Below are 120000 nucleotides of genomic sequence, written 5' to 3'. Positions count from 1 at the left end.
ATCATCATCATCATCATCATCATCATCATCATCATCATCATCATCATCATCATCATCATCATCATCATCATCATCATCATCATCATCATCATCATCATCATCATCATCATCATCATCATCATCATCATCATCATATATCATCATCATCATCATATATCATCATCATCATCATCATCATCATCATCATCATCATCATATATCATCATCATCATCATATATCATCATCATCATCATCATCATCATCATCATCATCATCATCATCATATATCATCATCATCATATATCATCATCATCATATATCATCATCATCATATATCATCATCATCATATATCATCATCATCATATATCATCATCATCATATATCATCATCATCATCATATATCATCATCATCATATATCATCATCATCATATATCATCATCATCATATATCATCATCATCATATATCATCATCATCATATATCATCATCATCATATATCATCATCATCATATATCATCATCATCATATATCATCATCATCATATATCATCATCATCATATATCATCATCATCATATATCATCATCATCATATATCATCATCATCGTATATCATCATCATCATCGTATATCATCATCATCATCATATATCATCATCATCATCATATATCATCATCATCATCATATATCATCATCATCATCATATATCATCATCATCATCATCATATATCATCATCATCATATATCATCATCATCATCATATATCATCATCATCATCATATATCATCATCATCATCATATATCATCATCATCATATATCATCATCATCATCATATATCATCATCATCATATATCATCATCATCATATATCATCATCATCATCATATATCATCATCATCATATATCATCATCATCATATATCATCATCATCATCATATATCATCATCATCATATATCATCATCATCATCATATATCATCATCATCATCATCATCATCATATATCATCATCATCATCATCATCATCATCATCATATATCATCATCATCATCATCATCATCATATATCATCATCATCATCATCATCATCATCATCATATATCATCATCATCATCATCATCATCATATATCATCATCATCATCATCATCATCATCAACTTATTATTTATAACGCGTATGTTGATTTTAAACATGTAATTTTCATTTTATTGTACACTGTAAATATTAAATATACAGACGTTTACTTTTTGAAATGTGTGTCTAGTTTAAAAATTACACAATCCTGATTTGTTTATTATCTTTGAAATTTTTCATCGGATATTTAAATTTATATTAATGAAACATTGGACAAAAAAATGTTAGATATAATTATCAACTTTCATCAAGAGTGTAATTTTTGATTATTTATTAAAGAGTCATACGAATGTAGAAGGTCATAAAAGGCGATTTCTGAATAATTTTTTCAGAAGCGACTTTTCAATTAATTAATGTGAAAATGAATATACGTATGGTAGTGACTTTTAACTTTATTAAAAAGTTCTTTTTTTTTTTTCAAATAACAATTTGTCTCGCTTCTGTAGAAGTTCTCTAGGAGGTCCTCTAAAATAAGTTGTCTCACAGTGAGCACGATATCTTCAATTTGAGTCATTCAAATTTAAAATTCAGAAAGAGTTTCGTTAATATAAGATTTTATCTAGTTAATAATTAAAGAAGATGTGAAAATATTTATTTTTCACTGAATGACGGTTTGACAAATAAAATTTTTGATGAAAATTTTAGCCTTAAATTGTTTATAAAAATATAAAACATTTATCGGAATTATTAATTCTTGGATCAGTCGCTCGAAAACATAGTTCGGAAAATTTTGTCAAAATTGGAGACTGATCTTATCAGCCGTTGTTTGATAAATGATGCTCGACAACTTTGAAAATATTACAGTTTTGAGAATAAGGCGATTAAAGTTTTTCGGTCTCAGGTCCTTATTTGTTTGACATGCTCCGATTAGGGTTAATAAATATGCCATATTATTTCAAAAAAAAAAAAGTTTTAAACGATAATAACAGTTATGTAAATGAAAAATATAAATATGTAACCTTCCTACCCAAATTAATATTGGAAACATTGAAAATTGTTAAGAATCGGCGCACATTTGATTATTTTTTTTTCTATGCATATTCCAAAAGTTAAATAAAAAGAAATGTACATTGTTACAAAAGTTATGACTGAAAATTGTCTCATATATCAACAAATTTTTTCTTTTCACTTTTTGTCATTATAATGAATCATTAAATAATGAAATATCTATTGATTAACACGGCGCAATCGCCGTAAAAAAATGTTGAAATTATTATTGAGTTTCAAAATTATAAATATAACTTGTGTGAAAGACGTGAATCGAGTACAAAAGCGAAAACTGTTAGCCATATTAAAAACTAATTATCATCAGAATTTATTCGACGTGCAAATTGTGAAACTGTAACATACTTAATACAATATAATAGATGGATTATATTATTGTGAATTATTGGTATTATTATAATTATCGCTTATGTGTGCGTAAAATAAATAAAGTATTATTAATCGGCATTTAAACAGGAAGTTTAAAAGATATATAAAATATAGCTTTATAATTAATACTCAATTTAATTAATAACTTTAATAACTCAATAAATTTCTCTGGCTGTTCACTAGCAAACTATTAATTTATTTTAAAAATTGTTTCATTCCAGAGTTACAGACTAAAAGATGCCGGGAAAGTTGTTGTGTACACAACATCAATGGGAGTAGTACCAAAAACACGATTCGCTTGTTTAAAAATGCGTCACATTCTCAATACACACATGGTACAATATGAAGAACGTGATTTGTATAGAAGTTCTGGATTGCAAACAGAATTAAAGGATCGTCTGGAGAGTGATTACGTACAAGTTCCACAACTCTTCATCGACGGTCAACACATTGGGGTAATTGCACTGCTTTCGCATCATATGTACATATTAGTTTATTATACATATTACCGTAAAGTTGATTGAAGTACGCGGCCGAAGAGCTTGTGGAGGCATAGACCGATTTTCCATCTAAGCATTAATCTACTGAGCTTATATAAGCTTATATAATAATTTTACAATTCGAGGATATGTTCGAGACCGAAATAAATAACTAACAATACGTACGGTAAAATAAAAAGTTTGTTAAATACAAAATTTTTATAACTTTCAAAACATCTGCTAAGCAACGATACAAGAACATCCCACGTAAGAACTGCCAGAGTTGAATGACGGGGCCTTGCCTTGCCCAGTACTGGGCAACCAAGCTTGGTCGATTCAATAATTATCCAAGCCTGGGCCAAGACTGGTTCGCCATCGAATGGCTGAGGCAAAAGAACCCAACCTTGGGCTAAAAGTGGGTAACCAAGCCTTGGCCGATCCAACTTAACTCTTGCATTTTTTTAACTAAAAAACAATTGTAAAAAATATTTAATTTTCACCAAAATACAATATTAAATAACATAAATTATATAAATAATAAACCATCACACTTCGTCACCATATAGATTGAGCTTATAACAATGATGAGATGCGAATCAACTTATCGGTCGTACGATGTAGGGGTTAGTTATCGGTCTGGCAAACGCGTGGATCGGGTTTGAATTTCGGTTGAGGCAAATGCGATTTTTACTTTATTTTTATAATCAGCGAAAGTTACATTTAAATTAAAAGTCAAACTTGCGTTAACTCAATATAAAAATTAAAATAAACGAATGACATATAAAAAATTCTTTTTTTTATCATTTTCTATCAAATGGTATGGGCCAGACTTGAAAATTAACTATGGCCTAATCCTGGTAACCAGGCATGGGTCAATCGTGGTAACCAGGCTTGGGCTAGTGTTATTATTCCAGACTTAAACTAAGACTAGATCAACTCTGGCTTACAAGCCTGGCCTAGAGTTCTGCTCACACTGTTAAATTTATGATTTTACAAGTATTCTCCTGTTTCCAAAAATATTTTATTTTATTCATTTTTCTTTTTACAAAATTTAAGAAAATGCTTTGCTTTTACTTTTTTTATCTAAGTAGATGTCTACTACTTCATATTTGGAACCCTCATAAAAATTATTTATGACTTCAGTAAATGGCATGAGATAAAAATAAGTCCCACGCTGACTTTTTTAGGGCCACTAATGCTACCTTACTCTGTCAGAACATGTTTCTCTATCTAAATTTTTCACCTCTACTATCATCATATTGACAACACCCTTTAAAACACCTACAACTTTTCTTAACCACGACATTAATACCACGGCATTAAATAAGTTAAGAGCTTAAATTGAGATTAGAACTTAGGAAATTAGTTAATATGATTTTGAATGGGAATTTGGATAAATGGGAAAATATAATATTAAAAAATTAAATTTGGAAAATCCAGGGAAATAAAATTGTGCGTATGCGTGTGATGATTATTACAGTGCTGCCTTGAGATTCATCCTCCTCTGTTTCCTGGGCACACTTAGAAACCGCGGTATAGATGCTCCATATGAGGGTACTACCGGGAATAGTAATTAAGATGGAAACCGCTGCGTAGACGCCCGGATCGGGGACGTAGACGGGAATAAGGCCTAATGTTGTGTTGCTCATTTTGTAAAGGGGTTTTATTATTGTACAGAGGGTTGGTTAAATAAATAAGTTATAAGAATGAATTTTTTTACTAATGATTTTTTATTCCTTCCTAGCAATCTCTCACGACCGTGTAGAATTACTCCATGCTCTGGTCTGGTTCCAAGAACCATGATAAAAATCTTGGTGGCGTCCTCAGTTAATTGTATTTGTTTAATTAATTCTAATTAATTACTGGGGCCAATATGAACAGGTAGATGTATCCGTTTCAATAATAAACTCAAATAAAAATGAGAAATATGGTAGAGATACCGTTTGTGGACGCTATACCGTTTTAGGACATTTAATGTACAAATTACTGTATAATTAATTTATAAACGTAATAGCATCAAAAATTCTGTTTGTATGAATGTAAGCGCTTAAAAATTCTATGAAAATATTATTTAAACATTAAGCGGCATGATGGCCGAGCGGACTAAGTCATTATCCCATTGGTTCGGTCACACATCATGCCGTGAGGCGAGGGTTCGAGCCCCGACGGTTGTTAGAGTAGTTCCAACACCAACCTTCGAGGGTCGCTCCGGTAGCCGAACTGTACTGGCATGGGTTTTCTCTGTGGTTTTCCCATCGCCACTATTCCAACAACCGATCGAAAGGGGTGAGGGATAAGGTAAATGCAGTACAGAAAGCACAAGTCGGTCCACAGCCGCATGGAGAATAATGAATGATATGTGCAAGAATTTGAAAGTGAGAACAGATGTGATTATAAAGAAAAAGACGTTGAGAATATATTGATAATAAAAGTGGAGAATATGTTGATAATAAGAGTTGAAAGATTGTGTTGATAATATAAAAGCGGGGAGCATATGTTGATAATAGAGAGTTGAAAAAAGACTATATGTGGAGACGCTGAGACAGTCAGCCTTGTAAAAACCAGAAAACGGTATATAAGTAAAAACTCATAATAATAATATTATTTTAACGTTACAATTTTCTACACACTCATTAAATTTCAAAGTGTCCAAAACTAGCACTAAAGTGTTCAAAACCGGTGGTTCTAATCTATCGAAGACTGAATATTTTACTTCAAATCTTCTTTATCGGCCCAATAGAATGTTTTGTTTAATTGAAAAAAACAAGTTTCCAGTAGAATTTAAGGGGCATGGACTCAGAAGAAATCGATTTAGTGTAAAATGCCTCATGAACTTAATTTATAAATGAAGTAAAAATGAAAATATTAAAAAAATGTAATTAATCTATCATCTTGTTCGCGTCGTAATCTTCGAGTTACGTAACACCAGACACGAGGTAATAAAATGAGATACGTTCGGCATAAGCTAACAGTTGACGTGAAATGTCAAAGATAAACTCTGATGTATCTTCTCTGCGCTGTATGTTATAATGTAGTATATGTGTAGTGTGTATACAACAAAATTATAGGTGAAATAATACTAAAAATAACAATAATAATAATAACAATAATATTTTAAATAGCGAATGGCATTTCTAGGTAGTATATGCATAAATACTTCTTATTAGTGGAGTAGAAAATAATACGTGGAGATATTCAAAACGTGTGAATTATTTTCTATGATGTGACTTTAATGAATTAAATAATTACTTATATTTATTTAATGATTAACATGCAAAAAAAACCAGAGTGAAAATTGCCGGGAATTATCATAAATTTATAAATGTTTCAATAACATCCAAATATTTTGCTTAAACACAGAGAAAATAAATTCTGACGTCGTAATTTTTACTGATCAGTAGAGTTGTACTGAAAAAAAATTAGGAAAATGGTTGACCCTAAAGGCCATTCCTGCAACTTTCTGCTAATTCCATACTTAAGCGCTCAAAATTGCAGTTATTACGTCTTTGAGCTCGAAGAGCTCAAGAGCTGATGAGTTTTAAGAATTGATCGGTAAGGTCGTTTTCTCCAAGCTAAAAATTTTTTTTCGACTTAGAAAATAAATAGGATTTTTATTATGCGCCCTTATAATTTTTATACACCTTTATGGCATCTGTAGCGCGATATGTACATAACTAAATAAAAATAAAATCCTTTATTATTACACATTACACAAGCCTCCATGAATTATTCCTTACAAGAATTTTTTTTATTATTATCGACTCCGTAATATTCTCCGTGAGTAAAATTTCGGAAAATCAGTTCTTGGATGAACTGTAATTGAGAAAAGGCCTGTGTCTTTAAATTTTATAGCTTCATAAATATCGTAAACAAATATATAATAGATAAATGAACAAGCCTTAAAATTAAGAATTTGCTACTTCATGAGCACGATGCACCAATTTTAACAAATGTCATCATTACATAAATACTTTATTTTATAATTATTTTTATTCTAATGTCAAGATATGCATTTGTTTATTTTTTTTTATTTCAGTTTTTTTAACAACTTTTTTTTTAGTCGTATTTAAAAATATAAGTCAAATCGGTCTAATTGGTCAAGTAATTTAGAAATGCCAGGATTTCAAAATTTTCAAAATCATAAAAATTCATATTTCTTCACTTTCTTACTCGAATAACTTGTGAACGGGATACTTATTGAATTTCTGTACATTGCATCTGAAAGCTCTTTAAATTTGCTTCAATTTGAGTACCATATCATATGTGTAGTCTCAAAATTATCTTAGTGCACTATGCCAATTATGAAATTTGCTGTTGCACTGTTTTTTTTTTTTTTTTTGTAATGCAATCCTAGTAGTTTTTTTTCTATTCTTCACGAAATCTACTTCCATTTCGGCTGCCGAATGGATTTTTTTATTAACAATTCTTGGTCGACATACATTATTCTTTCGTGTATAAATTTTCGAAAACAAAAATTCCATGTTTCAATTTTAATTTATTATATTTTTTCTTTCTTTTCGATTGAATAATTTAATTTATAGCTCAATAATTTATTGCGGATACACGAGACTAAAAATAAGCTTCCTCTTTTAAAATTAAATTTTTTCTTGGAGAAGCTATAGACCGGAAGATTTATTTTCCGGAGTGCATAATATGACAGATCTGGTGACGTCAAAAATGACCAATATCCTTGCTTCTAACAGGTGACCTTTAGAAAAATTCTATCGACAGTTGAGAAAATAATAAGTAGCTGACAATGAGTGTGTACTTTGTTTCCACGCAACTAACTACGTGATTCTCTGTCGTAGGCAAACGTTTACCGGTAAACAGTATTTTCTACAATATAATGCATCATTGTATTGCGCAAAAGATCATCTACAAATTGCATGTATAGTATATATATATTGACATATAATAGTACTGGTGATGGTGAAATAGAGCTGTGTACTCTTCCGTAGAGTACTCTGTTCTCTACACTGAGCAAAGTCTACACAAGTCGTTTGCAAGATTTTTGGGTGGGAGCAACAACTTTACCGGATACATCCAACTCTATTTATTCTCTATAAGTAATAAATAATTTTATTTTTTCCTACCTAATTGTCAGATAAATTTTAATAGCATACAGAAAGTTTGAATTAAAAAAAAAAAAAAAAAAAAAAGGTAACAAACAAGTACAAGTTAAAATTGTAAATAAAATAAATAAAATTGAACTACGATACAGTTTTGGGGGATTTTTTTTTTTAATTCAAATCTGTCCACAAGGGATTAGCTTCTGCGTTAAAACTCACCCACATATCTCTCACGAGAATAGAATTTCATTTAATTCTTCTATTTCGTGTTTCACCACGACACTATTTTTATTTTTTTTCTATTTTACAACCAATAATTATTATCGATTTTTAAACAAATCGAATCCTAATTGCGTACATCTAGTACTATACCCGAGTTATTCCGGTTATGGTTATTTACATTTTCCACAAAGTATAAAATAACACTTTTATGTTATTTAAAGAATTGTAAGCCTTGACATTTATTTTATTCATTTATTTTTTATAAACGAATAAGTAATTGGAGAGCGTTTATTAAAAAATTTTTTTCGTTGAATTTTTACTTGCTTTTAATTTCATATTAGAAATTTAAATTACTCGCGCTCGAATCTTAACTAATAATGAATCAGAAGCCATTATTTTCAATAATTTCAGTACTAAATAATAATCTCAATCGTGGATTTTATATTACAGAACTCTGGTTATCTTGCGGAATCAAGATAGCTTGCATGAGAATTTTTTACTCAAATTAGGTGTGTAGTGAACGGACCGGTAGCTTAAGTGTAGAACTCTGAACGTGTAATTAGGGAGGTCCGGATTCGAGTCTCGGCTTGGTTCTGAGTCCTATATTTTTTTCAAAGTTATTCTTTCCAAATCAATAGAATTTAAGTATGGATAGTATTGCATGAATTTATATGAAGCGACGAATTATTTTGATTTACTAGGCAATTAAAATTTTTTATATTTTCAGATTCTTAACTTAATTACAAGAAAAGTATTTAATCATGTTTTATAGCGTTTTTTTTTTTTTTTTCATATTTGTAACTGCAATTTTTCCGATTTTTTTTTTTGGTTTTTTGAGATTTTTGAGATTTTAAAACGTTAACGGGGCACTAGGCTAATTGACGTTCAGATTTAGATTCAGTAAATTGAAATACACAAAAAGTATACTTGATCTGGGTTCACAACATTGTTTTCATTGCTGTGACTGCAGTTTTTTTGCAATTTTTTAGAGTTTTTTGCATTTTGCTCAAAATTGGAGGGTGACCGGGCCGAACGGACTTGAAATTTGAATTCAGTGCACTGAATTCACCCATGGGTGAATATACATTTCGGTAGGTAGGTCCTGTCCAAAGTGCATACGACTTTTTTTTTCTATGCCGGTGTTATGTATGACTATAAATTTTGAATATATTCTATGTAATAACTATATTTATTGGAATAGTTGTAAGATATTTCAAAATTTTTAAAATTTAGGCATTATAACGATATTACAATTATTGATTATAAAAATATATAATGTTATAATTTTATTTTTTCAACTGTTGTTTTATTAAAAAGTATAAAAATTACGATAAAATAGTGTCGTTTATCTTTTTATTGTAATTAATTAAATCCATCTCAGAGGCAACTCATTCGTAGGGTTCAGCTATCAATTTATCTTGTAGAAAATTAAATTTTTTACAAAAAACGTCCTTTGCGTTTTTGGTGTCAGATCAATAGTTTAAGAGAAAAAATCAAAAACCACGACTTTTGAGCAAAAATCGAATATGCGATTTTTTATTGGCGAGATAGTTCATAAATTGGAAATAAGCTGTCAGAGTTTTTAAAGAGGAAGGATCCCTCTACAGCTTCCACCCATGGTCAAATGAACATCGTGAAATGCTATAGATAATTTAAGCAAAAAAATGATTTTCACCGATTAATTATATGGGAAAACTTTAAATTCATTCAGCGCGTACTTAAAATTGAAATTAAGAACTATCTTTTGGTGAGAATTTTTTTTTTCTGTTTAGAACAATATTTCGTCAATGGAGTGAAAAAAAAATAGTCGTCTCAAATGAAGCACTCTAATATATATATTAAAATTAAGATTAAGATTTTATAAATGCATATGTATAGAGAAGAGAAAGATATGTTAGTAGGCTGATATAACACACATAAAGTATTTACAGTTGAATAAGAATAAGCAAACATTCCACAATCACAACGTCACATTTATTACTCTTTTACACGACTACGATTAAAAGATCTATCTAATAATAATAAAAATAATGATAATGATGAGATACTAAGTGGATGCTCTTATTTTATTATCTAGTCTTGGTTTTACCAGATTTGTTATCATAGTAGACAAGCCTTCAATTTTATTTTAATTATTTCACTTATTCTATTTAATTAACTTAAAAAAAAAAAAAAAAAAAAAAAAAAAAAAAAAAAAAAAAAGTAAATGTTGAATAATTTTATTTTACAAAAATTTAATTAATATCTCGGCTATATTTATGCTTGTAATATGAATTTTTTCCAGCTGCATTTAGACGGCTTTTGCCACAGGAGGAATTATAGTAAATTCATAGATTTAATGTTCCTGTTAATAAATTTTTTTAAAATAAAATTCAGAGGAGTTGAAAACTTTTTATTTAAAATTTTAAATGAAAGAATAAACGTAGCAAATTAAAAAAAGAATTGTGAAATATAAATGAAGAAAAATGATCATATACATCAAACTATAAATATTTTGCCGAGCCTTTAACGAAATATCATTTTAGAAGTGTCTATTCACACACAATAAAGTCCTGATAAATCCACGCCACGTGAATGTAAGGGCCTTAAATCTACTCTGCATGGACACTAGACATGTCCTATAATTTTTTACATGACAACATCCTGATTGCTCACAATATATATTATAATTGTACGAATCACTCACAAGCTGGTGATAATAACAAAGATAATACACAAAAAAAAATAGCATTACTTGGTTCAAGTAAATATTTCTTTTAAAAGTTTTAGTCTTGTTTCAAAATATTTACATCTCTTGATTAAATAAAACGTTAAACTTGAATGAATAAATAATAACTCTTGGGTGGAGATAAAAAAAAATCAACATTCATTAATTTTATTTTTCAACCGAGTAAGGTAGAGTACCCAGTACGTGAACACTTATAAAAATGGGACCAGTACTTGAACTGACTTTTCGAATTGTTGTAATACAAAATCCGCATATTATGAGTAATATGCGCATGTTATAATTATTTAATGATACAGTATGTAGTAGTCTATTTTTTTAGTTCAACAATTTATTTAAGCTATAAGTATACTCTTTACAATATCCGAATGAAGTTAATTGAGTATCACAATAAATAATAAAGCCCGTAGAATGTAGTTATCAGTAATGTGATACAATCAATTAAATTTGTGTATCCTCTTCTAAAAAGTTGATTGCCGGATGTCGTTTTGTTTTACGTCACTTCTGTGACTATTTTATTCGGTTGTTGATTGGTCAACTGAGATAGTGGCGGGATTTTTCAAAAAATGAAAGTGAGCGAAGCGAGCATGTTATGTCTAGTAAATATAAATATCAAGATAGTACTCCGCAATTACAATAATACGAGTTAAATAAAAACAGTAGGACAAGAATCGTAAACTGGTGGTGTGTACATCTCAAAAGCTGAGGAAAATCTGCCGCGTGCTCCTTGACTCGCGAAGGTGTTAGCCTCTGCTAACACTTAACGTTGTTCTTGAGGTCCCGTGACGTCATGAGCCCCCTGAATGCCGGGGAAGGGATTTTATGACCCGAGAAGTACGGTGGTTGACAGAAAATTTTTTGAGAGTGGAAAAGTTTTGAATCGAGTTTGTTTGATTTATAATTGAAAATTTGCTTTGTCATTCGTAAAAAATGTAATTAAAAAATTAAATACAAATAATAATAATAATAATAATAATAAAAATAACCACATAACAATAAAACTTAGAATTAGAAGCATATAAATTTTTCACTGTCCATAAAAAAAATTTCCTCATTAAAAAAGAAAAATGATAACTTTCGAAGTGTGTAAATGTATAGTTAGTGATTAATCACTAAAAAAGAAAAAAAAACCAAAAGAACATAAACCTGTGAATAATTAATAAATTTTTTAAAATTTCAGGATGCAGATGCGATTGAACAATTGAACGAGTCGGGAGATTTACGATCGATGCTCAAACCATACAAAGTAAGTAAAGTGACTATTGCCATTATTATTGATATTTTTATTCCAATAAAGAAATAAAATAAAATACTACAATAATTAGCATACCATCGATAAACTCGAATAGTTTATTAATCTCGATAAATAAAATAGAAAATAAAGATAATAGAAGGACGAGAGGAAGATTATGCTATAAAAGAAGCAGTAAACTTGAGAAGGTAGAGTGTCGGAGGATTAACTGTTAAATGAGAGCTTATATGTATATTTTCATCATCACTCTACCACTCACTTAGATCTCAGATGTGAGATCTTAGATTTCATTGGTTGAAGAAACTTTCAATACTAATTTGTGAACGTGGGTAGCGTTGGAATTCGCGAGTACTACTTAGATATACACAGCACAAGGTTACACATTATATAGAGAGGACCTTTCACTTTTATCGACGCAGCAATAATACTGATACTATTTATTTAATATATATAAATATGCGAATATATATTTCTGTGTAGCTAGTACAGCTTCCCCCTCATTTCAACAAATGAGCTCATAAATTTTTGGTGTCAAGTTGATAGGATTTACCTTGCATTATATAAAGGTCGTTTTGTTATTTACTATTATCATTTTTTATCGATATATACTTTCCAGCTAATACACCTTCGACTTCAACTTGTAATCGAATCCATTCAACTGTGTGCAATCACATTCTACATAAATATCATCTGCCGTATTAATGTCCTCAACAGTCACTTTCTTGTTTATAAAATTTATTACTTAATATGTTTAACGACCGTAGATATAAAACAATAACAACAACAGATTAATTAGTTTCATCCTTTATTGGTCTTTTCAGACATAAAAATGTATTTATCTATTATTTTACTGGATGTTTTATTTTTTTTAGTTAGTTAAGGGTGCAAAATTTACATCAAATTTTTTAATAACATTTTACTAAGAAAAAATAAAATTTTATAGTTCAACATTTTACATAGTTGGCTTATTTTTGATAAAATCGTTAATGATACTGTTACTGTTCTGATAATAATTACTATTTTTAATTTTAACTTGGTGAGGAGTAAATTTTACTGAAATTTATAGAAATTAAAGTTGTGTGGAATGTTACTTAGTCTTATCTTAAATTAATTTAGATACTATAAACAAATTAGCTACAAATTAACTATAAATTGATAATCGTAGAATATTGCATTTTGATCGTGACTCTCGCATGAAAGTTAACAATTTCATTCAAATTAATGTTTTAATGATATATTTTGGAAATTGCAAAGAAAAAAATTATTTAATATTAAGTTTTTAAAAATGTACGATTTAAATTCCATCGAGTTTTTATTGTGATAATTTGCTAAAAATCCTTAGAACTTATGTAAAATAATCAACTTTATCACTACATTAAATACACTAGTCACAAAAATTAAGGGATATAAAAAAAATTCCAAATTTTTTGGTGATTTTCAGCGAGCTGTAACTCCGAAGAAAATGATCGCACAGAAAAAAAAAAAAAAGCAAATTGTAGCTCCAAGTGTCTAGTTTTTAGATATGACCATGAAAATTTTTTGTCATCGTCAGGTCTGGAGAAATCCTAAGAAAACTACTGAAAAAAATTTTTCGAAATTTTTTTCGTCTTAAAAAAGGTCTACGGGCTTCAAAAAAATTTTTTCGATTGTTTCGTTTAAAAGCTCTTTTAGTAAATTTAATACCCTTTAATTTGACGTAATCAAAAAGCCTGTACGATAATTTGCCGCGGAGTTATCGTCAATCAAAGCAAAAAGTTTTTTTGACTTTGGAAATCAATAACTCTGGAAATAATGACCGTATAGGAAATCGAAGGAGGGTTTTGAAAACTACACAATATTCTCTATAAGAGAACGTAAACCCCTTTTGAAGAAAAAAATTTTTTTGAATTGAAAACTCGGACTGAAAAAAGACAAAAATTCGCATAATTAAGGATATTTGGATAACTTGGTATAACTTTGGATAAAATGGATGAATGAAGGATATCGTTGGTAATTTTTAACTTCAAAGTGTCCCCTAAAATCCCTAAGAAATTCAAAGCGCTGCGATTTTTTGTTCATAGTGCCCAGAAGCTTCAAATTCTGTGTTTTCGCAAAAATCACCATTATGAGCAATTTTGTGATTTTTATTCATTTTTCCATTGAAAAAAATTTTTTCAAAATTCTTTATTTTTCGATCAAAGAGATTGATTTTTCAAGAAATTTGAAAAAAAAATTTCAATTTTTTTCGAAAATTTTTTCGAAATTTTCTCAATTTTTTCGACTGTTGTTTTACCGCCGGCATTAGCGTTACCCAAAGCGTACCACGTGGAGGTTGCTCGGTCGGATTTACGCTTCTCACAAACGTGTGTGTGTGTGTGTGTGTGTGTGTGTGTGTGTGTGTGTGTGTCTTTGCCTGCGTGTTTGTCTGTTTGCAGCTGCCGAATGACCTCTGTACGCACGGCAGTAACTGCTCAGTACCGTGTATTGCCACCTCTGTTCCGAATCACAGCTCGTAAACGCTCTTGCATGTTGATGCATCGTCGAATATCACGTTGCGAAATTCCTTGCCAACAACGTAACAACGCTTGAGTCAACTGATGAAGATTGTGCAGTTGCGGATAGTCTCGCCGCAATCGACGCCCAAGCATGTCCCAAACATGCTCAATTGGGTTCAAATCAGGACTCATCGCTGGATGATTAAGCGTTGTTACGTTGTTGGCGCGGAGAAAAGTTCGCGTACGAACTGCAGTGTGAGGACGAGCATTATCCTGCATCAAAATGAACCGTCTTGCCCCCATGCGTGTGCGCATAGGCAGGACGTGTGGCTCCAGAATTTCGTCGACGTACCTATCGGCAGTCAACGTCCCACGAACGATGACCAACGGGGTTCTGGTATTGAAGGACACGCCTGCCCACACCATGACTGATCCACCATTGAAAGCTGTAACTGGTCTCGTAAAACCATCCCGATCTCGTTCTCCATGATGGCGCCAAACGAGAGATCGTCTATCGCTGCCATGAAGACAAAATCGAGATTCGTCAGTCCATAATACACTGGTCCACTGTCTACGACCCCAATGGTGATGATCATGAGCATAGGCCAATCGGGCTCGGCGATGTCGTGGAGTGAGCATAGGCACGCGATTTGCGCGTCTAGCGCGTAGTCCTTGCTCTCGAAAGCGATTTCGAACCGTCGATGCCGATATGTGTTGTTGGGGAGGACGTTGTCGACGATTGCGAAATTGATGAGCGATCGTGTGGGCATGCGCAGTAGGGTTTCGACGAGCTGCTCGAATGATAGCTCGATCATCACGCTCGGTAGTGATTCGTAGTCTACCTTGACCCGGACGACGATCGTAACTTTGAGTCGCGTTAAATCGGGCATAGGCCCGACTGATAACGGACTGGCTCACTCCCATAGAAGCTGCTACTTCCACCTGACTGTAGCCCTCTTGAAGGAGGGTAACAATGCGAGCCACATCTGTGGCAGCTAAATGTCGACGAGGCATATCAAAAGGTGCTTATCAAAGAAAAGCTTACATAAAATTCACGTAAGGAATTTAGGCTAAAAAGAAAACGTAAAATTCAAGTTTTGTGTGAGGAAAAGCCGAACTCCGCGGGGGTATATCAATTTGTTTTTATTGAATTTTTAAAATGAGATTTAAAACTAAGGCAGTTGTAGCAGACAGAAAAAATTGAGTTAATTTTTTTGACAATAGTGAAGCATTCTGAAGACGATAAAAAAAAAAAAATTAAAAAAAAAAATTTGATAAAAAAATTTCGAAAAAATTTTCGAAAAAATTGAAATTTTTTTTTTTTTTTTTCAAATTTCTTGAAAAATCAATCTCTTTGATCGAAAAAATAAAGAATTTTGAAAAAAAAAATTTTTTTCAATGGAAAAATGAATAAAAATCACAAAATTGCTCATAATGGTGATTTTTGCGAAAACACAGAATTTGAAGCTTCTGGGCACTATGAACAAAAAATCGCAGCGCTTTGAATTTCTTAGGGATTTTAGGGGACACTTTGAAGTTAAAAAATTACCAACGATATCCTTCATTCATCCATTTTATCCAAAGTTATACCAAGTTATCCCAATATCCTTAATTATGCGAATTTTTGTCTTTTTTTCAGTCCGAGTTTTCAATTCAAAAAAAATTTTTTCTTCAAAAGGGGTTTACGTTCTCTTATAGAGAATATTGTGTAGTTTTCAAAACCCTCCTTCGATTTCCTATACGGTCATTATTTCCAGAGTTATTGATTTCCAAAGTCAAAAAAACTTTTTTGCTTTGATTGACGATAACTCCGCGGCAAATTATCGTACAGGCTTTTTGATTACGTCAAATTAAAGGGTATTAAATTTACTAAAAGAGCTTTTAAACGAAACAATCGAAAAAATTTTTTGAAGCCCGTAGACCTTTTTTAAGACGAAAAAAATTTCGAAAAATTTTTTTTCAGTAGTTTTCTTAGGATTTCTCCAGACCTGACGATGACAAAAAATTTTCATGGTCATATCTAAAAACTAGACACTTGGAGCTACAATTTGCTTTTTTTTTTTTCTGTGCGATCATTTTCCTCGGAGTTACAGCTCGCTGAAAATCACCAAAAAATTTGGAATTTTTTTTATATCCCTTAATTTTTGTGACTAGTGTATTTATTTTGGTGAATCTAGATGTCCATATAACTTTATATAATAGTGTTTATAAACACTTATTTCGTGTTTTGTCCATTTATTCATAAAAATATCACAGATAAATTGTTAACAGAATAGTTGAGTACGCGTAATAATACAAAAGATACATTGAGTGAAATTATTAATGAACGAGCTATAGTTTAATTCACAAGGCCCCATACACATAATAGAACTTTACTTATTTATTCATTTATTTATCTATGTATAACTTCATATAGTTGAATAATAAATATATTAAAGATAATAAATTCAAGGATGCAGAGAAGGAATCAGTTAGATTGTTATAGGATTTTTATCAATGTACCGTGCTAATAATTACTATGGTAGCATAGCCGAAGTCGGTAATAAGAATTCATAAAATAAAACTAATACGCGACTTTCGCTGCTAAAAACTGCCATATACAGACTGATATTGAATTGTCTATGTTAGCCCATAAATTACCTTATCAGTGCATATTCGGCTTGATATGTTCTGATGTGACTTGATATGTCCACATTTAATTTTTTGAACTAGGCTAGTATTAAAAATCTCTAATAGACGGAGCATAATCATTAAATCATCTCAATACAAGATGATTAATTAAATTACAAAATAAAAAATCATTTATCGACGGTCCTGAAAAGCTAATCTGACGCTGGTGTTAAGTTTACTTAATGACTTGACCAATTTTTGTTCTATTCGACACATTTATTGACGTTTATATTTCTGTATAAAATACAAAACTAAAAAGTTATAACAAATTGTTTTTTCAATTCTCATAGCCTGATATGAGCACATAAAAGAATTTTTTCCAGTCTACATTGGGAAAAATAACTATTTTTATGGCTCCGCACAGTATTGAAATTTCATAAAATGATACAAAAATTTTTTTCTGAGTTTTAAGAATTGCATTAAACTCTAAGAATAAACCTTAAAATTTTTAATTATACCTAAAAGATTTATCGTGTTACTAAATATTCTTATAAAAATGATGAGAGTATAAATTCTCTAATAGCATTTAGCATCCGTATCGGTTCATGTAAGCATCGGTTTATGACGAGCAGAGTTAAAAGACGTAAAACTGCTGGGTATCTGAACTAAATACTATTTTCCTTTATATAGAGCAGTTTCGACCGAATTTGAATGTTAAACTGGCCAGTACGGTGCTCGTGTGTGTGCGTGCGTGCGCGCGCGCGCGCGCGCGCGTGTGTGTGTGTGTGTTTCGTATCCGACAGCTTTTATACTTTTATACTTATGTATGCTACTCGAATGAATGTAACTAACGCAGTTTGTAAACCCTCGAGTAATGCATTACTTTAAATGCATCTAAATCGGATTACTCTTACGTCGGATGACAAAGTACATTTTCCTATCATACAGAAAAGCTTCTTTAAGATGCTGTAGTTCTGATTTTGGTGGATATGTATTGTATTTTTCAACTTTTCAAGAATTAAAAATTTTTTTTACTGCAAAAATCAAGAAATATTTATATATATATATATATATATATATATAAATATTTTTATAGGGACGAGGAACCAGCCGAAGCCGACACTGAAATTGACCGAGGAACGTCTAGAAGATCGGTTGGCCAGGTACACCTAAAGAAAAGTGGCAAACTGGTTCACCACTTTTCTTTTCAAGGAAAGAGGGGTGTGACCGAAATATAGGGAAATGGGACTGAGTCAGAGAGAGAGGGCAGATGGCCAGTGCAGGACAGCTGAGGAGTAGGGCGCGGAAGAAGGGACAAGGAGGGAAACAACGGCGGCTACCTACTCTTCGTCTGTTATGATCGCCTGATACTTCGACGGGCGTAATTTCTTAAAATTTATTGATATACAATGTAAATAGTCCGTTTTCCTTGATTTAAATTGTTTAGTTACGAGTTCAGTATTATTATTTTGATTATTGGTTATATTATCACCAAAGACGTGTGAAAATATTATTATTCAATTTTGTTTTGACTATTAATTCTAAAATTATTTTGGTTAGCGAATAGCGTTTTGTTTAAAACAATTAGTGTTTAATGTTTAGTTATGAACGGCGAATTCTAGACGGGCTAATAATTAGCAATTATAAACATTTATTCGGATGAAGCGTTTTAGTTATAAGATATTATTTTGTCTACGACGATTATTAATTGTGATTATATTTCTTTTTTATGTTATTAGTGATCAGTACTATAACTATTATTAGTTATACCATTATTATTACGAACGAGTATTATTTTGTTTATGATTTATCAAATTACTATTATATTGGACTTAGTTCATAGTATTTAACCAAGAGATCTCAGACAATAATTATTAATTATTGGCATATTATTATTTAATTTTGAGATATTTTGTTATTTTGATTTATAATTTTGCCAGGACTGATGCGAAAAATATTTCCTTTATTATAAGTCAAAGTTTATTGTCCACTAAAATTGTCACGGCGTTTTGTTTATAATTTTAAGATTGATTAGATTGAAGAAAACTTGTAATAATTTAAACGAGCGAAAATATTCTAAGTCCCGGGCGATATTTAGTATGGAAAAGCAAAGAATGATCAGAGAATGAAGGAAGACCGATTAAAATAGTCAAATCGAATTTCGAAACTGAGAATTTGAGACAGCGAAGGGATAGATAATGAGGGAATTGCCAATTAAATAAGTAGTTTACAAACAATAGATAGATGGCAAAAACGATTATTCTGTTTCGTTAGAAGAGAATGGTTGGAAAAATAATAAGGCCCGAAAATTTGGCACGAAAAGGTGAGTCTTGTGACAGAGTGTTATTGAGGTGAATATTCTTCCATCATTAACAGCAAGAAGGGACATTACCTCGGTTCGTCTTGAACACGGGTAAATACCTTTATACTCTAAGGAAGATTCGACTCCCTGGATTTTTGACCCTCTGTCAAAAAACCAGTAGGTAATCACACGCCGTGCAGGTGGGGGCGAAGAGGACATTCTCCATTCGCTCTCAGGGTAGAGATTTAGGCCCAGGGGTGACGACTAGTCTCCTGGGGAGTGGGGAACCAGCTTTTGGAACCGTAGTTCGCGATTTTGACGAGTGCGAGAGTGTTTGGAATTTTGTAAAGACCACGTTTGATCGGATCTTCGTTGCCGACGAAGGCACGCGTATGTAAAACTCATTGTTCGTTGATAGGAGTTAGAATATTTCATTTGTTTTGTGTTATTTGTAAATTTTCTTCACGTATTTAACTGATTGTGATAAATAAAAATACTATTTTATCGTTAACACAACCTGTTTGATCTCTCGAATTATTTCTTTAGATTTAATATCTGTTATGCCATTTATAAGTAATTAAGTTTTCTTGACATTTATTACTTTGTTTGGTTTTGTATATTAGTCCTATCCCCGTTTTGACCCTGGACTCCGGCGAGCTTCAGATTCGAGCAACGGGGGTGTTTGTGTCGCAGTATCAATTATTTCTTTTTGTTCTATCAAACACTTTGGTTTAGAAACTTAAAAGAAAACACTGAAAAATTACCCGTTACAAATTTATGGCGCTCGAACAGGGACCTTGATTTTGTGTCGCGGTAGCGGGAATTTTGGGTAGTACGATTTCCGGTTTTAGTTAGTTTCTCCGGTTTTCAGCTAAAATGAGTAAGAAAGCGGGGACGCAAACGTGGCTGTGGTCGCTCAGAAAAGACGCGGTCATTAGCGAACTAGAAAAGTATCAGGTGGCAATCGAACCAAAGGCGACGTTGCCAGAGTTACGGTTTTTGTTAAAAACCGCGCTTAACAAATCGCGAGCAGCGAATGCGGGTCGCGCAGGTCGATATGACCAACTGCTGAGTGATCTCGACCGGTCCGAGATGGAATTGGACAACCTGGAGAATCTGGACGATCTGCCTGAAGAAATAGACGAGCAGGAATCCGGGAATGAAGATGAGCAACCCTCAGGCGAGGAGCCAGAGGGCGAGAGCACGTCACCCGAAGCACAGACTGCCCGGCAAGGACGTGCACAGGAGAAACGATTGCGAGCCGAGATCGAGGCGGAAGAACGCGAGCGGATCGAGGCGGAGGAAAAGGAGCGGAGGGAGAGAGAAAGAATAGAACGGGAGGAACGCGCACGGTTAGCACGCGAGGCTGAAGCCGAAGCCGAAAAGGAGCTACGCGACCGATTGCGCGGGGAAATAAGGGCGCGACTGTTGCGCGAGAAGGAGGAGCAACGAGCTCACGAACGTCAGCTCGACACGAACGAAACACGAAGGAGGTACGAGGCTGAACAGCAGAGGAAGGGGGAGCAAGAGGCACATAATAACACTCACAGCAGTAACCGTGACCGTGTTCCGTGCGCAGAAAACGTGCGGCGAGGAGACGAAGACGGAAATCGCCGGTCAGGACGCATAGACGTCCTCGTGAGCCCAGCCAGGCCAGGCAATCCGTTCTCAGGAACCCCCAAGCCCGATCAACATTTTCACTCATCACTTGGGGATGATTCCGTTGAACTCCACAGGAGGGACCTGGTGCGGAAGTGGAACGTCGTGTTCAAGGGAGAGCGTGACGTCCAAGACTTTTTAGAGCGGCTGGGGGAAATGGCAGAAAGTTATGGGTTCGAGATGGACCACCTGCTGCCACGCGTTCCAATATTGTTGCGCGAAAAGGCTCTGCTCTGGTATCGCAACAACAAGAGAGACTGGAACTCTTGGGAAGATTTTGTGTCAGACCTGAAATCTTTTTACTTGCCCCCGGGCCTCGAACTCGAGCTGGAAGAGCAGATCCGGAACAATGTACAGGGGGAAACCGAAACTACGGCAGAATATGCAACAAGACTGCAAACGTTGATGCGAAGACATGGCCAGATGTCGAACTCGGCCCGTCTCAACCGACTATATCAGAACATGAGACCAGAATACCGACGTTACATGAAGCGCACAGAGTTCGCTGACGTTCCAGGACTTTTACGGCTTGCAAGAGAGTACGAGCAACTCGTCAGTCAAGAAAGACCCCCCGCGGTCAAAGAGACCAGGCAAGCACCCCGGAAAACGGAACCTGTGTTCAATCGAAAGCCCGCGAAACCTGTCGAACCGGCACCCGTGGAGATTTTTGAATATAATTGGCGTGATTGTTGCTGGCGATGCCGCCAAAAGGGGCACACCAGAGAACAATGTACGAATCGAGCGGTAAAGTTTTGTATGCGATGCGGAAAAATGGACACGTATTCTCGCGATTGCTGCCCCTACCAGGGAAACGCCGCGAGGACCGGTACGCGCTCCCAAAACCGGCCCTTGAACCCACAGGGAGCATCACTGCAGAGAAAGGACACTACGCCGACCAACCCAGAGCCTCAACCGGGCACTTCCAGCCAATCGCACTGAAGCCTGGCGAGAAACGACCCTTCGCCGCAATTAGACTCGGTGATGTAACAATCCATGCATTGATGGATACTGGGGCAACCGCGTCTATTGTCTCCCAACGAGTCTGGGACTTTATCCGCGAAAAGAGCCTATACACTAAACATAACCCCACTCCGATACGGGGATCGACATTAGGGAATCAAGTGATTCTATCATCTGGTACAGCTTGGGTCAATGTCCAGGAAAATAATCGTTCTTACGTGCTACCATTTCATGTCATGCCAGCTTATGCAAATGATATGCTCCTCGGCGTAGATAACCTAGCGATATTAGGTTACCAGTTGCAACGCAATGCGGAATCCTTCAATGCGTTAGACATGGGAAACGATTTGGAGACTGCTCGACAAGAGATAAAGACCTGGCTCAAACTAGACAAAGAAATAGTTGGCCCTACCCAGTGTGCGACGCACAAAATTAAAATTAAACCCGGAACAGACCCTGTAAAGGCGCGTTACTTTCCGAAAAACCCGAAAATGCAGCAAATCATGAACGACGAAGTTGACAAAATGCTGAAAGATGGGATCATCGAACCATCAAACAGCCCGTGGAACTCTCCTGTCGTGTTGGTCAAGAAAAAGGACCAGAAATATCGGTTTTGCGTAGATTTCCGGAAAGTAAACGACGTCTCAGAGAAAGATGCCTTTCCGATACCACATGTAAATGCATCACTGGACAAACTGAGGAAAGCAAAATTTATCAGTACTATCGATTTGAAAAGTGGGTACTGGCAGATACCACTAGAGGAAGAAAGCAAACCGTTGACTGCTTTCACGATTCCTGGTCGTGGACTGTTTCAATTCCGAGTAATGCCTTTCGGCCTACATTCAGCGCCTGCGACGTTCCAGCGCGTGATGTACGAAGTGTTAGGCGCGGATCTTGAAACACACGTAGTAGTGTACCTGGACGACATAATCGTGGTTAGTGAAACCCTGAGCGAACATATGACAATCCTGAAAAAGGTCATGACTCGACTTCGCGCAGCGAACCTGAAATTGAATCCAGAGAAATCGCATTTCTTGAAGGAAAGTACCGTGTATTTAGGTCACGTAATCGACGAGCAGGGAATTCGAACGGACCCAGATAAGGTCCGAGCAATCACCGAGATTGCACCACCGCGGAATACCAAAGAGCTACGACAGTTCCTTGGTATGATTTCTTGGTATCGTCGTTTTATTCCGAGTTGCGCTGATTTGACTAAACCTCTGTCTTCCCTACTCCAAAAGAAGAAACGTTGGAAATGGGAAACCCCCGAACAAACCGCGTTCGATACACTGAAAAACCATCTAAAATCGGATCCATTATTGGTACCTCCGGATTTCGCAAAACGCTTCGTGCTACAAACTGATGCGAGTGACGTTGGAATAGACGCCGTGTTGACACAGGAACACGATGGCGCAGAAAAGGTCGTCGCATATGCGAGCCGAGGGCTGACGAAAGCTGAACGAAACTACAGCGTAACCGAAAAGGAATGCCTCGCAGTGGTCTGGGCAATCCAGAAACTGAGACCATATCTCGAAGAGTATGAGTTCACAGTTATCACGGACCACCAGTCACTAAAATGGCTCCGATCAATAGAGAGTCCGAGTGGACGCGTAGCACGATGGAGTCTGTACTTGCAACAGTACAATTTCGACGTTGTGTACCGAAAGAGGAAGTGGAACAAAGTCGCGGACGCGCTATCGCGAAGTAACCCCGAAAAATCCACTAAAGAAGATTTTCACGAGTCAGAATCCAACTTAATACTAGAAGCTTTAGAGCTTGGAGACACTTGGTACGAAAGAATCGTCAAAGGAGTCGAAAACGACCCCCAGCGTTATCCCGAGTACTGTTTGAAGCAAGGTCTGTTATACAGACATCGCTATCATAGTCTAGACTACACTGACAGAGGCGACGTCTGGAAATTATGTGTTCCAGTCGCAGGAGTCAGCAAAGTATTACGAGAAAATCATGACGTTCCTTCAGCCGGCCATTTAGGCATTGCAAAAACGATTGCTCGTGTTTCGAGCCAATACTATTGGCCACGTATGAGGGCAGAAATCACATCCTATGTACGCCAGTGCGGGACATGTCAGGCATTCAAAGCCTCACAGCAACCCTCGTTGGCCCCAATGGGAACAATCCCTGCCCTGAAGCCCTGGTCAGTCGTATCTGCAGTAGGGTGGGTCAAAAAAATCGAATAATTTATTTTTGATTTTATACTCTGAAAAATAGGTTCGTAGACACCTAAAAAGAATTCTCTCCAAGTATAAGCTCTTAATTATAACGGGAAGGTCCTCCGCTTTGCGGGTTTCTATTTTTTTCGAATAATCAGATAAAAAAATTTATATCTCGCTTCCAACTGCTTGGAAAAATATTCCGTGGCATAGATTTTGTGAGAAATTGAATGCTTTACAAAAAAGGTCTCTTATGACTTTTTCAAAAACTCAACCGATTAAAAGATATTCATAGTTGAAGTTTGGCTATTTTAAGGAAAATATTCGTTTTTATTATGAATTTTATAAGTCGATGAAAAAAATTATTTCGGATTGCGGAACTCATGATTTTGTAGGAAATTTACTGCTCTACAAAAATGGTCTCTTATGATTTTTGATTAAGTGAAGCCGTTACGAGATATTCATCGTCAAACATTAACGAATATCAATATTTCCAGTTTTTGATCAATAATTCGATAAATTTTAATTTAAACTATGAGTTTCAGGAAAATTTACATAAATTTGAGTTTCGATCGATAAAGAAATGTTATAATAAGTTAGATAAAGAATTATTGGAATTATCATTGATTTTCCTTGGAGAAATGCCTCAAGAAAAGATTTCTTTCAAACGTCCTGGTGCTGTTCATCATGCTAGATGGATGGCTAAGGCCATTTATAGTTTGAAAATGTATCTATTCAGAGATGAATTCAAACTCTCTCAGAAAGAATTGCATGGTCTTCGTCATTTCTGTATTTTTATAGTCACATTGTATTTAAAAGCTTGGTTTTCATCAACTTCTGCAACAACTGCTGCTTATCATGACTTGCAGTTTATGAAAAATTTATTGGAGTACAAACATATCAATCCTTTGATTTCTTCAGCTACGTGTGAAAAAATGATTTCGCACTTATGGTATTTGAGCGATGAACTTGCCATTTTATCACTGTTTGACGATGGCGTTCCATTAGAAGTAAAAAAAAGTATTGTTGAAGCTGTTAATACTCGTGAAGGTACAGATTCTAAAGCTAAAAGATTTGTAATTGCTAAAAAGATTTGAATTCATTGGCGCAGAGAACTCTGAGTGACTTTGTGTCTAAAAAGTCATTAAATCTTTTCAAAATCTTCGATCTACCGTATGACTTTCTTGATATCGATGTTGAATTATGGCCTACTAATGAGAGTTATCTCGAAAATAAAGAATACTTTCAACAACTAAAAGTTGTCAATGATTCAGCAGAGCGAGCTGTTGCATTAGTCAGTGAATATAATCAATGCTTGACAAAAATGAAGAACAATTCCAGTACTTATTGCAAGTTGTCAAAGAACATCAAAAACATTCCCAAATTGTAATAAAAGAAATTATTTATAGTAATAGCGTACTGTTATGTTAAAAATATAGACAATTATATTGCAATTGATAATTCAATAAAAAATTTATCTATAAAAAAGTTAAATACTGGTTGTTTCTCACTTGATTCAATACTTTTCATATTAAATTTGACAAAGAAATATGTCATTCACTTCAAATTAAACTAATCATTGGCTATATGTCGAAAAAAATGCTCTAATTTCTTGTTTTAATGCAATCAAACAAGCTCAAGACTGAAAACAATATTAAAAAAATTGTTTATAACATTTTTTTATCGATCGAAACTCAAATTTATGTAAATTTTCCTGAAACTCATAGTTTAAATTAAAATTTATCGAATTATTGATCAAAAACTGGAAATATTGATATTCGTTAATGTTTGACGATGAATATCTCGTAACGGCTTCACTTAATCAAAAAATAATAAGAGACCATTTTTGTAGAGCAGTAAATTTCCTACAAAATCATGAGTTCCGCAATCCGAAATAATTTTTTTTCATCGACTTATAAAATTCATAATAAAAACGAATATTTTCCTTAAAATAGCCAAACTTCAACTATGAATATCTTTTAATCGGTTGAATTTTTGAAAAAGTCATAAGAGACCTTTTTTGTAAAGCATTCAATTTCTCACAAAATCTATGCCACGGAATATTTTTCCAAGCAGTTGGAAGCGAGATATAAATTTTTTTATCTGATTATTCGAAAAAAATAGAAACCCGCAAAGCGGAGGACCTTCCCGTTATAATTAAGAGCTTATACTTGGAGAGAATTCTTTTTAGGTGTCTACGAACCTATTTTTCAGAGTATAAAGTCAAAAATAAATTATTCGATTTTTTTGACCCACCCTAATCTGCAGACATAATAGGCCCCAAACCACGATCGTCGCGAGGGATGAGCTATCTGGTAGTTTTTCAAGACAAATTCTCCAAGTGGATAGAAATCCAACCGCTACGACGTCAAACCGCCTCCGCGATTGCGACTGCTTTCAAGGAAAGAGTCTTGCTGCGTTTCGGTAGGGTAGACTCGGTGATTACCGACAATGGTACCCCCTTTGTAAGCAAGGAGTTCACCTCCTTATTGCAACAATTCGGGATAAATCACGTGCGAACCCCACCATATTCGCCTCAATGCAATCCCGTCGAGAGAACAAATCGGGTCATAGGAACAATGATTGCCCAATTCGTAGGATCAAATCAACGAAACTGGGACAAAAAAGTTCCAGAATTCACTTTCGCCTATAACACTGCGAAACATGACGTAACAGAATTTTCCCCGGCGTATTTAAATTACGGCCGCGAAATCCTACCCCCTTTGTCAATAAGAGCACGAGCCAACCGAGGGAAAGACGAGGTTTATGATCCGCGTCGGGCAGCCAAGACCTTGGAAGACACCACCGAGTTGGTCAAGGTTAACCTGGCCCAAGCCTATGGGAAACAAGCCAAGTATTATGATCGCAAGCGTGGCCCCTGGCAACCAGCTCTTGGAGACCTGGTCAGCAAGAGGGAGCACCATTTGTCATCAGCAATTGATCACTTTTCGGCTAAACTTGCTGAAAAGTACGCGACGGGTTTTACCGTAACTAAAATCGTCGGACCTTCCGTATACGAGGTTAGAAAAGAGGGTAAAACTTTTACCGCGCACATAAAGGACTTGAAACCGTTTCATGAGGGAAATCCTCCGGAACCTGACCATGAAAAACCTGAACGCGAACAAATTGACCGCGAGAACCCCGAATCAGAGCTAGACGAAACCTTGGTATCGCGTCGTGTAACCCGAGCCATGGCCAAAAAGGCAAAATTAGCCTCAGCCGCCGGAGAACCGGGTTGAAAGCGGGATGCCAAGTACATTGTTAGAGCCAAGTTATATTTTTTCTTGTTGTTTCGGACATATTTAGACTGGTTTAGTTTGGAAATTCTGTTCAAACTGTATCACTTAGTAGCCAATCACGTAATTTTCCTAACTCGAAATGACGATACAGGGTTATGAGTCAAAATCATGTCTAACGAAATACAAAGTTGCGTTTTTTTTTTGTTTTGTTTAATAGTAGGAAAACTTAGGATCGAGAATCAAAACTGGTCTTAGGAATGTTGTTTGAATCATATTGTTAAGTGAGATTATTATTTTCTATCGTAGTTTAAAATCAGACTTACAACATGGAGCCGAAATTTACCGAAGAGGAGGAAATATGGCTACTCGAGGAGATGCTGAGGAGACCGTTGAACGTTGTTCTCACCCCCCTGCCAGAAACTGCGAGACCGGCAACCCCTAACCCCGAAAACGTCGCAATACCAGAGCCCTACGATCCAGCCAATCCAGGATTTGTAAGACCTGATCGACGCCCAGCCACACCGACCACCCCTGCGACCACCACAGGCGGAACGCAAGCAAAAAGGGTTAGCCATGGGCTATTTAAGAGCAAAAAGCCCAAGACACTGATCAGGCCAGTCACGACCAGCTGGTTGGGACTGACCAGGAAGCCGAGATCCAAAGCCAGTAGGTTGGGAGACCTCTTTGGGGCCAGCCCCACACGGGAAATCTCTCCAAGGAAGAATCCAGACATCGAAGACGGAAACCACAACGCAACAACCAACCCGGGCCCACGCTTCAAGCGTAGTCCCCAGTTGATGACTGCGCCACAGATGACAAAACCTGTTGAACCTGCTGCTGAATCTGGTACACCGTTGGAAGTCGAGGAACTTGCTGAACCTACCAACGAGAATCCTGTTGAAACCGCGGTTGATGCCGTTGTACCTGCTGTTGACCCTGGAAAGGGAAAGGAAAGCGTTAACCGTCCGGGCCTATGCCATCAGCACAGTCCCCAACGGGAAGGTCCGAGAATCCGAGAAACCACGGCTTTCTCGAACAACGTGCGCTGGATAATACCACGGAAGCCGCGTGAGCCGAGGCCTGAGCCAGAAGCCCGCTCTTTGATGCCAGAGTACCCAGAACTGGAAGACTATCCAGAGTCCTTTGCAGACAAGCCTGGAGACCTGTTCCTCAGCCCACAGAAGACCAAGACCCCGATGCAAAAACTAAAGGAATCTTTGATCTCCTTGGAAAACGTGGAAATCCGACCATTCCTGACAGGAAAGAAAACCAAACGAACCTTCACCGCCTACGACAAGCACGGGCGCATCTGGAAGGTCACGCAGACGAGGAACCAGCCGAAGCCGACACTGAAATTGACCGAGGAACGTCTAGAAGATCGGTTGGCCAGGTACACCTAAAGAAAAGTGGCAAACTGGTTCACCACTTTTCTTTTCAAGGAAAGAGGGGTGTGACCGAAATATAGGGAAATGGGACTGAGTCAGAGAGAGAGGGCAGATGGCCAGTGCAGGACAGCTGAGGAGTAGGGCGCGGAAGAAGGGACAAGGAGGGAAACAACGGCGGCTACCTACTCTTCGTCTGTTATGATCGCCTGATACTTCGACGGGCGTAATTTCTTAAAATTTATTGATATACAATGTAAATAGTCCGTTTTCCTTGATTTAAATTGTTTAGTTACGAGTTCAGTATTATTATTTTGATTATTGGTTATATTATCACCAAAGACGTGTGAAAATATTATTATTCAATTTTGTTTTGACTATTAATTCTAAAATTATTTTGGTTAGCGAATAGCGTTTTGTTTAAAACAATTAGTGTTTAATGTTTAGTTATGAACGGCGAATTCTAGACGGGCTAATAATTAGCAATTATAAACATTTATTCGGATGAAGCGTTTTAGTTATAAGATATTATTTTGTCTACGACGATTATTAATTGTGATTATATTTCTTTTTTATGTTATTAGTGATCAGTACTATAACTATTATTAGTTATACCATTATTATTACGAACGAGTATTATTTTGTTTATGATTTATCAAATTACTATTATATTGGACTTAGTTCATAGTATTTAACCAAGAGATCTCAGACAATAATTATTAATTATTGGCATATTATTATTTAATTTTGAGATATTTTGTTATTTTGATTTATAATTTTGCCAGGACTGATGCGAAAAATATTTCCTTTATTATAAGTCAAAGTTTATTGTCCACTAAAATTGTCACGGCGTTTTGTTTATAATTTTAAGATTGATTAGATTGAAGAAAACTTGTAATAATTTAAACGAGCGAAAATATTCTAAGTCCCGGGCGATATTTAGTATGGAAAAGCAAAGAATGATCAGAGAATGAAGGAAGACCGATTAAAATAGTCAAATCGAATTTCGAAACTGAGAATTTGAGACAGCGAAGGGATAGATAATGAGGGAATTGCCAATTAAATAAGTAGTTTACAAACAATAGATAGATGGCAAAAACGATTATTCTGTTTCGTTAGAAGAGAATGGTTGGAAAAATAATAAGGCCCGAAAATTTGGCACGAAAAGGTGAGTCTTGTGACAGAGTGTTATTGAGGTGAATATTCTTCCATCATTAACAGCAAGAAGGGACATTACCTCGGTTCGTCTTGAACACGGGTAAATACCTTTATACTCTAAGGAAGATTCGACTCCCTGGATTTTTGACCCTCTGTCAAAAAACCAGTAGGTAATCACACGCCGTGCAGGTGGGGGCGAAGAGGACATTCTCCATTCGCTCTCAGGGTAGAGATTTAGGCCCAGGGGTGACGACTAGTCTCCTGGGGAGTGGGGAACCAGCTTTTGGAACCGTAGTTCGCGATTTTGACGAGTGCGAGAGTGTTTGGAATTTTGTAAAGACCACGTTTGATCGGATCTTCGTTGCCGACGAAGGCACGCGTATGTAAAACTCATTGTTCGTTGATAGGAGTTAGAATATTTCATTTGTTTTGTGTTATTTGTAAATTTTCTTCACGTATTTAACTGATTGTGATAAATAAAAATACTATTTTATCGTTAACACAACCTGTTTGATCTCTCGAATTATTTCTTTAGATTTAATATCTGTTATGCCATTTATAAGTAATTAAGTTTTCTTGACATTTATTACTTTGTTTGGTTTTGTATATTAGTCCTATCCCCGTTTTGACCCTGGACTCCGGCGAGCTTCAGATTCGAGCAACGGGGGTGTTTGTGTCGCAGTATCAATTATTTCTTTTTGTTCTATCAAACACTTTGGTTTAGAAACTTAAAAGAAAACACTGAAAAATTACCCGTTACAGACATCTACCTAAAAAATAGGATTTGTAACATATAAAAGAACTTTGATGATAAAAGCTGAAAATTAATTTATTCTTGATTTTAGTTTAATGTTCCCGACTACAAAATAAATTGAAAATATCATATATCGAAAGTTGACGAATGATAGCCTAAATTGAAGATAATCATGTGACCTTTAACATAAATTTAATAGATTTGAGCTAACTCCTATGACTTAAAAATTATTCAAAGAAAAAAGTCCGAAATACGTTCGTTGAACAATTGTTCAAATTTTCAAATTAATTCGAAAAATCATAAAAACTAGACGAATAATAGATTAAATTGGAGATAATTAAATGAAATTTGAGATAAATCAAATAGATTTTATCTATCTTTTACATCTGGCAAATTATTTCTATAAAATATACGGAAGTTAACATTTTTTAAATATAAAAAAAAATTTTGAACAAATTTGTTAAGAATTCTCGGTAGAATAACATTCATAAGTCGGTTGTACTATTAAACATTGCAAGACAATGATTCAATTGCACTCTTAACTTTGATAAAATACCTAATAATGGTCAAAATGTCAATGTTGTATACGTCGAATTAAAGATAATTTCATGAGCTTTCACATGAATTCATCATAAATTAGCCATCCCTTTTCAATCAAAAGTTATACATCAATGAACTCACCGAAAATATGATTTTTACTATTTTGAAGAGCCACCATTTCTAAATTTATTGACGGATTTCGCTCATCTTCGAATTTATTCAAGGTTACTATCCAAAGAATATGTGCACCAAGTTTCATCTAAATCCGTTAAGAATTATAGGTACTATCGTGTATATAAGCCGCTTGATAATACATATATATACATATATAAACTTTCGAACCAATATTATTTTTGAGCTATACTCGACTAGTTAGATGATATAACAAAACTCCGACTTAATTTTCTCATGAGGGCCAATGCAATAGATAGATTTCGATAAAATCTACCTAAAAAAAAATTAACTAGCTCGAGGCATCCAATTTTCTTCAGAAATAATTTTTAAAGAATTTATAAGTTACTTTTTTTATGAAATAATTAAAAACTTTCCTATCTAAAAATTAAAGTGCATTTTCTCTCAGTTTTTTATTATGTAATGGATCTGCTAATAAAAAATAGTAAATTTAAGAATTTCTGCTAACTTCGGTATCATTTATTCTTAGAGAATAATATCAATAATTTTGACTGAAAAAAAAAAAGGGTTCAAGAACAATTCTTAAAATTTTACTTTTTCTTCATGTTAAATAATTGAGAATAAACCATACCTCAATACTTGACAATATACAACATTTAGATGTAACAAAATTACCCTAGGATCCGGAAGTTATATCAGTATTGCTGGACGTCTTATTGAAGTATTAAGTACTCTAAATGTCAGAGCTCATCGTATACTAATCGTAATCTTCATAACTGATAGGTAAAATATAGAATAGAATAGAATAGAATAACATTAACAAAGTGTACTAATCTGATTCGTTATCTCTGTCAATTTCAACTATATTACTAAATCAATTTTAAATAGTACAATCTACTAGCAGAATTATGAAAGAACTAAATGATTCTCTCTGTTACTAAATACCGAAATTTGAAGCAAGATAAGTCATGATTCCAATTAGTGATGATTCAGTTTTCTGAAAGTTATATTAATAGAAATTATTAATAGAGACATCAAGTATTAGAATGTACTTAGACTTAGATTGAGGTATCGTAATGAACATCGTGAATCAGGAATCATATAATTGAAAATTTAGTTATAACACTCAGTACATCAGGATCTGTGTCCGTTTGCCGTTACGAACATGGATTCATCTGACTATTCTTACATAAGTTTTCATCAATCCTCCTAAGTAAATTATTCAGTTAATTAAGTAAATTTATGTATTACTATTGCACGACTCATAATACAAAGCAGCAAAGAATGCTCCTCTGTGCAATTATTTTTATTGTTATATTCTTGGTAGTACTCAGAAACTAACATAACTCGTGTACCATCAAACGGATAATTCTATGAAAATAAATTCTTCAATTTTCGAAGATTTATTTATTGTAATAAGAACGAGGAAATCATTGAAATAAACTAAAAATTTTTTCCCGTCTAGCAGCAGAAAAATTTTCAAAACTTGAAAAAGCGATAATTTTACAAAAAATCTAGAGATCTAAAAATTATTTTTTTGTGTTAAAAAAACTGCGTCAATTGTCGTGAACTGTATCAAAATTGGTTAAATTATTCGAGAGATACTTAATTTTTAAAAACTCCAAAAAAGTGTCATTTCAACATAACTTCAAAATTTTACGTTGAATTGTTTGGTAGGGAATGAATAATTTTTTGGTGCTTAAAAAATTACGTCGAATGCTGCAAGCCCTATCAAAAACGATTGATTCGATCGGAAGATATCGCAATTTAGAATTTTCAAAAAAGTATGTATTTACAATCACTAAATTTTCGAGCTGAAGAAGCTCAAAAAATATACAAGTTATATTTTTGAGCTCGAATAGTTCAAAATTTTAAAACAAACATCCTACCGAGCGTTTTGAACTCGTACATAGCGAAAAGTTCCAGGGCCTGCAGGTTGAACCGTTTTTTAGATTTTTTTTTTTTTTTTCAACGACTCGTTTTATCCTTGCGAGAATTTGGTATTCAAAAAAGCTTTCTAATTGGGAATTGTTTAATTGTAATTAATTGTAATGAAAAACTAAGCTGCTATTTTCTTTGTTAATTTACATAAAATATAACTCTCTTAAAAGAAATTAGTGAAATTCCACTGATTTAACCAGTCAACTTCACTGATTTACCAGTGAAATTGCATTCACTGGTTGGAATCAGTGAAATTCCACTGATTTTTTTTTTAAATAGTATGGTAAATTTAGTTCTAAATGCTCATTATGCATGTTATAGTAACAGTTGGAACTGACTTGACTAATAGAAATTCTGCGAAAAATTTGAAATTAAGTTACTTCAATATTTTAAAATAATATATTTCCTCCTTCCCGCTTTACTCTGTCAATTACCAATATGGCATATTTTTTATTACAAATTTACTTAGCATCATCTTTTTTTTTTTTAATGTTCAAAATTTTTTATTCACATTATTATGAATTTTCAAATTTTTATTTATTATGTTTTTTTTTTTTATTATTCCAGTTCCATGGCGCACGCAAAGTATGCGGAGTGTGTGGTGACGATGGCTTCGTACCGTGTATTTCTTGTCATGGGAGCAAAAAATCCTGGAGATGGCACGGATTTCTCAACGAAATCTGCGCTCTGAGATGCACCAATTGTGACGAGATGGGCCTGATGCCTTGTCCAATGTGTCTAAGATGAACAAATGTTGAAAATAAATCAGAGTTATTTTATTTTTGTCACTTATCTTATTGCTCAAATATGAATCCACTATACAGATATAAATTTATTAATCTTTTAAAAAAATTCTATTGTCATTATAATAATAATTATTATTATTATATTAATTGTAATTTTTAATTTGAAAATTACTCTGTAATTTTTGGTTGTTTTTGTTAACGTTATTACTAAAATTATCCGATGCATATCAGTGTAAAATATTTAATAAAACAAATAAACAATGCATTTAATCAATATTTTCGATTCCTTGGCTTTCGCAATTGCAGGTCTAACATTCATGATAATTTTAGTTATTATAATTGACTTATCTTTGCAGGCATATAAAACCGCTCAGTAATTGAGATAAATGGCAAGAATATTACGCACATGGATGAGTAATTTGAAACAATACCGTCTATAATAATATCATTGAGTGAATACGCTTTCGAATTATTAAATTTTTTATTCTATCACAATTGTTTTATTTTTGTTGAGAAAAAATTTTTTGAAAATAGTGCAAAACTCTCAATCTTGAAAACAAAATTGAAAAAAAAGTTTTGAGCTTTAAAACATAAAAATTAATTACATAAATAATTGTATTTTTTTTATTCTTAAGATCTCTTAATTCTCTAAATTAAAATACATGAAAGTCTTGAAGTTAGTCAAAGGTCGAAACTCGCAAAAAACGGGCTACGATTAATTATCGGTTAAAGTTTACGCGCATGCGTACCGCGTTATTCAAATTTTTCATATAAGTTTTTCTCATACAAGTTTTTCATATAAGTTGCATTAAAAATGCTAGTTTCAATGTCTGGAGCCAATCAGAACTAGAGAGTTTCAGACGAATAGCGAAATAAATTCAAGAAAGTAATGGATTATTTTTTATTAAATGTTATTCGTAAATTGAATAGTTTTTTTTGTCATTTTTATTTATGCTTAGTAACAGAATTATAATATGTCAGTACAGTTAACGGTTAGAATGACAATTATAAAGGTATAGCATGAACAAACGATTGAGAGGATTAAAAATAAAGCTGCAACTTTATCTCACGGGCAGAAAATCGTCATTTTCTGCCCGCCGGGAAGAAAATGATTGATTCCTGCCCGGCATCAGTTGCATTGGTCTGAAATTGACTAGTTTCGGTTGGATCAACAGGCATTGAAACTCGCATTTTCAATGCAAGTTATATGAAAAATTCATTATGTATAGTTGTAAATACCCCAAACACAACTAGTGTCAATTAAAATCGATAAAATTATTATTCAACGGTGATACAATTTTAATGCATTGTATTAATTGAGTTACTAAAATATGTGCGGGCGATAATAAATAAACGTCAACGATAAATTGATTTATTATCAAACGTTTTGTATAGTATAAGAGAGACATAATGCTTGCTGTACCGATTACCACAACACTAGTTAATATTGTTTTCAAATTGTATATTTAATCGAGTTGTATCGGTCAAATCACGGCCGAGTTATTGTAATTTAATGTTTTTTAATTGCTTGTTGAATGTTTCATCAACAATCGGTGATTGATTACTGTTTATCAACCACTATTATACAATCATAACTGAAATTCTATTAATTATAAATTATGATTACTTAATATTGTTATTCGCGATGAGTTTTTTATTTTCTTTTTTTTCTGACAATATGTGCATTAAAAAAAAAGAAAAACTCTAACAGAATCGATAAGCTTCAAAATTTGAAGAAATTTTTCCTCTAAATCATTGTAAAATGTTAAAAAAATACTGTTGATCGTTCTGTACGATTTGGAATTTCAAAAATTAAATTTTGTTTCTCAAAAATCAAATCCGACAAAATACAATTTTATTTAATTTCAAAATATTTAACTGCTCATATCTTAAAAACTAAGGACTTCAGCGATAAGAACGTGAAAAATAATTTTGTCGGACATTGAATTTCCTCTCAATTTTTTACTTGCATTCTTCTTACAAAACGAACCATTCTATTATTATCTTTAATAATGTACCAAAAAAGTCCAAAAAATGATTTTTTAAATGAAAAAATTAACATGAAACAGGAAGTAATTAAAATTAAAGTTGAGTCCAAAGGGCCTAAAGTTAAAGGCTCAAATTTCGAGACAATTTTTTTTTTCCAAACACAGCAAATTAATTTTTATTTCTATAAAAAATTGACCTCATTAAAAAAAAAAAAAAAAAAAAAAAAAAATAGGAAAACCGTTGACCCTAAAGGCCATCCCTGAAATTTCCGGCTAATTTCATACTTAAGCGCTTGAAATTGCACTCATTACATTTTTGAGTTCTTTGAAGTCAAAAATATAATTTTTTTGTAGGTTTGAGCTCTCCGAGCTCAAAAGTCTGATGGAAGTTTAATAAAACACAATTTTTTGAATTTTCAAACCGCAATAACTTTTGAATTAATGAACCGATTTTTACCTGGTTGGCGGTATTCGACGCAGTTCTTTAAGATTCATAATGAACTCTGAAGCTTGAATTGATCTGATTAGGAATTTCAGAGTAATTCCGAAAAAATACTTTTTTGGGTTTTCTTTTGACAACGATAACTCACGAACAAATCAATCGATTTTCACGCAGTTGGCAGCATATGACGCAGTTTTTTAAATTTCATGATATAAGTTTTAAACACAAACTGATCAGACATAAAATTTCGGTGTTATTCGAAAAAAATACTTTTTTCCGATTTTTTTTTGTTAACGATAAGTCAAAGATAAGTAACGAATCAATCGATTTTGACGAGCTTGGCAGCAATCGACGTGGTTTTTGGATGTTAAGAGCGGATTAGTTATTGGAATTGATCGGTAAAGCCCCCCCCCCCACACGCACACGCACACATACATACATCCATACATACAGACGTACAGGCACCATCGCGGCAATAGTCAGGGAAGCTTTCTAGGATCTTGAAACGTAGAGATCTTATGGAAACTCGATTTCCGAAAAACGGGGTAAAACCAATAACTTCCTGATTGTTGAAAATTTTCAATTTTTTTATGGAGAAGTTTAAAACTATTTAAACTCGTGAATTATATTTGACAACCTTTTTTTTTATGACATAAATGAAGTAAAATCCTCGAATGAAATTTTAAAAATAATATTTTTTTTGAATTCGGTTTTTTTTTTCTGTTTAATAAAGAATAAACTTTTGCTTTAAAATATATTGACTTAATCATTGTTATAAAAAATAAAAAAATGTTTTGTCGATATTTTTTTATGAATCGTACACTTATAATTTCAGAAAATTAAAATTTTTTCTAAATGAATTTTGTAGCAGTTAAATGATATTTGAAGATAATATTTTTTTTTTTTCATCAAGTTGTTTTTCTCTAATGCATGTATGTTGTGGAAGTTATTTTAAACCGCACATAATTTTTAAACATTAAATGTACCTTGACATTGCTCCGATTTATTGTTAGCTATTTCATTATCCGTAATTCTCCGTTACGTGACAGAAATAATTCATGTATACTTATATAAACTAATTAACGCAAATAATTTCCGTTATAAAATATATTATGCACGTAAAATGAATCTCAATACATACATATATATATATATATATATATATATATATATATATATATATATATATATATATATATATATATATATATATATATATTTTTCATACCTCGTCAATGGAAAATGAGTACAATTCCAAATACTTATTAACTGAAATCGTACATAATATTATAACACTATAGAATTTATATTTCATATCAAATCTATGATTACTTTCCTTGGTAACGTAATTAGTAATTAATTTCGTTTTCAAGTCTTAATTACAGAACAGTTTTTGCTTTTCACTCTATATCCGTACTGTTACGAATAAGGTTATTACTGTAATTGTATAGATATATTTATTTTCTTTTTTTTAATGCATTTTTATTTTCACGATAATAATTTGTTCAATTTTTCCGCGGTAAAAAATATGAAAAATATAGGAAATCTCTAGAGTACAAGTGAAATTACGAAGTTTTGTTCATAATTAAAATACATTTGATTTTTCAGCCGAAGTTTTAGGCGCCGCACAGTTAAAAAATTACGGTAATTTTTTTCTTATTTAATCAGCCGTTATTTTTTTAAATAACAGTTGGAGCAAAAAATACAAATTTTAATAATGTTCTTTTATTTGACCTTCATTCCCCTGAAATATTAATAGTTAGAAAAAATTTCAACCACAACTTTTTTACTGTAAATTAGCTTTGAACGTCATACAGGACTATTGGTTTTACTTTTATTTCAAAATAAAAGCTTTCAGTGGAACTATTCAATATGAAATTATTAAATTGCTTCAGAAAATATCTATACCGTAGTATTTTATTACGAAAATATGAAAAATTTTAGTATTATATAAAAAAGAAATACGCAAAATATTTAATAGAATATAAAGATGGTTTGAATGTGAAACACGGAAATTCAGTGAGGAACAATGTTACAAGAAATGTAATTTTCTGACAATTGATTTTTTCGAAATGAATCATGATGAGTTTTTTAACTTCCCACTAAGAATAGTATATTACACATCGAGGGAAGTAAAGTAAGAATTGTCTCAGATCACATGTAATTGTTGGCCGAGGCGAAGCCGAGGTCAACAAACATGTGATCGGATGCTTTCTTATTTACTTCCTGAGGAGTGTATGCTATTTTTTTGCTCGACGAAGGCAGAAAGTGGTAACTTCGTTTAGCGCAACGGGCCGAAAGTTGACGCTTTCTGCCCGTCGAGCAAAAAAATTAAAAATTTTCAAAATTCGGGAAGTTATTGGTTTTACCCCGTTTTTCGAAAATCGAGTTCGTATCAGATCTCGACGTTTTGAGGTCCTAGGAAGCTTCCCTGAATGTTTTCGCGCTGATGTCCATATGTGTGTGTGTGTGTGTTTTTTTTTTATTTATAGAGAAGGAAAAACCTTTCAAAAACACCGCTATCTTGACATGTGATGATCGGTAGTGTAGGATTTCCACCCACTAAAAAACCTCCTCTCTCCTTCCCCGTAGATGATACGGAGATGACTGGATCGGAACCGCGTTAGCATTACTTCAATCCAGTCCATGTTGCACCTCACGATGCCTACTCCTGGTTACTGGTCCCTTTCTGCGATTTTTTTTAAAAGGCGCTGCGCTTAGGCTGTAACAGCTGACCAGTTATCTTATTTGCTGAGCATGCAGGTTACCAAGCTCTCCGGGGAGAGAGTGGTGCCAATAGTTTCTTCGGTGCTGCTTCTGTAATTCTTCGACCGATCACACTCGAAAGTGTGTTCGGCGTCGTCAACAAACTAATCTTGAAAAGATAGGCGTTAAACTGTCCATCTCCTGACAATAGCTTGGTCAGAAAGAAGTCTGTTTCTCCATGCTTCTGAGAAAGCCAGACGTTTATGTCCGGAATCAGGCGTGCCGTCCATCTGCCCTTTTCCCCGGATGTCCATCGGTCCTGCCACTCGTGTAAGGTTTCCGTCTCTATCTTCGCTCTTGCCTTCTTAGAGTTGTCATCATTAGTTTTGGCGTCGTAGATTTTCTCCCTCTCGAATGCTAGTAAGTCGATTGGTGTGGCTCCTGCTTTAACCAATATGGCTGCTTCTGACACCGTGCGATTAGCACAAGTGATTCTGATCGCTCCTGGTCGTAGCACTACCGCGATTTTGCACCGAGAAGTCTTCTGTTTAAGGTTATCCGCCCATATTTCCGCTCCGCAAAGTAATATCGAGTGGAATACTTCTAAGAGCAGCCTCCTTTTTCTGGTTCGTGGTCCCACCGTGTTGGCCATGATTCTCGACAGGTTGAATACTGTCTTGTTTGCTTTCATGCATGTGTTTTCAAGATGTTCTCGAAAAGACAGTTTCTTGTCGATCAATACTCCTAGATAACGCAGTGCCCTTGTAGATGTCAATGTTGTCCCGCCCATGTCGACGACGAAAAGTTTTGAGAACCACTTTTGTCGAGTCAAGACGACGATCTCAGTTTTCTGCTTGGCGAGTTTGAGGTAATATTTCTCAAGCCAATTTTCGCCAGCGTCAATAGTTTCCCGAACAAGTAGTTCTGCCTCCTCAGCATAATCTACTACTATCGAAGCCGCGACGTCGTCCGCGAAGCCCGTAAGGGTGTCACGTTAAATGATTCCCGAAATTTAATACCATGACAACTAATATCTGTAATTTAATCCCACCGACAAATGATCCTACCGACAAACGATCCCTAGGTTTAGCGGGGTCCGGGGTGAAGCCCTGGTGGGAGTTGGGAGCGAAGCCCCACATTTGAAAAGAAATTAATTATTATTTTATTCTGCATCTAGCAAGATCGAGGCAGCCAATCTTTCGAATTAACACACACATCATCCTTGATAAAAGGACACAACTCGGTAACAAGCTTATATATTGATATACTTTTGAATAAACACACACAACATCCTTGATAAAAGGGCACAACACGGTGGGTGGGATCAGTTGTCAGTAGGATCAGTTGTCAGTGGGATCAGTTGTCAGTAGGATCATTTGACGTGGAATCAGTAATCGCGGTATCAAATTTCGTGGTATTAAATTGCGGCGATCAACTGTCATGCAACCGCCCGTGAGTTCTACATATTTTGACAACGGGATTTCCAGGAGTTTGTCATAATCCACGTTTCATAGGTCGGGCCCCATGATTGAACCTTGCAGCACGGCAGCCATTATGTCCTATTCTTGAGGGCCTTCCGTCGTTTCCGCTTCCAGCGTTCTTTCCGCATCAGCGTTCTTTCGTTGAGATAGTCATCAACTATCGCAAGATTTTCTGGCTACGCCTCAAATTTGTGTTCCAAAGCATCTAGAATGTCACCCCAATTTGTGCTGTTGAAGGCCTTTTTGATGTCTAGTGTTAGGAAAAGACACACCTTGCAGACTTTAAGGTTACCAGACCATGCTTCTCTCACTGTTCCTTTGACTTTCTGGATCGTGCCGACTGTCAATCGTCCTTTCCGGAAGCCATGTTGGTTTGTGGCAAATCCTCCAGCACGGTCGATGCCGTTGTGTAGTCTCCCCTGTATGAGATTTTCGAGCAGTTTCCCAGTAATGTCAAGCATACAGAGTGGTCTGAACGACGAAGGTGTTACGGGACTACTTTTACCTTTGTCTAACAGAACCAATCTCTGCCGCTTTTAGGCCGTTGGAAACGTGCCAGTTTCTAGGCATGTGTTGTAAGCGTTCAGTAGTATATCTGGGTATTCTAGGGCTACAACCTTGATCACCGATGCCGGGATACCATCAGGGCCAGGTGCTTTTCCTGTCTTGAGAGTCTTCGTCGCGACCTGCAGTTCCTTTGTTGTGAAAGGTGTTACGATGTTTTTCATATAATGTCTTCTTTCCCGCGGTAGGTGTTTGGGAAACAGCTCCGCTACGATGCTGCTCGTTGAAGCAGGTGGTTTCGGCGTTTCTGGTGAAGCCTTTTCAAGTCGTTTGTACGACAATTTGGTAGGCTTTACCCCAGATGTCTTTATCAAGGTCGTTACAGATCTCTTGCCACAATTTCGCTTTGCTTGTTTTAGTAGCCCGGTTAAGGTTCTTTTTGGCCTGCTTGTACTCGCTTGAATGTAGATCTCGATTGGTGGAGCGTTTCGCAACTCTCGTTGCTAGCCGACGTAGCTCGTGGCATTTTTTTCGAAGTTCTGCTATGTCTGATGACCACCAGTACGCCGGCCTGTGGAAACCTCGATTTTTTAGCCGCGGCATACAGGCGTCACATGAGGCAGCAATTTCTTTCATCTTGTTTAGTATTGTTTTTTCAATCTCGCTGCGGGTATTTGGAATCGGGTTTTTTTTTGCAGAGTTGACCAGCTTCGTGTTAGCTGTGCCTCTAAATCAACTTTCCTCGCGTTCCACTTCCGCTTCTGAAGGTCGCGTTGTGAAATCGGGACAGATGTCAGTTCAACGTTAAATGTCACATACTGGTGATCACTGCCACTGCATTCTTCGGATACAGTCCAGTCTTCGATCATGTTGGCAATCCTTGGCCAACGAAATGTCGAGGATGGATTCTTGGTACCCTGGTCTTCTAAGAGTCGTGATACCCCCGGTGTTCAGTATTATAAGGTCAAGTCTTGCTGCGACTTCGTTACCTCTAGTGTCGGAGAAAGCAGCCCCCCATTCAGCCGATTTGGCGTTAAAATCGACAGCTAGGATGACTTCGCCGTTGAAATTAGCAATCGTATCTTCTATATTTGCCTGTTTCTGTCGGAACACACTAATCCCTTCATTAGATGAGGAATAAACGCTCATGAAGTAGGTTGTGGGAGTTTGAATCCAGACAAAACCTGCTTCACTTTCACTGGTGTTAGCGGTAATGTTCTTGGTGTTCACAATCCAAATTGCTGCCGTGCCAGTTTCATCTGCAAACCATGTTCTATCGTGGAGGTTGAGATGCTGTTCGCAGATGAAGCAGATGTCAATTTTATCTTCGAAGACACGCTGGCGCAATAGGTTTTGCGCCAGAGCGCACCTATTCAGATTTCCTTGTAGTATGCGTGTCATTTCTTCCCTCTCGTAACTTCGGCAAGTGCAGTGTGGAATGCTTTACAAGCCCCGGAGCCAGAAGTATGACATAAGCTATCCTGAGCATCTTTGTCCGATGTACAGAGGAAGCATTTTGGATTCGCCATGCAGTTTACAGACTTGTGTTTTTCTGCATTGCATTCATAACAACACTTGCTTCTGACAGGTCCCATACAGTTACGCGTTCGGTGCCCAAAATCAAGGCATTTAAAGCATCAGGTTACTTTCGCCACTGGACTTATGCAGCAGTCAACCCATCCGATCTTTATACGGGCTTTGTCAAGGGCCTTGATCGCGCTGGCCTCGTCTATCTTGCAGAAAGCTGCCCGATTGCCTTGTGGTGTGAGTTTCATCAGATTTACCCGTTTGATCTCTAGGCTGCTTGTAAATTCCCGTTTGAGTGCTTCACGGACGTCGCCCTCAGTAGAGATTCCGTTCAAATCGAAGATTTCGATCGTTGTTATTGGTGTGAGCATCTTGATCATACCAATATTGGCAGTAGTTGTCTTTACCGCGTCTGTGAAGGCATTACTGTCTTTGGTCTTTCGAGCCATTTCAAGGAGAACGTTTCCATGCTTCGTCCGCTTAGTAGACTTGATGTATACGCCAGTCTCTACAGGACTTACTTTGGCCTTCATTTCCTTCAGGAAATTTGCATAAGTTTGGCTTTCTACTTGTTGGACAAGCACAGCCTTGGTTCTTATCTTCTTCCTTCTCAATTTCTTAGAGCCACCCTTACTTGGCGGATTTTGGGCTTCAGTAGATTGAGCCGCTGGCTCCTGTATCGTCCCGGGCTGTCTTTTTTTGTCAATTACTGAGGAAGGGCTAGGCGTGGACAGCGGCCTCTTTTTGTTATTGTTCTTTCCTTGCTGTGGTGGTTTTTTAGGAGTGACCAAAAGTGACTGTGGTTTTGTGGTCATCCACGGAGATATTTGAGTGGTTGTCACCGACATCGTTGGTAATTTGTTGGCCAGCCTATATGCCGGAACAATGGACGTAACCAATTTTCTGATTTCATGATGGAGATTTTTTTATCCTTGATGAAATCAACTAACTCTTCGATCTTGCTACCGAACCGTTCCATTGGCAATTGTTGACCGGTGACGGTCGGTAGAGAGCTAATTCTTTCTCGGAAAGCATGAGTAGTGACGAAAGCAATAGCTCTTCCACTTTTTTGAGGAACATTTGTCGACTGTCCATCTTCTTCCATCAGGGCTGTTTTCGTACTCCCTGCATTATTTCTAGACAGCAGAGCCATGGAGTTCACCTCGATATCCAGAGAAATATGATTACATAGCGGTTGGAAAAAAAAAATTGATACGCACTTTTCGTCTTTGGAAAGCGATATAATAAAGCATTTATTAAAAAATCAGTGATTAAAAAATTCTAATTAATGCATTTTTTCAAAATTTACTAATTAAAATGAAATAAATTATCAATTAAAAAGGTGAATAATTTAAATAATTACACTTGATAATAATCATAATGATTTATTTATGTTGGCATTTACAAGTATTTAGAATCCTGCACTGAAAAAAAATTTTTGGACCCAGTGTAGTGTAAATAAATCTGTGTAAAAATTTTCGTGTGAAAATTACACCATATACTGTTTTAAATTTAGGGAGGGCGGAATTAATATTTGGACACAGTCAACCGTATACATATATAATTTACAACAATTTTGCATTCAAAATTTAATATTTACTCTACACTGTAAATGCAAGTGCTTTAACAAAACACACATAAAGTATTTTGTTCCTATCTTCAAGCATTGCAGTCACTTTTATAACACTTGGATTTAAAGCGTACACGCTGCAAAATTTATGGCAATTCTCCACTGTCAAATTGTATGGGCACAGCCATTTGTATTTGTAATCATGTTCTTCACTCTTCTGAGATTCTTAAGAAAAAATAATTAAAATGCGCGAAATTATCAAAAAAAAATTAGGAAAACAATAGACCATCCCAGCAACCTCCCGCTTTCATACTTAAGCGCTCACAATCGCACTTATTACGTTTTTAAGCTCCGAGTTCAAAAATATAATTTACGTGTCTCTCCGAGCTCAACAATTTGATAGAAGTTCAATAAAACACTAATTTTCAAATTTTCAAACCGCAATATCTTTTGAATGAATTAACTTACTCTCGCACGGTTGGCAGCATTCGACACAGTTTTTGAAGCCTCATAATTAACATTCAAGTTTAAATTGATCGAACTAGTAATTTTAAAGTAATTCTGAAAAAGCACTTTTTTGGTTTTTTTTCGACAACGATAACTCACGAACGAATCGACCGATCTTGATTGTTTAAAAGTTATTCCAAAAAACCACATTTAAAAAAAAAATTGTTCGTAGTTTTTTTGGGATTTCTCAAAATCTACCGGTTCGAATCGGTCCATATCAAAAATAATATTAATATCAGTTGTCAAAATATTCTTAATATTAAAAATTATGTATACATCCGAATGACTGTAAAAAATTGTGTACTAATGGTCCTGAGGGAGCTAAGGCTCCAGGATCGAATAAATCCTAATTATCTATCTATCTATTAAGCCCTTTCGAGTGGCACTAACCGCAATCGAATCGGTCAAGCCGTTCAAAAGTCATGAGAGGGTAACACACACACACACACACACACACACACACACACACACACACACACACACACACACACACACACACACACACACACATATATATATATATATATATATATATATATATATATATATATATATATATATATATATATATATATATATAGAAGATACATACATACATACGTATATAGTGGCATCCTTAGGAAAATAGTCGGAATTGCTTTCTAGGACTTCAAAACGTAGAGATCTAATAAACACTCAATTTTCCACGATCGGAGTGAAACCAATAACTTCCTAATTCTTGAAAATTTTCAATTTTCTCAGCGGAAGTTAAAAATTGAGTGAACTTTTTGGAGCATATAGGGGAGGGTGGGGCACGACGGCCCCCCTAAGCCAGTAATTGTTTTTCACGGCTTTTAATCTTCAGGTCAACTTCATTTGGTACTATCTTAAGCAAATCTATCAACATTTTATCAAAACTCTGAAAAAAAATTTCTTTTCTGGGGCACGACGGCCCCCTACAAAAAAGATTTTGAGCACAAATATGTTATTTCCGTACCTTTATAATCTCATAGACTTCAGATTTATTCAAAAAAATTTTATTCAGCTGATATAACCTGTTTCTCTCTGTGATTTCATGTGATTTCATCTGTGTACGTGGTAATAATTTGACAGTGTTTGTAATTTATTCATTCAATATTTCTTTGGTCTTTTTTGTCAATAAATTAATTATACAGTAATGGTACGTACGTATGTAAATAAAGATCAACGTGTGATGAATTGGCTATGGCGAAAGCTATTGAATCTGTAGTCAGTGAAGAAATGGGATACAGTATTGCTGCAAAAACTTATAGAGTTCCAAGATCAACACTGAGGCGAAGAGTAAAATCCTTTAAATTAAATAATGATATGCTACATTCGTCATCTAAAGGTAATTATAATTAAAATTTTAAATTTAGAAATTAATTTTTGTGGGGGTCATGAATTTAATTTGAAATTTTCTACTACAGAATTGACCAGAAAAGTAGCTCCAGTTTTTAGTCCAGCTCAAGAAATTAAGTTGGTCCAGTATTTAAAAGATTGTGAAGCTCGGTTATTTGGATTATCCAGTTTGGAAACGCAAGTTCTGGCTTACCAGCTCGCTAAAAAAATGAAATCAAGCATCCGTTTGTTAATGGAGTAGCTGGTATAGATTGGCTGGGGCATTTTTAAAAAGAAATCCAACTTTATCTCTCCGAAAATCAGAGAGTACCTCAGCAGCTCGTGCAGCTGGATTCAATCGAGTTGTTGTACAAAACTTTTTTTCACTGTTGGAACAAATATCCAAAAAACACAATTTGAAACCTGAGTGAATTTTTAACGTCGACGAGACCGGTTGCAGCAGCGTTCCCAAAATACCTGGCAAAATCTTGGCTAAAAAAGGGAAAAAGCAAGTGGGAATTTTGACGTCAACCGAGAGAGGAAAAAATATCACCGTAGAACTCTGCGTATCAGCTTCAGTAGAATTTTTGCGACCGCTGTTTATTTTTCCACGCAAGCGTATGAAAGAGAGCTTATTGGAGGGTACTTTACCTGGGAGTTGGGGACTCTGTCATCCAAGTGGATGGATTCAAGCAGATTTGTTTTTCAACTGGTTTAAGTGGTTCGTCGATTAGGTCAAGCCCAGTGCTGAAGATCCAGTTCTTTTGACATTGGATGGACATACAACCCATACTAATAATGTGGACTTGATTGATTACGCTTGTAATCATCGTGTAATAATTATTTATTTGTCTCCTCATTGCACCCATCGTTCACAACCGCTTGACGTTAGTTTGATGATACCAATTTCATCATGTTATGAGAAAGAGGTGAAGAACTGGTTATCATCACATCCCGGTAGAGTTGTAACTCCTGAAACTATACCAAAATTATTCAGTAATGCTCTACGGGAAGCAGCGAAACCTGAAACAATCAAGAATGGTTTCCGGAAGGCTAGAATTTATCCTATGGATGCAAATATTTTTGAAGCTAAAGATTTTGCTCCCACTGATGTTACAAATAATAACAACTTAGCAACAACGTCTGATAACTGTGCTACATTATTGGAGACGACACCTGATGAACTAGCCTTGGAGCAGCTAGCTCAGAGCTTAAGTGACTTGATAAATCCAAATAATATTGACGAAAATCAAGTTAAAAATACAATAACTGAGGAACCAATGCAATCCACTTCCACTCCCACGCCAAGTTTACGACCTCAGGTTGGTTTCTTTAGACCAAGAGTCATTGATTCGGACTCCGACGAAGAGCCAGTTCAGTCTCATTCTAATCATGCCGTCAGTAATCGTCCATGGTCTCATGTTCATATTCAATCGTCTCAAATTCATATAGTTGATTACTCCAGCAGCTTAGATGAAGAAGGTAATATATAATATTAGAATGATGAACTATAATTTGATTTTGAAAATACTTATTTTCAATGATATATTATACTTAGAACTTTTTTTCTTTATTTTCAGAGCTGTCGAGTGTAAAAATTAGGCCAGAAATTGCAACTACAAGATTGAATGTATCTCCGTATGATGTTAAACTATTGCCATCGATATCAGGGGATTCTGCACCTAAAAAACGTTATCGAGGAAAGAATGCAATTCTTACACGTCTTGAGTATCGCCAAAAGCTTGAAGAAAAAAAAATAAAGCTCAAGCAAAGAAAAAAGCAGTTCAGTCGGAATAAAAACGTAATAAAATCAAAAACTTTAAAGAAAAAGTGTTTAAAATTTAAAAATAAGGATGAAACAGTCTTTTGTATCCTCACTTGCCAAAGTTCCAGCTTATTCATCAAAAGCTAAGTTCTTGGCAGTTAGGATGCAGAAGGCTGTTATACTTGGCTCTCACCGTCTCTTAAGGGAAATGACTTTGGCCTGCTGTGATCACTAACCGCCTTGTTGTGCGGAGTGGTCCAGCAGTAACGGATGGAGCTCAGGCTGGGCCCTCGGAGAATCGGACTCCGGGGATAACCCCCCTGAGCATTTAATAACAAAATAATAATAATAATAATAATAAAACTCACAATAACATTAATGACAACATTAATAATCAGCATAAACAAAATCCCTGCAATATTGTTAGTATTGACCAAAAAAAAATTAAAACGGTCGAAAAAATATCTATGTAGGTTGCAATGAACATCGATCGCGCGACCTTGAGTCCTTCATAACACCGGAGCTGCACGTGTACAAGGTTGACGGAACGCATACCTCAAAATTTACAAGGACGAAAAAATTAAAAATCACAGGCGATTTCAATTTCATTATTATTTTATTACAATAAAATAATCTCTAATTAAGATGAATATTGAAATATATGAATCTAATTTGATATATTTTATTTATTTTCGTTATTATTATTTTCGATGCTGCTATCATTATCGCGTACAGTGCAAGAATAACGATGGAGCCAGAACGACATAGCAGGAGATGAAAAAGGCTCGACTCGGAGGTAGCTTGTGTGCAACAAGTATCAAGTAGTATAGTCGTTATCAAGTCAGACAGAGCGTCATGCAACAGAAGTGGGGCCAATCCAAACATAATAGAATGCTAGAATGAGTTTCATCAAAGTAGAATTCTAGTGGGGTTGTCGAGGATTCGCAGTGTCAGAGTTCGACCTTGGCAGACAGAACATGTGCCCAAATATTAATGTATAATTATTTATTATGTTATAATTATAGTTATTCATTTAATATATATATATATATATATATAAATATATATATATATATATATATATATATATATATATATATATATATATATATGTATATATTAGGGTGCTTTTTTTTTGCGACTATTTTTTTTTTCGCTCCCATCCCGAAATTTTGTTGGAAATACACCCAAAAAAATTCCCTGAAAGTTTGAGCCCTCAATATTAATATTAAGTACTCCTACACAGCGTGTGAAGATTTCCCATTTGAAATATACGAGAATTTTCAGTTGTTTTTTTTTAATTTCTATAGCTCAGTGGCATTTCATAGCATCGCTTTGACCATGGACGGGTTATTTTCAGAATTCAATGCTCTACAAAAGTGTCTATTGTCGCGAAGTCGTAACTCATACTGGTGGGGTAGTACGGATCGCCAAACCGAATTTTTCATAGAATTCTTGTTTTTTCACTCATTATCTCATAAACAACAAGACATACAGAAAAAATGTAAATGATAATTTTGTAGGAAATTCAATTCTCTACAAAAAAGGTCCTTACCACCAAATCACTAAGATCGATATTTTCTGAGATATTAGTCATTGAAGTTTACGTAGCATTGAATTTCCACAAAATGTTGAATCAAATCTTAAAAAATATTGATTTTTTTATTCGTATCATAATTATAATTAGTAATTACTTATTGATTAAGTTGCAAATTCAACGAAAAAAATTTTTAATTGTATTTTTCTGAAGTTTTTTTATTTTTAAATAAATTTCTCATTTAAATCACACCATAATATTTGAATTTATCATTTAATAATTCAATTTTAATGAAATTCTAGCTAAAAATATATTGTGTATGATCATTACGAAGAATATGGGATGTTTCTTTGTTGCTGTGTATTGTGATACTGATTAATTGCGGTTTATTTTTATTGCTCTAGTAGTACTACTGAGCTTTCACTTGACCTTGAATGCGTTCAACAAATTTCCCCTTTAATTGCAGCGCTTTCTTTGTTTTCGCGTACTAATCCCGCGAGAGTAAGAACAAAACTTAGTGTGCATTGATCAGTGTGACGCCGTTGTATGTATACTTTGTTAAATTTGAGGTTAGATCGACTTTAACAATCATTAAAATGAGTGAAAAAATTGGTAATAAAACTTGGAATTATTTGATTGGATTTGAAAGAAGCCAAATAAATAATAATAAGCTGCCTTCGTATCGTGACTTACTGAATTTGTTTATGTATAAACATCAGTCTTTAAAATTAACTATTCGAAATAGTGCTACTAGTGTTATTAACGATACTAATACTATTTAGGCTAGTTTCATGATTCCAACTATACGTCCTCAGCACAGTCTTGCGAAGTTGGAAAAATTTTATGCTGAATATATAAAAGTGAAGACACATCATAAGAGGGAAAAAAGATCGAAAGCACAAAAACAGAATGTTGAAAAGTTTAACCAAAAACTAGATAAATTGTTCGATATTTCCAATTCCACAATGGTTAAGAATTTGCCAAAAGAGCAGCAACAATTTCTGAATGAGTGTCAAAAGGGAAAAAGCAATCTTCACTCGCCCGTTACTACTTTCTTGCCGGTGGAAACTTTTCAGAATAAATCTGATACTGAACAGGAGATAGCAAATGAAGATAATGAGAACAATACAGACGAATTTGGTTAGTTTCTTCTCACATACAACTATAAATTATCAAGCTCAACAATCAATCATTTTTAATAATCGAAAACAATTTCTTATAATTTAAACTCATATTTTTTCTACTTACTTGTAAAATTTAATTCGCCTTAAAATTCTAATTTTCTTAACCTCATTTTCTGAAAATTGAATTCTATATAATTTTTCAATATTTTAAAATTTGTTTCTAGATTCATAACTTTTTTCTAATTATTAGTCTATCACTTTTGGTAAAATTTCTATCAAGTAAATCTGAATAAGTGAGATAAATCAAAATTTATTTAATTTAATCTAACGCGCCAAAAGAAGTATAACTTCAAAAAATTTGTTTTCGATTTTTTTGCAGTCGAAAATTCCCACGCTATTAAAAAATTGAAGTCACTGTAACCAATAAATTTAAAATACATATCATTTTATCTTATTTTTATTAGGTAAAATTGACGGAAACTGAATTCAAAGAATATCTTTGCTTCTGAATAACAGAAGCTGAATATAAAATTTGAAAAATGTTTTAATCGATTGGGTTTATTTATTTAATTCTGAAAAAATTGTTTTAGGCATGAAATTATCGCAACATTCGATGCCAGCAAGTTTTTGTAGTCTATCATCAAATTCCAGTGGGTTGAAACGAACATATTCTGATTTTGAGAATGAACTCCCTGTACCTCGTAAAAAGAAAAAAATCAATATTTTAACTCCAAAACTTGTATCAGCTTTAGATCGCACTGGAACTAGTGATAGAGATGCAATGTTTATCATTGCAGCTGTTATAGAAAGTCTGGGATTAGATATTGATAAATATAATGTGAGTTATTCTTCTATTCGCAATACACGTATTTCTAAGAGAGAAGAAATTGTCGATGCAATTAAAAAAGAAAAAATAGACGAATCTTGCGTAGTTCATTGGGATGGAAAAATGCTACATACAGGACAAGGAACATCAAAAGCAGAACGGCTCTCGATACACATTTCAGGAATAAGTGGCGAAAAATTTTTAGAAGCTCCGTTGCTTTCTGACGGCACAGGTATAAGTCAAGCTTCAGCCGTATTTCAGGCTCTAACGACACGCAATATTTGCGATAATATTAAAGGAATGTGTTTCGATACGACTGCTTCAAACACAGGTAAATTGTCAGATTGTTAAATTACATTTTCAAACCTACGCTAGTCATAATAATTAAAGGATATAATAAGAAGTCTAAATTTTTGGGTGTTTTTCAACGAGCTGTAACTTCGAATAGAATGATTGTAGAGCAAAAACAAAAAAAAGCAAATAGTAGCTCTAAGTGTCTAGTTTTTAGATACGACCATGACAATTTTTTATCACGTTTGAGTCGGGAGAAATGCTGAGGAAACTACAAGAAAAAAATTTTCCAAATTTTTTCTTGTCTAAAAAAGGTCTACGGGCTTCAAAAATGTTTTTCCATTCTTTCACTCAAAAACGCTTGCAAAAATTTAATGTCCTTTTATTTGACAGAATTAGAAAGCCTGTGCGATGATTTGCCGCGGAGTTATCGTCAATCAAAGCAAAGAAGTTCTTTTGATTTAACTTTGATAATTAATAACTCTGGGAATAATGGTCGTATGAGAAATTGAAGGAGAGTTTTAAAAACTACACGATATTTTCTATGAGATTCAGAGAATGGCTTTTGATAAAAAAATTTTTTTTTAATTGAAAATCCAAATCTCAATGAAAAAGATTTTTTTCTTAAGAATCTTTATTTTTCGATCAAAAAGATTGATTTTTTAGAAATTTGAAAAAAAAAAAAAAAATTTCAAGAAAATAAATAAAAATTGAGAAATTGCTCACAATGACGATTTTTGCGAAAACAAAAAATTTGAAGCTTCGAGACACTATGGAACAAAAAATCACAGCACTTTGAATTTTCCAGGGATTTTAGGAGATACTTTAAGGTTAAATTACCCATCAAATTTTTCGTTTATCCATTTTATCCAAAGTTATACCAAGTTATCCAAATATCTTTAATTATGCAAATTTTTGTCTTTTTTTCAGTCAAAATTTTCAATTCAGAAAAAATTTTCTCGTCAAAAACAATTCACTGTATCTCATAGAAAATATCGTGTAGTTTTCAAAACCCTCTTTGATTTCACATACGATCATTATTCCCAGAGTTATTGTTTATCAGTAAACAGAACTTTTTTGCTTTGATGACGATAACTCCGCGGCAAATCATCTCACAGGCTTTTTGATTCTGTCAAATAAACGGGCATTAAATTTTCTAAAAGAGCTTTTGAGTAAAAGAATGAAAAAACATTTTTGAAGCCAGTAGACCTTTTTTTAGACAAGAAAAAATTTGGAAAATTTTTTTTTTATAGTTTCCTTAGGATTTCTTCAGACTTAAACGTGATAAAAAATTGTCATGATCGTATCTGAAAACTAGACACTTAGAGCAACTATTTGCCTGTTTTCTGTTTTTGCTCTGCGATCATTTTATTCGGAGTTACAGCTCGTTGAAAAATACACAAAAATTTAGAATTTTTTTATGTCCCATAATTTTTGTGACTAGTGTATATTTTTATCAACCACTTCAATCAAAACAGATAATGTTTTTTTTTAAGGTGACACCAAAGGTGCTTGTCCTTTACTAGAGAAAAAAATTGGTCGTGATTTATTATACCTTGTTTGTCGTCATCATACGTCAGAGTTGATGTTACGAAATGTAGCAGAGGTTGCTTGGCCAGCCACAAATGGTCCAAATGTACCTATTTTCAAACGATTTAGAGACAATTGGGATAACATTGATAAAGTAGTATATGAAATCGGTTCCAATGATGAACATATTACCGACATTTTGAACGACAAAAAAAAAAGACATTCTCGATTTTATTGACAATCAATTAAAGGTATGAATTAATTCAATTTTACATTAATAATTGTGTATTTAAATGATGAACTAGTTTTTGACACATTTTTGTGTGTATTAAGGACTTATAAGTTTTTAATTGATAAATTTCAAATATCTTTTTGCTCGAATATTTTACAAAGTGTATTTTTCATTAACTCTATTTACAAATTTAATTAATTACATTATCATTCACTATCAAAGAAACCCATTGGTTGCTGATAATGATTACAGTTTTCTCACTTTTTTATTTTTCTTTCTTTTCATATTTTTCAACAAGAATCATCATCCAAGAGACGACTATAAAGAATTACTGGAACTAAGCAGTATCTTTTTAGGTGGTCGAGGTGATAAAGTTCAATTTAAAGCCCCTGGCGCTTGTCACCATGCAAGATGGCTTTCAAAAGCTCTTTATTGTTTCAAGATATATTTATTTCGTAAGCAGTTTAAAGTACCAGCGAAAGAAACAGATGCTTTGCGAAAAATTCGTGTTTGTTGTATTATTTTACGTGAAAATATGGTTTACTGCTCCATATGCGATAAAAGCCCCAAACTCAGACTTACAATTAGTAAAAGATCTTATCGAACATCGAAAAATTCATCCGGAAATCGCTAATGCAGCTCTTGAAAAATTATCTAAACATCTATGGTATTTGCATGAACAACTTGCTTGCTTGGCGCTGTTTGATAATACAGTATTACCAGAAGAAAAATTGAAAATTGCGAAAAAAAATTGATGGTATTCCCGCTGTAAAGCAATCGAATAAGCATTACTCAGAGCCTTACAAAACAATTACTTCACTCAGTGAAAAAAACATCAGTGATTTTGTGACACCAAATTCAGTTTTCATCTTTAAACAGTTTAACCTTTCATATGAATTTTTAAATTCTGAATTTCATACATGGGAATCAAATTTTGAGTACCAAAAATGTTCTGAAACATTCAAAAAGTTAAAAGTTGTAAATGATACTGCTGAGCGAGGAGTAGCTCCGACTCCAAGATTCAATGAAGCTTTCACCCGCTCTGAAGATGAACGACAAAAAGTTTTTCAAACAGTACAGCATCACCGTTCGCAACAAACTGTGTACTAAATCAACTTACAGCATAAAGAAAATGGTGTAAAATATTTAATTTATCGTATTTGATCATACATGTAGTTGAGTTCAAAGTTACATAGACCTGATATCTTAGTAATTTATTTAAAAATAAAAAAACTTCAGAAAAATACAATTAAAAATTTTTTTCGTTGAATTTGCAACTTAATCAATAAGTAATTACTAATTATAATTATGATACGAATAAAAAAATCAATATTTTTTAAGATTTGATTCAACATTTTGTGGAAATTCAATGCAACGTAAACATCAATGACTAATATCTCAGAAAATATCGATCTTAGTGATTTGGTGGTAAGGACCTTTTTTGTAGAGAATTGAATTTCCTACAAAATTATCATTTACATTTTTTCTGTATGTCTTGTTGTTTATGAGATAATGAGTGAAAAAACAAGAATTCTATGAAAAATTCGGTTTGGCGATCCGTACTACCCCACCAGTATGAGTTACGACTTCGCGACAATAGACACTTTTGTAATTAAAAAAAAAAAATGAAAGTTCTCGTATATTTCAAATGAGAAATCTTCACACGCTGTGTAGGAGTACTTAATATTAATATTAAGGGCTCAAACTTTCAGGGAATTTTTTTGGGTGTATTTTCAACAAAATTTTCTGGATGGGAGCGAAAAAAAAAAATAGTCGCAAAAAAAAGGCACCTAATATATATATATATATATATATATATATATATATATATATATATATATATATATATATATATATATATATATATATATATATATTAGGGTGGTCCTTATGTTGGGTTTTTTGAAATTTTTTTTCACGATAGTTCAAAATCGGTTCAAAATCTATAAAAAAAAAATCATGCCAAGTTATAGCTCTTAATTTTAATATTAACCCGCGCCCCCGACGGTCAAAGTTTTAAAGGAAAATAACATGGGAAAAGTTATATTTTACTTTGGAATTTTTACGTCATAAACTAACCAACAAATCACATCAAAAATATTTTTCTAATGCAAAATTTAACGGCCTACAAAAAGGTCTCTTATCATTTTTGATAATTCTAACGGTTTTGAAGTTATTCGAGGTCTAAATTGAAACTATAATCTTTTTCATAGTTTTTTCTGGTCATTTAATAATTCAACAATCATAGACGGGTTATTATTCATATTAAATTACTTTTTTACTTATGCATATAATTTTGAACTATAATTTACGTGAAAAGTATTAATCAATTAAAGAAGTGTATTATTAATATTTTAATGAATCGAAAATGTACAAACATTACCATTTTTGTTTTTAATTACAGATACTTTCATGAAGTTTTTACATTAGTTTTTTTAAGTGCGTCAGGAAACATTTGACGATGATCTTTAACCAATTGTAACACGTATTGCATTTGTTTTTCATCCTTAGTATAACGATTACAAAAATCTTGCACTAGTTTAACTCCTCTTTCAGCACAGTCATTCACAACCGATAGTTTTTAGCGAATCGTAATGCAGTTTTATAGTGTTCATTATGAGCCCATTCAGAAGGATGAATCTTTAAAAATTCTGTTTGTAACTCGAATCTATTGAAAAAATTGATCGATTCTGCAGTTACGAAAAAGTCAATATCATTATATAATAATTCAGTTATGCTCTTAATTTGAAAGCGTTTAACACTACATTTTTCACTAGTATAATCCAAGTCTTCTTCCGGAATATCATCAATCACAATTGTTTCTTCTTCTTTACGCAGCTTAGCGACAATTTTTAATTTTGTTTCTTGTGAAACTTCCTCATCAAAAATAGCCATGATTGCTAATTCTGGTGATAAATACCACAAGTGATTCATAAATCTACTAATTGCCACAGTAGCAAGATTACTGTTGATTGCCTTAAAGTTGTTGAGTTCTTTTATAAACTGTAGATCATGGTACGGAACTTTGACACTATTTGACGACGAAAACCAAGCTTTTACATAAACCATTGTCACAAAAACACATATTTGCCGTAGTTTATTATCTTCACCTTTTTTCAATGACAATTGCTCCCGAAGCATGTACATTTTCAATATATAAATAGCTTTTGCCATCCATCGTGCATGGTGACAAGCTCCTGGCTTACGAAAACTAAATTTTTCGGGGATGACACCGATAAAAACTAAAGTAAGCTCTAATAACTCTTTGTAATCATCACGAGGCAGTTGTGATGCAAGAGTTTCAGTCGCAAAAGTTCTAATAGATTCAATTTTTTCATTTGTCAAGATATTATCATTTTTCGGATCATCTAAACCTGTTTTGTAACTGAGTTTATTTAAATCTCCCCATTGCTTTTGGAATCGGATAAAAAGTGGAACATTAGGACCAACAGTATTTGGAAAAACAGCTTCGAAGACATATCTTAGGACTATTTCAAATATATGATGCCTACATGGAAGATACAACAAATCTCTCTTTCTAACAATTTTTCCAGTAATGCAGCAGCACCATTACGAAGGCCTAAATTTGAAGGAGTAGTGTCACAGCATATTGCTTTTACAGATATGTCGAATCCCCAGTCACATAATGTCTTATGAACTACAGAAGCTTGTGCCATTCCAGTTCCATCTTCACTCGTTGGTACACCTAACATAATTTCTTTACTTTCTGAAGTAATTATTACAGGCAATCGATGAACAGTTTCTGTATTTAACAAATTAGGTAATAATTTTCTATCCCAATGTACAACAATAGATGATAACTTTAAGTCTTGGAAATATTTTTTATTTCTATTGATTTTGACTCTCGCATAGTAAGCCGACATCGGCGAATAGATGATCGATTGACAATAATGGAATTAATATCCACTTCTAATAATTTTAAATCGATAAGCGACTTACAAATAGCTGTAGTTATAAACACAGCATCTCTGTCGCTTACTTTACAACGGTCAAAAGTAGCTACAACTCTTTCGTTGAGAATATTGTGAGTTCCTCTTATATTTCTTGATTTAAATTGGCCGGCAGTAGTTGGAATGTATACTTCTCCACTAGAGACTGATTGAGCACTTCCTTGGCTTGATAAGAGTTCAACGTTTTTGTCTACAAAAAGGATAATGATAAGACAAAAATATCTTCACTATAAAATAATAAAATATCAATGAGTAAGTTGATTATTATAATTTACCAAATAATGATTTTTCTTTTTCACTTTCCAATTTTCGTTTTTCGAAATCCAATTGTTTCTCTAATTTTTTAACACCAATTTCATCGTCATCGTATTTCGTCTTAATATTTGCAATAAAACCAATTCGTTCATCTGATCTCTGATTATTCAAGAATTCTTTGGAATTTTCATCAACCATTTCAAATACATTTGACGGTGCGATGTCAAATAATTTTTTTAATGAACAGGAAAATTCATTTTGTTTTTTCACAGCAACTTCACTCCGATTTCTATGTTTAAGAAGTATGCGCCACTCATCATACAGTTTTTTCAACTTATCTCGACATCTTTGCACATCTTGAACGGGAATTCGAGCTTTCTTCCAAAACACAATAATTTCATCAATCACTGCAGCAACACTATCTGTGATAGTATTATTTAAAATACGTGTATAAAAAAATAACACTTTCAAAGCTTGCAATTTCGATGGTAATTTGTTACCTACGATTTGAACGTCAACATCACCAATCAAAAAAATGTTTTGACGTAAACGTGATAACTCCATATTTAACTGATTACTTAAATATCGGATAAATGAACTCAAAAAATTTATTTATATATCAAAAAGGCATCAGTACTAGTAATTGAACGATTTTGATCAAGCTGAGAAATAAATGTAGGTTATGAGTAATCTGAGAATTAATTTTAGTGTTAGAGATTGAAGTAAAATCTAATAGATGGCGGCATGATCGGTTTCTAAAATGTTTTTAACCAGAAATCAAAATTTGAAATTGGAGTTTGCTGATATTTGTACCAATAACAATAAAAATCGAGACAATAGGTCCCGAATTTCTTTTGTATCCAAAAAAAGTTAAAAATCTTTAAAATCTTTAAATGACCAAAAAAACAGAAAAAAACTATGAAAAAGATTATAGTTTCAATTTAGACCTCGAATAACTTCAAAACCGTTAGAATTATCAAAAAATGATAAGAGACCTTTTTTGTAGACCGTTAAATTTTGCATTAGAAAAAATATTTTTTGATGTGATTTGTTGGTTAGTTTATGACGTAAAAAATTCCAAAGTAAAAATATAACTTTTCCCATGTTATTTTCCTTTAAAACTTTGACCGTCGGGGGGCGCGGGTTAATATTAAAATTAAGAGCTATAACTTGGCATGATTTTTTTTTATAGATTTTGAACCGATTTTGAACTATCGTGAAAAAAAATTTCAAAAAACCCAACATAAGGACCACCTAATATATATATATATATATATATATATATATATATATATATATATATATATATATATATATATATATATATATATATATATATATATATTAGGGTGCCTTTTTTTTGCGACTATTTTGTTTTTTCGCTCCCATCCAGAAAATTTTGTTGAAAATACACCCAAAAAAATTCCCTGAAAGTTTGAGCCCTTAATATTAATATTAAGTACTCCTACACAGCGTGTGAAGATTTCTCATTTGAAATATACGAGAACTTTCATTTTTTTTTTTTAATTACAAAAGTGTCTATTGTCGCGAAGTCGTAACTCATACTGGTGGGGTAGTACGGATCGCCAAACCGAATTTTTCATAGAATTCTTGTTTTTTCACTCATTATCTCATAAACAACAAGACATACAGAAAAAATGTAAATGATAATTTTGTAGGAAATTCAATTCTCTACAAAAAAAGGTCCTTACCACCAAATCACTAAGATCGATATTTTCTGAGATATTAGTCATTGATGTTTACGTTGCATTGAATTTCCACAAAATGTTGAATCAAATCTTAAAAAATATTGATTTTTTTATTCGTATCATAATTATAATTAGTAATTACTTATTGATTAAGTTGCAAATTCAACGAAAAAAATTTTTAATTGTATTTTTCTGAAGTTTTTTTATTTTTAAATAAATTACTAAGATATCAGGTCTATGTAACTTTGAACTCAACTACATGTATGATCAAATACGATAAATTAAATATTTTACACCATTTTCTTTATGCTGTAAGTTGATTTAGTACACAGTTTGTTGCGAACGGTGATGCTGTACTGTTTGAAAAACTTTTTGTCGTTCATCTTCAGAGCGGGTGAAAGCTTCATTGAATCTTGGAGTCAGAGCTACTCCTCGCTCAGCAGTATCATTTACAACTTTTAACTTTTTGAATGTTTCAGAACATTTTTGGTACTCAAAATTTGATTCCCATGTATGAAATTCAGAATTTAAAAATTCATATGAAAGGTTAAACTGTTTATATATATATATATATATATATATATATATATATATATATATATATATATATATATATATATATATATATATATATATATATATATATATCGATCGATCGAAAATTCTCAACAGATTCTAATGAAATTAAATTAATTTCATTTTATGTCAGACGAAAGTTAAATGGATAATATGATTATTCATTCTATGAAATCTACCTTCCATTTCGGGTGTGGCCGCATTGCGTTTTTATACTTGTAATTTACTTGGCGCTAAAATACTTGGCATTTGGCACCACACGGTAATTGGTGAAAATTATTTAGCACAAAAAATTACTTAAAATCAACAAAATACTTGGCTTAAAACGTACTTGACATTTTCATTACTTCAAAAAAACTTGGTCTTCAATTAACACCACAACGAACTTTACACAATAAGTACCTAAAATCAAAATTAATTGAAATTGTACTTTGAATCTAAAAATTTTGATACTTATTTGACATCAAAAGTACTTGGCGCGTACTAGGTATGAAAAATTAAGAAAACGGTTGACCCTAAAGGGGATCCCTGTAACTTCCCGCTAATTTCATACTTTAACGCTCAAAATGACACTTCAAACTCAAAAATAGAATGTTTGTTGAACTTTGAGCTCTCCGAGGTCACAAGTCTGATGGAAGTTCAATAAAACACTATTTTTTGAATTTTAAAACCGCAATACCTTTTGAATGAAAGAATCGATTTTCACCCTGTTGGCAGCATTCAAAGCAGTTTTTTAACTTTTATGATATTCGTTCAAAAACGAATTGATCGGACTTAAAATTTCGGTGAAATTCGAAAAAAAAACCTTTTTTCCAATTTTTTTCGTCAACGATAAGTCACGAATGAATCACCCGATTTTGACCAGCTTGGCGGCGATCGACATGGTCTTTTGATGTTAAGAGCTGATTAGTTTTTGGAATTAATCGGCCAGACCGTTTAAAAGTTATTCCAAAAAAACCAGATTTAAAAAAATTTTTTTTTATCGTTCTTGTGAGATTTCTCAAAATCTACCCGTCCGAATCAGTCCAAATTGCATTTAAAATCTAAGTTTAGTCGAGCCCTCTCGAATAGAGTTAACCGCGATGAAATCGGTCACGCCGTTTCACACACCGCCCCCCCCCCCACACACACACACAGAAGTGAAACTGTTAGCATATACAGATGATGTTGCCGTGGTGATTGTCGCGAAGCATCTCGAAGAGATAAATCTGGTCTTGGACATTACATTTAGACGGATTAACTTATGGATGGATACAGTTAACTTGCAATTAGTTAAGTATAAAACCGAAGCAGTGCTCATTACCAACAGGAAAGCAATGGAAACCATCGAGTAACAAGTTGGGGAACATGAGATCACATCTCAACCGTACATTCGATACCTGGTAGTGATGCTTGATGCTCGACTCAATTTCAAGCAATAAGTCGAACATGTGACTGCCAACCCTAATTAAAAATATTGATCGAAGAAAATTGAAAAAATTCGCTTCATGCAAATTATATATCTATATATGCAGAGAAATTGGAATTAATTGAAATTATTGAAAAATACTCAAATCCCATAATAATGAATTTTTTTCAATTAATGTTTTGAATCAGGGAAAGCATCAGTAGTTAAAGCGAGCCTAGCACGACCAATGCCTAACATTGGTGGACCAAAGCAGAGCAGAAGACTACTGCTGTCATCAGTAGTAACATCCGTGCTCACATATGGCATCCGTGCTCGGCTACGCCTCGGGCATCGTGGCGCGCAGTGCAAAAATCTCAAACTTTCTGCCCTAGTAGTGTAATATAATATTTCCAGTGTATATTATTTCTACATCTCTTATGGAAAATTCCTACCTAACTTGGAGTCTACAGGAGCTATAGTTTAAAAACGGAAATTTTTCATTGTTAATGCCCTCGCAAACCACTTTAGAAGAGGAATTCTTTTGAATCCGTTCTTGACTGACCTCTACATGGCAAAAGTAATATTCCTACCAAATTTTAAGTTTCTAGGTCCGATGGTTGTTGGAGTCATCGGCTCATGCGTGTCATCCTACCTACCCCCACTATCCTATCATCATCATTATACCATAAGAATACAATTGTACTAATCACTAATCAGTCTGTTATAATAAACCATCAGGTATAGATGCTATGTAACGGTTCCTTGTAACTACTCATTCACCTGAACAGGTATTCCACTCAAAATCCCAACAATGGTTTCCGATATATCGTGATGAGTGACGATTTAGAGGGAAATCTCCTTTAACAATATAAATAATTTTAAAGATTATAATTTATAATAAGACATTCAAATATACAAAGTCTAAAGTAATATAAGAACGTGACTTTTGCATTTTTTCAGTTAATAAAAATTTGTTAAAATAGATTATTTTCATCAAAATACAATATTAGATAACATGAGTTATATAAATAACAAACCGTGACACTTTTTCACCTTAGAGATTTAGCTCACAAGAATGATGAGATGTGCATCAACTTATGAGTCGTTAGGTGTAAGAGTTAGTTATCGATCAAGCACGCGGCTCGGTTTCGAATCTCGGTTAGGGCAATTGCGATTTTCGTTTTATTAACAGTTAAGCGGGGAAATACGTGTAGAAGGCCGTTTTCATGCTAATTTTCAATAATTTTTTAACTTGCCGCTAAAAAAATTAAAAATTTTCAAAAATCGGGAAGTTATTGGTTTTACCCCGTTTTGGAAGAATTGAGTTTCCAACGGACGCGCGCGCGCGCGCGCGTGTGTGTGTGTGTGTGTGTGTGTGAGTGAGTATCTGACCCTCTTCTAACTCTTGAACGGCTCGACCGATCGAAACGCGGTTGGTGGCATTCGATTAGGTTCCACCAAACTTAGATTACCTGAAAATTTGAACCGATTCGGACAAGTAGATTCCAAGAAATCTAAAAAAAACTGCAAAAAAAAATTTTTTTAAAAGTGTTTTTTTTAGAATAACTTTTAAACGGCTATACCGATCGATTCCAAAAACAAGTCAGCTCTCAACCTTCAGAAACGACGTCGATCACCGCCAATCGCGTTAAAATTGGTTCATTCGTTCGTGAAATATCGTGAACGAAAGAAATCGAAAAAATCGAAAAAATGGATTTTTTTAACAAAAAAACTCTAAAATTTTACATCTGATCAATTTATGTTTATATATTGTTTATAGTACTTAAGAATTTGCATCGATTGCTGCAAACCGCGAGAAAATCGGTTTACTAAATCAAAAATTAGAGCAGTTTGAAAATGAAAAAAATCGTTTTTCATTAAACTTTCGAAGAGCTCAAAAACATCGCAAAAGCGGCAAAATTGCGATCGCGTAACAACTGAACTTAGCGGGAAGTTGCTGGGATGGTCTTAAGGGTCAACCGTTTTCCAAATTTTTTAAGGTATAAAAAATTAATATTATTTATTGAACCTATCAGGTTATTTTTTATAGATATTTACGAGTAATTTTTCGTATTAAAAAACAATGTAACTTAACAAATAGTGGAGATATCATCTGATACACATCGTAGGTTGTCATCCGACTCAGCAGTTTGTGTGCAGTATGGAAGCTACAATTTTTATCTGAAATCAATGGCACAGAAAATTACTTTTTTTATTTGTGTGTCTTCTATATGAATCTCAATTTAAATTAAAAAATTAGAAAAACGGCAGACCCTGAAGGCCATCCGTGCAACTTCCCGCTAATTTCATATCAGGTGCTTAAAACTGCAACAATGATGTTTTCTAGCTCTCCGAGCTCAAAAATACAATTTATGTGTTATTTTAAGCTTCCTGAGCTTAAAGAGACGACTTTTTTATGTTTTTGAGCTTTTCGAGCTCAAAAGTCTGATAAACTTCGGTAAAACACAATTTTTTTAATTTTCAAACTGCAGTAACTTTTGAAAAAATGAATTGATTTTTACACTGTTAGCAGCATTCGGCGTAATTTTTTAAGCCCTATAAAGAATCTGTAAGTTTAGTTTGATCGGATCAAGAATTTCAGAGTAATTCTGGAAAATCACTTTTTTTGGTTTTCTTTCGTCAACTATAACTCACGAACGAATGAACCGATTTTGACCGGACCAACGGCGATCGACGTGGTTTTTTTATGTTAAGAGTTAATCAGTTTTTGGAATCGATCGGTATAGTTTTTTGAAAGTTATTCCAAAAAATGTCGGAGTTATGTTGAAAAAATCCTTGTATCCAAATATTTCGTTAAGGATATCTCTCGAACCAATCAACCGATTTTGACGTTCGTGGTGGCGATCGATGCAGTTTTTTAAGCTCTAAAAATTATTCTGTTTTACCAAAAAGGTTTCGAAGAGAAATATCGAAATTATGTGAAAAAAACACTTTTTGGTTTTCTTTCGTTCACGCTATCTCTCGGCCGAATCAACCGATTTTGACCGGATTAGCGGTGATCGACGTGGTTTTTCAAGCTAAAGGGCGGATTAGTTTTTGGAGTTGATCGATCGAGCCGTTTAAAAGTTATTAAAAAAAAAACTTGATTTGAAAACATTTTTTTTTTGTATTTTTTTTAAGATTTCTCAAAATTTACTGATCTGACTCTGTGAAAATTGTATTCAAAATCTATGTTTAGTCAACCACTTTCGAATGGCACCAACCGTGATTAAATCGGTCGAGCCGTTCAAAAGTTATGAGGTTTACACACACACACACACACACACACACACACACACACACACACACACACACACCATCGCGGCAATAGTCAGCGAAGCTTCCTAGGATCTCAAAACCTCGAGATCTGATAAAAAAAAACTCGATTTTCGAAAAACGGGATAAAAACAATAACTTCTCAATTTTCGAAAATTTTTTATTTTCTTTGCGGAAAATTAAAAAAATTTGAATTTTTTTGTTTGCAAATCCTTTGAAATCACGTTTTCAACGTCCAATACATCTGACTTACAATCTCAACGTTCAGTGTGTTTGTCTTAGGATTTAAATTTCGACTTGGGATATTACTTGGCACAAACTTACATAAAATATAATTTACACTTAAATTTCATTACATAAAAATACTTGTCATCGTATTACCCATAAGAGTTGCCAGGTACTTGGCGCTGACAACACTTGATGCCAATGAAGTACTTGGCACAAAATGAAACAACTTTTCCTCTAATTTTAACAAACAAAAAAACTTTCTCCATTCAACAAAATCTCCTTAATGACTTTCTGTTCAATGTCACTCGGAGTGACCGTCATACATCAATGCTCTTGAGATAAAAATAACCATAAAAAAACGATAAACAAAATAATATAAAAGGTATAAAGCTGACACGCGACACACGTAATAGCCAGGGGATGAAGTTAAGACCTTCACCGAGACCCAGTTACTCGACATTGCCCCTGTTGGTGTAGTTGCCGCACCCCATTTATGCTGTTAGCTGCTCCGCGACATCATCAGCTCGAAACCCCATCGCCCTTCTCTTCTCTTCTATTCTATGCTGTTATTTTTCCCTGTACTATACCTGTACTATGTTATAGGAGACCTGACCGCGTCATAGCATCCTCTGTCTCCTGCCTCAGCCTCAGCCTCAACCTCGACTCCTGCGTGCCCGTTTTAAATGTATCTCCTATCCCTTTTCCTTTTCCTTTCCCTTTTGCTATCTGTAGAGCAAAACAGGAGCTACGTCTAGGTCCTCAGTTCCACCGGCACTCACATCTCCCTCAGATTCACCCTCGATGGGATTTTTACCGGTGAAACTAAACGCAGGCGCAAACGCAGAACGCAGACGCGCATCCATGTCCATGAAGATACGTTACACATTATCTACTTTTATGTTGGTCTCTCTGTGTGTGTGTGTGTGTGTGTGTGTGTGTGTGTGTGTGTGTGTGTGTGTGTGTGTGTGTGTGTGTGTGTGTGTGTGTGTGTGTGTGTGTGTGTGTGTGTGTGTGTGTGTGTGTGTGTGTGTGTGTGTGTGTGTGTGTGTGTGTGTGTGTGTGTGTGTGTGTGTGTGTGTGTGTGTGTGTGTGTGTGTGTGTGTGTGTGTGTGTGTGTGTGTGTGTGTGTGTGTGAGCCTATACCCGGTGGAGTATTTTGTGGACAGCCCTTGCTGCTTCTATTCGCATCTTTTATCACCATAGCGGCTAGACGACGCGTCGACGGCAATCCAGTTCTAGAGGCGGCATCGTCCGCTCCACTCTTCCAAACGTGGACTCACACGTTACCCATCAAAAGGAATTATAACTATCGCGAGTTAAGGATTTTTTGTCACTTGTTACTCTTACCGAATAAAAATACTGGTACTAGTTGATTTTTATTTATTTTTGACTTCAATAGTTTATCATAAGGAAATTTATTTTTATTATTTTTTTGTGGGGTCGCGCTATGGGAGTAGTGAAAACTGCGTCTGATAACATACTCGCAGAGACTGTGTTGCCCAGCGAAGAAGCTAATTTTTCTTTACAAGGTCATACTGGTAAGTTTCATTTTTATTTTTCATTTTGTTTCTACGAGTGACTTCCGTTTTTTTATTACATTAAATATTTAGCTTTGATGTGGAAAAAAGTTTTGTTTTAGTAAGCTACTTTTTTTTTTTTTCTAATATGAAAATAAAATTTAAATTTGCGAATAATTTTAGTTAGTTCGAGATAAGTTAGCTTTTTGTTCAGAAAATTTTCTATTGCTGAAAATTTGACCGTAAGTTCATATCAAATTTTTTGATCATTGTAATTTTTTTTGAACGAAAAATTGAAAAATTATTTAAAATTCAAATTCATATTTTGCAGTGTTTTTTATTTACTCGAATTAAATTTGTTATTTTTGACAAATTAACATTTAACATAGTGTTAAATTTTGGTTCAGATTCACAGTCAACAAAAATTCTAATTAATGCTAAAATTTGATAAAAATTTTTGAAAATTTGCTGCACTTAATTTTTGTCAATTTTTACTTTTCCTATTTTAAAAAAAATTTTTATTAATTTTTTCGGTATTTTTTTACAAAAAAATGTTGAAATTTTTTGTTATCTAATAAAAAAGCATATTAACCAAGCATACATAAATAATTCAAAAACTTTTTTGTCGAAAAAAATTTCAATTAAAATTCTAAAACAAAATCGATTATTATTAATATAAATTCATTTTCTGTAAACTTTCATTTTTGTGAGGTCTATAAAATTTTCAAAATTTTTCTCAAAAGAAAATTTATTATCGAGGGGTTGAAAATTGTTCTCTCAAAAAATTCCAATTTCTAGAATCTTGTACTCCAAAACTTCCAACTTAAAATTTTCCTTAAGAAATCAAATTTTTAGTAGTAAAGAAGAAATATTTTACAAAAATCCGAGCATAAGTCGGCAGTTTTTATGAAAAAGTAATGCCGCGTATAGTTTCTAAATGCTGTTGTGACGCGAGCGTGAGAGCAGAGTTAACAGGTGTCTGACTATACAGTGATACATCCCCTGCTAAATTTAAAGCACAAAAACAGTGATAAAATTTACTCCACGGCCGATATTATGTCTACAGAATGATAACAATATTTCCAAATCGGCATGAAAGGAAAAAAAATTTTTATCTTTTGTTCAACAAAATACAATAAAACAACTCTAATCGCTGGTTACACAGCCGACTAATTACCGATAGACAAAGCGTTTATCACTGATTAGCAAACAATTAATTACGCAGCAATTAATGAGAACAGATAAAATGAGGATGTTGGTTATCATCGAGTTCCGGCGATTCTGTTTAACTTTCCTGAAAAAGTCTATAAGTCAAAAATATAATAATCATCTAAAATATAATATCTCAAAGTCTATAGATAATAGAGTGTTTACTGGTATTAAAGACGCGAAACAATGTGAAATTTCTGGCCTTGACCCCCATAAGACCGCCTACCGGCTCAATACGGAAGCTCCCTTCAGCCGGGAAAAACCTGCGAAATTTAAGCATGCGCTATTCGCTACAACTCATTATCAACTAAATTATTATTACTGACTCATTAATTTCGTATAATTTTTTTTTTTAATTTTTCCTGGACAAATTTCTATCGATTTTCAAGGGAAAAATTCACTTACGCAGATTTTTATTCATAATTCCGGGCATTAAAACCCAGGCGTAGGTCACGGTCGACGTTTATTCATATAAAATTGCGAGTCTATAAATAACTTGTTTCCACCGTAAGTGATTGAGAAAAGGGTGGGGAGAGGAGACCCTGAAAACTTTTTTTTTTTAATGGGAACGCACAATTGTAGATCTAAACTACAGATGTGGAAATATTTTTAAAACTTATTTCTTGTATGGCAAACATTTTTTTATTACAAATTGATAAATTTTGTTCACAATTATTGTATACATGATCACCAGTTATTCGTATCGAAATCCCCTGTTGTTAGCTAATATAATATTAACTGGGCTTATTAGAGTCAGTGATCAACTCAAGGTAGTTTGTGATTTGAAATTTTGATTTGTAATTTGAGATAAGAAGATTAAACACAAAAAAAACTGTGTAATACTGAACCAGGTATATGCAAAGGAATTTTATGTAATTACATACAGGTGTGTTTCCTACCGACTGGTTTCCATGCCACGCATTTTTGTACCAAGTACTTGTATGCTAAATTCTCTTCGTGCCAAGTAAACGTAAGTTTTTTAGCGATTACTTTTCTGTTTCCAAGTACCTTCGAATGCCAAGTACCGTTTGTCCCAAGTACTTTTTCACTGATTACTTTTTATGTCAAGTGTGTCAAATAGAAAAAAAAATTAACTTGAATCAAAAAAATATTTTTGAAAATAACTTTATCGTCTTGACTTAAGTAGAAAAATTCTTTTGACTGATAAATTTTTATTGATCTGAGTAAATTTTACATTGAAAAATGACATTAATAAGATTTTTGCCTATGCTATATATAACCACATACGCTGACCATATATGACCACACAATAAAAATCAATGCCAGATACGCTCTTTAGAAAAGTAGTAAAAATTCACAGTTATTGAATCTTTTTGTTCATAGTTTACGTGTTTTTACATTATTTACAAATTGTTACAGATTTAATTTGAATATGATTATTTCAAATCTTGTTTCGTTTATGTATTTTGTTATTTTATATTTTTCGATTTTGTTGTACATATTTAGGTAGAAATTTTTTCCAAAAAACCTAATTAAATATGTAGATATTATTAGCATATAAAACTTAACGCTTCTATATCGGGACAATTCAGCGATCATGCGTAATATATCGGAGATTTTCAACACTATTTTTTATCAAAAAATTATATATGACCATATTAGGTCATACATGGCCGTATTAAAAAACTTTTTTATTACTACAAATTATTTTCAATGGTTTATAAATTTATCCAACCAGAAAATAACTCGGGTATTAATAGAATTCATTAAACAATCTTAGGAGCAAAATTACGTAATTAATTAGTGGGATAATTACTTAATAAAAGATCTGATGAATGCTGAATGCCGATAAAAAGGGCGTCGATGTTAGGTATTAATAGATATTTATTTAAAGATAATAACGGCGATAAATAATATTAATTTAATGCTTCAGCCCCAGCATCTTTATGATTATAAGTATGAGTATGAGGAGAGATGTATTGACGCAGTAACCTTGCCCCATTTATCTTGAACTTGACCAAAAGATATTCCGAGATACTGTTCAAGCGAAAAGCTCTCTGTGGTTTCAGTGGAGAACTTACGTTCAGAACTTTATGAGACTTAGATAGCAGATATTAGAGACAAGTTGTTACAATTACAATCTCTGTTCAGTCTAGAGTACTGTGTACACGTGCCGATAAATTTACTAGTAAGTGAAAATATATATACATAGATGTCCGATGTAAGCGCACTCATGGGAGATTAAATTTACAAGTTAAAGCTCTCGAGTTACACTCGGTTTGGCATCCGACCAGTACTGCTAAGCACTCAGCGATAAAAAATACTTTGTAAACTGATTGTATGATTTTTACATTTGTTAACTTTAATTTTGCTTTAAAATTGGTATAAAAAAAAATTATTTCAATTTAATAATAATTAACTGGATTCAAAATAAATATTCTTGAATTTAAAAAACTCACAGGGAGAAAGTCAATTTAATTGCTTTAAGAATTACTTTTTTTGGTTTCTAAATTCTTACTTTAAAATCTGTTTATGCTTGATTCAATAGTATAACTTCTTAACTGAATATAATCTGATTCTCAAACCAATAAACATATTTTCTTCGGATAAACACAAATTTAAACACCAGATGGCACGTCAGCGAACAACACCCGTATTACTGATGGCAATATTGTCATTTTTTTTTATTAGTCGTGAATTTTCATTCATTACATCAGACGACCGTATTTGCACTTAATTTTTGTTGTATTGAATTAATCAATACAAATTTTATTAAAATAAAATATCCCTGATTAAATAAAAGAATTAGAAAGAATTCAAAATGATTTGATTTTTAATCATTTTAAACACTTTCTAATTCTTCAAATCCTTTTTAATACTATCTCTTATGGGCATTTAACATGTAAGATCATTTTTAATTCTTTTTTTTAATAAGGGATGATCTAATAAATGACCACAGGGGTGGAGACTTAACTAACGAACGAATCTAATTGAAAATTATTATTTACTAGATAATCTCAACGTGTCTGTCGTTGATAATTTAGTCATAAAAATATTCAATATCTTAAACAAAAGCTATTTTCTTTTAACTAAAAAATTGTTTCATGATTAAAATGATCTTGATATTATCACAGAAGAATTATTTTTATTCTAGAAAAATAATCTAGTGTGAATGATTGTAACTACATGTAATCATTAATATTTATGAGGAGAAATTTTAATAAATAGAATTATGCATTCAATTTTATAATCAAAATTTTATGGGACTATTGTAAAAATTCACTGTTTGATAATTGAAAAATATATAAATATATTTTTGAATCAAGTAAAATAATGACATGATTAAAAAAATGTTGCATTTATAAAAGAAGACAGAATTATAGTGAATTAATTTTACCGACGTCAAATTAAGAAAAGAAAATACGTGGGTCGAATGTATGTGTACCTCGTTTGAAAACAATGAAATTCTCGGTAGTAGGTTAAAATTATTGAGTGGAAATTTTTTCGATCTCCATTCAAAAGCTGTAATTTATTCATTCGTATAACGTTTTCTGTAGCTAAGAGATGTAACTATTTTAAAACTTAAATTTTGAAAAAAAATATGTTCTTGAACCAAGTTATTTTTTTTACTGTGTTAAAATGATAATAATAAAATTTCAAAAATCATCACAATATGATATCGTTGAAAAATTGTTTTGAATAAGCGCAGCATTGCTTACATTGTTGGAATGTAGTATATAGGTAAAGATCCAGATAAAATAATAAGTCATTGTAAATGAAACAAGCACAAGTCCAACAATAATGTAAATGATAATATAATACAAAAAAATAAATATTTCACTGGAAAATAAATACCAGTTGACTAAAGTATTTAGTTGTCTAGTTAAAAGTGCAGCAGATAGAACTCGTCCAGGGAAACAAGTTTTGAGAGCGAGGACGTCTAGAAACTGGGACGTACTCTCCATCCGGTCAAGTTGTATTGTATTAAGATCGATGGATCTTTTTCTATTTTATTGTATTTTATTTAAAGCTATGCCTCTTGCTCTTTCTTTTATTTTATAAGAAAAAGTTTGAAAAATAAATTTTACGAGAACGGCATCCCGTAAGTACTTATTTTATCTACTTCTCACGTCATAAATTCCTTTTTCTCACCCGTAAATTTCTTTCTGTCTGTAATAAATATTTAAGTTAGTCAATTTAAGTACAAACAATCATCATTACAATTGCTATTATTCTTATTATCTTTCGATCAATCAAAGTTCTAATAATCAAATTAGTTGTACGAAACAATTAAGCATAATGTAAAAAAATTTTTTAATTTATTGAAAACTACATTACTTTCACTCCACATCGAGATTCAACGTCAAAACTAAAAAATATTTGTGTGTATTGCTAAGTTAATATTCACAACAAAGTTTTAAAGTTTAGTTCCGGTTGAAAGGTAACAAAAATTTGTATATGCAATGCAAATAAAACAAACTAAAAAACTAATAATGCAGGTATTGACATTTTAAAAGTAATATAGATTTGTTGAGGTTTTCATGGGGATTTTAAATTTTATATTGTACTAGCTGACCCGGTGAACTTCGTATCACCTACAAAAATTTTTTTTTTTACAAATTTTGATTTGTGATTTTTAACCTGTAAACTCTAATTTATTTTTGTCAACAATTAACACTGGTCGTATTGTAGACGGTTAAGTTGGTATTAAGTTATTAAATGAAACTTGTTGGTCATTTTAATATGTTTTATGTGTTTTATTTATATAATAAATGTATAACAAATTATAGAGCCTTTGGCGCGTAACCAAACGATCCGGGTTCGATTCCCGGTCTGGGCTGTCCGAATTACTTTTTCAGTTACCGAAAATTCCTACTGAGTAAAGGTCCTTCCCTTCCCCCTTTATCCTTTATTTCCCCCAGTTCCCAAAAATTTGTCTTTAATGACAAATTTAGCTATTATATATGGCTTTTATATATATATATTAGGGTGGGTCAAAAAAATCGAATAATTTATTTTTGATTTTATACTCTGAAAAATAGGTTCGTAGACACCTAAAAAGAATTCTCTCCAAGTATAAGCTCTTAATTATAACGGGAAGGTCCTCCGCTTTGCGGGTTTCTATTTTTTTCGAATAATCAGATAAAAAAATTTATATCTCGCTTCCAACTGCTTGGAAAAATATTCCGTGGCATAGATTTTGTGAGAAATTGAATGCTTTACAAAAAAGGTCTCTTATGACTTTTTCAAAAACTCAACCGATTAAAAGATATTCATAGTTGAAGTTTGGCTATTTTAAGGAAAATATTCGTTTTTATTATGAATTTTATAAGTCGATGAAAAAAATTATTTCGGATTGCGGAACTCATGATTTTGTAGGAAATTTACTGCTCTACAAAAATGGTCTCTTATGATTTTTGATTAAGTGAAGCCGTTACGAGATATTCATCGTCAAACATTAACGAATATCAATATTTCCAGTTTTTGATCAATAATTCGATAAATTTTAATTTAAACTATGAGTTTCAGGAAAATTTACATAAATTTGAGTTTCGATCGATAAAGAAATGTTATAATAAGTTAGATAAAGAATTATTGGAATTATCATTGATTTTCCTTGGAGAAATGCCTCAAGAAAAGATTTCTTTCAAACGTCCTGGTGCTGTTCATCATGCTAGATGGATGGCTAAGGCCATTTATAGTTTAAAAATGTATCTATTCAGAGATGAATTCAAACTCTCTCAGAAAGAATTGCATGGTCTTCGTCATTTCTGTATTTTTATAGTCACATTGTATTTAAAAGCTTGGTTTTCATCAACTTCTGCAACAACTGCTGCTTATCATGACTTGCAGTTTATGAAAAATTTATTGGAGTACAAACATATCAATCCTTTGATTTCTTCAGCTACGTGTGAAAAAATGATTTCGCACTTATGGTATTTGAGCGATGAACTTGCCATTTTATCACTGTTTGACGATGGCGTTCCATTAGAAGTAAAAAAAAGTATTGTTGAAGCTGTTAATACTCGTGAAGGTACAGATTCTAAAGCTAAAAGATTTGTAATTGCTAAAAAGATTTGAATTCATTGGCGCAGAGAACTCTGAGTGACTTTGTGTCTAAAAAGTCATTAAATCTTTTCAAAATCTTCGATCTACCGTATGACTTTCTTGATGTCGATGTTGAATTATGGCCTACTAATGAGAGTTATCTCGAAAATAAAGAATACTTTCAACAACTAAAAGTTATCAATGATTCAGCAGAGCGAGCTGTTGCATTAGTCAGTGAATATAATCAATGCTTGACAAAAATGAAGAACAATTCCAGTACTTATTGCAAGTTGTCAAAGAACATCAAAAACATTCCCAAATTGTAATAAAAGAAATTATTTATAGTAATAGCGTACTGTTATGTTAAAAATATAGACAATTATATTGCAATTGATAATTCAATAAAAAATTTATCTATAAAAAAGTTAAATACTGGTTGTTTCTCACTTGATTCAATACTTTTCATATTAAATTTGACAAAGAAATATGTCATTCACTTCAAATTAAACTAATCATTGGCTATATGTCGAAAAAAATGCTCTAATTTCTTGTTTTAATGCAATCAAACAAGCTCAAGACTGAAAACAATATTAAAAAAATTGTTTATAACATTTCTTTATCGATCGAAACTCAAATTTATGTAAATTTTCCTGAAACTCATAGTTTAAATTAAAATTTATCGAATTATTGATCAAAAACTGGAAATATTGATATTCGTTAATGTTTGACGATGAATATCTCGTAACGGCTTCACTTAATCAAAAATCATAAGAGACCATTTTTGTAGAGCAGTAAATTTCCTACAAAATCATGAGTTCCGCAATCCGAAATAATTTTTTTCATCGACTTATAAAATTCATAATAAAAACGAATATTTTCCTTAAAATAGCCAAACTTCAACTATGAATATCTTTTAATCGGTTGAGTTTTTGAAAAAGTCATAAGAGACCTTTTTGTAAAGCATTCAATTTCTCACAAAATCTATGCCACGGAATATTTTTCCAAGCAGTTGGAAGCGAGATATAAATTTTTTTATCTGATTATTCGAAAAAATAGAAACCCGCAAAGCGGAGGACCTTCCCGTTATAATTAAGAGCTTATACTTGGAGAGAATTCTTTTTAGGTGTCTACGAACCTATTTTTCAGAGTATAAAATCAAAAATAAATTATTCGATTTTTTGACCCACCTAATATATATATATATATATATATATATATATATATATATATATATATATATATATATATATATATATATAAAAGATACCCAAAGTATACTTGTACGTATCTTCCTGCATATTGGACAATTTTGTATACTCTTGCGACCTTGAGGCTCAAGCGTAACAATAGCGATTTCGATACAAAATTAACAATTTTTTATTTTTTAAACTGAAATTTTTTTCAATTCCAAAATTCTAAAATTTTTTTTTTCTAAACCATCCCTGAACTATAACGAACAAAACAAAAAAAAAATTTTGAAAATCGGTCCAGCCGTTTTTGAGTTTTAGCGAGACTAACGCACAGCAATTGATTTTTATATATATAGATTTACTTATATATATAAACTAACTCGAATTTAATATAAATTGTTGATTGAAAAGTTTTGAAGCCAATCGAGTATGATTTAATACAATATAGAATATGCGGGGCTATAAAGCCGCGGAATTGTAATTGTCAAGGAATAAATACGTAGGATGCCAGCTGTTGCATCACAAAGTCGATAATTAATTTTCCTATTCGTTCACATCTTTTAATATATATGCATATGTGGATTGAATTCATCTAACATATTTCGTATGGAAAGTATATAATGTCATTGATCTTCTTTATTAAATTTTATTTTTTTTTTTTTTCATTTTTGATAAATAATTTACTTTTTTATGTTGTACGAATGGATGATTGAAAATTATGTAGTTTGATTTATTATGTAGAATTTCTTTCATAGAAATTATGGGCTAAGTTTCAAACATCTAGTTTCTATTAAATGAAAAACTTTTTTCAAAGTATTTAGTCTACAATAATTTTCGGAAAAATCATCCGATTTTGGAACACTTGGCGGCATTTAGCGAGGTTGAGAGAGAGAGAGAGCTTTACCTAAATTCTCAGAAAGAAATCCGCTCTGATCAATAATTAAAAAACTATTTTTGTTGATTTGCTAAAAGTTAGATATCTCTCGAAAAAATCAATTGATTTTGATTGGAAAAAACATTTGTTAGAAAAAAATTGATTTGACATAAATTTTTCAAGTTATTTTGAAAAAACATTTTCTCGATATTTCTTTTGACAACGACAACTTTCGAACAAATTAACCAGTTTTGATGCGGCTCAGGGCAATTGACGTTATTTTTTGAGTAGAAGATCTAATTAGATCATAGGATCGATTAAAACAGAAGTTTTAAGTAATTCCAAAAATACCATTTTTTGAAAATTGAAAAAAGTCTCGATTTTTCGAGATTTTTTTCAGAGTCTACCACACCATTCCCCCCCCCCTCCACCCACACACCTTCGACCCACGTCGAGATTTGATAGAAACTCGATTTACGAAAATCCAGGTGGAAATAACAACTTTCCGATTTTTTTAAAGTCATTGTTTTTTTTTATCGAGAAGTTAAAAAAATACTTGCCGTAAATGTATTACTTAATTATAAATAACCGAAATTTACACGCCAAGTACAATAAAGAAATGAGAAATAATTTCTTAGGTTTACACTTTAGAATGTTTCAATGAATACAATAAGTACATTAAAATAAAATTCTAATAAAATTTCACTTAAAAGATAAAAATAAAATATTGAGGGTTAAATTTTCCTGTTATTGAAAAGAATCACGAACGAGAAAACTATTGTAATGGTTCCATTGTTATTAAAATAAAAAATTAAAAAAAAAGCATATTACGGCGAAGACAATAGTTAATTAACAACGAAAATGATAAAAAAAGTATTAGAAACTACAATTTACAAACTTACAACAGTTTTTAGCTGTTTTTTCCACGGTTAATAATTCTCATTGTAAGCGTTTATATTTTACACAAAGATTTTCATTTCAAATTCTGTATGATGGAAGCCAGCGTGAGTTTTGTTATCGCACGTGTCTCGGTTTCTATAATACACGAGTAGAGCTTCAAATTTCTTTTCCAAAGCACCGATCAATAGGAAACAGCTCGTTATTCTGTGACACCATATTAAATTGGAAATATATCACTTAAATGGTAAATATTTTTTTGCACAATAAACATACCGCAGTATTGATTTCTTGGTTATATACATGTATATTCATTTCATAGCAAAAATAAAAATAAATAACAAAATAATAATAATAAAAATTAATCAAAAAATATTGAAGCCCTTGAAACTATAATTACACATAAAATAATAATCCTCGAGAATAGTTAATGCACATAATGCTCGTCTGCAACAAAACTTGCGATTGGATCCCCAGTGTCTTCACTGCTAAGTCCCTTAAGACTCAGATATACAAGTAAAGCGACAATTTAAATCCTCGTTAAGTTGTCCATGACATATTTATCATCACCATTTTCTCTCCTATCAAATAAAAATTTCTTTCAACAAGTTCTAGTGGAAAATAAATAGAAATATAAAAATACTTTTTATTTTTATTATTTTTTTCGTATCCACAGAACGATGACAAGTGCAATATTGAGAATAATGTGCGTAGGCGATTTAATAAAATAAGAAAATGAGAAAACAATTCTATTGAATACTGTAATGGACCAAACAAATGGCTACTCATATTTTTAATCTAGACAACTTTGAATTGAAAAAATTATTATTATTATTAAAATTTTATTGCAATTTTGCATCACAGAATTCAAGGTCAAAATCTGAAAGTCGAATCAACCACAGTAATAACTTGAAAGGATTGTTATAAAAATTAAAACTCAAAACTCTGGGTTAACTATTATACAAAGATACAAAAAATTATGACATCTTTCTTGCAAAAAATCCAATTTTATGCTCGATGGACAGAAAGCGTCAACTTTCGGCCCGCTGCGCTAAACAAAATTGCCACTTTCAGCCTTCGTCGAGCAAAAAAATAGCATACACTCCTCGGGAAGTAAATAAGAAAGCCTCAGATCACATGTTTGTTGACCTCGGCTTCGCCTCGGCCAACAATTACATGTGATCTGAGACATTTCTTGCTTTACTTCTCTCGGTGTGTAATATACTATTTTTTTGCTCTCCTAACCAAAAGTACACTCTTCTGGGACGCATTTTACTCCAGAAAGAGCAAGTTTTATGGCCTGTTTTAGCGCATACGCGCTATGCATATTTTCTGGCCCGGCAGCACAGAACCTCGCTTTCTTTCGTATTTTCGTTGCTCGACCGGCTTATACAACGAGCTTCAACTGTATAATAACAGTCACAACATCATCTGTATGTAACATGTTAGCGCATAAACTAACTAAATAAACAATAGTATATTACACTACTAGGGCCGAAAGTTGAATTTTCGGCCCTGCGCGTCATGATGCCCGAGGCGAAGCCGAGGGCACCATGACGCGCAGGACCGAGATTGCAACTTTGGGCCTGTGTAGTGTATACGATTTTTCTTCATAGCCGGTAGAAAGTACGTTATCAATTTTACTTTTTTTAACTTCAAGTGCAGATAAGTATGTCTTGATACCTGCCCCGACATTTGCAGCACGAGCGAAGCGAGTGCTGCTGGTCGTGGGGGCAGGCATCAAATCCATTCGAAGAGTCAAATCTGGTCATATTTTATAAAAATAAATTAATTTCATTTTTTCAAAGATGTATTTATTTTCATTAGTTTAACAAACTATATTAGTTATTATAAAATTTATCAAACAAAACATATTATAAGCGAAAAACTCTTATTGCATTTTTTCAATCGTTTCAATTTTCTCTTGAATGATCGCAATTATTAATAATCCTTCCATAAAATACACAGTTTTTAAACTTGATATTGGAGCAGTTAAAAATTATATCTCCACTGAGTATAGTTTTGATAATTCATAACTTGATTATTCAAATTAAAATTTTTAGATGAGCATTCTGATGATAGTTTACTGGTAGGAACATTATTTTCAGAAATTTTTCTTATTTTTAACGGAGGTTCATTTTCTTGTTTTTTAGCAAAGACTGAAATTGGTGGTTTTGTGTTAAATTAGTTGGAGTTGATTGTTTATTATATTCTGTTAGTACTTTTTTTTTGTCCGTGTTGTAATCGATGTTATTGGAGGTTCCGGTGTTGTTAAATTATCTAAGGTTAGAGGTAGCAATAGAAATTACAGCGGTTAAGAATTTGCTATAATGACGGAATAAACAGTCCCTAGTTACAAGAGTAATTACGCATGAGAAATTCTTTCCTCCCGCCGTTGCAGAGGGCACGCGTGTACTTCTCACCGGGAGTAAATGTTAAACTTTCTTTCCTGCCATTAGAGAGGAAAGTACGTACTTTCGACCGAGGTATGAAGAAAAAATAATTTTCAACTAGATTATTATTAATGAGCTATTTAATAATAATACTGAACGAATAATTTATATAAAAAGTTTACAACATCAAATATAAAGGTTTTGTAGATTTTATTTGGTTCCGCTTATATTTTGACAGCTAGTAAAGCAATGTTTATAAAAGAATCCATGTACATAAAACAATCCATATGTTTGTAAAACAATCCCACACGCCCGGCAAAACCTCTTCCACGGGGTTGCGTACTTTCGGTTGAAGAGAAAAAAGAATAGCATACAACCTACGACCAGAATGTTGGATGCCCTGACGTATGTGATATGATGGCCTCAGCTACGCCTCGGCCATCATATCCCATACGCCAGGAAATCCAACTTTCTGGCTTTAGGTTGTAATATACTATTTCTACACAAAAGTTTTAACTCATTTTTGCTTATCTCTCACTCTCTAGCCAGCTTTTATTTATAAATAACATATTTTTTCATTCTTTCACTTCATTAAGAATTTGTTAAAAATTTTTCTATCATTATCATTATGTTTGTCTTTAATGTTGAACGTAATTTGTACGTTTGAATGAGTCCTTTGGAAACGAGACCTTCATTTGCTGTTTGAATTAACTTCTGTGGGTATATGCTAGTTATGACATTACTTGAGATTAATTATGCTCTACAGTCGGGCTATAAATACACTCCCATCTCTCGAGAGTCTATCTCGAGACTGTCTCGTATAGTACTCTATACAGTGTGTTAAGTGTAGGTGTCAGGGCTGAAAGAAAACTTTACCGAGCATGGAAAAACAAACTTGTTGTACCGTTACATATTTACTCTGACATATAGTACTTATTTAGAGTAACGATTGTTTGTTAGGAATTCAAAATTTAAATATTTTATTTATTGTAATTAATAATCTAAATAACAAATTAAATTAGGAAAGAAAAAAACACTCTTTAGTGCTTCGTATCATGCATAGTGCAAAAAAACTTTATAAAGTTCAACCGATTATAACATTTTGAATTACGCGCCTTTACGACGCGCCATCTATTTGCGTCATTTCTTTTGTTGCCATCATGAACTGAAAAACTAAACATTGTTTAGCGTTAGATTCTTCCACGATCATTTTTTCAATTATATATATTGACAAAAATATATTATTATAATTAAAATTATAAAATTCAATAATTTCAATTTAATAGATTCTATCATTAATTATAATTTTAAACCAAAAAAATTACACTAAATAAAATTTAAAAAATTAAAAAATCAATTTTGATTGAATTCTCTTGATGTACGTGTGCGTTGATGTACGTATGCGCTACTAACAGTAATACAATTAAAAAAGTTGCAACGAGAAGACAAAAAAAAATTTTCAATCGTATAGTACTTGCAAAAATTTTTCGTGCAAAAATTCTTTCAAAAGAGAAACAAGTTAGAATTTTAAATAAAACATGAATAGTTCAATGCAGAATGCCCGTAACCTAAAGATAGTAATTTCTCTATCTATGATCAAAGAGAATGAGAATGCCCAAATGTATAGACGTATAATCATAGAAATGAAAGTTACGTATTAAAGCATCGTCTCTTGAGAGACAAAACTCATAACTCAAAACCATAGCCTTAAAAACTTTAGTTCAAGGTTCACTGAAGGTGATGAATGTCAAATTTTTATATTTCTTTCTAGCACTTTAGTATTTTTACACAAAACAAGATCCTAAAAATTGACCGAACGATCTCTGAACATAAATGGAGAATATATTGAATAGAATATAAAGCTCTTATAGAAAGAGAGACTGCCGGGTGATAATGTTGCTAGTGATAACCTTTTTTGAGCATACCGAAGGATTTTAATCAATCACGCTGACAAGCGAACGGCAAAAAATTAACAATCCTTATATTCACTTAACGTCTTATTTCTCTTTTTAAAAGGGATTGTTCGGGTGAGAAAAGTATAAAAAAATTTGTTATAAAAAAATCTTTTTATTGTGAGAGACACAGGTTCAGACTCGCCATTCACAGAAAGGCAGTATTCAACGAACTCGGGAGATTATTTGAAGTAAATTTATTATGTTTATAAACTTATAAGTACTTAACTAAGTTTGTTTGACATTATTGTTTGAACTTGCTGTTGAATGAAAAACTATTAACTGCTGATGAGCTAATGGGAAAATTTTATGTAAATTTCAGGAAATAAAATAAAAAGTTATTCTAATTGAAGATTACCCAATGAAAAAAGTTTTTGTCTAATTATATATGATTATATATAATTATAAATAGGAATATATACAATTATTTATAAATCTATACATAATTAGATCTGATTATACCTCGCTGTTATAACCCCATATATAATCATATATGTCGATATATGATCAGATCTGATAATATCTAGATCTACATATAATTAGATCTGATCAGACTTGCATAGTCAAGTGTTATCAAAACTTTTTCTTTAAAAAAAAAAAAATTTTTTTTCTGATAGTCACAAAATGTGCAAAATGCCGTTTACCATTACGCTTAAACAATTCTGAAATAACAAAATTGTTACTTCAGTTGGTTACTTTAATAACCCATAAAATTGTTTGTAACAATATGCAAAAGTTACATGATTGTCAATCGTTTTCTATCAGTTGTTTTTTTAGTGGTTGCTACAGAAATAACAGCTGAAGTCACTTGTTTTTTTTTTTCAATATAACCTAAATATTTGAATGATTGAAAGCTCAGAACAAGCTTAAAAGGGATTACAAATGTCAAGTAAAGAAAGTATTGACAGTTTATGTTTGTGTGCTAATCATGTGTTTAGATATAATAATTGGTCACATGAGATTAAATCTCAAACTATGGGCAAGTTATCTTTTTTCAAACTGATATAGAACAAAATTTTATTGAACTTCTCGAACTTTACGTTGCCTAATTTTTTAACTACTTAAATAGCGCTCTCCATGCGGATTTTTTTCACTTATGACAAACCGTGATCCGTTTCTAAAAATTCTATAATGTCATTCGCCCGGCGAAGCGGACGGGAACGGCTAGTACGTTTATATATATATATCTATATACATATAAGCGAAATACCACTGACTCATCACCAGATCTCCGAAACTATTTGACCGATTCATTAAAAATTTGGCATAGGTACTCCTTTTTCACCGTAGACGAGAGATAAGAAGGGATTTTACACAATTCCTAGCCAAAAGGAATTTTTCGATAACCATCACGTTTGCTACCCCCTCCCCTCCTTCTCATTTTTCCCCTCCCGTGCCCTATCTCCCGTGCTTTCTTCCCGCTTCCCTATCTCTCTCTCTTTGGGGGGGCATATCGTTTTGATTCTCCAATCTAAGAAACCATCAGTGGCACCTATCAATTAGAGAACTCAACCTCACCTTACCCTCCCCCACAACCATCAACGCAATTTAACCGTTGCCATGGTGACCGTTGCTGTGGTTACTGTTGCCATGGTTACCGTTACTATGGCTACCGTTACCATATATATATATATATATATGACCATGAAAATTTTTAATCACGTTCGGGTCTGAAGAAATCCTTAGAAAGCTACAAAAAAAAAATTTTTCCAAATTTTTTAAAAGGTCAAAGCGAAGACGATCTAACTTATAGGTCGTCAAAGTCAATCAAATGTGCGACGAGCTATCTCTTGCTTAAATCGCACTGACGATCATAAATATATCACAAGGTCAGTCATTATGTCGTTAAAATTTGTGGAATCAACTTTGAGTTTCCTTATTTTGTTCATGAAAAATTATACGTTGCGTGTTCATGAGTCGGAAAACCATCATCTTTATATATTTACACACCGCAAGAAAAGATAAAAAATACATTACATCATAAAAACTTTAAATTGATTAAGTGTATAACTGTGTTGCATTTAATGTAAATAAAAGTTTTGTATTAAGTTTTGACTATACTTTTTACGAATGTATGTAAGTGATACGAAGTTCACCGGGTCAGCTAGTTACTTTTATAATTAACAATAATAAGTTTCCTTCTTTTCTACTTTACTCCATAAATTACCAATATAATGTAATTTATATAATAAATTCAACAAGCAGGATTCATTCGCTTTTGGATTTTCCAATTTTTTTTTTTATATAAAGTAATGTTTATTATATCTAATGTGCCGTGTTATGTAAAAATTTATGTTAATTTACAGGTAATTAATTGTTTTATTTTAGTATTTAGTCCTAGCGTATCAGGCTAATAGACTGGGAACTCCGAGTTTCATATTTATTGAGAATAATATGTTTGTTGAATAAATTGTACGTGGAATAATTTTAATACATATATTGTTTAAATCAAAAATTAATATCATTAGTTAAATTACAATAATTACAATTATTACACAGTGATTCAAAGTTAATCCTTCTCTTTCATATAACGATTTTACAATATTTTTAAATTCACAAATATTAGTTATTTAAAATGTACCTGATAAAAATTTATGAATCTTGTTGATTTGACTTATTCTTTTAATTTGATTCACTTCACAATTATACTTTACGATGTTAACACTAGGATGTCAGGACAACGAGAGAGATTTCCTTGAGAAAATTATAAGGTGTCGAATTTTAGGGCGTTACTAATTTCCACTCATTGGGGGAACCGAATGTCCAATTATTTGTCTATTTTCTTGGGCCCTCACCCTCTCTCTTAAGTTGTTCAAAAATATCGTATGAGTCCCCTCTACTTGGGTCAGAGCGCAATATATTTTTCTCACTTACTCTTATGTTCTATTAATCATCTATGTGTTTGTGTATACGTAAGCGCATTTACGCATAGACAAATACATACATTCGTACTGTTTAACAAGAATTTATTTATTAAAAATCGTATGAATAAATGTGCATGTACTTGAATCTAGCATCTCTTTTGTTTTCTAAATTTAATTATTATTTGTAGAAATATTTCTATTTTATTAATTTATAAGTTGTATTATTTTAGAATTTCGTGGTTTAATAATTGTTCATTTTAAATTGTTTAACTTTTAAGTTCTATATTTTTTTTTATCTGTTTCATATTCGTATTTCTTATTTGTTTGAACATCATTTTAGTTATTTACTATTATTTTAACATTTTAACATCCGAATAGTTATTTAGCTAAATTATTTATTATTAATTATTATTTAACGTATTTGTTATCATTATTATTTAAACTATTTTTTTCCTAAACTTATTTACTATCTAGACTTTTATTTTTTTTTTTGTATTATTTATTTTGGGAGTTCTTATTTTACTTATCTAAAGATAATCTAAAAACTTTCCCAAAAACATTTTGTGTACTTAGGACTATTTGTTCCCTGACGCATCCGAGATAGCCTAAGTACAGTAAAATTTTAGAGAGAGATCGGACGAGACACTTAATGATCACACTCGAATTATCCTTTAAAAAAAAATGAAATAGAATCATACTCGATTTTTTATAATTCATAAATATGTAAAGAAAAATTCTTTACATAACAGCCGAATATTAAAAAAATTTTAGCAAGTTTTCGGCCAACATATTGTGTTAAGATCTAAAAAGTAGAAGTCTGCTCTGAGATTACAATATAATATAAAAGCAGTAAGCGTGAAATAGAAAAATACTTAATCTGATACTTAATCTTAATCCTCATGTCATGACTAAGATCTTGATTTTTATTTATTCTCACCAGTGCTTTTTTGAAAACTGAAAATAAATAAAACCTGTAAATCTGTAGAATTTGAATGTGTGGCTTATTCTAATATAATATAAATTTATTTTTGTTTTCATACCAATTGGAAATATTTGGTTTATAAATAATTTATTAGAATATATATAAATGTATGCGGGTTTTTTTTCTCATAAGGAAAAAATGAGTGAGGGAGGGATAAATATTTTTTATTACAATTTGACAGAAAAAATGGTCTAGCATAAAAACAAGTCGGAAAATATAAAATCATTTTTTATTATTAGAGTACAATTGTTGTTCAAATATCGTCTTTCATATATTTAAAGAATACATAGACGATGATAAATAAAAAACAATCAATATGGCGGTAAATATAATATTATGAATAAAGCATACATTGCCAGGTATTGTTTAGAAATAACATGTGTCTGCTGGTTTCTATTCTTTATTATTTTTTCATCTCATTTCACCCGTAATTTGTCAAAAAGTTTTGCCCTTCTTATTTTTTTTTTTTTTTTTCCGTCGCCGGGTAAATTAGATAAAAATTTTTTTGGTCTGACTGTGAGTTATAAATTACAACTTTGCCATATAATTTTCCTGACAGAATTTAGTGAAAGATAAATTTTCGGAATAAATAAGTCAAATTATCTGAATATGAGATTTTCCTACTATATGTTTCGCCGATTCAAATGTTCCCCAGAGAATTGAGAGTATCTTTGATTTGAATCCAGATATTAAACAAAGATTATTTCTACAAGGTTTTTGTCAAAAAACAGACAACGCGAAGGTAATTTTAATCTAAATTTTAATTTATTTTACAGAGCTCGGAAAATTAATTGTACAATATTCAGATAATTGACAGAGAGAAGGAGACGGAGCTTGATAAATAAATTACAGGATCATGTGACAGCAAATGGAAGTAGAAGGGGAGAGTAAATAAAACGAGCGTTTATTGAAATAAAGAGGTACTTTCAGTTTAATGTGATTGCGAGCAGTGAATTTGTGCGTGCAGACTATACTAAAAATATATATGTATGTATAAATACTACTACGCAGAGTTACCTGTTTTATGGGTTGTTTATTGTAATGGTATGCGAGTTATAGACAAAAAAAAACCCACCAAATTAATCGGGTATATTACGACAAAAAACTTTTTCATTTGATACTATATCTGACCTTATCACTAGGGTTTAATAGAGCATGAAATCATAGAAATGAAATCTGTCTGTTTTAGATATTGCGAGGAGGGAATAATAATGGTGAGAATGTTTTTTTGTTCTTTTTCTATTATTTGAATCAATAAGGGAATTTTTAAAATGAATTTTTTAATTAAAATATTAAATTGTTAGCACACTGCGTATACCTTTTGCCTTAGAAACATCTTTTTCAAGAAAGCACGCTCTTTAACTCAACTGACGTAATTTTTTAGTATATCTCAAGAAATATACTTTGTGGAGATCTATATACTTGACTGCAATCATAACAACGCATATTTTAAGTGATTATACACTGAAAAAAAAAAATTCTTAACTGGAGTGTAAATTTTCTTGGCTCAAGAAAATATCAAGGAAGATTGAAAATTTCTTGAATGAAGTCAAAGTCTCTTGAGACAAGATAAATTTCTTGAGCCAAGAAAATTTCTTCTTGCTTCAAAATAACTTTTAATTTCATTAAAATTTTCTTGGCGCAAGAAATTTTTTTTTTTGTGTGTATGCACTTAGAACTTGAAAAAAAAAAAAATACATTATTTTTTTCTATTTTTGTGATGTAATAGTTATTTTCGATACGTATGGGCAATGGTAGATATTTTAGTAAGCTTGAAGTGACGTCATGAGGCTGAGATTATGGGTGCATTCTCAACAAAACCGAGTATGTTGTTATCGGTCGAGCGTAGCGCATGAAATAATCCGTTATTTGTCCTTTTTTTACTTTATTTCAAGTCGTTGACACCACTTATCATCCTATCAACATAGAAATAATTTGAAATTTGAGAAACATTAATGAACAGAAATTTGTATGTAAAAGAGTATTCGGAGGAACGAAAAAAAATTGACATTCTCATCTCATTATTTCTGGTTTTTATTGAAAATTCATATTTGTTTGAGTTACTCGGCGTTAAAAACTTTAATGGAAGTGAAGAAACGGACAAAATATGTCATGCGTTAAGGAAATAAGAAATTATATCATGTGGTAAGGATGACTTTAAGATAATGTCCAAAAACTAAAAAAAGAAGTTGAAATTAATTTATTATTTAATGTTTCCACGTCATGCATTTAATTTTTTAATGATCAAAATTACAATACTATGTATTTGCATATCTGTACCTTAATTAAAAAGTTGCAAAAAACGAAAAAAAATTTTTTTTGGAAATTCAAAAATACATATTTTTGAAAAAAATATAAACACCCTTTTAAAAATTTCAGGATCTTTTATGATCAGTACAAGGTATTTAACAAAAAAAAATTGAACCAAAATTTTAACTGCAAACTTCATTTTTAACGATTTTCAAAAATTCAAAATTTAACAAATTTAGTATTTTTAAAAATTTTTTTCCAAAATATTCATTTTTCAATAGCTCTAAGTGTCCCTTTTCAAACGAACAGAAGGCCATTCCTATATCAAATTTATCGAAATCGAAAGGGGTCGATTCAAACTATTTGTCGATTTGTCATGGAATGACCCAGATATTTTTACAATTCCTTTGTAAATCACAAAATCATATCTTATGTTAATGGAATTTCTTAGGAGTATTGGATTTGGATAATTCAAAGTAAAGATATCGTGCTCACCACTAGACACCATCTTTTAAAAGACATTCCGAACATCGCTTACAATCGCTAGAAAAATCTTTATTTGTAAAAAATCAAGAATTTATTAATAAAGTTAAAGGTCACCTATATATGTCTATCTATGTTCATACTAATTAATTAAAAAGCCTCTTTAGAAAAAATGATTGTAAAATTGCATTTTTTTTTTTGACCTCTTATATTCGTATAACCTCTTAAAATCCTTCCTATTTTTCCTTTCAGGCTTATAGGATGTTTTTTTTTCTCTTACTAAAAAACTAAGCATTTAATTCTTCCGAATTTACAAAACTTTCCCTATTAAGTTCCGTTAAATGAGCACGAGGGTTGTTCGTATCTTCTGAGAGTCACCGCAACTTAAAATAGAATTTCCAAAAGGTCTCTTCAGAAGAAATTCTCTTTGATGAAGAGCCTGTTATCTTATAATAGCTATCTTTTATGCTATCTTTCATAATATTTTTATGGCTTTTTTATTAATATACGTATTGAACAACCAGTAATATCAATCCGCCATTAAATAAAAATCACATCCTCATAACTCAAAGTTGATTAGAAACTATGGTAACATGAAGATGAAAAGATGAATTTTTCAAATATATGATTAATCAATGTTAACTGCATATAAAATGATTTTTGGAAAAAAATCTGACGAAGAAATTTTATGTAATTAATTGTTATAAACCCAATTTTTGACAAGTAATCTTCGAAAATGTCAACTGAACACATCAGGAAAATAATTACTTAAGATAAAAAAACGAAAAACTTTTATTTGTATGAATTATTTGTAGATTTTGTTAAAATGAAAAAAAAATTTTGACGACAAATTTTACTAATACGTTAATACAAAACATTTTTATCCTCAAAATCGTCGTAAAAAATTTTATAATACGGCTTTCAATTAATTTCAGAATTAATGGAATTTACCTCTATTATTTTTCAAATTAATTTGTAAAATGCTCTATACATTTTAAACAATGCTTTCAAGCGCGCTAACGCATGGAACTTTTTTTTTTAGGAAATTAAATTTTCTACAAGAAACTTGGTTTTAAATTTTTATCACTTCAATCGTTTCACCGGGAAAACCAAAATATATAAGTTGACGTCAATCAGCTGTAAGTAGTTTGAAAGAGTCTCATAGTATCTACCATTTATAGTTTGGTCCATTGAAGTAACATTAAATGCCGCTATGTTATAGGAAATTGAAAAAAAAATCCTTACTATATATTTTAAATGAAAAACCTTTGAAATGAAAAAAAAAAAAAAAAAAAAAAGTGTTAGAATTAAAATTAATAGCTAAAACTTTTATGGAATTTTTTCCAGCACATAGATCAATATTTTGCTATACAAGCGAAAAAAACAGTCTTTCAAAAAGAATTACCCAATAATCACATTAGGTCACATAAAAATAATTTTTTCAACGGATAATCACGACTACAAATGATTTAGCGATAATCCGAGTGAGGTGACACTATTGAGTGGCAAAATGAGCAACAGCATACTATATCTCGTTTCTGATTAACCTCAGATGCATTTACTTAAATATCAAACTTTAGAGACTAACAATGTATAAATAGATGACCAGCAGTGACAAAATTATAAATAGACAAAAATGATTTTCAATCATCAAAAGTTGCAACGTTAGCTTTACAGTTTTGTGATTAATATTTAATGAACTTTCGAAACTGGTAAAAGTTGTCCCATGAGGGCTGTATGATTAGTTTTACCTTGACTCACCAGAGTTATCTCCTTCCACCTGTTTCTCTAGAGCGAGTATTTGCTGATCCAACTATCCCAACCAGCGGTGTTATTTATCTATCTTAAATATTTGATTTTATCTGAAAACGCATTATACGTTCATAAATAGCGAATATTACTGTAAAGTTTATTGATAAAAATATCGAGAAAAATCCTTGAAAGGATGGATGAATATTTTATTTTTCATAATGAAAAATTTTACAATAAAAAGCCAACAACAAAAGTCTTTTGCTTTTTTGTAAATTCTCCTCATTTTTCATTTTTAATAAACACGCATCAAAAAACAAAGCTCATACTACTCGAAGCATCTCGAACGTGGCACAGTAAACTCGTTGGCGAGGAGAGGTTAGGGTCAAGGCCAATCTTCCAGCAAACAATACTTTAGAAGAAGGCTTTCATCTTTTTTTTTTAATCGATACTTTTCTTATGGGTTTAGTATTACTAGAGGACCTATTTATTTCAAAGACTATATTGGAGCTTGTCGATAAATGTTGTTACAAAAAATTTTTTGTTAATTGAGAGTCTTTTATAAAGCTTGAAAAAAATTATTTTCAGCATTTAAAAATATAAAACGATCTAGCAAAAGAATTTTTCCGGTTAAAACTAAGAATTTTTTTTCTAACACTACGAACGAAAATTCCTTTAGAAATTTTAAAAAATCGATTGTTTTCATATTTTGAGAAAATAATATGTATTCAGAGTATACTGTCAAAAAGATAAATCAAATTAATAAATATTTGCCGACCTATCTTACGTATTGAAGAGTGTCGAAGTGCTAATTTTCTATCGTACTAAAACTTCAAACTTAACTTCCACAAAGCTGTATTTTCAAAAACTGCTCATATTGTAACTCAAAAAATTATTGATCGATTTGGCTCAAATTTCGTTCTGTTTTTCTCAATATCATTTTCGAAAGTATGTACCTAAAGTTTAGAAGATTTCTTGTAAGTAAAATACTTTTTTGGGACGAATAATTGAACCTTGTTTAAATGATCTTACTAAATTTCATACTTTTTCGCAGATTTCATAGAAATCTAACTATTGTATTTGTCGTCATGACAGAACTTTAGAAAAATTTAGCTATTTTCCGATACAGCTCGTCGATAGTATATATAATCCGCAATGGATCCCTACTAAACTTCACATACTTACTCTACAGAGGAATAATAAGATCAATTTCAAAGATCAACTCAATCGATCGAATAATTAAAAAATAACACGATTTCAAAATCGTAAAAACTCATATTATTTCATCTTTTTTCGAAGATAACATTCGAATACGACAACTTATAGGAATTGAATTTCTCTCATCTTTTTTTATTCTATTGCTCTTAAATTAGTTTGAATTTTTGCTAACTTTTTTATTATTTCACTTAAATCTCACTAATTTTAAACTAAAATTAGTGAGTGTTACTTTCTCGTAAATTTTAAATTTCTTTAAAGTTTTATAAATCTATTTTAAAAATCATTAAATAATTATTTAAATCATTTAATTATTATCCGAGGTATTTCGTAACGGAAATACCTCGAGATAACAGATTTATAGAACGTCAACGCAGCCTAGTAGACTAAACAGTCTACGTTGTGGGTTTTGGACTGCGTTGATGTTCTCATAGGGTAACCTGAGATGCAACGTTGCTTAAATTCATTATAAAACTCATTGTAATTATTATTGTATGATACATTCTGTCTCCAGACTTCCTCTGGAACAGTCAGTCCGAGGACTTAGCAGAGGAGGAATCTCTGCTGGGCCGAGGCTGAACCTGCCAATTCCTTATTAATAAATACTTCTTTTTTAATTGTCAATCGATTAAAATGGGTACTTATTAAAACCTTCAACCAGGGTTGAGAGCGCTTATCAGCGTTTTACCCTGGTTCCTTTACCTCGAGCGTTAGCCAGCGTTCGGGTATCCTATCCAAAAATATCCTAACTATTACCCCCAGGGTAAGAGCGCTTATTAGCTGTTCTCACCCTGGTGAAATTGCCCAGAGCGCTAGCCAGCGTTCAGGCACTCTACCCATTATCTACCTGTAGGCAGGTAAAACAAAAGTAAAATATTAAAATATATTTTATTTATAAATTAAAAATGAGAATTATTAAATTATGTATATTTAAAAAGTACTTCGTGGATAAATCAGTGACATGACCCACCTGGAGTCTATCGACTTCCTAACGAGGTCAAAATCTGGACATTTAAATAAATTATTTAAATTTAAAAATTAATTACACCCAAAATTTGGGAACGTAACAGTGAGCATCATAATTTTTAAATTTATTTATATTCTTCTTGACTTAATTAACTGTAGTTATTGAAGTCTTGAGCAAGATAGTTGAACATAATTTTGTATCGACACTTATTTTTGTTACGATAAGAAATCTACATTTCGACTGCCGAATAGCCTTTTTTATGGTTTTAAAAACTTATTCTTTCCACGAACATGTCAGAAATACAAAGCAATTTTTTTCACCCTAACAGAAAAAAAAATACCAAGTGCAGCACTTTTGGACCTTGCGCCAAAGTAGCCCCAAAAAAGTTTTATTGAACCGGTATTTTGTACACGAAAAAAAATTTCGTTGCTGCAAAGATTGCCAGGAGTTCACGGTCGTATGTGCTGTATCTTCTTTCAGTTTCGCTCAACTTTCTGGAGAAAAATCCGATTGACTTCCAGGTATCACCTTCCAGCTGCTCGAGTTTGGCGCCGATAGCCGAGAATGAGACGTCCGTGGTGAGAGCAAGAGGTTTGGTTAAGGATGGAAATGTAAGTAAAGTGAACTTCGCAAGTTCGTGCTTTCAAGCTTCGAAGGCTTCGTCTGCTTCAGAGGCCCAGTTGATTTTAGTTTTGTCATTCTTGATAGACTTACGTTGTTGCATGCTTTGTTGTTGTATTTTTAAGTCTTGGATCTCTTTCATACAAGTTCCAAGCATCTGCTGTAATTCTAGCATTTTCAACTCAAGGTTGGTCCCGTTCTGGATTGAAGTTTGTCGAGACATAGCCATGACAGATGGAAATGGTCCCAAAACTTCCATGAAACTGTCCGCAAATCCAGCCACTGTTTCCAGCGGAAGTTTGCTCATTGTGATGAGGTGAGGCTTGATGTTCGGAGAAAGTCTCTCCAGCCATAACTGTTGTAGAACGCAGTCGTCCACGGCACCATTGGCCAGTTCACGCATCTTACGCAGTAGTTGTGATGGTGTTTTGCCGTCCAGAGTGGTTTCACTGATGAGTTTGTGCACCTGCTTTTGTCTAGAATCAGAGAGTCATGAGAGAATAGCTGTTTTTAGAGTTTGGTACTTATCTGTAACTGGTTCTTGACGAATGACATCATCCAGTTGATCAATCGTTACTGCGTCTAGTTCCCTGATGACGTTGACATATTTTACTCTGTCATCGACTATTCCAGCGGTGTCGAATACAGTTTCTACCATTATGAACTAGATTTCTGGTCGTTCTTTCATGAACACCGACATTTTTGGTTTTTTCGTTGGTGTATTGGCTGGTTGATTTCTCTGAATCATGTTGTTAAAAGCAATTAGTTGTTGTAACGTAAGTGGGTTTAGCATACTTTGGTTTGTGGTGCTTTGCCGTGTGCTTGTGTTCCCAATGTCACCAGGCGTGATGTTGTCCTGGTTCGAACCACCGGATATTTGGTCAGTCAATTGGTTAATGGGATTACCAAACAAGTTCTTGTTGTTTTTTGCGCACCTGGGCTCGCCGTCTACGCCGTACTCCAACAACTCTTCTTCGGTGCAATCAATCAGACTTCGATTATGGTCGTCTGGTTTTTTTGTTGGACTACGATCAATACCCATTTTGGTTTTATTTTTGAGTGTCACCTGATAATTATTTGATTGTTTTTTGTGTATATTTTATTCGCACTGAATACGGTAAAAGATGGCCGCCGCGGATGTATTATTTTGGCGGGCACGCGATGCTTTTTTGTGAGATTATTTTTTCAATCACGTCGGGATCACCAATTGTAGGGGGTTGGTTTAATACCACTACAATAACTCACATAGATGTATAAGTTAATCAAATGTATTTTATTAATTAACAATTAGTTATTAGATAACAATTTGTAATAAATAATTAGTCTTTGGAGAAAACTACAGCTGTAGCGTCGGTTAGTTATAATAATAATAATAATAATAATAATGATATATTTAGTTATAGTCAGGTACGTTGGCGCCACTGATGTTGATTCCGGTATTGGCTGATGATGGTGTCGAGGCGTATTTTAGTAGCAGGTTTGGCCATTGGTGGCGTCGAGGCGCTAAGACCACCACAGCTCTTTTCTAGAGACTCTACCATATACCGTCTTTTTTTCACGGCTTAGGCCGTGAAGTTTTGCCCCCTCCTTTTTTTCGGACTTTTCGAGTACACCCAGACGAAAATGAGAGAGATTGTAACAAAAAAGTCACATTCTAGTGTACCGATCAATGATTTTAAGTAAATTTTAAACAGTTACTATTAAGTGGCGCTAATTATTTCTCTGCTGGCAGTTTATTATGAAGCGGACTTAATGTTAATAAAATAATAACCACGCCATAAATAAATATTAATAAAAAGATAATTAATATAAAATTAAGTTTTTTTGCCCTTGTGAAACTTCATAAAATTTAAATATGTCATTGTTTGCCTCCTATCTCTCAAAAGTTAAACTTATGGAGCGGTAATAACAAAAAATATTGTATGTCGTTTAGTGGCGATTTTGGCAACGATTTTTTTTCGATATTCGCTTTAATGTTTGTGACGCGAATATTCGAAAACGAGCGTAAATTTTCGTCTTCAGCTACGCTTCGGACGTTAAACTTATGCCCGTTTCGAACCGTCCCGCCACAAACCTTAAGCTCATATCGAAATATCGTCGCTGTCAGAAAACCGCCACTTCACGGCCTTATGACATAAATATCTATTTTCAAATTCCCAGTGCTGCCTCTGCATCTTTCTTATAGAAGTAACAAATTTTACAATAGTTGAATTGGAATGTTTTTCAATTAGTGTGAGTGATGGCCGTGAACAGTGCTAGACTCTGAATTTATTCAAATGCAAAAGTACATTAATAGTAGTTGACCTCGGATAGCGTAAAGAGAGAGTCTCCGGCTACCAGCTAAGAGTTTCTGGGTTCGATTCCTGGACGAAAATTCTGATTCATATTTTCGGTTATTAGAAGGTTACCAATGAGTCCAACCTCTCCTACCTTCCCCCTTCCTAAAATTTCTTTCAAAAAAACTGACTGTCAATTTTTACAATAGTTGAATTGTAAAGTCCACTAATACATCTTGTATAATTTGCTTTATAGTATTTAACTTTTTAAGTCACTGGCTAGTCTTGTTTGTTTAATGAAATTTACAATAGTAGATCGTAAAATTATTAAATGAGAAGTATAGTTCACCGTTACTATTTTATTTAATAAGAATTACTAAAGTAAAATAGTAAAAATTCCTTCAGATTTTCTTTCCGTGTAAAAAAACCGTTCTTGTACCCTTTAAAGTTCAAATGAAATGATGTTAAGACTTCAAAATATGATTGTTACATCAAAATATGAGTGCTTCTCTAAGAAACACTCATGAAGAATCTTACTTTATGCTTCTCGAACTTCAAATTACACGCGCTTACTGATGCACCTTATATGTAGGCTTCTTTTACACGTTGCCAGCATTGAAATGTAACCATTTTGTTTTATTGTTAAATTCTTGAGCGATCATGAATAAAAACCTTGAAAACTTTGTTTTTACAACAGAAAAACATGAAAAATTTCTGATAAAGTTTGTTGGAAGAGTTAAATATGTGAAATCCTGGTTTTGAAATCTCTTATCCTATATAATACCTCAAGTATACTCTAAGTAAAATAAGCTCAACGATACATCAGCGTCAATAATTTATAATTTATTATGTTTAGTTTATAATTCATTATGAATATTATTGCAGAAATTGAACACTAAAAAGTTAAATTACCAATTTGCAGAAAGTTTGATTGCAATGAAAATGGAAAAAAGCTTCGGGTATTTTCAAGTGGTTTTCTTATGATTACTCGAAAAATATTTTCAAAAAAAAATTTTCAAACTCAGATCCAAAAACAAAACACTTAGAGCTACAATTTGCTTTTTTTTTTTTGCTGTACGACCATTTTTGTATAAGTTACAGCCTGTTGAAAATCCCCCAAAAATTTGGATTTTTTTCTGCTCCCTTAATTTTTGTGAGAAGTGTAGAATCATAAAATAATATTATCCTAGTCATAGCCTCCAACTTTTATCATTTTTGTATTAAGGATATGTAACCACAATAAGATCCAATCGATAAAATGCAAAAAAATGTTGTTTTTGAACAGTTTTTTGTAGACAAGTTATGCCACGCGCAATTATCAGAGACGGAAACTTGGCACGTGACATTTCTCCCGTTCTATGTTTAAAACTAGCGCAATATTATATAAATTTAGTCAAAGGAAATCTCGTAATGAAAATGTAATTAAGAAAGTTTGTTTTCATTTCATGTATACGTATTTATATTTATAATTTAAAATAAAGTTTGTATATTATATAGTTAGGGCAAGTTGTCCATTTAATTTAAAGACAACTGCAGTATTATTAATACTAATCTAAATATCGATTGATATTATAACAAAATATAACGAAACAATAGAGAGACATCTAATTATGGTTTTGTCAATAAAGTCAATTTGAAGGTCTTGTTATTATATGGGGGACTCAAAGAATGCTTAATACGAAACAGAGTTTCTGCTAATGCATCTACAAGGTTGTGAATCAGTATGTCAGTAAAGGCCTAAACTGCGTTAGCAATTAGCAGGGATAACTTGAGTCCCGACGGCCTTGTGCTACTACAGAGCCTTGAAATGAGAATTTATATCTGTGATAATGGAACGACTCACCTTTATCGATTGTATTGTTCAGCAATTGTTATATTATATTGTATTGTGTTCCATTATAGTCCACTCACGTTTGTAAATTAATAAAGTTACACTCCATTGTGTAACTTTTATTTAATAATAACTTGATATTGAGAATCTTTGGGAAACTCTTTTTGAATAATTTATCAACTTAATTTTCGTACGAAAAAACTATTAATTTTAAAAATTTTTCGAATTTAATACCAAATCATTATCTAGATAAATATAAATCGCATAGTGAAAAATGAAAAAAGAGTATCTAATCACTACAAAAATGATCATCTCCTGAAACATTGATTTTTGGAAAAAATCATAAAAATCCAAAGTTGGAGCTTGATCAAAATGACCATTACTTCTAAAATATTTATTGAACAAAAAAATGTTTTTTTTTTTTTTTTTATCAAAATCATTTCTTCTAAAAAAAAAAAAAAATGAAGTTTTATATTTTTTGTTAAACAGATGATTGGAATGAAAATTTTACCTACCAACTGTTAATTGGTAGTGGAGTAGCACTCATGGCTCTTGTTTTTCTTGCCACTGTGAGTTTTCACTGTTCGTCGACGTGGAAATGGCTGATGGCTGTTGCCAGGCAAGAGGGTGACAATGATAACGACGGGGATGTTTCACAGCAAAATGCCATAAGGATTAGCCATTCGTTGCCAGATTTACAATCAGAGCCCATCACACATGAGTACATTCAAGAACAGAAAGAGAGCAAAAAGGTTACATTAACAAAAATCCATATTAATAAAATTTGTCCATCAATATACAATTTGAAATGTTTTTAATAAAAATTATTATTATGTTCCGCAGGTATTACGTCAAACAACGTTACCAATCGTACCAACAAGACATCAAACATTTCAACGTCAATTGTCTCATCGTCTTGATCTTCCGAATATTAAATTCAGTATCTGCAGTCTTGAGAGCCGCAGTGACTCTAGTCTTGGACTTATCAAGGTTCGATACTTCTTTTTTTTTTTTCTTTTACCATTATATCTACTCTGAGCCGATCAGATAAATAGTTACGACAGTTTTCCGATAAAGTAAATTTAATATAAAAATACTTTAGGCTATTTATGTCTTGGGAAAAATTTTTAAATTCAAACTTTGTTATCTTTTCTTCTTGCTCATTTTTTTTTCTACGAACTAAATTAATTAATTAACTAATTTATACCCGAGTAAGAATAGAATCTCGCCGCAACACCCCTGCACGGCTTTTTAAGCACCGCACTATCGTTGCACTACAGTCGTGACAATTTTGATTATTTTACAAGTGCCGCATCACCGTCGCACCACCGCCGTGACAAGTAAAGAATTTATCTAGTCGCCATACTACCGTACCACCACCGTGACAAGTAAAGATATTTTTATTCGCCGCACCACAGCTGTGACGAATTACAAATTATCAAGTTCCCGAGTAAAAATAAATTTATTATTTTATACGAAAAAATAATAAATTTCGGTCAGCTGTCGTACCACCGTTTGGTGGTATACATTGAAATAAAATATTTGTTGATCATTCAAATAGCTAAGTTAAATTCCTCAGTTAACTTCGACTTTCAGCACAGTTGGTAATGTTTGAGACTTTCATGCAGACGACCCCGGTTCGAATCCCATCGCAGTTTCATTTTAAAAATTCTTTCAGGGTATTTCGATAGGCATGCCGGTTCTGTTCAACTCGATGACGAACTTAAAAACCTACATCAATAATACGACTAAAAAATTCAATAATTTTGCGGTACCTCAGTCTGATTTAAAAAATCTTTTTTTTATTCGAATATTAGGCATTTGAATAAAAGGAGGTTGAACAATAGATCTTACATTAAAATTTCTGGTCATGTTATTCATTAATTAATTATTGCGTAATAAATTAATTATGAGGCCATTTTTTATAAAATTGTAGATATGATTTAGAATTGGTGCGGCAGTGGTGCAGCGGTGCTGCGGCGATGTTAGAGAGAGTAAATTTTTAGCGTGCGGCGTAATAGTCCACCAAACGGCTGTAGTGCGGCAGTCGAAAGAAATTTATTATTTTTCCGTACAATATAATAATTTCATTTTTACTCGAGTATAGAGTCTTTATATAGAGTCATACTTTTACTTAAGTTTCTTACTCTGTCAAAATCTTCAACGTTGTAAAAATTAAGCAACCCTCTTATTGGCCCTTTGGGCTTTTGGGTTTATGTAATGGAAAATAAATAAATAAATAATTTTTTATAGCCGGAGCTGTACAAAAAAGACTTAACAAGACAAGAAAGTACCGAAAGTTCAAGTACAGTAGAAATGGAAGTTGCGGGGAAACTACACTTTGCATTGCGCTATGACAAAGAAATTGAAGCGCTTGTGGTGAAGGTAATGTACTTAGAAATGATACAGATTTTAAATTTAAAAAAAATGTTTAGTTTTACGGTCGCCTGTTATTTGGCATAAATAATAGAAAAGTAACATCTTTAATAATTATGAAATTTTTTAATTAGAAAGTTAACTATCGAATGTAATTCATGTTATTTTTGCGTTAGACGGTTCTTTTTCCACCAAACTTGCTCTTTTAACTAACGTAATTTTCAAGTATAGTTCTAGTAAAAATATGCCGCTTGTGCTATCTGTCGGAGTTCTCAAGAAACACACTTAATGTAGATCTATACTTAACTATCATCATAACAACGTATATTTTAACCCTTTAAGGTAGTACCTCCGCGACAGTCCAGGTAAAAATTTTGACTCACTGTCCATGTTAGACGTATCGACAGAATTAAGGTTGTAGGTTAAGTTTTTCTAACGTCACTGTACTCCTCGACTACTATAGTCTCTATACATATACACCCACCCTACAGTTTCAGTGACTAGCGGCTGTTTTTCGTACCCCTTCTCCTAAAAATAATCCTCTAAAAGCGAAATTTATTTTAATTAATCTCGAAAATTACGGGGTGAATAATTTTCATTTTTTTTAATTGTTCGAAATATCATATTTTTCAATCTACTAGTTTTTCGATAAAGTGGTGAAGTTCCTTCGATGGAAAAAATTAAAAATACTGTCATTTTCCCACGCTTCTCGTATGTTACATGCACAAAAAATGTCATTTTCAATTGCAATTATTCAAATATTGCTTTCATAACCGGACTACCTTAACGCCGAAATTGGACTAAGTGAGCCGCGTGCCACCGGAGTAGGAAGCATATAAAATAAATGTAGAAGGGGGCGGTTCACCAAAAGTGGGGGAAACGCCCAGAAGGCTCAGAGGGTTAAGGAATTATACGCACTTGAAACTTGAAAAAATGCCTTTTTTTCATTTTTGTGATGTAAATATATTTAAGTATTGAAACACTAAATTTTTATTTATTTTAAAAATTTAATTACTTGGACCACTAAACCTCGCGGATAAGAATATAATCGTCTAAGCTTCTAAAAATTGGCATTCGCTGCTCGGGAATGTTCCACTTCCGTGAAAAAATGAATGTTTTTGGTTTTAAATTATTTTATTAATTCGGACAGAAGTTCTCACGCGTCCTAGTTAACTTGTCTTAATTACCCGAGTCGAAATTTAAATCGTAGATTCAACGTATTGAACGTTCAAATCCTAGGTTGAGCGTATTATACGTTGAAAACGTAGGATCAACGTATTGAACGTTAAAATCGTCATTTGAACATATAGACTTAATAACGTATGCTGAACGTATCCAATATGTTATAAATGTGAAGAGAACTAATAATGGGTGAAAATAGTAATACTAAAACTCCTTCAATAACTATACACTGTAAAAAAACCGGGGTAAGTCCAAGCGGTGTAGGTGTTAAAATTTGCGGTGTTAAATTCCAACATCGAAAGCGGTGTAAATATTTTTTTTCCTGTGTTAAAGCGGTGTTAAAAATTTTCCGATGTTGAAATATTTTTCGATGTTGAAGATATTTTACTTTGTAAATATTTTTATTCACTAAATTACTACTATTAGGCAGTATATTCAATAATTCATAAAACTATTAATTATTGAAATGGTACGTGTAAATTGTAAAATTTTTAAATAAAGTTCGTATTACATACATAAATTGTAGGTAACAATTTAAATAACTACTAACCAAAATTAAAGATTGTTCTGAATTGTTCTGGTTAGAAGTATAATAGAGAATTAGTAGTAAATTATGGTGAGTCGTTACCTAATAGTAGTAATAGAGAATATAAGATTAATTAAAATAATTAACAATAAACTTTTTATGAATTTTGGTGTGTTTGGTGAGTAATCACCTAATAGTAGTAATAGTGCTATAGTAGTAAATTGACTAAGAAATCTTTAACGTGGTGGTTGACATCGGGGAATAGATCAAAGTGTCGATCACCGCTCAAGTCTAAACCTCAAAAGGTTTTCGTAACTGATTTTCCCCTCCTCATGTCATCCTGTGACGTCACGGGAGCTACACATTATTTTAGTTAGTGTCGATAGCGAAAATTTCGCGTAGTAGTTCGCTAGGCTGGTAAAACCGAGGCATTTTGTAGTCCCTGATTAAAAATATTGATTGAAAAGTATTGGGAATCAGTCACCCTATGTGAACTGTATATCTATATATACATGAAAAAGAATTGAAATTATTCAAAAGTATTCTAATTTCATCATTTTCAATCCTTTTCAATCAATATTTTTAACCAGGGGTGTCTCAGTATATATACACAGAAGCTTTAATGTCAATCGGACGAGTAAATTACATGAATATTTGTAAAGCCTGATTGGAACGTGACGTACAAAAACTCAGCTGAGGCCGATGAAATTTAAACGCCTTTATCTCACAACTATATTTTCAAAGTCCGTGAGCAAGATTTATCGATTAACGGCTGATGACTTAAGTCTCTAATTTTACACAATTTTTTTTCCAAAATTTTTCAGTAATTGATCCAAGGATTAAGAATTCCGATAAATGTTTTAAATTTTTGTAAACAATTGAAGATTAAAATTTTCATTGAAAATCAATCATTTTTGTCGTCAAACCGCTAGTTTGTTAGAAATAGATATTTTTATAATTTTTCCGATTAATCACTAGATAATATATTAATAGAATTTCTTATGATTTTTGAATTATGATGATTTAAAATGAATATTTCATGCTCATCACAAGACACTTCTTTTGAAGCTACTTCCGAACGACTTCTATACGAGCTAGATAATTAATTATTTGCAAAAAAAAAAGTTATTAATAAAACTAAAGATCGCTTCTGCATGTCAATCCATTTTCATGTTAATTAATTAATTAAAAAGCCTCTACAGAAAAAATGATTCAAAATTGCTTTTTTCGGCCTTCTAGGTTATTAAAATTCGTTAAATTTAATTGCGAAAACTTATTACTTTCACTTAAAAAATATTTTTCTTAATTCTAAACTTGAAAGATATTAAATTCATAACAATATCATGGAGGACTGAAAGATATAAAATTAATTTGTATATCAATGAAGCGTAAACATAAAGTCTTATATACATAGTGTTGGCTCCTTTGTTTGCGTTACCTTTTGACGTTGGACGTTCGTAAACTAGTTCAACATATTGATGCATTAAATTATATTCCCGGTGTTCTAGATTCATTACAGATTCGATAAACGCCACTCAGCTGAGATACTTCAAATATTGACAGTGAATATCCCGCAAATAATAACGATTATAGGTGTTAATTTTCAACCTGTCGAACATTGATTATCCGACTGATATCAAGTATCTCGGATATTTATTCTATCTCTAATCTGTTTATTCGCTTGCCACTGAGTGTAGAAACAAAATTTGGTTAAACATTCTAACCGTCCGTTACGCAGCAATTCGCGAAATAATAAAGCGCTTTATAACCTTAGCCCAATTTCGTTAAATCAACTTTTCAATCTTGTTAGAGGGCATTAGTCTCGAGACACGAAAATAAATTTTTCTCCATCCATTATTTTAATATTGAGCATTAATATTTTATATGTATGTACAAAAAAATTGAAACAGGTAAAGTGAAGGGTAAAAAAAAACATGGTCTATTGAACATAATTTTAGCTCTTCCAGTAATTTTAATCGAAAAAGAATAAAGAATCTTTATCAGTAAGCATATCGTTATAGCCTCTTATCTAAATCAGAAAAAAAAATCTGGAAAACGGTTGACTCTAAAGGGCATCACTGCAACTTCCCGCTAATTCCATATCTAAGCGCTTAAAATTGAACTTATGACGTTTTTGAGCTCTTCGAGCTCAAAAATATAATTTTTATGTTACTTCGAGCCCTCCAAGCTCAGAGAGTTAGCTGTTCTAAGCTTTTGAGCTCTTCGAGCTCAAAAGTCTAATGAAAGTTTAATAAATCAGTATTTTTTGAATTTTCAAACTGCAATAACTTCTGAATGAATGAATCGATTTTCACGCAGTTAACAGCATTCCACCCAGTTTTTTAAATTCTACAATATACTTTTACACATAAACTGATCAAACCGAAAATCTAAGAAAAATTTGAAAAATGCACTTTTTCCTAATTTTATTGACAACGATAACTCACGAATCAATCAACCGATTTTCACGTTCTTGGCAGCGATCGACGTGGGTTTGTGGGCTCTAATAATTTTTTTATTTCATCGAAAACGATCCAAAAAAAATCTCGAAGTTATGTAAAAAAAACACTTTATTCAAAATTTTTCAACAACGATAGCTCTCAAACAAATTAACCGATTTTTACGCGGTTTGCACTAATCTATGCAATTCTTTAAGTACTACGAACAGTATGTTAACATAAATTGATCAGATAAGACATTTCAGAGTTTTTTTTGAAAAATTCCATTTTTTCGATTTCTTTCGTTCACGATATTTCCCGAACGAATCAACCGATTTTGACCGGCTTGGTAGCGATCGACGTGGTTTTTTAATGTTAAGAGCTGATTAGTTTTCCGAATTGATCAGTCGAGCCGTTCAAAATTTAAGCTCAGTCAAGCCCTTTCGATTGGCATCAACCGCGATAGAATCTGTCAAGCCGTTCAAAAGTTATGAGAGGTTCACACACACATACACACATACACACATACACACACACACACACACACACACACAGATTGATTGATTGATTAATGATTTATTCCTGCCAAGGCACAGGCCAGATGGCAATATTAAATACAAAATATTTACATAAAATATAAAATATAGTAAAGTATGTATATGTAAGTACAAAAACTTAATCTAATCTAATTAGAAATATATCAAAATAAAAATAATATAATAGATAAAAATAAAAATAATGTAATAGATTCAACAATAATTTTATATTAAAGCTTTAACTACTCAATTTTTAAAGTCTTATTAAAGTTTTTGATTGCCAGTTTTTGACTTCTAACTTAATTATCTAAATTTAGCAAATAATCAAACAATTTATTTTTAAACACTTCACTACTACTCGAGTTTACAATATCTTCAGATAGATCTTCCCATTAGCGTATAAGGGTTACCACTAACTAAAGTTAAAAACTGAGTTAAGTGACCAATAACACTATTTATGTTTAAACTGAGTATATTTAATGGTGGAGCTAAGTTATTAGGAGAATTATTTGTTGAATTATCTAAGCGTTAATCAAGTTTCATAAGATCAGATTCACAATTTATAACTAGTCTTTCAGAGTTCTCATCTTTCTTTGCAAAGATTTACCCATTTCTCGCCCAAACAAACTTGTATTTAGCAGTTTTAGCCTTCTCCTTAGTTTTGAGTAAAAGTCGATGGGTTTCTGGCAGAAAAAATTCATTAACATAAATAGATCCCTTGAATGCATCATCGACTTGCGTAGGAAAAACCTTCTTTACCGGAAGATTGCCAGACTGACGCTTCTTATTGACAACAAAGTTACGAGCTTGGATCGATATCATTGAAATTATAAAAGAGTGAGAGGCAGGCCTAATTTGATCTCGCACTTGCTTGTTTTTATTCTCAAATTTACGAGCATTTAAGATGCAGCCAGTTAGATTTGGCAAACTCAAATTCGTTAGGACGGCTGTACAGATATCATCTGGTGTTTGGTTATTCGCTACCGAATCGGGAATACCCGATATGACTAATTCGGCAGAGCTCTCTGGTACCTGAGAGGAAGAAGATGCAACAGGAGTTGAATTTCCAAGGAGTAACAATTTCTCAGTTACCGCAGCCATTTCATTTTTTGTTTGATCTCTAAGATTTTCAAGATCTGAACTGAGCTTGATGATTGATGCAGCGTTTGCCTTAATATTGGCAGTTAGCCTTTCCTGATTCGCAGCAATAGAGTCTTGGGACTGTTGAACTTCTAGTAACTTAGCATCTAGCTTTTCAAATCATGCATTCGTTGAGACTTCCAGACTACAGAATCTCTTCATCATTGCTGTTAATTTTTGATCGAGAGACTTATCTGCCCAACCTACTGGTAACTGCGCCATTTTTGGAGATACAACAGGTGATACGAATGCTGAGTCAGAAGTAGGTGATAGTGGTGAGATTGGTGTCGTTGGAGACTTCAGAGATGAGACCGATAATCGACCTGCAGACACACGCTCAGATGTAGAAGATCTCGCGGATTTGAAACTTGAAACTGAAGAGGTGTTGGAGCTGGTAGATTTTAGTGAAGCAAGTCTCGTTTTTGCATCTAAATTTCCCAGGAGATAGTTGAATTGTTTTCTGCAACAATCAGTGAGCGGCCTGTTTTTTACAAAATCACGTGCACAACCAGGATGAAAATGTTGTTGACAAGTGTTACAAATAACAGATGATTTGACAGGTCTCTTGCATCTAACACATGTGTCAGACACTAATGGCATAACCAGAAGATTTGAAATAAAATTTCTGTAAGGTGATCAGACAATTTAATATCAAGTTTCAAGTTATTAGTTAGAACAAGATAGATAACCAGTTATTTATAGTGTAACTTACACCTTCTCAGTACACACACTATTGGTGCTTTGTAAATTCTCAAGTCATAACAATTAAATGGTCAGAAAGAATTTGATAGAACTTTACTGACAAGTTATCACTGATAGAAGGTAAAGTAAATGGTAAATCACTTGGTAATTAGCCAGTCATGAATAGTGTCACTTAAACCTCCTTGTTGCACACACTGTAGATCAACAGAGTAGTTATCAAATAGATGATATTTTTCAGAACTGGTAAACTTCAAGTGAGAGTTGACATCAACTGACGCTAATTTGGCTAACAATCCACTGTACACTAGAACCACTGTCAACTTAACCTCTTCAATGATGAGTAATTTATATTTAATTATTTTTCAATCCATAGCGAACACATAAGGAAAATTTATATGTCAATCTGCAGATTGCAATTTGTTGCTTGCAATATTTCTGAAACAAAAAATGCCGGAGGCAATTTACAGCAGAAAAATGTTGCAAAAACAGAGCAAAAAATTAGCGTGTTTATGTACTTACAGAGAGAGAGATTGATTGATTGATTGATAGTTTATTAATGCCAAGGCACAAGCCAAATGGCAATTTTAAATACAATATGATTTACAAATACAATAATAATAGAAAAATTATATAAGTACATAAACTATAATAAAGATCTAATATAAAAATTTATATTAATTTTATCTGATTCAACTAGCATACTCACTAAATTATTCAATTTATAACAGCCGATAAAATAACAAAGTTGGAGAATTTAACACTTAGAATCTAACAGTAATTATCAGAGAACCTATCACTTTACAATAACAAAATTAATAATCCAAGTTCAACAAATGGTCAAAAATTTTATTTTTGAAGAGAGAGAGATTGATTGATTGATTAATGATTTATTCATGCCAAGGCACAGGCCAGATGGCAATATTAAATACAAAATATTTACATAAAATATAAAATATAGTAAAGTATGTATATGTAAGTACAAAAACTTAATCTAATCTAATTAGAAATATATCAAAATAAAAATAATATAATAGATAAAAATAAAAATAATGTAATTGATTCAACAATAATTTTATACTAAAGCTTTAACTACTCAATTTTTAAAGTCTTATTAAAGTTTTTGATTGCCAGTTTTTGACTTCTAACTTAATTATCTAAATTTAGCAAATAATCAAACAATTTATTTTTAAACACTTCACTACTACTCGAGTTTACAATATCTTCAGATCGATCTTCCCATTAGCGGATAAGGGTTACCACTAACTAAAGTTAAAAACTGAGTTAAGTGACCAATAACACTATTTATGTTTAAACTGAGTATATTTAATGGTGGAGCTAAGTTATTAGGAGAATTATTTGTTGAATTATCTAAGCATTAATCAAGTTTCATAAGATCAGATTCACAATTTATAACTAGTCTTTCAGAGTTCTCATCTTTCTTTGCAAAGATTTGCCCATTTCTCGCCCAAACAAACTTGTATTTAGCAGTTTTAGCCTTCTCCTTAGTTTTGAGTAAAAGTTGAAGGGTTTCTGGCAGAAAAAATTCATTAACATAAATAGATCCCTTGAATGCATCATCGACTTGCGTAGGAAAAACCTTCTTTACCGGAAGATTGCCAGACTGACGCTTCTTATTGACAACAAAGTTACGAGCTTGGATCGACATCATTGAAATTATAAAAGAGTGAGAGGCAGGCCTAGTTTGATCTCGCACTTGCTTGTTTTTATTCTCAAATTTACGAGCATTTAAGATGCAGCCAGTTAGATTTGGCAAACTCAAATTCGTTAGGACAGCTGTACAGATATCATCTGGTGTTTGGTTATTCGCTACCGAATCGGGAATACCCGATATGACTAATTCGGCAGAGCTCTCTGATACCTGAGAGGAAGAAGATGCAACAGGAGTTGAATTTCCAAGGAGTAACAATTTCTCAGTTACCGCAGCCATTTCATTTTTTGTTTGATCTCTAAGATTTTCAAGATCTGAACTGAGCTTGATGATTGATGCAGCGTTTGCCTTAATATTGGCAGTTAGCCTTTCCTGATTCGCAGCAATAGAGTCTTGGGACTGTTGAACTTCTAGTAACTTAGCATCTAGCTTTTCAAATCTTGCATTCGTTGAGACTTCCAGACTACAGAATCTCTCCATCATTGCTGTTAATTTTTGATCGAGAGACTTATCTGCCCAACCTACTGGTAACTGCGCCATTTTTGGAGATACAACAGGTGATACGAATGCTGAGTCAGAAGTAGGTGATAGTGGTGAAATTGGTGTCGTTGGAGACTTCAGAGATGAGACCGATAATCGACCTGCAGACACACGCTCAGATGTAGAAGATCTCGCGGATTTGAAACTTGAAACTGAAGAGGTGTTGGAGCTGGTAGATTTTAGTGAAGCAAGTCTCGTTTTTGCATCTAAATTTCCCAGGAGATAGTTGAATTGTTTTATGCAACAATCAGTAAGCGGCCTGTTTTTACAAAATCACGTACACAACCAGGATGAAAATGTTGTTGACAAGTGTTACAAATAACAGATGATTTGACAGGTCTCTTGCATCTAACACATGTGTCAGACACTAATGGCATAACCAGAAGATTTGAAATAAAATTTCTGTAAGGTGATCAGACAATTTAGTGCGAGGTTTCAAATTACCAATCAGAACCAAGAAAAATAACCAGTTATTTTATTGTCACTTAAACCTTCTCGATATACATAAGGTAAAGTAAAAGGTAAATGTCCAAGTAAATAACCAGTGATAAGTATTGTCACTTAAACTATCTTGTGGTACACACTGTAGATCTTATAAGTTGTTGAGTAGTAGCGATTTGATGCCCAGAAACAAGTTGATAACAATTTACCGACGGAGTAGATATCAAATTGATGATATCTTTCAAATCTGGTAAACTTCAAGTGTAAGTTGACATCAACTGACGCTAATTTGGCTAACAGCCCACTGCACACAATAACCACTGTCGACTTAACCTCTTCAATGATGAGAAATAAATATTTAATTATTTTGCAATCCACAACGAACAAATAAGTAAAATTTATATGTTAATCTGCAGATTGCAATTTGTTGCTTGCAATATTTCTGAAACCAAAAATGCCCGGGGGCAATTTTAAGCAGAAAAATGTTCTAAAGATAGAGTGAAAAATTTAGCGTGTTTATGTACTTACAAGAGAGAGAGAGAGAGAGAGAGAGAGAGAGAGAGAGAGAGAGAGAGAGAGAGAGAGAACATCGCGGGAGTAGTCAGGGAAGCTTCCTGAGACCTTAAAACGTCGAGATCTGATGAAAACTCAATTTTGGCAAAACGGGGTGAAAACAATAACTTCCCGATTTTTAAAAATCTTCGATTTTCTTAGCGGGAAGTTAAAAAAAACCGAAATGATGAAAATTTAAAAGTCCTAAATATGTAAATTTTATAAATATAAAAAAATTTTTTTTTCCACGTTTTTAAAGTTTATAGATTAGAAGTTACGACCTCGATAATAATTTTGTTTTCAGGTTTTGCAAGCTCGTGGATTGCCCATAAAAGATGTCACAGGAAGCAGCGACCCTTACGTAAAAATCTATCTTTTACCAGAAAGGAAGCGAAAGTTCCAAACAAAAGTTCATCGCAAAAACTTAAACCCTGTTTTCAATGAAACTTTTATCTTTAGGTAAGAAACTCACAAATTTTATTTCCAATGAATCTTAAACTCGAAATTTGAATACTTTTCAGCGTATCTTATGAAGAGTTGCGCGACAGATATCTGCAGTTTTCCGTGTACGACTTCGATCGCTTTTCCCGTCACGATTTGATCGGACAGGTGGTACTCAAGGGGTTGTTGGACTGCACTGATTTAGAACAAGAAATTGAATACACCATGGACATACTTTGTGCGACGCAGGTAACACACTTTTCAATTCTTAAAATTTTTTTCAATAGTATCATTAATATATGTATGCTTATATTTTTTAGAAATTGTATTAAATTTTTGAATTCTCGATTTTTAATGAAATCATATGTTTTAATTTGGCTTTTAGTTATTACTTCACAACTACTGATTTTAATTCTAACATATTGGGTATAATATCCAGATAAATAGTATTTTATTTCTTAAGACAATCTCCACTCATTGGTAGCAAAGAAGATCTTGAAAAAAATTCAAAGATCCAGAACCAAGCCGGGAGTCGAACCTGAATTTTCACGCTGACATGTCGGATGCTCTACTTTTTTTTTTTTTACTTTCCGCTAAGAAAATTCAAAAGTGGGGAAGTTATTGGTTTTACCCCGTTTTTCGAAAATCAAGTTTCCAACGGATGTTGACTATATGTCTGTATATATATATATATATATATATATATATATATATATATATATATATATATATATATGTGTGTGTGTGTGTGTGTGTGTGTGTGTGTGTGTGTGTGTGTGTGTGTGTTGAACTCACAGTAAAAAATTTTGCGTCATTTTTAACACAAAAATATGTGTCAAAAAAAATTTAACATAAATTTTGTGTCATTTTAACGTAAATGTTTTATGTTAAAAAAAATAACACATTTCTGTGTTAAATGTTACATAAACTTATGTCAAAATAATCCATGGTTCATCCGAAGATTTTTGACACTTGTAAGTGTCGAATATTAACACAATAAAATGTTAAGAAGTGATCTCTCTAGATTAACGTAACGATAATGCTTAACCTCAATTATTTTCAATAAAAAATATTCAAGTTATCAAATATGTGGAACTTTTGTATCAATAAAGGGATTTATTGATAATTCGTTGAAATAAACATTGTAGCAACAGGACATTTTTTTACGGTTTTATTATAAAATAGTAAAATAATTATTTACATGAAATAATCAATTAAAATAACCAATTCTTTTTCGTAAGTTTCATAATTTTTCTAAATAGATATCTGCCAATTTCAATATCATCTAAACAATATTGTAAAATAATTATATTAATTAAAAAACTGTTTTATATTTTGAAGAACGTAAACGTTAAACAAAAAATATAAAGGCTTTGGAGGTTAATCATTTTTATTAAAAACATTTCACACTAAATTAAATTGACATTTACGGTTGATACACTCAAATCACTTTCCACCAATAAAACATTAAATTTAATAATCACTTGAATATTTTTAAAATATACTTTTAACAAAAATAAAAATTTTGTAAAACAAAATTTTTTTGATGTTTGTATGAGAGATGTGGAATGTACGAGATGGCGGCGTTTATCTCGCCTAAAAAAGTAGAGAGCAGTTTCTGACACATGTTTATGTAAAATCAACACAACTTAAATGTTGATTTTATAATGACAGTTTTGAAATGTTACTTTTTTTATAAGATAACACTTTTTTTGTGTTAGAAAAAATGCGAACTAATAACACAATTGTATTATGTTAAATTGACATAAAAAAGTGTTAGATATTTGACACTAAAATATTTGACACGGAGAATTTTTGACGCAATGACGGAAAATTTTTTACTGTGCGGCTTGACCGATTGAAACCAAACTAGTAGCGTTTTAAAGAGTTCCATCAAACTTCGATTTCCTGTGATTTTGAACTAATTCGGACTTGTATATTTTTGAGCTCGAAAAGCTGAAAAATGTAATAAGTGCAATTTTGAGCGCTTAAGTATGGAATTAGCGGGAAGTTGCAGAAATGGCTTTTAATGTCAACCGTTTTCCTAATATTTTTTTCCAAAGAAATTTATTTTGCTGCTGAAAAATACACATTTGGGTACATAATAAAAATAACTTCAAAGCAAACCATTCAAATCCACTTCTCAATTACATATACGATCATAGTATATTACACCCTCTGATTTCATCGAAAAAGATATTTCTACGTAGATCAATGATGACAGCTTCAAAAATTGTCTGGAATTTTTCAAAACTTTAAAAGTAACGAACGACGTTGCTAAACGGAGTATTGCATTAATGGAAGAACATAACTGCTGCCTAAGTAAAGATGAAGAACAGGTGCAGTATTTATTACAGGTTCTTCAGGGACATCGACAACGTTTTCCGAATTGTTATGAAGAATCACTTCAATCATAAATATTTAATATAAACAAATAAGCAATTTTTTGACCAAAACTTATTAATAAAATGAATGTGAACATAATAATAGAATTAAATTGTTTATCTGTTGATTATAGGATAAGATATGTGAAAAAATTATCTTAAAAATAACTACCTATTTCATTTGTTGGATACTCTACCTATTAAGCTATCCAATTCTTCGTCCACCGAAAAAGTAGCTTGATAAGTATGGTACCTAACATGCAATCGCGGATATCGAGGTTCGACTCCTGGCTTGGACCTCGTTCCATAAGTATTTTTCAAAATGATCTTTCAATGAGTAAAAATGACCTAAAAAAAATAAAATATCACATCTTTTATCTAGTTATCTTAATGTAATAAATTAGAATAAGAATGAGTAGTCGTTAAGTAATGAATGAAAGCTAAATGAAAACGAATAATTCCATTATAATTATATTCTTGATTTATATTATAGGATAAAGTTAATTTAGGGGAGCTGATGTTGTCGCTTTGTTATCTTCCAACGGCAGGACGACTTACGCTCACTGTTGTTAAAGCTAGAAATTTAAAAGCTATGGATATCACAGGGAAATCAGGTATTTACTCTTAGATGAACTTGTAATGATAAAGAATTCAATGGGGAGTAAATTAAAAAAATTTTTTTGAGTTTACTTATATTAATTCAGATGCTCCACTTTGAAGCACATTAACTCTGAGATTTTTTTAAACTTGCTTTGTAAGAATCAATTTACACTCTACATTGATAAAAAAAAAATTGTTAGACAGAAAAATATTGACAAAAATATTTGGATAAAAAAAAGTAAGAAATATATAATTGTCTACTTTTAGTACTAAAAAGTGCAAAAATACTGAAAAAAAATCAAGTTTAAGAATTCGGGAGTTACTGTATTTTGAATTATGAAAGCCGAAATGAATTTATCGATTTATTAATGAACAATAAATTATAATTTTTCAGACCCGTATGTAAAAGTTTCATTATTTTGCCAAGGGAAGAGAATAAAAAAGAAGAAGACAACGGTGAAAAAAAATACACTGTCTCCAATTTACAATGAAAATATGGTGTTTGATATTCCAGCAGAGAATATCGATGACGTAGTATTAATTGTTAAAGTTATTGATTACGATAGGTGAGTCATTAGTGATTGTTCATTTTATTAATTGTTAATATATGTAACAAAGAAATCACGATGTGATATTGATAATTTATGTAACAACAGAATCGGGTCGAATGAATTGATGGGATGCACGGCAATAGGATCGAATGCGATAGGCATCGGAAAAGAACACTGGTCATCGATGTTGGAGAGTCCTCGCGAACCACAAACACAATGGTATCCGTTACTTGATAGTGTTACTAATCATATTCAACCAATACCTACAGAACGACTTCCTATTAGTCTCAGTTGTATCAATAGCAGGTAAATATTTTAATAATTATTTATGAAAATCGATTCTGAAGCTTTAAAATAAAATCGTAGTGATGATTTTTAAGGGTACAACTTACGTTTGATTTTTACGGCATACTTAATAAGTATTACTTATATTTTATCTGTTTTTGATAAAAAAACCAAAAATCATTTGAACAATTTTTTACAATTAAAATGAAAACAACTTTCAACTTGCTGTCACTTCCCCTGATTAAAAAAAAAGAATTCAAACCGATTGACAATGTTAATTTTCCATAAGATAAAGAATTCAAAAGTGTTTAAAGTATTCAGAAGTATTGGAAAGAATTCAAATTTCGTTATTTCCAATACTTTTTAATTCATTTTTTTAATCAGGGTTCATTAGTATTTACATAACTTTCCCTTATTTAGGAGTTGCAAGAAAAGAAAAAAAAATAATATATTGAAAAAAAAAAAAAATACTTTAAAAAAAACTTTTGAAAAAAAATTTGTTCATTTTTTCAACTTCCCGTTAAGAAAATCAATGATCGATTTGTTGCAGCTGCAGAAAAATCCTGTTGCAGCAAAAGTAATTTTTGTTCCGTCTAGGGTCAACCATTGTACTAATTTGTTAATTTTTCATTTTTTTTTTAAATTCAATATCTCACGAACCAATCGACCGATTTTGACGAGCTTAGCGGGATTTGACGCAATTTTTTAAGTACCGGAAGTAAAGTTTTAACGTCAAAAACGATCTGAGAACAAATTTTGAAGTTATTTAAAAAAAAAAGTTTTTCCAAATTTTTCAACAATCATATCTCTTAAGCGAATCGACCGATTTTGATGCGGTTTGTGGCAGGTGAAGCAATTCTTTAAGCACAAGAAATTTTTTTTTACTTGCTAAATAATCCCAGAAGAAATATTAAAGTTATATAAGGAAATTACTTCTGTTGAAATTTTTCGACAACGAATGAACCGATTTTGATGGGGTTTAAAGCAATTGACATTATATTTTGAGGTTAAAAGCTGATGAGATTTTGGAATCGATCAATGCATTAGTTTAAAAGTTATTTTTTGACAGTTATGGATTTTTATAGCAGGAACTTAAAAATCATAATTTTCCTAGAATTATTAATGAAATTATAACCCAATTTCAAATTTCTAAAGGAACAACTAATTCTAATTAATAATACAGAAACAACCCACGAAAACCGCAAGGTAATTGAAACCGACCAAAATAGATGGCAGTATATGCTTATAACTATGCCTTTCAACCAATAACTCAATAAAACAATAATTAACGACCCGATAATTATCCTTAAATAATTTTCAGATGAAGCTGTATCAACAACCGCTAATTGCGGAGGCTTAATAATTATTTTGGATACTGAATAACCTCAAAATAAATCCAAACAAGTCCTTCATGTAAATCACCTTCCTGTCAACATACAAAAACAACATGCCTGACAGAAAAATTATTTCGACCTCCAGCAACATATACAGAGGAAAAAATACTACGAGGATTAGGACCCAAGGTCCTAAAACTGCTTGCCTTAGACAGATCAATGGTGGACTCATATCACATCAGTAATTAATAACTATAAATTGTAACATGACAAGTATTTATAACAAGAAGAGAAGAAAAAAACGAGACAATATTTTTCCATGCCTCGTTATTTTTTCGAAAGTTTCCTTTATTTTCTTAAAACAAATGCTTTGCTTGTGACAATACTTCAGAGCCCCTGGGATAATCAACACCCATATTGGTTACTTCTATTTGAAGATTATTAATATAAATATTAATATTAATATATATGAATGTATTTACTGTAATTACTAATTATATGCAATATTAATTAAATTTATATAAAATGGGAAGGCCTTATTTTTAGAAAAGAGCGAAATTTTGACAGCGAAAGAGTGAGAATTATTGAAGAAATAAATAATTTAGAGGTTAGTTATTTGTGTACTATAATAATAACAATAATAACGATAATAATTTATGAAAACATAGATAGAGTAGTAGTATTTAATTAATTAAATGATAATAATGGTAAATATATAATCAATGATAATCATAATGATAAATAATATTAAGTTTTTAAATATCGGATAACTCGATGTAAAATCTATTGAGTTTAATGATATTATAAAGTTTATTTTTTGGTGCTGGATAGAGATGGCGTTGCGGTTCAAACAATGAAAAAGTAATCGATTTATGAAGAAATAATAATATTTTATGATTAATGATTAACTGTATGCATAAAAGCCCTGGCGGCTATTGTTGTGATAAAATAATGAATAATTAATAAGTTATAATGTAAACTAATTGACCATACATAATATACGTATCATGTTTAAAAAAATCATGCATAATAATTATAATAATCCTAATGTATTTATGAAAAATGAAGATATCAACTGCTAAAAAAATATTTTGTGAATAAGGATAAATTTGACTGCTTAAAATTCCCAAAATATGTAGACTCGATGATTCGATTGTGAACTTGATAATAATTATAAAGATAATTAAAAAATACATATTTAAATACATACATACATATATATATATATATATATATATATATATATATATATATATATATATTAATGATAAAAATGTGGGAGAAATTGGTGTACAGTTATTGTTCTTGGTTGGTAGTTTTTTCAATATTTTGGATGATGTATAGATTTCCTGGTGTTGTATTCCCAATGACTGGCGACTTCTGTATACGCGTTGACATATCACGCTTAATATGTGTTTTATTAATTTAAAGAGTAATAATTGAAATTTTGCAGATGAATAAAATTGGAGGACGAAGTTGTCCGGAGTTTACTCTGCATGCTGTTAAAAGTAGAATATTCAGTAAGTTAAGTGTTTCAAATCTGCAGTACTTTTCTAAGAGTAATGAATAACATATCTGTGTAGATACTAGATTTTGATGATTGTAAGAAAATAAATAAATAAAGTATCTATTTAAATTAAATCGACTGTAAACATGTCATTTGTAAACCTAACCAAAGTAAAAATCTCGTGACATGAAAAAACTGAAATTTTAGTTAAAAACTCGTTAAGTCGCGTATTAACCAATGAAGAAAAAAAAACACAATTTCTCGAAACAATTTCTTCATCCTATCATCATGATGAGATTAACAAAAAATTAATAGAAAATGCCCATTTGTTTCTCAATTCGAATGAAAATTTTAGAAATTTTTATTTTCTCAGAAGAAATTTATGAAACTGTAATGTGAGAAAGCGTCTCTTAAAAATATGTAAGATAAGCCAATATTTAAATTTTAAACAAAATACTGGGATGCTTTTTGACCAAGTAATTATTTATTTACTTATTTATTTATTGCAAAAGAGCGCCGATCGGCAATATACATTAATAGTAACAATGGAATATTTTAAGTGAAATTTGAATTTAATATAAATATGTTATATCCGACATACCGTCTATAATATAGGGCCTCCCATTCCTGCCGAAAAGTGCAGCGCTTGTACATTTAGGGAATAGCAATCTGGACTACGCGACAACTCACTCGTGGCCGAAGAATACACATTACCGCGTATTGTCACCTCATTAAAAAGAACCAACTGTTTAATTAGTAGCCACTCTTGTAAATCGCGACCGAGGTGATAAAAACCATGAACACCATAAATCGTGAGCTCACCTACAAGATAACAGTTCTGCCTTAAAGCCCGGGTGAGTCCTACACCCCGTTACGTGTAGGACGACTTCAATTATTAAATTAATTAGTCACCTTTCCCTAATTATCAATTTCAAATTTCTTAACGGTATTTCTGAGTTCTTAGTTATGAAAGTAGACATTGAGTCTTCAAAGAAGATTTTCGTGACTGACCCGAGTATCTCAGAGGAGAAGGTGTTGAACAGTGATGGCTCGTATTCAGCACACCAAGGTGAACTCGTAAATGACCCGAGTCCCACAGTGGATGGAGTGTTGCTGAATCATGTGAGTTATACAACAGGCCCACCGATAGACAATGATGGCAAACCTGTAAATTTTGAGTCATCTGCGGACGAATTCGTGACACGTCGAGACTTGGATGTCACCGCACGAATGTTGGAGTCGAAAATAGAGGATGCTTCGCTAAACTTTAACGAGTAATTATGGATAAAATGACGACGAGAGTATCCAGTCAAGAAAATACAAACTGAGTGACAAGTGGCGGGAAATCAACAAGTCAAGGTGGTTCAGAAGTCAATTGTGATACAGAGGATCTTAGTAGAGAGTCAATGCCTCTCAAGGACCCAAATAATAATGTATTTAAGAGGCGTCGTAGGAGGTTTCGTAATAGTTCAATAAAGTCCAGCAACGGTAGTACGAGCAGCGACGAGGCTGTGCACAATTTAACTACGAGGTACACAAATCGTGGAAACACGTCGAGAGAAGTGAGCACATCGACAGTTCAGATTCAAGTAACCAGATAGACTGTTCAAGTGGTTCGAAGTCCGAAGTTGTCAAGAAGAGGAGACGTCGTAGGAGGAGACGACCCTTTAAGAAGACCAAGACTTCGAGAACGTCTTCGGTTTCGAGTAACGTCGCCGATTTTTCCCAAGGCACACGAGGTAATACGAATAGAAGCGCTAATGACTCGGGTAAGTCAGCGTTTGACTTTGCGTGGTCAAGTCTGCGTTAGAGACTAGATTGACTAAAAGACGTAGGACTTGCGTCGAGTATCCTGACCAGGTGAGTCAGAGAGAGAAATATGACCGTCCATCTTCTTACGCATATAACCTTGTGTACAATTGTTATGCGTACAGTAAAGTAGATCCTCGGAGGTTTATGCGGGGCAGTAGATTCGGCAATCAATATGAATTATCAAATCATTTCGTAGATTCGCGTTGGGAAGTTCCATGTTATTGTAGGAGCGAAGTGTTGCGAGAATCGTAGAATAGATCACCCTGTACCTTGCAATTATCCCTATACTTTATGGCAAGGGGGAGGAGGGGGTAAAATTATGATTTAAGTAGATACAACAATAATTTACATTAAGGCGCGCAGTAGCCTATCGGATTCGACCCTTGCTTTCCAAAATGCATTGAAACGGGTTCGAGTCTGGCGTACACCAATGAATATTTTCAATATTTAAGTGTATTATTCTGCTGAGCCCAAAAAAGTTAAAAACGAGTTCCAATCTAAAAAGGCCCCCCCCCCCAGTAAGTCGCTCATGACCTTAGTAGTTGATGCGACTTTAAATAAACAAAAAAAAAAAAAAATAAATAATTTACATTATAGTTAGAAATTTTTTGAGCTGAAGACACGGGTGTGCGTGATAATTGATCATGTGGCTTGTGAGTTCGCGTTTGTTCTCGCCCATGGTTAAATTTTACAAAATTAACCATTCTCTGGCAGGGGGGTGTTAAAGGGATTTGAAGTATTATTATTCAGTGTTTACTAAATAACACTGTTGTTTAGTGTTTCCCTGTGTGCGTCCTTTCCTGCGCCTAAATTTGGCAACAGATCCACACTCGTTGTGTCTCTCAATTTTATTATTTTTTATCAATTTTGTTAATTTATTTATTGTATATTATTTATTATTATTATATTTGAGATTGGCTATATTACTATTGTTAGTACATAAGTAATTAAGTTGATTTTTGTTTCAGATATTTAAATTGAATTGTTTATAATTTCATTATTTCATCATTCATCGCCATAAATCATTGCAATATTTGTACCTAATTTTGTTGTAAGCTTGTTTGAGCATTTCGAGCCGAGGTCCAACGACGGATACCGGGACAGATGATAAAGAAAATGTTCAAGCATTTATAATATTGATTATTGGTAATAGATCATAGTCCTTACTCGCACGAGTGAAGCCTTATTCTATCGATCGCGAGCGAAGGGACTATTAAATTTGAGAAAATGGCTAGAGGCCTTCGCTGTCGGACACGAGGCCTCAGACAGTTTGAGGTGACGAAAATTTGAGAGACACTCGGGAGTCTGCATAGTGTAAGGAGTATGGATCTAGCGCCTTGGTTCGAGTCCCTTTTTTTGGTGAGAACTCACGAGTTGAGCTAAGTTAATATCCATGCACCGCGTCGTCTCCTGGCTCATAATTTGTTATTAAAAATTATTATTGTTTAATCGAGTTGATCCTGTAGCGAGTAAGGGGTGTTGCAGGGAAATTCTTGTCCCGAAAGTCACGTGTTGGGTCCTCGAGTTAGCCAGCAATCCTTTAAATTAAAATATTGCGTTATCATTGATTATTATCACGTTCATTAATAATGTTGAAAAATTCACATTTAAAATTATTATTTATATTGTTTCAATTGTTAGAAACTAACAATAATGTGATTTGTTCATTTGATTTCTCTCATAATTATCATTATTATCGGAGTTCTATTGTTGAGAGAGATAATTAAAATTTGTAAATTACTTAACTAAATTATAAAATCTAAAATTAGTATGAAAACTCAGAAAATTTTTGAGGATAGTTATATTACATTTTATAACTAAGAATTACGTAGCCCTCGTAGGAATTTGGTATTTGGCTATAAAAAATTCTTGGTTTGTTTTATTTGATTTTCTTTTGCTAAATCTTTTGTGCTCGTTGCCTTAATCTACCTTAATCCTTTTCCTGTACTGTATTATTTTATATTACGTAAAATATTTATTGAATAGATTGAATATTAATATTATTTGCTTAATAATTAATTTTGCTTCCGTTCTTATTTTATTTTCATTTTAAATCTTATACGCATAAAAATTTAGATCACTAATTGATTGCTCGGCGTGGCTCCTGGATAAATTTGTGATTTTGGTAATTTTGATAAAATTATCTGGCGTCCAACGAGATTTCTAACCCAGCCTGTGTGTCATCGGGCCTATTTATTTAATTTCAGAAAGAGCGTACTTTATTCTACCCGGCCGGTATCTCCACCTCCGGTTTAAATATTTAATACGGGGAAAAATATTGTTACAAATTCAATATCACTTAGATCACTACATTTTTTATGGTACTATTTTTTACAATGAGAGCAGCTTATGCTACTTGAATTTTTTCTGATTATCTAAGAACAGTTTGCATATGTATGTTTACTAGGCGCCATATTATATTATGTATTATTAAATAAAAAATCATGAAACTTGGCAGGAGTATGTAAATAACAGTCTTTCGTAAAACGATTCTTTTATTTAAATAGTTTAATTTTTTAAGCAGCGCTTAGACCATTTACAGTAAGTCTGATAACCTCTTTCAGTTTATTTTACATGTATATCAAATAAACGAACCGATATATTCAATTGGCGTTTGTTGTCACTGGTCAAGACTGA

At 32.5% G+C, this 120000-nt stretch overlaps 4 protein-coding genes and 1 long non-coding RNA gene across 7 annotated transcripts; 2 read left to right on the top strand and 3 right to left on the bottom strand.

Annotated features, from left to right (window-relative positions):
• Window positions 1-2678: 2678 nt before the first annotated feature.
• On the top strand, window positions 2679-34563 carry LOC141528236 (glutaredoxin domain-containing cysteine-rich protein CG31559). Its single transcript, XM_074244177.1, has 3 exons — window positions 2679-2938; window positions 12159-12224; window positions 34120-34563. Exons 1-3 carry the CDS (start codon window positions 2753-2755, stop codon window positions 34297-34299), a joined length of 432 nt encoding a protein of 143 aa, XP_074100278.1. The 5' UTR covers window positions 2679-2752; the 3' UTR covers window positions 34300-34563.
• Window positions 34564-42244: 7681 nt separating this feature from the next.
• Window positions 42245-42820, bottom strand: LOC141528431 (uncharacterized). The gene has a single exon (XM_074244477.1). It carries the CDS (start codon window positions 42818-42820, stop codon window positions 42245-42247), a length of 576 nt encoding a protein of 191 aa, XP_074100578.1.
• Window positions 42821-54854: 12034 nt separating this feature from the next.
• On the bottom strand, window positions 54855-58686 carry LOC141528430 (uncharacterized). The gene is made up of 3 exons (XM_074244476.1): window positions 57913-58686; window positions 57627-57827; window positions 54855-54871 (listed from the first exon to the last, which is right to left on the bottom strand). The coding sequence occupies exons 1-3, from the start codon at window positions 58454-58456 to the stop codon at window positions 54855-54857; spliced, it is 762 nt and encodes a 253-aa protein (XP_074100577.1). The 5' UTR covers window positions 58457-58686.
• A 4952-nt stretch (window positions 58687-63638) lies between these two features.
• LOC141528284 (uncharacterized) lies at window positions 63639-77180 on the bottom strand. The gene is made up of 3 exons (XR_012479346.1): window positions 77041-77180; window positions 76770-76971; window positions 63639-63745 (listed from the first exon to the last, which is right to left on the bottom strand). It is a non-coding gene; the product is annotated as an uncharacterized LOC141528284 (long non-coding RNA).
• Window positions 66276-115685, top strand: LOC141528283 (synaptotagmin-10). Of its 3 annotated transcripts, none has more exons than XM_074244250.1 (10): window positions 66276-66606; window positions 96837-97099; window positions 97191-97337; window positions 98601-98732; window positions 108754-108908; window positions 108971-109139; window positions 111768-111888; window positions 112269-112440; window positions 112531-112731; window positions 114032-115685. In XM_074244250.1, the coding sequence occupies exons 1-10, from the start codon at window positions 66516-66518 to the stop codon at window positions 114033-114035; spliced, it is 1455 nt and encodes a 484-aa protein (XP_074100351.1). In that variant the 5' UTR covers window positions 66276-66515; the 3' UTR covers window positions 114036-115685. The 3 variants fall into 3 exon arrangements, with proteins under 3 accessions (XP_074100351.1, XP_074100353.1, XP_074100352.1); XM_074244252.1 differs by lacking the exon at window positions 66276-66606 and adding an exon at window positions 68584-68764; XM_074244251.1 differs by lacking the exon at window positions 66276-66606 and adding an exon at window positions 85922-86169.
• The last annotated feature ends 4315 nt before the right edge of the window (window positions 115686-120000 follow it).

The sequence above is a fragment of the Cotesia typhae genome, unplaced genomic scaffold (genome assembly GCF_013202065.1).
Source record: "Cotesia typhae breed Kobodo isofemale line unplaced genomic scaffold, CoteBio_Ctyphae contig_43, whole genome shotgun sequence".
In the NCBI taxonomy this organism is placed as follows: domain Eukaryota; kingdom Metazoa; phylum Arthropoda; class Insecta; order Hymenoptera; family Braconidae; genus Cotesia; species Cotesia typhae.
The sequence above is the reverse complement of the archived record's forward strand: the minus strand, read 5'-3'. Positions and strand labels throughout refer to the sequence as shown.

Coding starts and splice junctions, on each gene's coding strand:
- LOC141528236 (XM_074244177.1), top strand. CDS start 2,753: ATGGGAGTAGTACCAAAAACACGATTCGCTTGTTTAAAAATGCGTCAC. Junction 2,939..12,158: donor TCGACGGTCAACACATTGGG/GTAATTGCACTG, acceptor TTAAAATTTCAG/GATGCAGATGCGATTGAACA. Junction 12,225..34,119: donor CGATGCTCAAACCATACAAA/GTAAGTAAAGTG, acceptor TTATTATTCCAG/TTCCATGGCGCACGCAAAGT.
- LOC141528431 (XM_074244477.1), bottom strand. CDS start 42,820: ATGACACGCATACTACAAGGAAATCTGAATAGGTGCGCTCTGGCGCAA.
- LOC141528430 (XM_074244476.1), bottom strand. CDS start 58,456: ATGGAGTTATCACGTTTACGTCAAAACATTTTTTTGATTGGTGATGTT. Junction 57,828..57,912: donor AAAAGAAAAATCATTATTTG/GTAAATTATAAT, acceptor TCCTTTTTGTAG/ACAAAAACGTTGAACTCTTA.
- LOC141528283 (XM_074244250.1), top strand. CDS start 66,516: ATGGGAGTAGTGAAAACTGCGTCTGATAACATACTCGCAGAGACTGTG. Junction 108,909..108,970: donor AATGAAACTTTTATCTTTAG/GTAAGAAACTCA, acceptor AATACTTTTCAG/CGTATCTTATGAAGAGTTGC. Junction 112,441..112,530: donor AAAGTTATTGATTACGATAG/GTGAGTCATTAG, acceptor ATGTAACAACAG/AATCGGGTCGAATGAATTGA.